This window comes from Lissotriton helveticus, chromosome 4_1 (genome assembly GCF_964261635.1).
Source record: "Lissotriton helveticus chromosome 4_1, aLisHel1.1, whole genome shotgun sequence".
Lineage (NCBI taxonomy): Eukaryota > Metazoa > Chordata > Amphibia > Caudata > Salamandridae > Lissotriton > Lissotriton helveticus.
This window is the reverse complement of record NC_136063.1, coordinates 1913953015-1914097193: the sequence shown is the minus strand read 5'-3', so window position 1 is coordinate 1914097193 and position 144179 is coordinate 1913953015.

Genomic DNA, 144179 nt, shown 5'->3' with positions numbered 1-144179 from the left:
TGCCTTTGGCCCCATTCGCACATCGGTCCGCTACTGCCGCCATCTCACAGGCCAACGGGGCACCCCACGCCGACTTTCAGCATTGTAGGATAGCCACACCAGTGCACCTTACTAGACACCACCTCGGTGCCATCCGGATCTTGGAATCTCAGCGCCTTGTGGTGTCTTCTATTCAGAAAATATTGTTGCGCTGCCTTTGGCCCCATTCGCACATCGGTCCGCTACTGACGCCATCTCACAGGCTAATGGGGCGCCCCACGCCGAGTTTCAGCATTGTAGGATGGCCACACCAGTACAGCAACTTGCTAGACATCACCTCGGTGCCATCCGGATCTTGGCATCTCAGCGCCTTGTGGTGTCTTCTAGTCAGAAAATATTGTTGCGCTGACTTTGGCCCCATTCGCACATCGGTCCGCTACTGACACCATCTCACAGGCCAACAGGGCGCCCCACGCCGACTTTTACCATTGTAGGATGGCCACACCAGTGCCACAACTTGCTAGACACCACCTCGGTGCCATCCGGATCTTGGCATCTCAGCGCCTTGTGGTGTCTTCTATTCCGAAAATATTGTTGCGCTGCCTTTGGCCCCATTCGCACATCGGTCCGCTACTGACGCCATCTCACAGGCCAACGGGGCGCCCCACGCCGACTTTCAACATTGTAGGATGGCCACACCAGTGCGGCAACTTACTAGACACCACCTCGGTGCCATCCGGATCTTGGCGCGTTGTGCTGCCTTCGGCCTATTCGCACATCGGTCCGCTACTGACGCGAACTCACAGGCCAACGGGGCGCCCCACGCCGACTTTCAGCATTGTAGGATGGCCACACCAGTGCTGCAACTTGCTGGACACCACCTCGGTGCCATCCGGATCTTGGCGCGTTGTGTTGCCTTCGGCCTATTCGCACATCGGTCCGCTACTGACGCCGCCTCACGTGCCAACGGATTTTCTACGCTTTTTATACCCTATGCCGCATAACAGGTCATGTGACTTGTTTATAAAACTTTTCATTGGTTCATTTTACTTTTGGTTATCTAATGATGGAAGGCTTGATCATATGACCTAAAAATAACACTTTTCATTGGATGAAAACTTTTTTTTTTCCCAAACGATGAAAGCCCCACCTTGTTTCTGGATGTTTCACACTGAAGCTGGCGTCACCATGAAAGCACCACCATCTCGTGGCTCCGTCGTGGTCATTCCGCGAGCAATCATGGCAGCCGCTCCCCACCAGAAGCCTGCAGGAGTCGGGGGCCCCCAAAACTTTTGTTGAATCCTCAAGGCGGAGGGGACGCTTTCGAGAATGGGGTCCAAGACCTAGCAGACAAGCGTCCGATTTGCAAGGTGGCCCAGGGCCATTTCATTGGACCAGGCCCAAAAAGAAAAGAGCCTGCCGCCATTTTGAGAGTCCTGTGGCAGCCGCCTATCGCTGCACCGCAAGAGTGGGCGCAACTCAGCTGAATTGCGGCTTTTGACACAGTGGACCAAAAGCGGACGGAATGGCAACTGAAACGGTAAAGGGGCGCCCCACTACAACAGACGAGACTCCACCTGGAGAGGCCCGTTCACGCCCCCTATCCCCCCCCCCCCCCGGGGCTCCCCACGCCGTTCTTCGGAGCAGCATTGTAGGATACCAAAACCAGTGCGGCAACTTACTGGACATCACCTTGGTGCCATCGTTCTGCTGCCTTGGAACTATTCGCACAACAGTTTGCTACTGATGACCCACCCCCCGCGACGCCCCACGCCGGATGCCGAAATCAGTGCGGCACCCAGGCAACATCACCTGGGTGCCATCCAGAAATCTGGACGTTGTGCTGCGTTGGGACTATTCGCACAGCCGACCGCTACTTCGTTGTTTTTCCCTAAAAATGTTTATATGTTTTTACTGTTTTTGTTTTGTTGTATATATTTATAAGTTATTAAAGTTTTATAATCTTACTACTGTGTTGGAGTGCTATATATTTTTAATGTGACACATAATTGTAAAAACTTTGATGTACAAAGAGTCATCCCTGGAATCTTCCGCTTCAGGCTCGGTCCCCTCCCCAATCACAATACAGGATGGTTTTCAGATAGTAGGAACGCGTGTGCTGTGACGGATCTCATCGAGTGTGGGCCTTGATCTACTATAACTCCTTTGAAGAGGGGTGATTCTTTACAGCTGGGGCCATAAACTACATCTGCAGGGCTAGCTGATAGCCTAGGACCGGCCTGGACAATTGGACACAGAGGAAAAGGAGTGTCAGAGGGTGCGGTAGTGAATAGGGCGAAAGGGAGGTGTCGGGCGGGCACAGAGTGTGATTCTCAGGGAAGAACAGCGCAGATGGGGGGAGGTTTATTACCCATGCATAAGACAGAGAACGAGGGTGACCAGTGCCTGGGGGAGATGCTTGCGAGGGTGGGGAGCCATGCTAAGGATCGACAGCGTGCAGAGAGTGGGTCTGGTCAAGTCATCTAAAATGGCTGCCGTGCACAACAAAAGTGTGGCATTTGAAAAAAGGCAAGATGGTGCAGACAATGTTTTTCAACACTTCCTGATTTCCTTCGAATCGAACGTTAACAGACGTTGGGGCATATTACCAAAGTTAAGCGATATTTATCCCTAACGATGCTTAGCAACGAATTTTTTACCGCTAAGCATCGTCAGAAATTATCGCAGATAAACCTTGCTATTATCAAGGTTTATCGCAAATGCCATAAAAAACGACCGCAATGCATTAATATCGCTGAAAACTCACCGATATTCATGCATTACCGAGCTAATGCTCTTAGCCATGTTATCCACCTCCCATTGGATAACATGGCTAAGAACTGCTCAGGGCAGGTGGTAGCTTTTGGAGATATTCGCGCTTAGCGCGAATATCTCCAAAAGTTGGTAATAGGAGATAGCGATGTTAGCGACTGTTTCCAGTCGCTAACATCTTGGCATGCCCACTTTGCATGTCATTAGTGATAAATATCACTGACATGCAAAGTGGGGCCCAAGATGGTCACTATCTCCTACTAGCGGTCGCTAACTGGTGTTAGCAACAGCTAGGTAATACAGAGATAATTTTATCTCCGCGAAGCGGAGCGCTGTTACAGATATATATCTTTTTTTGAACGTTAATTTCTCAAAATCCACTGAAGCACATATATTGAGACCTAGCAAAGGCACATGGAGCTACCAGTCCCTACAATTTTGCCAAGTTTCGTGCAAATCCATTCAGCCGTTCGGGCTAAAAGTGAGGCCAACCGCCCTATGGAAAACTCAATGTTAAAAACACGTTTTGGGACCCCCCTTTTTTCTCGGCCCCCCCTTGACGAACCCCCCCAAATTTTCAAGGGCTGCTCAGAAACAAAATGTGCCATTTTCCTGAAAATTTCAGCCAATTCCGTCCACAAACGCCAAAGTTATTAGACATAGAATTTTCAAAAATCCCATGGAGAAAAAATCCTAACTATATATACCTACTGGCGACCGCCAGTAGGTAATATATATATTTATATATATATATATATATATATATGTATATATATATATATATATATATATATGTATATATTCACTGAAAAAACCATAGGTTATAGACCATATATAGTTAGGAATTTGCATTTACAAAACCTTGAAAATTCACTGAAAAAACCATAGGTTAGAGACCATATATAGTTAGCTGGACATTTTATTGACATAAAACCAATGAAATTCCATATATAGTTAGTTGCACTAACTATATATCGCGCACCCGCAATCCACTGCTGATGATGTCACATATTACATCATTCATGACATGGTCAGTGACATCACTGATGACATCACTGATGACATCTCAAATGACATCACTGATGACATCTCAAATGACATCACTGATGACATCATCTAGTGTCTGTGTGTTTTTGTAAAGTTTAAATATGTTTTACATATTGAAGAATGAGTGGATATATGGAAGACTGAGTGTGTGTGTGGCTGGCTGGGAGGTGTGTGACTCTGTGCATATCAATGTGTACTTGTATCAGTGATTGTATAAGAGAGTAAGTATGTGTTAGTATATGTGTGAAATGTATGGTGTTCTGTGTTTAACTGTATAGATGAGGAAATCGAAGTGTGATTGATTCTTCACAGGACTGACTAGGTGTATGAGTGCATATGATAGTGTTGTAATAATTAGTGACCGTATGTATGAGTGATTGTATGGGTGAATGAGTGAATGTGTGTGTAGACATAGGAATCAGTGAGTGCGTATGCAGTAACTGGTATTGGTGTGTCATGATGTCATCAGTGATGTCATTTTAGATGTCATCAGTGATGTCATTTGAGATGTCATCAGTGATGTCATCAGTGATGTCACTGAAGTATGGTGTTCTGTGTTTAACTGTATAGATGAGGAAATGGAAGTGTGATTGATTCTTTACAGGACTGACTAGGTGTGTGAGTAACTCCATGGATGAGTGGCAGTGTGTGAGTGTCTGCATAGGTGTATGAGTGCATATGATAGTGTTGTAATAATGAGTGACTGTATGTATGAGTGATTGTATGGGTGAATGAGTGAATGTGTGTGTAGACGTAGGAATCAGTGAGTGCGTATGTAGTAACTGGTATTGGTGTGTCATGATGTCATCAGTGATGTCATTTGAGATGTCATTTGAGATGTCATCAGTGATGTCATCAGTGATGTCACTGACCATGTCATGAATGATGTAATATGTGACATCATCAGCAGTGGATTGCGGGTGCGCGATATATAGTTAGTGCAACTAACTATATATGGAATTTCATTGGTTTTATGTCAATAAAATGTCCAGCTAACTATATATGGTCTCTAACCTATGGTTTTTTCAGTGAATTTTCAAGGTTTTGTAAATGCAAATTCCTAACTATATATGGTCTATAACCTATGGTTTTTTCAGTGAATTTCATTGTTTTTTTAAAAGCTAATATCTATAGCTGTAAAATATATTCTTTATTACGTGACGTATCACGTAGCCACGTGAGACGCCTCATGACGCGTCGCATAACCGTGACGTATCGGCTCTGCAGCGCAAACAAAACCCGTAACGTATGCGTGCCGGAGCACGCTTACAGATATATATATTTTTTTTAACCTTAATTAGACAAAATCCACACGTGCACATATCTTGAGGCCTTGCAAAGGCACATCAAACAAACAGTCCCTACAATTTTGCCAAGTTTGCTGGAAATCTATTCCCATAATTTTTTTTTTACTGTTTCTCTTGGTTTTCCCCTTGTTACGCTTACCGGGACGCTACCCGGTACGCGAACCGGACGCTCCAAAAACACAAGATGGCGGACTCCCGTTACGCTGCCAGTTAGCTGCCCGGTTCACGTACCGGGAAGCGCCTCTACCGCGAAAAATCGCGGGGGACTTTAATATCCCCCTCATCAATCCTAGGGGGTCAGGAGGGGTTTACCTTGCCCCCTTTCCTTCATTTCCCCTTCTTTTTTCACCACATCTTGTCTCTCGAACGTACCGAGAGACAAGATGGCGGCCGCTCCGGACTGTTTACAATGTTGACAGCTACGCTGCCTGTTAGCTGCCCGGTTTGCTGCCCGGTTAGCTGCCCGGTGAGCTGCCCGGTTCGCGTACCGGGACGCGCCTCTACGGCGTAAAATCGCAAAAAAAGTTTTTTGTTTTTTTTTGACCCGCGGGGCACTTTAATATCCCCCTCATCAATCCTAGGGGGTCAGGAGTGGTCTACCTTGCCCCCTTTCCTTCATTTCCCCCTTCGTTTTTCACCACATCTTGTCTCTCGATCGTACCGAGAGACAAGATGGCGGCCGCTCCGGACTGTTTAGAATGTTGACAGACACCGGAGAGCCAATCAGCTTCGCTTCGCGAAGTTCCGTTACGCATCAGGTACGCGAACCGGGGCGCTAACCGGAGCGCTGTCACAGATATATATATTTTTTTAAACGTTAATTTCTCAAAATCCACTGGAGCACATATATTGAGACATAGCAAAGGCACGTCGGGCAAACCATATCTACAATTTTGCCAAGTTTCATGTAAATCTATTCAGCCGTTCGAGCTAAAAGTGAGTCCAACCGCCCTAAGGAAAAATGAATGGGAAAAACGCGTCTTGGGAACCCCCTTTTTTCTCGGCCCCCCCCTTGACGAAACCCCCCCAAATTTTCAGGGGCTGCTCAGAAACAAAATGTGCCATTTTCCTGAAAATTTCAGCCAATTCCGTCCACAAACGCCAAAGTTATTAGACATAGGATTTTTTCTCCATGGGATTTCTATCGCCAGTAGGTAATATACATATATAAACATATATAATCTGCATATCTATATCAATATAAATGCATGCATACATATACATATATGCATACATATGCATGTTATTTACATGAAAGTTTTAAAAACACTAATAAAAGCAAAGCTAAAAAGCCACCTCATTACAAACAGAATGGCTTTAACTTAAACGAGGGCGAGATCTATTGCATTTTCAATGCTTGTTTACTTTGGTTCTATCAAGAAGGCATTCAGATGTGTCACACATTTGCCATAAATTCTGAATGTTAGCACTCTAGTTGCTCATTAGATCACTGTAGTAAAGCTAGTGCTCACCAGGGAAGTCTGCTGCTAATCATGGTTTGCAGCCATTTTCCCGCATTTTTTATCCCGCAGACTTTCAGTCCGCATACCATTATCCCGCAAGGTCATTGACCTCGCATACCATTATCCCGCATTTTTTCAAAACGCATGTGCATTTATCGCGCATGCCTTTACAAAGAATTACGTTTTAAAGGCATGTATGGTAAATGCATTTGCGTTGTGAAAACCACGATGACGAGAGAGGTAAGTGGGTTTGTGTTAATTTTTTCGTGGGTTAGTGATTGTGTAGTGTAGTGTAGTGTTGTGTAGTGTAGTGTTGTGTTAGTGTAGTGTAGAGTTGTGGTGGTTGTTTAGTGTAGGGTCATGCTGGGGGTAGTGTTTTAGGGTTTAGGGTTGTGTTGTAGTGTTTGCGTAGAGTAGGGTCATGCTGGGGGTAGTGTTTTAGGGTTTAGGGTAGTGTTGTAGTGTTTGCGTAGTGTAGGGTCATGCTGGGGGTAGTGTTTTAGGGTTTAGGGTTGTGTTGTAGTGTTTGCGTAGTGTAGGGTCATGCTGGGGCTAGTGTTTTAGGGTTTAGGGTAGTGTTGTAGTGTTTGCGTAGTGTAGGGTCATGCTGGGCGTAGTGTTTTAGGGTTTAGGATAGTGTTGTAGTGTTTGCGTAGTGTAGGGTCATGCTGGGGGTAGTGTTTTAGGGTTTTGGGTAGTGTTGTAGTGTTTGCGTAGTGTAGGGTCATGCTGGGGTGTAGTATTTTAGGGTTTAGGGTAGTGTTGTAGTGTTTGCGTAGTGTAGGGTCATGCTGGGGGTAGTGTTTTAGGGTTTGGGGTAGTGTTGTAGTGTTTGCGTAGTGTAGGGTCATGCTGGGGGTAGTGTTTTAGGGTTTTGGGTAGTGTTGTAGTGTTTGCGTAGTGTAGGGTCATGCTGGGGTGTAGTGTTTTAGGGTTTTGGGTAGTGTTGTAGTGTTTGCGTAGTGTAGGGTCATGCTGGGGTGTAGTGTTTTAGGGTTTTGGGTAGTGTTGTAGTGTTTGCGTAGTGTAGGGTCATGCTGGGGGTAGTGTTTTAGGGTTTTGGGTAGTGTTGTAGTGTTTGCGTAGTGTAGGGTCATGCTGGGGGTAGTGTTTTAGGGTTTTGGGTAGTGTTGTAGTGTTTGCGTAGTGTAGGGTCATGCTGGGGGGTAGTGTTTTAGGGTTTTGGGTAGTGTTGTAGTGTTTGCGTAGTGTAGGGTCATGCTGGGGGTAGTGTTTTAGGGTTTTGGGTAGTGTTGTAGTGTTTGCGTAGTGTAGGGTCACGCTGGGGGTAGTGTTTTAGGGTTTAGGGTAGTGTTGTAGTGTTTGCGTAGTGTAGGGTCACGCTGGGGGTAGTGTTTTAGGGTTTAGGGTAGTGTTGTAGTGTTTGCGTAGTGTAGGGTCACGCTGGGGGTAGTGTTTTAGGGTTTAGGGTAGTGTTGTAGTGTTTGCGTAGTGTAGGGTCATGCTGGGGGTAGTGTTTTAGGGTTTAGGGTAGTGTTGTAGTGTTTGCGTAGTGTAGGGTCATGCTGGGGGTAGTGTTTTAGGGTTTAGGGTTGTGTTGTAGTGTTTGCGTAGTGTAGGGTCATGCTGGGGGTAGTGTTTTAGGGTTTAGGGTTGTGTTGTAGTGTTTGTGTAGTGTAGGGTCATGCTGGGGGTAGTGTTTTAGGGTTTAGGGTAGTGTTGTAGTGTTTGCGTAGTGTAGGGTCATGCTGGGGTGTAGTGTGTTAGGGTTTTGGGTAGTGTTGTAGTGTTTGCGTAGTGTAGGGTCATGCTGGGGGTAGTGTTTTAGGATTTAGGGTAGTGTTGTAGTGTTTGTGTAGTGTAGGGTCATGCTGGGGGTAGTGTTTTAGGGTTTAGGGTAGTGTTGTACTGTTTGTGTAGTGTAGGGTCATGCTGGGGGTAGTGTTTTAGGGTTTAGGGTAGTTTAGTTGTTTAGTGTATGCTAAAGGCATATTTGTTCTAAAAGTTTTCGTTATTTTAATTTGCGGCCTAATAGTACATGCGGGATTTTTTTTGCGGACTGATGGTATGCGGGATTTCGTCATATATTCGCTAATCATACTTTCTATGGCAAAATGAACCCCCTCATTTTGTTCCTTTTTAAATTAAATGTTTTAAGAGTTACCACTTTATTCCAATCAAGATGGCTTCAGGTGTGCCATACCTTTGTAATAAGTAGGACTGTTAGCACTCTAGTTGTTCTTTAGAATACTCTGGGACATTCTGTCATTGGGCTATAGTTGGGCTACATCTGGCTGATATTTGGGCTACATTTGTTTTTTTTGTCTCTGGTGGCCATCTTTGGGCTACATTGGGCTACATTGGGCTACATTGGGCTACATTTGGGCTCCAACATATATATAGCCCAATGTAGCCCAATATATATTTTTCAAAGTTAATTTTCGTAAAAACCACTGGAGCCTATATCTTGAGACATAGCAAAGGCACATCGGGCTACCAGTCCCTACAATTTTGCCAAGTTTGGTGTAAATCCATTCAGCCGTTCAGGCTAAAAGTGAGGCCAACCGCCCTATGGAAAATTGCATGGGAAAAACACGTTTTGGGACCCCCCTTTTTTCTCGGCCCCCCCTTGACGAAACCCCCCCAAATTTTCAGGGGCTGCTCAGAAACAAAATGTTCCATTTTCCTGAAAATTTCAGCCAATTCTGTCCTCAAACGCCAAAGTTATTCGACATAGAATTTTCAAAAATCCCATAGGAAAAAAATCCTAACTATATATACCTACTGGCTATCGCCAGTAGGTTATATATATACATATATATATATATATATATATACACAGGCCTGTTTGCATTGGAATTTTTTCTAAAAACGTGGCCGTTAAAATTCCTAGAACATAACAAGATGCTGTCACAAATTGTATCATTTTGTCTGCACAATAACATCTTCCTCTTTTCAGGACAACTATATTTACAGAGAACAGCCATAGGCACGTGCTTTACCCCAGTTATGCAAATCTCTTAGTGGGCTGGTGGGAGAAGCATGTGGCCTGGGCGGAGGTCATCAAATTCGGGTAGACAAGATAGCCCCGTGGACCAGGTATATAGATGACCTGCTGATTATCTGGAGAGGGACCCATGCAGAGGCAGACAAGTACATTAAGATTCTTAATGTAAATGAATTAAATCTTAAGGTTACAAGTAATATCAGTGAAACAGAAGTCCCTTTCCTAGATCTTCTAGTATTTATAGCGGATAATAAGCTCTGTACAAAGTTCTACAGCAAACCAACTGCAGGGAACACAGTCCTACACGCATGGAGTCAATACCCATGCAATTTAATCAATATCATACCTTATGGGGAGCAATTAAGATTAAAACGCAACTGCTCCCGCCCAGAAGACTACCATGAGGCTTAAAGAGAGTCTCTGACAAGATTTTCTAAAAGGGGCTATGGAAATAGTGTCCTACGTGAGGCAATCAACAAGGTTAAAACGAAGGATAGGCAGGAGTTGTTAGCAGGCAGATCCCTCACAAATGTAGCCACTGAGGAGTAGCAATCAAAAGTCATGCTGATTCTGACCTTCGCTGCAGTATCACAGAGAATCAGGGCTCTGGTCCAGAAGAACTGGAAAATCCTTCAAACAGATGGTATAATAGGACAACTGGTACCCGATAGACCTGATGTCACATTCAGGAGGAGTGCCTCTTCGAAGGATATCTTTGTACAGAGTCATTTTGATAACAACCCCCCAAATAGGTCCGTCATTAAAGGTTTTTACCTGTGCACCTCATGCAAAGCCTGTGAGAACTGCAGGAAGGTAAAGGATTATGCAGTACCCGGGAAAAAAGAGAACAGGCCCATCAACAAGCTGCTTAATTGCAATTCCAGTTTCGTGGTTTACTGTCTACTATGTCCATGCAGACTACAGTATATTGGTAGTGCAATACACCTGGCATAAAAGCGATTCCTCGAACACAAAAGGGCAATAACTAACCAGGATAAATCTTTCCACAGTGCATGAGGCCCGGAGTGTCAAACTACTCTGCTTTTGCATTGGCCAAATTCCCTTAAAAGAGAGAGGAGGAGACAGGATTAAACTTCTGAGGCTGCTGGTGGCCAAATACATAGTTGATTTACACACCCGTGTCCCGTGGCTGCTGAATAGTGAAGAATAGCGAAGAAGAGTTGCGGTCATATATTGGCTAGACCGATGAAGTCCGTGAACCATCCACATTAGTTATAGAAACACAACAAATCCAACAATGTACTCCCTCATTAATAGGAAGATAGAATCAGTGTGGTTTAATTTTGAATGGTGAACTAGGCTCTTCCAGAGCTTGATTGTACCCTTTACACTGTAAGGGGTAATAAGGCACTCAATTATGGGATTTGTTTATTTGACTATGCCTGAGCATCTGCTTATTAATTGTTGCAATGATTTAATATTTATGGGCATTCCACTTATTCACATATGAATTACATACAGTATTTTTATAATTTGAATTCCATTGTGTTTGAATTATGTTCACCTCTTCAGTATGTCATTTTAAATACTTTGTTGCACGGGGTTACCACTGTATATAACACATGCAATGACATTTTGAAAGTGTTAAAATGGCCGACACTCTTTTACCCCAGGAGTGTGGTTAAATCATGAAGTCCCCTTTTTGATGTTTCCTTTCAGCTGCTAAACCAATTAAATGAATTGTTGTTATAAGGCAGCTTCTTGTACAAACTCACTGACATTGACGAAGGCCAGGAGGCTGAAACACATTTGTCAGTATGCCTGAAGTTGCATTTATTTAAATATATAATCATCTAAATTACGTCCGGAGCGCACAGCGTCTCTTTTGCACTATTCGTTGCAAGACCGTGATGAAGACCTGTTTAGTTTGATACTCATTGCTGAAAAAAATGTATCTAAAAGTGAAGCGCTGTGTGTGAACATTTCTTGCCTCACAGATCTGCGAGACTTGTTCTCTGCAAATATATAATTGCGAACAACACCCCCCTAGCGGCGTGGACTGCCACCAAGGTGGGATATGGCTGCAATGGGGAGAGAGGAGGCGATGGGGTTCGACTCAGTAAGGAGTTGGGATAAAGGCTTTTGGTCGTCCTGCTGGGCACTCAAGCTAGAGTGTGGCCCATTTCCAGAACGTTGGGACACTAGGTGTGTGGAGTGCCTTGTCACTGTACAGATACCTCTTTTGGACTGCAAGCACCAGCATGCATCTGCCTGGCAGGGGTAAAGCGCGAGTGGCCAGTACAACATCCACTGGAGGAGGAGTATAACATCGTCATAAAGGGAGCGGTTTCCAATCAACTGCAACTGTTTCACCATCAACAGAGAGCGCGGAGCCCCTGGAACAGGCACTGATGAGAGCCATTGGAAGGCTTGAAACACATCTGCCTTAGCGTTTCGAGGGACTGCCAGCACTACGCGCATTGAGTTTTAATAAAGCCCATACCTTCACCCCCAGAGTGTGCCGTGCTTTTTCCTACAGAGGGTTTATTTCACGCAACAGACGTGTTTCGGAAGTGCTCCTTTTATCAGGGTTTCCCACAGGCACTGGGAGACACCATGTTTTTACATCATCTGGATAGACATTAAAGCAAATGAGGGACAAGCAAACGCACACATTCACACGCGCCATCTTTGAATGTATTTCATCACAGTTGTTGTGAATATCAAAGATTCATATTCAGCATTCTATGTATGCAAACACACCCGCCTCGCTCAATAGCATTAGGTACTGAAAAAGTGGCTCTAGTTAGTGAAGTACTAGTTTTAACCCCGGCTGTCTCTGATCTCTATAGTTTATACCTCGGAGTTGGGCTCACGATCATAGCGCACCATGCGCGATCTCAACCACACGTTTACCCCAATGAATGTCGGTTCCTATAACCTTCTTTGTTAACGCTTTTCTCATTTTCATAGAATGGGCGCGTGTTTTCACAACATAACTGTGTCACATGATCTCGCACTGGATCGGACAATGGCAACCTGTTGTATTTGGTTGCCATGGTTCCCCCTGCAGTACATAATACCATGCTATTGGAGCTAATTGAGTTCTGCTTATGTGATTGATAACAACTTTCTCTTTCAAGGAGACCTGTACAGGCAAATATTGAGGACCGCAATGTGGCCTGCTTCGTCCCCAGCTACGCAAATTTATTCGTCGGCTGGTGGGAGGAGCAGGTCGCCTGGGTCACCGACAATGAAAATTGGACAAGGGACATAGTGGCCTGGCATCGATACATGGATGACTTGCTCATAACATGGAAAGGTCCGGAGAGCAAAGTAGAAGAGTACATAGCAGTTCTGAACAGGAACGAGGTTGACTTACGGTTCTCCGGTGAGATTAGCTCAGTGGCAGTGAGCTATCTGGACCTGAGAGTCGAAGTCCAGGAGGGCAAGCTGACAACAGACCTGTTTAGAAAACCCAAGGCAGGGAATAGCACCTTACATGCCTCAAACAGCCACCCTCAGAAATTAAAGAACAGCATACCATATGGGGAGTTCCTTTGATTAAAACAAAACTGCTCTAGGGAATGCGATTTTGAGAAGGCCGCTAATGAAAGCTGTGAGCAATTTAAAGCAAGAGGGTATGGTAAGGAACTCTGGAGGGTGCTCTAAGAAAGGTTCAGTGCCTAGCTAGGAGAGACTTGCGGAAACAAAAAACTCAGAAGCAGGATCAGAATGAAGGGAAATTTGAATGGTCACTACTTTCTCAGAAGATGCTGACACTCTGAGAAACATTATGAAGAAAAGCTGGCATGTACTAAAAATAGATGTTATCATTGGGGATGATATTCCAACAGCGCCACTAATAGCTTTTAGGAAAGCACGTTCGCTGAAGGACTGTTTAGTACATAGCCACTTGGACATTATTCCATCTAGACAGGGAACACTGAATGAAATGAGGGGATTTTATCCCTGTGGTAGATGTTAGGCGTGTGCCTACAGTAAAAGAGTACTGACGTATGAGATTAAAGGATTGAAATCAGGAAAAATAATTGAGAAATTTACGACATGCCAAACAACACATACCGTCTATTGCCTTAAGTGCCCATGTTGGCTAAGGTATATAGGGAGTACCATCCACTGTGTAAAAGTTAGAATTCTGGAACATATGTGTGCCATAGCTAAGAAGGATTGTAGTTATCCTGTGGCACGCCACTTTGCTATTAAACATAAAAGCAATAGAGATCTTATACAGTTCTTCAGCATTGATTGTGTACCAGTATAGAGTAGAGGAGGAGACAGACTTTTACAATTAAGAAGATTAGAGTAACGCTACATCATTGATCTCCAGACGAAAAGCCATAAAGGGCCGATAGCAAGCTTTATTCTATACATGTACCATTGTTTTTAACCAGTTTTGAGGGAGCACTGCTGTATTTGTGCTGTTAAAGCACTTCACTTTCGAACTAAACTTACCAAATCCTGCCCTCCGTCCCTGTTCTGCCGTGGCTTGTGCCGTTTGTTGCGGAGGCACTGTTTGGGCTCCCAGGTCTTCATCACTTCCAGTGGCTCCGGCTGGCGGGTGTCAGTCAGCGGTCTAGGTGCGCGTCCACCCGCACCTATTTAAACACGGCTGGGGTGCGGACGCATAGCGGTGCGCCGAAGTTGTGCCAAAGGCAAGCCCGTCTGCGCCCGTCCGCGCCAGACGGCCGCCTGTCGCCAGGACCCCTGCCTATTGGAGGTCTTGTTCTCATATGCACGTTAATTATGGCAAACATTTGCTATACTAGGGGTGAGCTTGTGGCATTAAACAACCTCTCCAGTATGGTGGAACATACCGACATTTTGTCAGGTAACGATATCACCCTTACTCAAGATCAGACCTCCTTCGAGCCATCTACTCTGTGCACACCAAAGGTCAGAGTTATAGGAGATGCCCCCACACATTTGAAGGCTATGTATTTTAATGCACGTTCAATACCTAAACATGCGTTATAAATATGTACTCTTTTAGATCAAGAGAAACCAGAAGTCCGTTTCATTACTGAAACTTGGTTCCAAGAACAGTCCTCTCCAGATATAGCCATTGCCTTCCCTCCTTATTATAAGTTGGTAAGGCTGGACAGAGCAGTCGGAAGAGGAGGGGGCCTAGCTATCGCGAAGACAGGTTCTTTAGAAACCATTATAATAGATTCTCTGCATCTAGGTAAAGCAGAAATACTAACTTTCAAACTAATGTCGCAACCTCTTAAGAAATGGACAGGAGCCTTAGTCTATAGACCGCCCGGTCATAAAGCCAATTTTGTTAATCAGCTAGTCAAATTTATTGCTCCTTGTGTCATGGGTGCTGATAATTTCAATCTTATCGGCGATTTCAATTATCACGCCGAGCTGGCTTATGACCTGGATACCGACCAATTGATTACATCTCTCCAGACCCTGGGACTGGAGCAATTGGTAGTGGGGCCCACCCACCAGGCCGGTCATACTCTCTGTCTTCTGTATACAAACTGCACTAGGATCACCGTGGGCCCACCTGTACAGCTCCTTTGGACAGACCATTATTTAATACAGTTTAGTCTTCCTGCCAATGAGCCGAAAATAAGACAAGATAATGAAAGCGTCATGATTAGATCTTGGCGCAAAGTCACATCTTTCTCCTTCGCTAACAATTTCAGCCTTGAAGCCGAATTGAATACCAATGACATTGAGGTAGCTATTACCGTTTTTGAACAGGCAATTACAACGACATTGAATATAATTGCGCCTTTTTCTAGAGTTAAGATGAAACATAAACCGTCTCCCTGGTTTACTGCAGAACTCAAAACTCAGAAACTATCTAATAGGAGGGCTGAGCATCTTTTGAGAAAAACAAAAACAGCCAAAGATAAAGCTAACTATAGAGAAAGTCACTGTATATATCTGAATAATATCAAAAAGGTTAAAAAGATGTATCTAGCTGGGAGGATTAACAATGCAGCCAACTCAAGCAAAGAACTCTATAAAATCATGAAAGCGTTCACCACCCCTGAAGCTATACAATCCTCTGTGGCTCCCTCTCAGGATTGGGTCAATAAATTATCTTCTTTTTTCGATGAGAAAATAAAGGCTATATACAGATCTTTCCCACCTGAGGACGGGATAGCTCTGCAGATGACCAATAGAAGTGACCCACCAAGCTCCCTGCTGACTAAGTTCAAACCAGTAACCAGGGATCAGGTTTTGGAGGTTATTGTCAAAATTAAATCCGGATTTCACACAGACCCCTTTCCCCCACGGATGATTAAGAAATTGAGGATCCTCTCTAATACCAAGGTTTATGGAGAATTTCAATCTTTCTCTGGATCAAGCTGTCATCCCGGGCAGATGGAAGAAAGCCCAAGTTAGGCCCATTTTGAAGAAGCCTACATCAGACGCTAGTGAACTAGCTAGTTATTGTCTCAAATCGTTGCTGCCCTATTTTAGGAAAGCTCTTGAAGCCTTGGTAAACAGACAATTAACTAGCCATCTAGAAGGGCATAGGCTTCTTGAACCTTCTCAATCGGGGTTCCGTGCGGCGCACAGCACCGAAACGGCGGTAGTCAAAATGATCGACAATATCAGGCTTTCCCTGGATAAGAAGGATTCAGCCATTTGGTGCAGTTGGATCTATCAGCGGCTTTTGACACCATCTCCCATGACATTTTGTTACAACGGCTCTGGGAGATGGGGGTCCAGGGGAAGGCCTTGGATTGGTTCAACGATTATTTAAAAGATCGTTCTACCACTGTGCACCTTGGTCCCATGGCAGCATGTAGCAGATCAGTATGCTTTGGAGTACCGCAGGGATCTATTCTGAGCCCCATGCTTTTCAATCTATATGTCTCTCCTTTGGCCAAGATAATTAGATCCTATGGCTTTGAAACGGTATCATACGCCGATGATACCAAATTGCTGATAACCTTCGGCCCTGACCCTTCGGATAATATCATCCGGTTCAAGAAATGTATGACCCACATTGACAGCTGTATGGGTCATAATAAACTGCAACTGAACAGCAGCAAAACAGAGACAATTCTGTTTGGCAGGGCTGAAGAACATTGGTCTAGTGACTGGTGGCCTCAGTCACTGGGCCCCTGTCCATCTCCAAAACCAACTATATGCAATTTGGGGATCACTATCGACAATAAACTTTCGATGAAAGCTCATGTAAACCATGTAGTGGGCACCTGCTATAGCATTCTACGCAAACTGCGGAAGATTTTCAAGTGGCTACCAATAGAATCTCGCAAGCCACTTATTCAGGGCCTAATTATGAGTCGAGTGGACTATGGCAATGCCCTTTTGGCTTCCATCAACAACGACCTCTACGCCAAACTACAGACCCTCCAAAACACTGCTGCTAGACTTATTCTGGATCTACCTATGAGGTCATCATCCTTTGCCAACCTGAAGACTCTTCATTGGCTACCAATCAGGTTGAGAGGCAAATTTAAGACTCTTTGCCTCATACACAAGAGTCTTTATCACACAGGTCCAGGGTACGTAGGGAAAAAGCTGTGAAAATACCAGCCTACCAGAACCTTGAGATCTAGTTCTTAATTTCTTTTAACCCCTTTAAGGATACACACTGTGAGATATGGTGGTCGTTTTTTTTCCTATCTTGCCCCCCATGTTTGGAATAAGCTTCCCCCACATTTGTCGTCCATCTCAGATCATCTGAGCTTCCGTAAGGAATTAAAAACTTGGCTGTTCCCTAATTCTCTGCAAGCGCCTTGAGACCTAATGGTGAAATGATACGCTATATAAGACCTTTGACTTTGACTTTATAGCGGGGAAGAGATGACTGTAGATCTAGGGATCTAGGAAAGGTACAAGTAGTGGGATGTATTGTTACAGGTTGAGACAGGTGAATATTTCACCAATGAGAAGGGTTTAATGAAATGAGTTTTCTTTTGCGAACTATGTCTGTGAAACAAGTGCAGATACACGGTGAGAGTAAAACAGAGAGGGTACCATGGCAACCAAATACAACATGTTGCCATTGGCCGATCCAGAGCGAGATCATGTGACACAGTGATGTTGTGAAAACACGCACCCATTCTAGGAAAATGAGAAAAGCGTTAACAAGGAAGGTTATAGGAACCTATATTCATTGGGGTAAACGTGTGGTTGAGATCACGCATGGTGCGCTAGGATCGCGAGCCTGACTCCGAGGTATGAACTATTCAGATAGCGGGGGTTGAAACTAGAACTTCGCTAACTAGAGCCACTTTTTTAAAACCTAATGCTATTGAGCGAGGCGGGCGTGTTTGCATACATAGAATGCTGAATATGAATCTTTCATATGCACAACAACTGTGATGAAATACATTCAAAGATGGCGCATGTGAATATATTCGATGTTTGTCCCTCGTTTGTTTTAATGTCTATCCAGGTGACGTAAAAACATGGTGTCTCCCAGTGCCTGTGGTGAAATATTGATGAAGGAGCACTTCCGAAACGCATCTGTTGCTTGACATAAACCCACTGCTGTGTTAAACAAACCCAGTGAGTGCTGGTATCCTTTTTTTCCAGGGTTTCCTGGAGCTGGAGATTTTGTGCGGAGCACCGCCGCATCAAGGCACCCGCCCGTTTAGTGACCCGCCCATCAGGTGCACTGGAGCGCAAGTAATATATATATATATATGTGTGTGTGTGTGTGTGTGTGTGTGTGTGTATATATAGGTGTGTGTGTGTGTATATATATATATCTATATATATATATATATATCACCACACAAACAAGGTTGCCCTTTTAGGAAACGCCTGCACAGTCAAAGATATCTTCCTTCGTTTATTGTAGATGCAGGTACAGCGTGCATCCCTTCCCCCTTGCAAGTGCCAAATGCATTTCGGGCTGCCTGCCCTTTTTCAATGGCTCACTCGAGATTCTGGCAGCTGAGAGGACTCGTTACACTCATGTCCCACCCTCATGGGATTTCAGGAATGCTGGGACAGGTAGTCCATATTTCTTAATCCAAAGTGGGCTGCTCTCCGAAAGTCTCGTGAAATGTATTCCTCAAAGTGGGTTGGAAGGGGGAGAACCACCTCTGTGCCAGCAATTAGTAACCCACAATACCGGAAATCTTTGGCTCCTGATGGCACTCGAATGTTCGATGCCAGGTCCGCTGAAGTTGCGGCGGGGCGTACCTGCGACGAGGCGCGCCGCGTTTTCATCACCACACAAACAAGGTTGCCCTTTTAGGAAACGCCTGCACAGTCAAAGATATCTTCCTTCGTTTATTGTAGATGCAGGTACAGCGTGCATCCCTTCCCCCTTGCAAGTGCCAAATGCATTTCAGGCTGCCTGCCCTTTTTCAATGGCTCACTCGAGATTCTGGCAGCTGAGAGGACTCGTTACACTCATGTCCCACCCTAATGGGATTTCAGGAATGCTGGGACAGGTAGTCCATATTTCTTAATCCAAAGTGGGCTGCTCTCCAAAAGTCTCGTGAAATGTATTCCCCAAAGTGGGTTGGAAGGGGGAGACAGCCCGAAATGCATTTGGCACTTGCAAGGGGGAAGGGATGCACGCTGCACCTGCATCTACAATAAACGAAGGAAGATATCTTTGACTGTGCAGGCGTTTCCTAAAAGGGCAACCTTGTTTGTGTGGTGATGAAAACGCGGCGCGCCTCGTCGCAGGTACGCCCCGCCGCAACTTCAGCGGACCTGGCATCGAACATTCGAGTGCCATCAGGAGCCAAAGATTTCCGGTATTGTGGGTTACTAATTGCTGGCACAGAGGTGGTTCTCCCCCTTCCAACCCACTTTGGGGAATACATTTCACGAGACTTTCGGAGAGCAGCCCACTTTGGATTAAGAAATATGGACTACCTGTCCCAGCATTCCTGAAATCCCATGAGGGTGGGACATGAGTGTAACGAGTCCTCTCAGCTGCCAGAATCTCGAGTGAGCCATTGAAAAAGGGCAGGCAGCCCGAAATGCATTTGGCACTTGCAAGGGGGAAGGGATGCACGCTGTACCTGCATCTACAATAAACGAAGGAAGATATCTTTGACTGTGCAGGCGTTTCCTAAAAGGGCAACCTTGTTTGTGTGGTGATATATATATATATATATATATATATATATATATATATATATATATATATATATATATATATGTATATATATATATATATATATACATATATCAGCACAATTTTCTTCCAAACCTCCACAATGGCAAAAAGAAGAAGCGGACCCCACGGCTTGAGGCAGGAAATGATTTATTTAATCTAACCTTCTTTGTTGACGCGTTTCGAGCATCAAGTGCTCTTGTTCACACACTGAGCACCGCGTCAGCCATCTTTTTATAATTATGCAATGTGAGTAAAACACCCTCTGTGAATCACATGACTGTCAACATGGACATAGAAAGAGTACTTCTTGAACAAACGTCATATTGTAAGTACTTTTCGCTGCTACCAATTATATTTCATTACTAGCAGCTTAAATGCTTTTTGGTATTTGTAATCATAGATGAACAGCACAACACTTAATTATCAACAGCATAAATGCTGGAATACAAGCACAACATTGTAAAGTGGCATAGTGCAATAAATAACTTGATATGGAATATAAAAATCGAGCCATAGGAACCAATGTATACATATAAAAAATATACAAAATATATATATCTATAAAAATGTTTTTACCATAAAAAAAAGATATATATAAATATCTCTCACACCAATAAATACATTTATATAACAATTCCTGCATAATGCAATGGTTCTTGCTACTTAATCCAATATACACATACCCACTGTAGTGCAATTAGTGACTGTTCACATCAAGATGATAATACCAACAACTTTCTTCTGAATATCAATAGTACCATGTAATTGATTAAACCATGTGTGTAAAAATCATAATAATATGTGCTATACCAAATAAAACCCCCTAAAAAAAGGTTAATCCTATCTTCTAAACTCAACACTCAAGTTAGAAATTCACATATTAAACTATACACTCTTCAACCAATGGATTCCCCAGAGGTGTATATACAATTATAACAATAAAGTGACGTTGAAAATTGACTGGTTACCGGAAAAATACTTATGTCATAGGATAATAACATTACTAGATAGCCAATTAATCTAACTTACTAAAACTGATGTCTAATTCATAATGACATGATCGTTAATGGATAGGAAATCAAGCACATAACTGACCACACAGAAAATGCTACTATTTAATATACCTTATTTACAGGAAATTGTGCAAATCTTCTGTAGTATTCAATCCGTTTGGATGTTTACTATCCAGCTCCACTATATAACCTGTTTCCTTTCTTCTCGGTATTTTGTCCCTATTTCCACCTCTCCTCAGAGGTGCAATAGCATCGATCACAAAGTAAGATAAGCATGATAGGTCATTATTGTGTCTTGCTCTAAAATGACATGCAACCGGATAATTGTTGTCATTGTTAACGATTGCCCTCAAGTGCTGTAAAATCCTGGCGTGCACCTGTAGCTTCGTGCTGCCCACGTATCGCAAGCCACAGGAGCACACCAGGACATACACCGCATACTCTGTGCGGCAACTGTAATTTCCTCTGATCGCGATCTTAGCTGTGGAGAATGTGGTCTCTTAATGGGTTGTTGTGGTGCCAAATTTACATGCTCTACATGTGGAAAATTTATAAAACCCATCGTTGGGTTTTAGCCAGGTACTGCCACTACTTAGTTATGGGCTAGCTCTCACTAAGATGTTTCGCATGCTTTTTGCTTCCCTGTAAGTAATTGTAGGACTGTCAGGTAATCTGCAGCCCAAAACTCCATCAGGTTTGAGGATGGGCCAGTTTTTCTTAATGATGCCCTTAATTATACGCTCTTGTTTACTGTACGTTAATATCAAACGAGGTGTATCCTCAACATCTCCCTTGTTGGAAGCTTTAGGTGATAATAAGGAGTCCCTAGGCCTTTCCTGTGTTTTAGACATTGCTTTTGACAGAGTTACATCACTGTAACCCCTTGCCCTGAGACGTTCCATCATTGTCTTGGCCCCTGCTTCAAAGCTACTAGTGGAGCTACAAATTCTTTTTAGGCGTAAGAGCTCGCCGTACGGAATGCTTTTACTTAGGTGCCTAGGGTGCCCACTGCTGGCATGTAAGATGCTGTTGCCAGCTGTAGTTTTACGGAAAAGAGAGGTTTCGACATTGTGTTCTTTTATCTCAATCTGTACATCCAAAAATTCTGATTTTGTCTTGCTAACCTTAGATGTAAAAAAGAGGTTATGTACATTCATATTGAGTTGGTCCACAAATTTCAGAGCACTGTATTCATCTCCTTCCCAAATGCAAAACTCGTCATCAATGAAACGCATCCAATGACGCACATTGTTGAACCCTGGGGTAGCAATGAGGTCCCGTTCCTCCCACCAGCCAACATGTAAACATGCATAGCTGGGGGAGAAGCAGGATCCCATCGCCACACCCCTTATCAGTTTCCAAATGTCTTTTCCAAACATAAAATAGTTATTATACAAACAACAGGTCACCAATTCAAATAGCATTTTGTTGTGGCTTCCACCCCTTCAGTGTGGTCGATGCTGGTGTATAATGATTCTATATCAAGTGTTAGCATGCACCAATCATCTTGCCAATTAATTTATTCAAAAAATCACCCGTATCTTTAATATAACTAGGTACATTTTTAACCAGATCCTGTAAGTAAAAATCAATATACTTGGAAATGTTCTCACTTATGCTGTTGATTGCAGAGATTATTGGTCGGCCCGGGGTCGGTTTTTGCTGCTTGTGAATTTTAGGTATTAAATACAAACTCTGGATCACGGGATTTTCTGAATCAAGGAAGTTATATTCCATTGATGATATTAATCCTTCCCTTTTGAATGTTAAGAGACATTTTTTTAAATTGTCCTTTGCTCGTTTGTATTCCATACCATTGGATCTGACATAGCAGTCACCATTCTCTAATTGCCTTATGGCCTCAGCGATGTATTCTTTCTTCTGCCACAGTACAATATTTCCACCCTTGTCGGATTTATTGATCACAATTTCATGGTTTTTACTGAGTTTGTTAACTAAATTGACATATTGTGTTTCCTTGTAAGATTGGGTTCGTGTTTGGCTGTTAACTTTGCGGTTCAGTGTTTTAAGTTCTTCAATCACACACTCGTGAAAGATGTCAACCGCATCTTTGGGCATCATCGGTACAAACGTGCTTTTTACTTTGAAAGGGCTCTCGCCCGCTCCTTTTTGCCTGATACCAATTTCGTGTAAGTCAGTTTGAGTACTAGAAATTTCCTTTTCCTTTTCATTTATTGATAATCCTGTGTTGGATGATTCCCCCAGATCGCATAAAGTTAGCAACAATTTGGCATTCGCCGCAGCCACTAAAGGTAATTTCGTCTGTGGGTATGTAGGTAATGCAGCATTTTCTTGTTCTGCACTGGTGCCAGCTTTAATTGTAAAAAACGTTTTTAGTTTTAACTTTCGTATGTAGCAAAAGATGTCTGCCCTTGTATTCGTGTAGTTAAAGGTGCTTTCATGGCAATAGTTCAAGCCTAAAGCCAGAAGCTGCTCCTCTGCTGCTGTTAAAGTCTCTGTCGTTAGATTGGTAATCGTGCAATCCTTTAATACTTCTTTTTGTACCAGGTTTTCTTCTTTTGCACAGGTTTGCCGGCATTTCCTCCTTGCTCTCCTTCTGGCATTGCGCCTTTGCTTTGTGCTGTGTTCCGCGTTCTGGGGCGGAGAGTTATCAAACGATCTTCCACTAAAAAATCAACCTCCTCCCCTAGGTCTAATATGATGCTGCTGGTGCCTGCCTCAATAACGCTCAGGTCTCATCCAGTGGTACTAGAAAGCAAAAGCGTTTCTGCATCTGATTCAACAGTCGCGCTTGATTGACCTTGTTGTCTTTGTTGTACCACATTGGGGCTTTTTGCACCAAACTTCTGTTTCCTTGCTTGCTCGAATTTCCGAGAGAACGTATAGATCTGGCCCATCTCATAATCCCTCTTGTCACGGGAGAATTTATGAGCTTTGCGAATCTTTATCTTCTCCTCATGCTTGTGCAGTCTTTCCGATATTTCCTTGCGCGTTTTAGCAATAAAATCTTTATGTTCAATGTGTTTTTCCCCATCCAGCTCCTCATTAATTTTGGCAATTTCATCCAACAACTTGTGGCGATCCACTAAGGCATATTTGATTAGAATTTTTACAAGGTTCATTGAGGCCTCGAGATTGCTGGCCCCCCACTCCTTAAGCATGGCAGGGTTTGGTTCCTCAAAGCTCGGTGCCAGCAATATTCTTAAACCCCTGGGCACTCGTCCTACTTCCTCATACTTGGTGAGCGACTTGTGCTCCCACCACTTGGTAATTTCCGATCGGGTTTTTTTCTCCAACATTTTCAATAATCGTTTAACATCGTGATACGTGTTGCTATCTTGGCTGGCTGCTGTAGAAACATTCACGCTAGCTGGCGGCTGATTGCCAAACAGTTCTTCCCCTGCCGCCTCCCGTTCCCGTTCCAGGCTTGCTGACATATCTTTGGTGCAGAAGTATTTTTTTAAATGGATGAAGTCGGCCGCCGCCGTTGCTTCTCACTTGCCTCTCAAAGTCATAACCTCCCAAGCTGTTATAGGCTAATTAATGACACTCACCGGCGGAATGCGTTTTCAACCAGCCCTTCGACCGCGTTGTCTCCGCTCACCATCCGGCTATCGTGATATCAAATACAGCTGCAGGGGGCCTCGCGTTCTTTCCCTCTCCGGAAACCACACAGCTTGCTAGTTGTAAAGCGAGGCCACTTTGAAGGGAGGGGTTACCGCTGACGGAGACAACTCACTTCCGTATCTGAAATCAGCACAATTTTCTTCCAAAACTCCACAATGGCGAAAAAAAGAAGCGGACCCCACGGCTTGAGGCAGGAAATGCTTTATTTAATCCAACCTTCTTTGTTGACGCGTTACGAGCATCAAGTGCTCTTGTTCACACACTGAGCACCGCGTCAGCCATCTTTTTATAATTATGCAATGTGAGTAAAACACTCTCTGTGAATCACATGACTGTTAACATGGACATAGAAAGAGTACTTCTTGAACATCCGTCATATTGTAAGTACTTTTCGCGTGTTACCAATTATATTTCATTACTAGCAGCTTAAATGCTTGTTGGTATTTGTAATCATAGATGAACAGCACAACGCTTAATTTCAACAGCATAAATGCTGGAATACAAGCACAACATTGTAAAGTGGCATAGTGCAATAAATAACTTGATATGGAATATACATATCGAGCCATAGGAACCAATGTATACATATACAAAATATACAAAATATATATATCTATAAAAAATGTTTTTTACCATAAAAAAAATAATATATATATATATATATATATATATATATATATATATATATATATATATATATATATATTACCTACTGGCGGTCGCCAGTTGGTATATATAGTTAGGATTTTTTCCCTATGGGATTTTTGAAAATTCTATGTCTAATAACTTTGGCGTTTGTGGACGGAATTGGCTGAAATTTTCTGGAAAATGGAACATTTTGTTTCTGAGCAGCCCCAGAAAATTTGGGGGGGGTTCGTCCAGGGGGGGCCGAGAAAAAAGGGGGGTCCCAAAACGTGTTTTTAACATTGATTTTTCCATAGGGCGGTTAGCCTCATTTTTAGCCCGAACGGCTGAATGGATTTGCACGAAACTTGGCAAAATTGTAGGGACTGGTAGCCCGATGTGCCTTTTGTAGGTCTCAATATATGTGCTCCAGTGGATTTTGAGAAATTACCGTTAAAAAAAAGATATATATCTGTAACAGCGGACCGGGCAGCTCCCCGGTTCGCGGACCGGGGAGCGTACCAGAACTTCGCGTAGCGAAGCTGATTGGCTTTCCGGTGTCTGTCAACATTCTAAACAGTCCGGAGCGGCCGCCATCTTGTCTCTCGGTAGGATTGAGAGACAAGAGGAGGCCAAAACAAAGGGGGAAATAACCATAAGGGGGCATAGTAGATCCTCCGTGACCCCCTAGGTTTAATGTGGAGGCTTTAAAAGGGCCCAGCGGGGCAAAAAAATAATAATTTTTTTTTGTTTTTTTTCGTGGGTAGCGCCCGGTCCGCGAACCGGGAAGCGTTCTGGGCAGCGTACTGCAATGAAAAATGAATGAGAGACTTTTCAAATGCAGTATGTTAATTGATTGTTGGTTTTGTTGATTATTTTTTATTTTTTTAACTTTTTTAAGCAATTATTTATTATTGTGATTGTGGTTGAAAATTTAATAGCATTTCTAACATTTAACTAGTTTATTAATTACATATAAAAATGATTAAAGACTCAAACAATTTTTTAATATTACATACAATTTTATTTTTCGGATTGTTTTTCAAAATTTATTAGTACGTCTAGCATTTGACTGTCCGATATGTCCTCTTGTTGAGTGAACATAAGTTCCCACATTTGACCGTCATCATAATGAAGTAAATGATCCACAGATTCTACACATTGAACTAATTCATGGTCCCGTGATTCATCCATGAAATCAGAGTCATCATTGTCCTCAATATCTTTTTCTGTGTTGTTCTCCAGAACAATTTCAAAGGAAACATTCTGCTCACCTTCCATTTTCTTGCTGTAATTTGCATAAAAAATAAATATATCAGTAGAGATAGGGCACTGTTGGGTTTAAGTTCAGACAGGTACTTGTGAGTTTATAACAGAGAAGTAATCTATGGGCACTGTATGGTTTCAGGCGTGAAGTAGTACTATTAAAAAGTGCCTGTGAAGAAGCCTAGGTAAATTCATAATTATACCACAGAAACCTAAATCAATCCATAATAATAATAAAGAAGCCTTTCTCAATGTCTAACTCTTACAGAGGGATAGTATATAACTATCTGAAAATGTTTTCAAATTTATAAAATAATATCTCACCTTCTAAAATCAAGTTTAAGTTGTGGGTGAAAATGATCTTGCAATGTAGTTCAGGAAGTAGTAGTCAAAAATGGCTGTGTTTCTCTCTCTTCCTTTATATATATTCAGGTACATAACCAATCAAATGTCAGGTAAAAAAAGTAGAAAATGAAAGTAACATTTTCATTGGTTGTCAATTCCAACACTTCAGATGTGTTTTGTGAAGTAATTTACCTCAGGGTATTTAGAGAGGTCTACAGGCTAAATGGCTAAATGGAATTCCAATCAAATTTGTGGAAATGGTAGGGATTGGTATGTAGTATGAGCTAATCTATATTTGGTGAAATTGTCTCCAGTGGCTTTTCTGTGAACTACTTTCCCACCTTTTTTGATGGTGCGCTTCCCAGGGAGCGACCCGGTACGCGAACCGTTGAGCGCCCCGGTTCGCGAACCTTAAGCGTTCCGGGAGTCCACCATTTTGTGTTTCGGTCGAATTAAGATACAAGATGGAGGGCAAATAATGTTCAGAATGGATAGAAGGGGGCACGGTAGAGTTATCTTGACCCCCTAGGTTTTCTGAGGGTGGCTGAGGAGGCTTATATGTGCGAAAAAAAAACATTTTAAAAAAAAATTTCGCGAGGTTAGCTCCCGGTTCGCGTACCGGGTAGCGGCCCCGGTAGCGTACTTTGTTGAAAATTAGTGAAAAATGTTAGAGTTAAATAATAATTGTGAGTGATCAGATGTTGGGTAGCTCTGAGAAGAGCTTTTGGGTTTATGGTACATTTAGGTACTTATAAGTAGGTACCAATGCACATTCTTAAATTCAGAGTGAAAATTCTGTTGCCCTCATCTGAGAAGTGAACTCCATCTCCTCTGTAGATATCTTGCATGTAGTAACGCAAGTTATTGTTGTACAGGGAGCCCATTCCATGGTCTCTCATGTAAGCTGAAACAGATTTGTTTACATGCTTCCTCGACTTCTCAATTTGTGGACAAAATTGGTTTGACCACCTCCATTTCTGTCTTTGGCATATATTTGAATATACCAAGGCAGTCTGAGGAAAAAGTGCCATTAATTGCTCAAAGGTGTCCTTTAAAAGCATTTCCAGACCTACACCAGTCAAAGTGCCCAAGTCATTACCTCCACAGTGCACAATTAACAGGTCAGGTTTTGGCAAATGCATAAAGGTTTTCACCAATGGTATCAATTGGTGACATTTTAATCCTCTGTGGCCAAACCACTTAATTTCCACATCTTGTAAATTGAGGTTAGGTAAATTCCTGCTTTCAACGTACCTTTGAGCCCAGTGAATATAACTATGTCCAACAATCCAGACAGAAAACATGGTGAGAGAAGGTTCTCCTGCAGTCAGATGAAGTGTGGCAATGAAATGGCAGTTGAAAAAATGAGAGTGTAAAATGAAAAAAAAACTGTGGAGTTTCTGTGTTCATGAAGCAGTAACAGTGATTGGTGGATTTTGATTGATGAAAACAGAAAGTTAGGGTGCACGGATGTGTTCTTTGAAAGATGTATTTTGAATGGTCAATAAAAAATCATTAAATGAAAGAATGCACTGGATATGCAGGTGCACTGAGAGTTCAGAGTTCAATTGCAACAAAGTTGTGTGAACTTGCAAACACCAGAAGTCTTCCAAGAGGTGGTTGCTATGCAAAATAGGCAGAAAGGGCAGAGGGGGGAAGGGTTTTCATTTGAAAAAAAGTGAGGGAAGAGTTTTGATTGGGTGACATGAGAAATATGTGTGAAGAATTACAGCATTTCTGTGCTTTTGATAGCTGCAGACTCTGGAGTGCATACCTTTTGCTCTGCTGAAGACAAATTGGTGTGTTTCTGAGACTGTTTTCAAACTCAAAGTATTTGCTAAGGTGAGAAAATATTTCTTTAATTTAGATAGAGAATAGTGTGCTTTAAGGAGAAAATTATGAATTATGTGGCGCAAATTGCTTGTAAATATGATCCCACATGTGCATGGAAAATTTAGATTTTGAATGTTTGTGTTACATAGCCATGTTAAAAGTGACCCAACCATGCTGGAAAGGCAATCAAAAAATGCTTTCATGTGTTTTAATGACATTTTAAGTCATTTTCCCATGTGCAGTGTTTTGAAATTATGATTTGAAAATCGTTTTTGGGGAAAAGGAATTGTTTTTAAATTCATGACAAGGACATAATGGTGTATGGTTCTTTATAAGGCAATTGACTGTCCCTGATGTTATTTTTCTCATTTTAGTGTAAGACCTTTCTCTGTGGCGCAAATTGCTTGTAAATATGCTCCCACATGTGCATGGAAAATTTTGATTTTGAATGTTTGTGTTACATAGCCATGTTAAAAGTGACCCAACCATGCTGGAAAGGCAATCAAAAAACGCTTTCATGTGTATTAATGACATTTTAAGTCATTTTCCCATGTGCAGTGTTTTGAAATTATGATTTGAAAATCGTTTTTGGGGAAAAGGAATTGTTTTTAAATTCATGACAAGGACATAATGGTGTATGCTTCTTTATAAGGCAATTGACTGTCCCTGATGTTATTTTTCCCATTTTAATGTAAGACCTTTCTCTGTGGCGCAAATTGCTTGTAAATATGCTCCCACCTGTGCATGGCAAATTTAGATTTTAAATGTTTGTGTTACATAGCCATGTTAAAAGTGACCCAACCATGCTGGAAAGGCAATCAAAAAACGCTTTCATGTGTTTTAATGACATTTTAAGTCATTTTCCCATGTGCAGTGTTTTGAAATTATGATTTGAAAATCGTTTTTGGGGAAAAGGAATTGTTTTTAAATTCATGACAAGGACATAATGGTGTATGCTTCTTTATAAGGCAATTGACTGTCCCTGATGTTATTTTTCTCATTTTAGTGTAAGACCTTTCTCTGTGGCGCAAATTGCTTGTAAATATGCTCCCACATGTGCATGGAAAATTTTGTTTTTGAATGTTTGTGTTACATCGCCATGTTAAAAGTGACCCTACCATGCAGGAAAGCCAATCAAAAAACGCTTTTATGTGTCTTAAGGACATTTTAAGTAATGTTCCCATGTGTAGTGTTTTGAAGTTATGATTTGAAAATCGTTTTTGAGGTAAAGGAATGTTGTTAAAAATTATGTGCGCCATATGCCCCCAAATTTCTTTTTTAGGGGTGCAGCAGGGTGTTCTTGAGACACCCCTGCACCTTTGGAAAAAATTCCTAATTTGTGATGAGCAAATTGTTAATCGCAAATTGCACCTTCATTTATATGAGCCTCCTAGCCCATGGAAATGAATGGGTAATTTGCAATTAGCAATTTTCTCATCGCAAATTTGGAATGGTAAAGAATCGCTATTTATTCCTTAAAATTCGCTTTTTTGGAAATGTAAAATAGTTATATGATACATATGGCGGTTGATGTCTAACAAGATAAGAAGCTTATGGATTCATTTATGCTGACTGGCGCAATGAAGTAGACATCACTTACTTCATTGGTAGAGCTTTACATGTATTATCTCCTCTGTATTCTTCATCAAGCGTAACTTTAATCTGCAATCCTGAGTAGGCCTCACCTTAAACAAACCTTTGGATAGGCCACACCTTATTGTCATCCTGGATTAATCATTTAAAATGCTAGGGACAGATTTATGATAGGTGTATGCCTCTTTTCTGCCACTGTGCGTCACTTTTTTGATGCAGCGGCGGTGAAAAAGATTTGCTATGAGGCGACAACATTACAAATTGATGCATTTAGGCAGATATGTCATGGTGTAAAAAAAAACGTACCACATGAAACCGATGCAGCAGTGATGCAAAAGATGCACCATGTCGCAAGACAGGCCTCACTTGGGGCCATATGTATCAAGCTAATTAGCATTCGCAAAGATCAAAATTCTACGAATTTTGGCCTTTGCGAATGTTAATTAGACAAATGGTATGTATCAAACAAGTTTGATGCAAAATAAGGAGTAGCAAAATTTGCTATTCCTTATTTTGCAATTGCACTGAAGGATTTGCAAATTTTGTGACTACTTAAATGCAATGTATCAAACAAAAACTATGTAAAAAATGACATTAAGGATTTGGAAACTATTGTGGTAAATTGGTGGTAATTTGTGAATTCTTTTCAAAAAGCTTTTTTTCAAAAAAACAAAAGGTGCCATATGACGCCAACACATGCCCTTAGGGCATGTATGTGTGCCATATGCCCCCAAATTTCTTTTTCAGGGGTGCAGCAGGGTGTTCTTGAGACACCCCTGCACCCTTGGAAAAATTCCTAATTTGTGATGAGCAAATTGCTAATCGCAAATTAAACCTTCATTCCTATGAGCCTCCTAGCCCATGGAAATGAATGGGTAACTTGCAATTAGCAATTTGCTCATCGCAAATTAGGAATGGTAAAGAATCGCTATTTATTCCTTAAAATTCGCTATTTAGGAAATGCAAAATAGTTTGATGATACATATGGCAGTTCATCTCTAACAAGATAAGAAGCTTAGGGATAGATTTATGATGACTGGCGCATCACCAGGGATGTGCCAGTCATCCTGCGCCGCTGTTCCGCCACCCATGGTGTGCTGCATTTACAATGCGGCGCAGCATGGGGCAAAAACGGCACAGATGTGTGACGCATCTGTGCCTTAAAGGTGGCGCATTGCTGGAGTTGTATCGCAAGTGCGATGCAGCTCCAGCAAGGCTCAGGGGTGCCCCATCTCCACAATGCTGCGTCAAGACCTATGCCAGCTTCAAGCAGGCGCAGGGTTTTGACGCAGCTTTCTCCTATCTGATTGTAAATGCGGCACACCATGGGTGGCAGAGCAGTGGTGCACGTTAACTGGTGCATGCCTGGGGATGTGCTATTTAACATAAATCTGCCGCTTTACATTTAAGTATGTGCAGGGGACACAGAGTCGGTGAGGCTTATCCAAGGTTAAGAAGAGATGAGTCCTGTTCAGTGAAAAATTAGACATAGGCTTCACCTGCTCAGCATCGCTGGACATGGCTAAATAATAGCTGCAAAATGTTACTCTTGTTAAACAATTTTACTATTATAATCTCTGAGATTTGTCTCTTACCTTGCAACATCTCATTGTTGTTATCTTTCTTTAAAGATAAAGACAACCTCAACATGAGCGACAATCTGCAATCAGTTGATTTTGACCTCATCATTGAACTTGTAATTGAAACATCAGTGGATGTTGATCCTTTGGATGATTTAAATCCTGAGGATGAAGAAGAGCGTGATGAGGATGCAGATTTGTCCGAACTATATGATATAGGATGGGAAGCTGACCTGCTTGAGCCTTTGGAAATATAAACATTTATTTTTAAAATTTATAATTAATAAAAAGTAAAAAGGTAAACTGTTTAATTTAAAAATAAAGACACCTTCAAAAACAGGTTATGTGTAGTGTCTTCAATAAAATATTAAAATATGCTCATAAAATTAGATCAGATTCACATATAAAATAGCATAGGTAACATAAATATAAATGTCATTTCTTTTCTGGTATTTCTGTATTGTAATTTTGCCAACGACTAAAAAATCTTCTAATTAAAATGTCAAGTAGTGTGTTAAGTTTTTGATCACTGTTACTGATTTACTGTTTGGTAATAATGGTTAATAACATTTTTTATTATATTTTTCCACAGATTCAACTGCAGATCATTTCAAGATTTCATCATGCCTACAATAGAAAGACAGATAAAGGCTGCAAAACGTCAAAGACAGCAGGTGAAAAAAAAAATGCAGCAGTCCTCTAACAAAAAGATTTCTCAAGCCACGAAGAAAGCACCGGGTAAGAGCTCTAAATATTTCATAAGAAATATTTGTAGTAAAAAAAATATTACTACAGAAAATGTTTCAGTCCATAAAACGAGAAGGAAATCAAATGGAAAGGAAAGGACAATGAAAAATGTTACTGCTAGAGCAAGAGATAAATCTGTGCATGATAGTAGAAGGAAACAACAGTTTAGGGAGATTCGTAAACGAATGTTCCGGAACAGGATAATTGGCAATTTGTTAAAAAATATTAAGAAAGGTCAACAGAAACTAGTTTTTTATAAGAGAAAAAAAAATTTGAGAAAGTTATTGATCAGGCATTTGAAATTAAACGTAAGTTATTTATTTTGATAATCAATAGAATTAGGAAGCTAAACAAGGCAATTTTTGATTTCAAAAGAAATAGTAGATGGAAGAGAATAGTTAATCGTAGTAATTTTTGTGAAGTTTTTTCTGGAGAATGGATGCATAGTTCAAGCTGTGAGGCATTTTTTAATGAGGAGAGTTATTTCCAGGATAATGATTTGGTGCATGCAGTTGACACCAGTGGTCGTGCTTATGAAGTGAAAGATGGTTGTCCAGTTGAAAAAGAAAAACTTGTGACAACAGAGGCAGAAGAGGTGTTAGGTAATGAGGTTTTAGGAAGACGTGGTAAGGGTCCTGTGTACACCTGGAAGTGTAGTAGTATTTGCAGTATGCGACAGGATTCGATCAATTTGCTTTGTGATTTTGTACGGTCATTTAATAAAAAAAGTTTGAAGCAGAAAATGATGTTGTTGCAAGAATTAGATCCTTGCAGAGTAAGAGAAGTGACAGGTTTGCATGGTCATTCACTGGCTTGTCTTTCCAGGAGAGTATGCCAGAGTGTTTTTCATCATTTCAGGATGCTAGCAGTGCATCATAACAAAGTGAGGAAATTAGTTAGAATGTTGTATTATGCTAAGAGTCCAGCAATTATGCTGAAACAATTATGCGCTGCTCTTTTGCATGGTTCTGAAATAGATGTGAAGAATATATGTGAAGAAATTGAGTTTTGTTACTTTGGAAGTAAAGAGGAGAATGTTGAAATTGAGCAAGAAGAAGAGGGTCATGTGGAAGATAGTGTACAGGTTTCCAGTACAGATAATTTCCAGAGGGAAATTGCGACGTTTGAGGTGAAATCAAGTGAGAGGCCTAATTTCACTTGTGTGTGTTGTCGACGCACTTATTATAAGAATCAGACTAAGTTAGTGGATTTATATGCAAAAAGTGAAAGGGAAAATAATAGTGAATGGAAGGATTTTGCAACATACTTGATGGTAGAAAATTGTTTTGATTTGGGATTGGATCAACGTGTGTGTACTTATTGTTGTTGCAAATTAAATCAAAACCAGATGCCTGCTAGAGCAGTTCATAATAATCTGGAATTGGTTGAGATTCCTTCTGAATTGAAGGATTTAAATACTTATGAATCTATTTTGATTCAAAGTATCCATCGCTTTCAGGCTATTGTAAGAATGGAGCCAAAGACAGGGAAATTGCCTCCATCAGATTTACAGAGAGGATTAAAGGGAAGAGTTGTTTATTTGCCTCTAGATTTGAAGAAAAACATTAACACAATTGGAGTAGAAAAAGTGGAAGAGGAACCTCTGGTTATCTTAGTTAATGGGGTTCCGACAAAGAATAAGAAAATATGGCAAGATTTAGTAGATGTTAGGAAAGTCAAAAAGGCAACATTGTATTTGAAAAAAAATAATAAATACTATAAGAATGTATATGTTGCAGAAGAGGAAGTAAGTGAGGAAGAGGATAGCGATTTGTGTGCTGGTCAAATTGAGAAAGTAGAACCCTCTACTAGTGAAGAAATATATGAACATTATAGTGTTCATCCTTTGCATTCCAAGGAAGTCATGGGGAATGCTATTGAGTTGTTTCAAATGAAACAAGCCAAAGGGAGTCCCATTAGTGTTTGGGAGGAAAGTTTGGAAGCTCGGTGTTTCCCACAGCTTTTTCCAACAGGTCAGGGAGGAAGATATGATGAGCGACCTCATCAAATTCCTGCTTCTGAATACCGGACTTTGCGATTGTATGCAGGAGATGCTAGGTTTCGACAATGCATTCCTTATTTGTTTCATCTCCTGTTTGAAAGCGATCTGTCTGGACTGTCATATGCAGTGAACCACATCTTGAAAAGTGGTATACACATGCAAAACATCTCGGCAAGTGACTTTATGGATAAAGTCAATGTCCAAGATAGTATTTTGGATTCTCACCTGATTAATCTCATGGCGTGTCAGCGTGGTACTAATGAGTACTGGTACCGTCGTCATGGTGATTTAAAATGTATGCTGAGGAACTTAGGTACTCCCACATGGTTCCTCACTCTGAGCTGTGCCGAGTATGGCTGGGAAGACTTACTTGAATTTCTACGAGAGGCAAATGCTAACGTAGATAACATCGAATTCAAGACACCCGGAGAACTGTGCTCTTTGGATCCAGTCAATGTATGTAGGTACTTCAATCATAGATTTGAAGCTATGATGTCTTTCATCATGAATAAGAAGAATCCACCTCTTGGAGAGGTGTTGGATTTCTTCTGGAGAAAGGAGTACCAAGCAAGAGGTGCTCCTCATATACATATGTTGCTGTGGATCAAGGATGCACCTAAATTTGGAACGGATCCAGAAGACTCAGTGATGAGTTTCATCCAACAGTATTCTACGTGTGCTGTTCCAAACGCAAAGGAGAAGAAAAGCCTAAGAGAAAAAGTTCTGCATTTCCAAAGCCATCGATGTGGAAAGTACTGCCGTCGTAAATTCCGAAACAAAGACAAGTTCTACACTAAATGTCGTTTCGGCTTTCCACGACCGGTGATTTCTAAAGGAAGAGTAAACAGTTTGATGTCTTCGCTGCGACACAATGTCATGAAGAAATCACCTAAAAACACTTACAATTTGAAGAGGAACGAAGAGTCCAAGTACATCAACGACTACAACCCGGTGATTTTGTCCATGTGGAATGCTAACATGGATATACAGTTTGTGGCTGATAACTGTATGGCTGTGGCTCGGTATGTGACGTCTTACATCACCAAAAAAGAGAAGACAGAATTGAAGGATATGTGGGAGGACATTTCCCATGAAAAGAGCCTCAGCAAGAAGTTGTACAGTTTCTGTCTGAAGATGTTGTCGCATCGAGAAATCGGAGCGTACGAATGTTCTGACCGGTTGTCTTCAGCAAGTCTCTATGCCAAGTCCAGGAGTATCGTTTGGGCGAGTCTTGGTCTTGCTGCAACGCGTAATCGAGTTCTCAAACCTGTGCGGGAAATTGAGTATTTGGCGGAAAAGGAGCCAAACAGTACCGACATTTTGAAGACAAACATGTTGGATACATATTATCCAAATCGAAGCAGTCACCTCGAGAATGTTTGTCTGTATGAGGTTCTGCAAAATTACATATTCAAGAGGAACATCAAAGAAGATACTGAGAAAGGAGTGTATGCTGTAATAGGAAGTGAGGGATGTCTGGTCAAGCAAAGAAAATGCCACTTGGTAAACCATCGAAAATTGAGTGGCGAATCTCCTGAAAAAAAGGAGTTTTTCTATTTAGCACTTTTGCAACTTTTCAAGCCTTGGCGTGCAGAAGAGGAACTGCTTGGAGATTTCCTCTGTTACGAAGACTCTTTCAATGCCGCCAAGGAGACCATAGAATGTCCTGCTTTTCCCAAATATGTAGAAATGTTGAATGCGGAAATTGAGCAGGAAGCAACGATTGCAGCCGAGATTGCCAGAGACAGTTCTCAGGACAGTCAGAGTTCTGCTTCACTGAGTCAGGATCCACTAGGAGGACCTGTTATCGAAAATGAAGCTGCCACTGCTATGAATGAAGTGGAAAGAGCCATGGCACATGCTCAAGAGGATGCGGTTAACTTAGAAGAGTTGGAAAGACAACTCAACGTTGAGCAGAGGAAAATATATGACGAAGTTACCATGCAAATTGATCATGGATTAAGTCATGATAAGAAAGAGTGCTCATGTACGTCGTTGAAGCCTGTCCGACTGTACGTGAGTGGAGAAGCGGGAACTGGAAAAAGTTTCCTCATTAAAGCAATTTCATGCTATTTGCAGGAAAGGACAGAGTCATCGCTGTCTTGTGTTGTCACTGCTCCAACTGGACTGGCAGCACATAATATTAAAGGGATTACTTTACATCGTTTACTGATGCTGCCAGTGGAGCATGACAACAAATTACAATATCACAAGCTATCTGGAGATGCTTGTTTTGAAGTTTCAAGAATCTTGAGGAAAATGAAACTTCTTATCATTGACGAAGTAAGCATGGTTTCCAATGTCATGCTTGCCTTTGTGCATTTGAGAATGCAAGAAGTTCTCAAAACAGAGTATGATGTGTTATTTGGTGGCAAACACATCATTGTTTTCGGAGATCTTCTGCAGCTGACACCAGTGAAAGGGCAACCTGTGTTCAAAATGCTCACGCATGAAGATACCAGGAAGTGCCTAGGCAGCATTGGCAACGTCAATATATGGTTAAACTTCAATTATGCTGAACTGCATGAAAATATGCGTCAGGCGAAGGATGAAGTTTACAAGACTATTCTACAAGATGTTAGAATTGGAAAAGTGACCGAGCATGGGAAAGAAGCTTTACATGCACGATTACTGTCAAATTTATATCCAGAACAAGATGTTGTGCCTGAGAATATTTTTCAGAAAATTACTGAGAAGAAATCTGGAATATGTTTGATGCCAACTCTTGCAGAATGTGCCAAATTTAACAACAAAATGTTGCATTTAGAAAAGCAAGAGATTGTGAAACTGGAAGCTATTGATAGAGTAGAGCATATGGGATCAACAATTATTTTGTCTGAGAATCTGAAAACAAAATTGGATTCATTAGAGAAGAGTATATCTAAAACTGCAGGTTTTGAAAAGACTCTGAATGTGTGCTTGAACTGCCGTATAATTTTAAGAAGGAATTTACATGTTGAAAGAGGTCTGGTAAATGGATCAATGGGTAATGTTGTTGATTTTGTAAAATACAGAAATAGAGATGGAATTGAATTTTTAAAAATTAAATTTGATGGCATTGAGGAAGTACAGCTAATTGCTCGTTGTTCTGCTAGATTTTTGCTTGTAAAAGACTTATATGTTCGCCGTAAGCAGTTTCCTGTTTGCTTGGCATATGCAGTGACAATCCATAAATCGCAAGGTTTAAGTGTAGACAGTGCATTGGTGAATATTGGCAGTTCTGTGTTCAAGGAGGGTATGGCATATGTGGCATTGTCACGAGTTAGAACTTTATCGGGATTGTACTTGATTGAGTGTGATGTCACAAACATTTGTGCGGATCTAGATTGTGTTAAGGAATACAATAGGTTAAGAAGAGAGTATGTGCCACATTTGCCTCAGTATCCTTTGTTTGAGAAACGTGTGGTAGGCCGGAAACGAAGAAATGAGAACAATACTGGGGAGGTTGTAGCAAAAAGACAAAAAGTCAATGAACCTAAAATTACAAGCAGAAACAAAAAGGATTCTGTTGAAGATGTTGTTGGTTTTCAGTTTGAAAACAGTTCTGGTGTCAACTGCTATGCTAATGTAGTGATTAATGTTTTGTTTTCTCTAAAAAATGTAAAAGAAGAGATTGTGGTCAATTCTGATCAAAGATTTTGCAGTTTGTTAAATTCTGTGTTAGAGAAATGTACCACTGATAGAAGAAACATAGAAAGTGTGTCTGAAATTCGAAATCTGTTAGACAGATGTTCAGGCCAAACACAATTCTCTCAAAATATTCAGCAAGATTGTCAGGAGTTTTTAATGTATATGCTTGATGTATTACATGCTGAAGGTGTAGATGTAGATCAGCTGTTTGTGCTTTCTTATCAATGGCAGCATGACTGCGAGAACTGTATGGTATCAAGTACTACTAGTGTAGACTCAGAAAGATTTATATATTTAACTTTGCCAGACAGTAAATCAGTCTCCTTTAATAAGCTAGTAAAAGCAGCTGATCACAACATGGAGTGTAGCCAATGTAAATCTGAAATGACGTCCACATTATTTATACGAACATATGGCCAGTACGTCATTTTAATGTTCCAACGATGTAGGCCTGATGGAACAAAATTGACAACTTTAATTAAAAATTTTGTAGCTTCGCAGTTGTCAATATCAGGAAGGACTTTTGTAACTGCAGCAATTATATATCATGACGGCCCTTCAATAACATCAGGACATTACACAGCTTATTTAAAGTCTAGAAATGGCTGGTCATTCTGCAATGATTCTGTTTTAATTTTCAAAAAAAAATTGCCGTATGACCTTAAAAACTCTTACCTGGTGTTTTTAAAACCAAAATTTTAGGGAAATAATCTCGGGATGTGCTCTGTGGAATTTCAAGAAGTTCTAATGGCTCCTACACAATTTGGCCTTGAGGATAAGTGTAGTTCAGAGACATAACTTCTAACCATAAGACTGGACATCATGGAGAAATAAGTGCACTTTGAATGAGTTCAGAAAAACTGTTTCTTTTTATAAGCTAATTGAAGCAGCCAATCAAAACATGGAGTAGAGGGAATGTAAGTCTGCAATGCTGTCTACTGTTTTACATTGCTTTGTGATTAAAAGTGATGTAGAGAATTAAATAATTGTAGTAGTCATAGAGTTAGTGTAAGTCTGCTTCATAGTAAGCAGTATCAGTGTCATAGGAAATGTAGAACATGACTGAGCAAGAAGGGGAAGATATTACTATTCCAGGATTGTGAAAATGATCTTCAACATTTTAATTCTGAAAGTTGCGGAAATGCGAAAAGACGGGATTGGCTAACAAGAAATCCAAGAGTTATACATGGCTCTGACAAGATTTGGCCTTGTGGAATCTTGTGGTAGAGAGCAAGAAGTCATTTATTGTATGTAACATGTTTTTAAAAACGATGGAGATTTTCTTTCAGAAAGTGGCGGGCTGAAAGTAATAACAGCACAACAGAGTGTAAGCTGTTCATAGGACATCCTTGGACATCATGGAAAGTAAGTTAACTTTAAGGAGTTCTGAATTTTGATTTCTGATGTTGTATGGGTTTTTTAAACACAATCATTTTGATTGTGTTTTTTTTTTCCCGCTGTTACATGATGAATACCTTCAAGTCACTGTTTTTAGTGAATTTTGATACATTCTGAGAACAGCAAAAATAAACCATTTAACATGTATAATTAATTCTGTACTGTTTGCATTTATGATGTATATGTAGAACTGTGTAGGAGGCATGGAGAAGGTGAGGCTTCTGTAAGTGTCAAAGTTGTTGCATGCAGTGCTGCACTTCTGCGTATTCTTTCATATGCTAGACTACATCTGCACAATGAGATACCTAAGCAAAGGAAACACAAGTGATGTGATTGTGAAATGAGCAAAATAAATTGCATGTATTTCAATTACATCACCTGTGTTTCCTATCATTACGAATCACATTGTGCAGATCAAGTTTAGGTCTGTCCAGGGAAACATAGGAGGTTTGGACTTTGTTGAAGATTGCAGTGGACATGACTCACTTCATTGGTAGACCTTCACATGTATTATGTCCTCTATTCTCTTCAACAACTCGAAATTTCATCTGCAACCCTGAGTAGGCCTCACCTGAAACAAAACTCTGGATAGTAGACATCTTATTGGCATCCTGAAGCAATTATTTAAAATTTTAGTGTCTTGCAACACTTTTCTGAAACAACAGCAATGCAAAATATGCACCATGTTTTAAGATAGGCCTCACTTCATCTGCATCAAGATAGTGTTAGTTTAAAATGTATATCTTTAGGACTGTGTAGCTTCTGTAAGTGTCAAAGTTGTTGAAAAACTGTTTGTCCTTCAATCTTTGCCCTTGTCTTTTGTAATTTTTTAATACATGTTTTTATATTTTTCAAATGTTTGTTCTCTCTTTCACAGATTGAAAGTATAAAAACAAAAAGTGAGTAATTTAACGACAATTATAAGGTAAATATTTTGTACTCTTTTCGTTACATTTCTATCACATTGAATTACTATTAGTTCCACAGCTTCATTTCTTTAATCCTCAGTTTCCTGCCTTTGCTACTTCCCTCATTCCTTTCTCTATTACCTACTTACTCAACTCCTTCCACTCTTTTTCTCAGTCCCTCTCTTCTCATAGTTCCTCACTCTTGTTCACTCACTCCGTCTCTATTACTCTTAGTGTCTTTGACTGATCACTGTATCACTATTTGTTCATAATGCTTTCTCTGTGTAGTTGAAGCACACTAAGTGGCATATTATGAATACAGCCAATAAAATTATTGCTCTTTTTATTGGCAGAAAACTGGTGCAAAAGCGGCTTTAGCAGCAGTTTTGTGCCGCAAAAGCAGCTTTAGCGACACATTTCTGCCGATAAAAGCTGCAAAACTTTTATTGCCTATGTTGATAATATGCCCCTATGTTATTTACATTAGGGCTATATTGTCCAGTATAACAATCAAAATTGCTCTCCAAAGACACCAGGCAAAGCAGACGCTGCCTCAAACAGATCACCAAGCGCAATTTACCCTACTTACAGCCTAGCCTGTTCTCTGTCGAGACTTTAGCAATCTTTAGAGCACAAGATAAGATCTTTTCACATGGAAGAGTCAGACGTATTGCAATTCTACTTAAGAAACAAGCATTGGCATAGACAATAGGTCTCGCCTTTGGGACCTTATACGTGTTTAGCCATGCAACAGTTGATGTTGCTGCACCAAGGATATTATGCTGCATAACTAAATACTTAGAAGGTCCCAAAGGCGAGACCTATTGGCTATGCCAATGCTTGTTTTTCTTTCACTTCGTTATCTATTTTGTTTTTCACAATTATACCCTCTTCTGTCTTTTCTTCGGTAAATAGATCTATTAAACAGTATCTCTTCTTTACTCCCTATAGCTGTCTTTCTTTTAACATCACTCTCTGTTTACTTTCCTTATACTTACACTTTTTAAAAAAAAAAAAAATTTTTTTGGTTAGCTCCCGGTCCGCGTACCGGGAAGCTAACCCGGGAGCGAACCAAAAGAAATAGAGCTTGCCAGAGTGCTAAACATTGTATCAATTTTTTTTGAAAGGGAAGGTAGTTCTGAAAAGAACTTTTTTTTTAATATTTTTGTTTTATATTTTTTTTGTATTTTTTTTGTATTTTTTGTTTTTTTTATATTTTTTGAACGATTTTATATTTTTTTTGGTTTTTTGGGGGGGGAAACAACAAAAAACAGGCGTTGAAAAGGGCTCAACAGGAGCAAAAAAAAATTACTGGGGGCGGTTAGGGCAATCATGGTGTTCATATGCAAGGTTGAGTGCATTGATGCTCATGTTGCCACAAGCTAATAATGCACGACAGCGCATACATAAATGTATCATATGCCCAAAATTTGGTTGGATATTTGGCACAGTTTCCCGTGCCTCCTCTGGTGTTAAAGAAACCGATGTTGTTGGTCTCGCCACAGGAGTTGGTCTAGGATTGTCCATCATATCCCTTAATTCCGCCCGGCTGTAATTTAGGGGATGTTTCCTCGTCATGTGCCTATGCATGGTGTGATTACCATAACTGTATTTTTTGTCCGTCCCTCTGGACAATTGTTCCTTGCATATGAGGCATGTTGCGTACCTGGCATTGACCTTTTTTTGGCCAGGAGGGATGGAAAAAAACTGCCAGATGAAACTGGCTTTCTTTCTTGAAACCCGGGGCAACTCTTCCAGGAATTGTGGTTGTTCTCCCTCCTCATCCATTTCTTCATCTTCCTCCTCAGTGTTGGTAACCACCTGGGGAGGTGGTCCTCTCTTCCCATGAGGAGGTGGAGGTGGTGGTGGGGGTGCACCAGCTGCAGCAATCAATGAAGCCATTTTCACACAAGCAAAATAGGTCTTCCAAGAAGCAAAATAGGTCTTCCTCTCATAATAATGAAAGTCAGAGTGAGGAAAGAAGGAGTGGTTTTCATCATTTGGAAAAAACAATACTTCTCAACCAATGAAAAGTGTTATTTTTAGGTCACCTGACCTAGCCTTCCATAATTATGAAACTAAAAGTGAAATGAACCAATGAAAAGTTTTATTAACAAGTCACATGACCTCTAACGCTCATGTTACGCGCTGCGGAACGCTCCCCGGTTAGCTTCCGGTTCGCTGCGCTTCGCGCCTCGGTCCGCGCCCCGGGACACTTCCGGGTGCGCTAACGCGATACGTCACAAGACGCATTTCGCGGCAACGCGATACGTCGCGCTTTCGCGCCGCGGATCGCTTCCGGGGAGTTGCGTTTCGCGCCTCGGTCCGCGCCCCGGGGCACTTCCGGGTGCGCTAACGCAGTACGTCATAAGACGCATTACGCGGCAACGCGATACCGTCACTATGTTGATTTCTTACCGGTTCGCGGACCAGATCGCGGAATCAAATTGAGCTAACGGGAAGCTTCCCGGTTCGCGGACCGGGAGCGAAACAAAAAAAATATTTAAAAGAAATTATTAATAAACATATAAAATATATTTTTGGATTTAAAGAAGAATAAATTTTACAGCTATAGATATTAGCTTTTAAAAAACCAATGAAATTCATTGAAAAAACCATAGGTTATAGACCATATATAGTTAGGAATTAGCATTTACAAAACCTTGAAAATTCACTGAAAAAACCATAGGTTATACACCATATATAGTTAGGAATTAGCATTTAAAAAACCTTATTTTACTCACACAAAACCATTGAAATTCCATATATAGTTAGTTGTACTAACTATATATCGCGCACCCGCAATCCACTGCTGATCATGTCACATATTACATCATTCATGACATGGTCAGTGACATCACTGATGACATCACTGATGACATCTCAAATGACATCACTGATGACATCACTGATGACATCTCAAATGACATCACTGATGACATCACTGATGACATCTCAAATGACATCACTGATGACAACATCCAGTGACTGTATTTTTCTGTAAAGTTAAAATATGTCTTACATATTTAAGAATGAGTGGATGTATAAATGTCTGGATGAAGGATTTAGTAGGTGCATGACTGACTGTATGAGTGAGTGATTAAATGTGTCTCACTGAGTGCATGGGTTAGTGACTAAACTGTCTTAATTTGTGCATCATTATGTCTGTTGTTCTGTAAACTGCAGCATGTGTTAATCAGTAGCTATATGATTAACTATATGGGTTATTGATTGGTTGCCCAAGTATTTGTATGGGAGACTGAGTGTGTGTGTGGGTGGCTGGGAGGTGTATGACTCTGTGCATAGATGTGTGAGCAGTTGATTCACTAGATGTATGGGTTCAAAAGTGCATGTGGAAACAGCTGTATGGGCGGTTGACTGTGTGCATGAGTGTATTGCTGAGTGAATGGATATCTCAGTGCTACATGTCAAAGTAAGTACATATGTAAAACACAGTACATGTGAGAGTTGACATATATAAATAACTGTGCATAAGAGCCAGTGAATGTGTGAGTGGCTGTATGGATCATTGTGAACTTGTATCAGGGATTGTATAAGAGAGTAAATATGTGTTAGTATATGTTTGAATAAGTAAGGTGTGTATAACTGTATAGTTGAGAAAATGGAGGTGTGATTGATTCTTTGCATGACTGACTAGGTGTGTGTGTAACTCTATGGATGAGTGACAGTCTGTGAGTGTCTGTTTACACTTACTGTATCTAAGGTTATATTAGAGTCTGAAGAGCTTCATCGTATTATCACATGAATGATGTCATCAGTGATGTGATCAGTAATGTCAAATGAGATGTCATCAGTGATGTCATCAGTGATGTCATTTGAGATGTCATCAGTGATGTCATCAGTGATGTCATTTGAGATGTCATCAGTGATGTCATCAGTGATGTCACTGACCATGTCATGAATGATGTAATATGTGACATGATCAGCAGTGGATTGCGGGTGCGCGATATATAGTTAGTACAACTAACTATATATGGAATTTCAATGGTTTTGTGTGAGTAAAATAAGGTTTTTTAAATGCTAATTCCTAACTATATATGGTGTATAACCTATGGTTTTTTCAGTGAATATATATATATATATAAAAATATTTCTCACACCAATAAATACATTTATATAAAGATTCCTGCATAATGCAATGGTTCTTGCTACTTAATCCAATATACACATACCCACTGTAGTGCAATTAGTGACTGTTCACATCAAGATGATAATACCAACAACTTTCTTCTGAATATCAATAGTACCATGTAATTGATTAAACTTCGTGTGTAAAAATCATAATAAGATGTGCTATACCAAATAAAAACCCCTAAAAAAAGATTAATCCTATCTTCTAAACTCAACACTCAAGTTAGAAATTTACATATTAAACTATACACTTTCAACCAATGGATTCCCCAGAGGTGTATATACAATTATAACAATAAAGTGACGTTAAAAATAGACTGGTTACCGGAAAAATACTTATGTCATAGGATAATAACATTACTAGATACCCAATTAATCTAACTTACTAAAAGTGATGTCTAATTCTTAATGACATGACCGTTAATGGATAGGAAATCAAGCACATAACTAACCACACAGAAAATGCTACTATTTAATATACCTTATTTACAGGAAATTGTGCAAATCTTCTGTAGTATTCAATCCGTTTGGATGTTTACTATCCAGCTCCACTATATAACCTGTTTCCTTTCTTCTCAGCATTTTGTCCCTATTTCCACCACTCCTCAGAGGTGCAATAGCATCGATCACAAAGTAAGATAAGCATGAAAGGTCATTATTGTGTCTTGCTCTCAAATGACGTGCAACCGGATAATTGTTAACGATTGCCCTCAAATGCTGTAAAATCCTGGCGTGCCCCTTTAGCTTCGTGCTGCCCACCATACCGCAAGCCACAGGAGCACATCAGGACATACACCGCATACTCTGTGCGGCAACTGTAATTTCCTCTGATCGCGATCTTAGCTGTGGAGAATGGGGTCTCATAATGGGTTGTTGTGGTGCCGAATTTACATGCTCTACATGTGGAACATTTATAAAACCCATCTTTGGGTTTTAGCCAGGTACTGCCACTACCTAGTTCTGGGCTAGCTCTCACTAATCTGTTTCGCATGCTTTTTGCTTTCCTGTAAGTAATTGTAGGACTGTCAGGTAATCTGCAGCCCAAAACTCCATCAGTTTTGGGGATGGGCCAGTTTTTCTTAATGATGCCCTTAATGATACGCTCTTGTTTACTGTACGTTAATATCAAACGAGGTGTATCCTCAACATCTCCCTTGTTGGAAGCTTTAGGTGATAATAAAGAGTCCCTAGGCCTGTCCTGTGTTTTAGACATTGCTTTTGACAGAGTTACATCACTGTAACCCCTTGCCCTGAGACGTTGCATCATTGTCTTGGCCCCTGCTTCAAAGCTACTAGTGGAGCTACAAATTCTTTTTAGGCGTAAGAGCTCGCCGTACGGAATGCTTTCAATTAGTTGCCTAGGGTGCCCACTGCTGGCATGTAAGATATATATGTATGTGATCAAGGCCTCTTCAGGCTGAAACGCGTCATGGCTGTAGTGCAAGGGGCTCAATAAATCCTTCATTTTTGCCCCAAAAATGGGTTCCCGTTCGTTTGATTCCAGGAATATTGGATGTACCATAAGCTAGATATATATATATATATATATATATATATATTGCGCTCTTCACAATCCCAGGATCCCAGGAAGGAAATGACAGCACTCGGGGGGTATCTTCCTCACACAGTAGTTTTATTCACACAAGCACGCCACAGACGCGTTTCAGCACTTGGCCTTCGTCAGTGTGTGTGTTTACACATAGAAAAACCGGTTTACTTAATATAGGTCATGAGGTACAAAGGTTACACCTCCTGGTCGATATCGACAGAGGACTACAAATCTCCCAGGACACTCCATCTTGGAATGGTAATTATATACATGTATATACACATCTATAAACACATTATCAACAACATCTGATACATGTTCTTAACGTATTCCTACCTATGGATAGGTAAATGTGCAAGTAAGGGGAGAACGGTTGTGTGTTATATTAATAGATTTTAAATACACTGTTTGATATAGCCGTGGATCGGCAATGGTCCTCTTAAACTAATAGGAGGTGACATACTATATACAACCTATGTACACAATATTTACACTCTAATTACTAAGGTGTGCCCATGTCAAGACAACTAATGAGAGGCGTGAGGAGCCCGAAACGCTGTGAAGATGTGCCAGTACAAACAATCTGGTTAATGTTAATTTAATATGTCACCTGAGGATCAAGGAGCCCCCTGATCCGGTGAATCGTCCCTGAGTGACGACAAGAGGGGTGTGTATGTGACACTTATTCCATCCCATAGACTAAGTGAGGTCCATAAGTCTACAAACAGGAGTAACATGTTCTCAATTCATCTCAGTTATCTCCTCTTCTAGCTACATGACCACATACACTATATGTACACACCCATATATCCAAGTGACAATATATACAGTGCTAATTACAATTCAAAATATTGTAATCCAATACGGATCCACAAGAACAGAGTACATATAGGCCTGAAAGTAATGAAATTACGGTTTGCCTAGATGAAAGACCATTTCCTCCCCGCTATTCATACCTTTTGGCCACTTCGTGGAGAGGTCTATAATGTAACGTGACTCAAGCCTGCGAAGACGTCGCAGTTGGTCACCCCCTCTAGCATTAGTTTTGATGGTATCTAGCCCAAAATACTGGAGCTGGCTGCGATCCCTATTATGTTTCTCGGCAAAGTGCCGGGCGACCGGATATGCCTGGTCGGCCTTGTCAATGGCCCTTAGGTGTTCCAAGATTCGCAACTTAAGCATGTTGATGGTGCTCCCTATGTAGCGGAGGCCACAAGGGCAGACCAAACAATACACTGCTAGGGGAGTGCTGCAGGTTATAAACTGTTTAAAATGCAGTTTCTTGCCTGTGTCTACGTTCTCCACTGTACAAACTCTCCTGCTTCCAGCGCAAGCTTTACACTTTCCGCAGGGAAAAAATCCACTCATCGATTTAAGAGTATTACTTTTCGGGAGTGGTTTTTCTAGGTGGCTGGTCACCAGATAATCTCTAAGAGATCTGGTTTTGTTGAAGGTTATAAGCGGGTGGGTAGGTAGATCATCTTTGATGGTACTGTCAGTAGTGAGAATATGCCAATTTTTGCGCAGCATAGACCTGAGATCTTGTGCTCCAGCCAAAAAGGGAGTTATGAGTCTAAATTTCCCTTTTCCGTCATCACCTTTCTTAATGGCAGGTTTCGGGGTAATTAGGGAGTCTCTAGGGATAGCCCTTACTTTCTTTAAGGTGTTTCTCAGAATGGACTTACCATACCCTCTAGCCTCAAATCTCTTTACACAATCCTGTGCTGCCTTATCGAAGTCCTCTAATCTTGAGCAATTCCTATGGAGCCGGAGAAGCTCGCCGTAGGGAATGCTCTTGATCAGTTGGGGGGGATGGCTACTGCTGGCAAAAAGGGTAGAATTGCCTGCCGTTGACTTTCTGTGTAGAGCCGTATGGATCTGCTGGTCTGCTGTAAACACTTTCAGGTCAAGGTATTCAGCTGATGAATTGCTTACCGTCCCCGAAAAGTGTAGGTTATAGGCGTTCTCATTCAGTTGGTTGATAAAGGCATTTGCTGTTTCAAAGGAGCCCCGCCATACAATAAACAGATCATCAATGTATCTGTACCATCCCTCTGCCCTGCCCTCCACTCCGTCCACCATGCAGCTCCTGGGTACTTGCTCCTCCCACCAGCCCACGAAAAGATTCGCGTAGCTGGGAGCGAAGCAAGTACCCATCGCCGTCCCAGACACCTGTCTAAACAGTTGGTCCTCGAATAGAAATATATTATTGTTCAGACAAAAGTTGATGAACTCGAGGATCATATCGTTGTGGGTTGTAAACCTCAATTGTCTCAAGTTCAAAAAGTGCTGAACAGCTTCGAGGCCCTGTCGGTGGTCAATGACGGTGTACAGGCTTGTGATGTCAAGTACGTATATATATATATTCACTGAAAAAACCACAGGTTTTAGGGACGTTATAGTTAGATGTACATTTCACTCGTACAAAACCAGAGAAGTTCAGCCGTTATACTTAGTTCAGCTAACTATAACTCACGTCCCCACAATGCACTGCTGATCCTTTTCACTCACTTTCTTTCGTCCTGTAGGCCGGTTAACTCTCTTTTTACCAACACACCTTATATCCCATTACCCGTTAAGCCACTACCACAGCTGACACCCCCCTCATATCCACCCACCGCCTGATACCTCACCTACACCCAATTTAGTACCTAGCCACTACCACAGCTGCCACCTTCCCTCATACCCACTCACCACCTCCTTACACGTGCCCCCACCTCCCCAAGCTCGATCCCACACAGTTTAACATGGACTGCTAACAGAAACACACATACAACGGCTCACCAACTACCTTGGGCTTATTATGGAGCTCACGGGCACGCATACCTACACCATCACTTACCCCCCCAAACTCTCTAAAAACGCAGCCAAACGCTTCAAGCACAATCTCATAAAACTTCACCCTACAACACCCATAGCTGATCCCTATTTCTCAATACATAACGGACACACAACCAATGACATCATCTTCCACACGAAACGGAGAGCACAATGGAGAAAAGCATTTCTAACCCTATTTACACTCTCCGCCACCAGGAAAATCCCCCATGGCCTAGTGATTTATATCGCCCCCTCCCAACTTTTCCAAACGACTGTAACCATCACCATCTACAACAATGGAACCATCCTTATGCAATCTACAGATCGTAACCTAAGCCTCTTAGATAACATCTTCCCAATTATCAAAGAGCAAGTGTCTAAACCCCAAACGTCCACTCAGGCCACCCCCTCCGCCATTACTCAAAATTTCCCACGTCCTCTCCTTACCGGCAACAACAATGTGCCAGACCGTCCTTCACCTGCATATGACCTATTTGACACTCCCCGGACACTCCTGGGGCCCTCCATCATCACCTTGGCCCCCAGCTTACTTCCTAAACCCACATCCCAGCCGTCCACTCCAATAGTCCACTCGCTGTCATCCACATCTTTACCCACACCCTCATCCCTGCCATCCTCCCCTACAGCCCACCTATTACACACACTCACACCCGCAGCACCCCTACCTTCCCCCCACACAGTGGTCCCAAACCACATTCCAGGCCAGCTCCCAGCGCCTACATCTTCACCCATAACACAGACCCATTGCCTTCCGTAGGCACCCACACAGCCCACCCAACACACACACTCCCACCCGCAGCAACCCTCTCATCCACACTCACACATACAACCAACCGTACAGCAGGCCAGATATCAATGCATGCGTCCATAGCAACACCCATAACACAGCTACATACCACACGTCAGCATGCACAAAAATCCAAACTTGATGAGATCATGCACACTTTGAATCAAATTAAGGAAGAACTCCAAGCACTCAATGATCGTTTTGCGAGACAACCATGGGGAACTAGAGCTATAAGACACCCCAAAACTGGCTGTCCCAGGAACCAACCCACAACTAATACGACTCTCCATTGCCCCATTTGGTCCTCAGTCCCCTCCTACAATAACTCATCCCGACCAATTAGAAGCACCATTCCGCTTTCAGAGAGTGAATTACTCTCCCTGTTGAGCACTTATGAACCCACCCACATGAAGACACCCACACCCGCATCATCGTTGATCCCCACTATTCCCCCCAACCCCCATAGGACCATTCAACCTAACTCTATAGGAGTCACAAACAGCAACTTTAGTTGAATCCCTATCACTCAGTAACCCTCCTCAACCATCAGCACGCCCAAACTCAAATGTATTCTCCTAAACTGCAGATCTGCCGTTAGACATGCAGCGGACATAGCTGATCTCATCCTCACACATGAACCAGACCTGATAATGCTAACTGAAACCTGGCTGAAGGAATCCTCCGCACTAATCATTGACATTTTAGTACCACCCAGTTACAACATCATCAGACTAGACCGAGACAGAGCTGACAAGTCGGGGGGAGGCATTGTCTGCATTCATCGTAACAATATCTCAATAAACAGAGCCATTTCCCCATCGTTCCAGTCTTGTGAATACATGTGCCTTGATGTCACTAGCAAGGGCAATCCTGTCTGCTCTCTGCACATCATCTATCACCCACCAGGCGAGAACCCCACCTTCACCGAGCACCTCATGGACATGGTATCCTCAAACACTGGACGATAAAATACCCAAATTTTCCTCGGAGACTTCAATCTCCATTGGGATGATCTTAACGATACAGCGGTGAACAGTCTCAAGAATTTCCTAGATGACCTAGACCTAACGCAATTCTGCAACATCCCAACACACGACAAAGGTTCGATCCTGGACTTAATAATCTCTAAAACAGACTCCATTCAGCTAGAATCGATCCAACCTTGCGACCGGTCAGACCATCACATCATCAACTTCTCCATTAATGAAACGATGAAACTGATCTCAGCTCAATCCACAAGACCAAAGGTGTGGAAAAGAGACCTGAAAAAACTCAACCCTAACACCTTGCCTCCCTCATGTCACAACTTACTGTTGCCCCCCGCAGGATCTGCCAAAGTACATGATCTCACCGATCATTACCTCGCGACCATGACATCAATAATAAACGAGGTAGCACCTCTACAACTAAAAAGAGTCTCTACGAAAGATTCAAAACCTTGGTACAACCGTATTCTCAACGAGGACAGGCGTTCACTTAGAACTTCAGAACGTGCCTGGAGGTCGTTACCTTCCGCCAACCACCTCAAGATTCTCAGAACAAAGAGAAATGCATATTACCCAAAAGATCAAGCGCACCAAAGCCAACTTTTTCAGCCTACAACTTGACCAGGCAAGAAATCGTCCCAAAAAACTCTTTGAACTGATCAAAACCCAATCCAAGGAGGCAACTCATCGTCCACGAAGTATAGAATGCCCGCAGCCAAATTGTGAAGAATTCTCCACCTTCTTCACCGTGAAGACTGATACCATCAGGAACGACCTCCTTAAGGATCTAACCTTATACACGAGAACGAATGCGCAAACCCCTCCGTCGCCCCGAACCGCGTCATGCCAAAGCCCATCAAAGTCCAACCCAAAAAATAATGCAGACTGGTCATCATTTACCTCCTATTCTGAAGATGCCATCGGCAATATACTCTGTGCATTGAACCCCGCTAACCACTTCTCTGACCCGCTTCCGGCAAACGCAGTCAAAGACCTTACTCCACTGCTGCTACCGCTTTGGTCCAAGATCATTAACAGTTCACTTCAACAGGGGAACATCCCAGATTCCCTCAAAGTAGGCCAGGTTTCACCCATTCTAAAGAAACCCAAGGCAGACCCCGCAGACCTAAACAACTACCGCCCCAATTCCAATATCCCTACCTTAGCCAAGTTGCTGGAAAAATGTGTGCATCTTCAGCTAACGAATCACATTGATCACTTTAACCTTCTCAACAAACAGCAATCAGGTTTCCGGGCAGGCCATAGTACGGAATCAGCCATGACACACATTATTGATGATGCGCTGCAAATACTTGATCAAAACAGATCATGTTTACTCATCCTACTTGACCTCTCCTCGGCCTTCGATACGGTCAAGCATGAGAACCTTCTAGAGCTCCTGAAACACAGAATGGGCATATCTGGGACAGTGCTAAGCTGGTTCACTTCATTTCTCCAAAATCGGACACAACAATTCAAAGTCAACAACACCTTGTCCAAGCCCGTCCCAGTATCTTTGGGAGTCCCGCAAGGATCCGCACTATCCCCAACATTGTTTAATCTCTTCTTGGAACCTCTCACCAAAATTCTACAAATCTCTAACGTGCAATATCACATGTATGCAGAAAACACACAACTATACTTCAAGATCCACACCTTGGAGGATATCAAACGACTTGATACAGTACTTAGGAATACCCAAACCTGGCTTAAATTGAATGCCCTAAAGACTGAATTCTTACTAATAGCTCCTCCGGCCCAAATCCCCAAAATGCAAGAATGGATCAAACATATTACGGCATTCAAAGTTCAACCCACCATCGTGGACTCAGCTAAGTCATTAGGAATAACCTTAGACAGTAACCTCAACATGCAAAAACATATCAGCAGTGCCACAAAGGGAGCAAACTTCTAGATAAACACACTGAGGAAACTGAAACCCTTCCTACTACACAATGACTTCAAGCAAGCAGTACAGGCTCTGGTTATTCCTAGAGTGGAATACATATGTGTCTCTCTCTGTGGCCTACCCAAAGCATCAACTGCACCACTAAGGGCATCGATCAACGCCGCAGCAAGACTCATAACTGGGTCTAAACGCAGCTCCCACATTTCCCCGGACCTACAATCCCTGAACTGGCTACCCCTGGAGGCTAGAATTCAACTGAAAATTGCGTGCATGACACACAGAGCCATGCATCACAAGACACCAAGCTACCTGGCACAGAAATTGACGATCTCGGGTGGATCCAGATCCTCAAGAAATGCTGAAAAATTACTACTGAAACCACAAAAATTCCATAAGAAAAAAACTTATAACAGATGCTTCTCTGGGATGGCGCCCAGAATATGGAATACCTTACCCCCAGAAACCAGACTTAACCCATCCACTACCTCTTTTAAAAAGGAAGTAAAATCCATCCTCATGGCCAAATCCACATGAATATGGTCTTCTGAAAACCTGTGACGAGATGCACACGCGCACTCAACCACAAGACATTTGGATGTTACATCTTACTATGCAGCTTTTACAATATGTTGTGTACATTTGTGTGGTTATGTTTATATTTCATGTATAAGTAACTTTTAATGGTTGTATAGCGCTCTGATATCCATCAGGATCTTGTTCGCGCTCTAAAAAACTTTCAAAATAAAATAAAATAAATAAAAATATTACATCATTCATGACATGGTCAGTGCCAGCACTGATGACACCACTGATGACATCTCAAATGACATCACTGATGACATCATTCAGTGACTGTATGTTTCTGTAAAGTTTTAATATGTTTTATATATATGCCAAGGTGTATTGAAGAATGAGAGGGTGTATATGTTTCTGGATGGAGGACTTAGTAGGTGCATGACTGACTGTATAAGTGAGTGATTAAATGTGTCTTAATGAATGCATGGGTTAGTGACTAAACTGTGTGAATGTCTGTATCAGTCTGTTGTTGTGTAAGCTGCTGCATGGGTTGGTCAGTTGCTACATGAATGTCTATATGGGTTATTGGTTGGTTGCCTGAGTATTTGTATGGGAGACTGAGTGTGTGTGGGAGGGAGGTGTGTGACTCTGTGCATGGATGTGTGAGTGGTTTATTCACTGGGTTCAAGAGTGCATGTGGAAACAACTGTTTGGGTGGGTGAGTGTATGTATCGGTGTGTTGGTGAGTGAATGGATGTCTCAGTGGTACATGTCCAAGTAACTACATATGTAAAAGGCAGTGTATGTGAGAGTTGGAGTATATACATGACTATACGTGAGAGACGGTGATTGTGAGAGTGGCTGTATGGATGTGTGTATACTTGTATCAGTGATTGTATAAGAGAGTAAGTTTGTATTTGTTTCTGTTTGAATAAGTGATGTGGTGTGTGTATATAACTGTATAGGTCAATAATTGCAAGTGTGATTGATTATTTGCATGACTGACTAGGTGTGTGAGTAACTCTGGATGAGTGGTGGTGTGTGAGTGTCTGTATAGGTGTATGAGTGCATATGATAGTGTTGTATTGATGAGTGACTGCATGTATGAGTATTGGTTTGGGTGAATGAGTGGATGTGTTTGTAGACCTAGGAATTAGGGAGTGCAAATGGGAGTCTGTATTTTACAGTGGGTATATCAAAGGTTATATTAGAGTGTGAGGTGGTGCATCAGATTATCATGTGGATGATGTCATCAGTGATGTAATTTGAGATGTCATCAGTGATGTCATCAGTGATGTCACTGACCATGTCATGAATGCTGTAATAATATGTGACATCATCAGCAGTGCATTGCGGGGGTGCAAGTTATAGTTAGCTGAACTAACTATAACGGCTGAATTTCTTTGGTTTTATATGAGTGAAATGTCCAACTAATTATAACGTCCCTTTAACCCAGGGGTCTTCAAACTGTGGGGCGCAACCCCCAGGGGGGCCGTGGAGTGGTGTGAAGGGGGTCGCGCATTCACAGTCACACTTCTGCCCTGGCCTCCAGGGCTTTCAGCCCCCCTCTACCCCGTCCTGTGTCTCAGCCCGGGCTGCTGCAGTGAAACTCGAGCTGCTGGGGGCTCGCCTGGCAGTGTCTGGAGTATTATCTCCGGCCCAAGTTTTTCACAGGTCTTTAAAGACCATTAGCATATTTACATGCCTTTGTAAACTGGTTACAGAAGTTTAATGTTTTTTCTGGTTCCAGTACCCCCTGGGCCCCCACTCTGCCTATTCTTTGCATTTGTATTTTTACACTTACTGCTGTAGTGTGAGAATGCATTTAATGAAAAGGAATATAAAGTTGGGTTGCCAAAAGAAAAATACCTGCTCTTGACACTAAATACAGTTATAAATAAAAAAGTATGTATTAATTAGTTATGTGACTTTTCTGTCTTTGCTCTCTTTAATTTTCAGTCATGGATCATTGAGGTAGCCCTAGACCACAATTAAAAGTGCTTTCTATTTATATTTGCTGTTCTAAGTATTCACAGATAAGTGCTAAAAATACAGCTTTAGGTGACTGCTTATTTCTGGGCCATCAAAATAATGAGCTGGTAACCCTAATCATAAGACTGGAAGTTTGTTGCATGATCAGCACATTATTTATTTCCTCCACCTTCAATCCCTGATTAATGCCATTATAGCAATAGTTTAACTTATATCTGAAACCCTACAATTCAAGTTTCTGGGAAAGCTCCCTGCTTTCAGACAACTCACTTCTCATTCTCGCCTTCACTTTCACGCTCACCCTGCACTCGCAGCGATCACAATGCACTCACACTGATCACCATGCACTCATAGCGATCACAATGCACTCACACTGATCGCCATGCACTCACAGCGATCGCCATGCACTCACCGCGATCACAATGAACTCACACTGATCACAATGCACTCACACTATTCACCCGCTCACCCTGCACTCACACTGATCACCGTGCACTCACACTGATCACCATGCACTCACACCAATCACCATGCACTCACACCATTTACCCGTTCACCCTGCACTCACAGTGATCACAATGCACTCACTGATCACAATGCACTCACAACATTCACCCGCTCACCCTGCACTCACAGCGATCACAATGCACTCACACTGATCACAATGCACTCACACCATTCACCTGCTCACCCTGCACTCACAGTGATCACAATGCACTCACACTGATCACAATGCACTCACAACATTCACCCTCTCACCCTGCACTCACAGTGATCATAATGCACTCACAGTGATCACAATGCACTCACACTGATCCCCATGCACTCACAACATTCACCCGCTCACCCTGCTCTCACAGTGATCACTCTGCACTAAAAATGTGCTTGCATTGTTCACTCTGTACCTCACCATGCAGTCACACGAGCACACTTCTCATCCTGTCCCCCCTCACTGCTCAATCTGTAGCTCACTCAAACAAGGCCATCACTAACCATGCACTAATTCGTCGCACTCTGCACTTAAAACTGAACCCAAATTCATATGGTCACCTCACTCACCCTGTAGTCACTCCTTTTACCCTACTCTCACACAGTTGCATTGCTTACCGTGCAGTCTCATGGGCACTCTTTCACCCACACAGTGCATAAGGTTAAAGTACCTGGTACAAAGAAGATGTACCATTCACATCACAGAACTGAGTGTGAGTAAACTATGAGTATTTTGTCAGACAGGTGCTATAGAGAGATGAGGTGTATTGTTGGTGAGTGGTAGTGAGGGAATTCATTGAGAAGGTGGAAAGACTGTTGTACCGTGTGTGACCAGTGCTCGGGCCAGCCCTGGCTTGGAGTGTTAAAACCCCCCCGAAGTTCGGGTCTAGTGGATCCCCTGCTTCTGCCTAATATTATTTACATTTGTAGTGCGCTACTGTTACCAAAAGGTGTCCTGGGGCTAATAATTATCTGCCTTCAATGTGAGAGAGGGATCCGGGGTTGGGAGAGGAGAGAAGAGAGGGATGGAAGTAAGGGGTGAGAGGAAAGGGGCATGGTAACTGCTTTACTCTGCACAAGACCGCCAGGGTTTGAAGGGACTCTTGCTGCTCCCAGTGAGTTTCTAATGTGGCAGCGCGTAATCCTGCGGAGTGGGAGGCCCTTCTCAAAGGTTGACTAGACATCTTTCTGATGTTAATTGCTGTATTTTGTTTATAAACTGGTACTGATGGGGTGAAATCTTTCCTCAGTGTTACTGGGTTTAAAACATTTCAAAATAATAAAGCAATGCTATCCCAAAATATGCAGCATCACAGAACATTATTTAAATTTTCTACTCACACAATTTAGTCAAGCCTGTCGCATAATTTGGTCCTCACCTGCCTCATAATTCCAGTAGCCCTGCCTAGAGGTTTAGGCATTTTTGTCAGGAGGGGGTCCTTACGCCTGTAAATGTTAACAGGGGGGTCTCGGCATCCAAAAGTTTGAAGAGCTCTGCTGTAACCTGTCATTTTTTCAGTGAATTTCTAAGGTTTTTTAAATGCTCATTTCTAACTATAATGTGCCTGAAACCTATGGTTTTTTCACGAAATTTCAAAGGTTTTTTAAATGCTAATTTCTAACTATAACGTGCCTGAAACCTATGGTTTTTTCATTGAATTTCCAAGGTTTTTTAAATGCTATTTTCTTAGTATAATTTTGTAAAAATATTTTTGTTCCTATTTTTTTAATTATTATGAAATGTTTGTATTATTTTTTAGGTTGTAAAAGATAAATATTATTTTTTTTTAAATAAAAAAATCAGAGTCGCACACCCATCGTGTACCTGACTCGATTGGTGCGTGAATTCAAGGCGCCATTTTGGTAAAGTCGTGTAGGACGCGCGCTTCGTAAGCGAAGGGTATGTGAAATACAACCCCACGTAACGTTACGCACAGAGTTGCAGGCCTCGCGCTGAGTGCCCGACTCCGCCGTGACTTTTTAGCTTCTAAATCTATGTATATATATAACTTTTACATGTATATGAAACCAAGAGATTATTTACTTTTTTTTAATAAAAATGATATCTTTGTAAGTAGAATAAAGATAAATTACTAGTAAATATATTTTTTTGAATTCGCGATGGGTGCACGCAGGGTGCATGCATGGTTCGCAAATTCAGGTGAGTTTTTCAAAAGAAGAATTTCATTGGATCATAACTTTTTCATTCTGGAAGTTTCAAGACCCCACCCATATTTTATTCTACTTTGGAGAACCTCAGCAGAGAGACTGCAGCTGTAATTTCTCTGTACTTTTTCTAAATTAGTTTGGTGTTTTTGAAAAACAGCAAGAACAAATGGCTTCTTCCAACATTCCACCACAGGTTCATCCAATGGAAGAAGATGATGAACCAGCACCAGTGAAGTAAAGGTGTGAAAGTGTCTGGGCTTACTTTTCCATCCCTCAAGGCCAAAAGAAAGTGAATGCAGAGAAAGTTATGTGCACTCTGTGTGAAAGGGTCCTGGTACGTGGGTCGGAAAAGAAGTATTCGTGTGGCACCTCATCCATGCTGAAACTTCTGCAGACTATTCATCCGAGGGCGCTTGCACAAGAGCAACATTGTCGTGGAATGGCGACGCAGGCTGCAGGACAAGCCCAATCTGGTGGTGCAAGCACATCAACTGGTTCTCCAACTGCCATGACAACTGGCATCAAGCCTGAATTTGCAAGACTTAAACAGAGTTGTGTAAAATGCAACAAAGTTCTCTGCATTGGAGAACAATCCATAGATGCAATTCTATTTGCAATCTCATATCACTTTTGTTAATTTTTTGTTTGTTTTTGCAATGTTACTAATTGCAAAATGTTGTGAAAGGTTTCACAGTTTATTCTGTTTATTTTTGTTTCATTTTTGAAAAAATACAAAAAAAATGTAATAACAGGAGATGAACATATGAGAAAATAACAACCTAGGTAGTTATAATTACTCGTCTATTTAATAATAGAAGGGCAAGGGACCAATTCCGAGAAAAGGAAACACAATTTTTATTGTCAGTACATTGAGAGGAATCAATAACAATCATTTATTACTGTTAATAAATTCATTAAAAACAACATGAAAATCATACACACAATTATTACAAATTATGAAATAGATATAACACAATAAAAAAAGCAGTTTTTTATCGATCCGCGTTTCGGCGAACCAGCGCCTTCTTCAGGACAAACCACTCTATTACCTAAATACAAAACAATATTATATAAAATAAAAACAGTGTACATATATTAACAATTTAATGAACAAACTAATCATTTTAATAATTCATATTTTCATGTACAGACCTTTAAAATTACAGTACAACAGTTAACGTATAACGTTTGTACATGTACCAATGGAATAGCTACCCAAGCCCTATTATAAGCAAGCGAAACTCAAAGAGGATATGAGTTGATTAAGTTCAAACTTCCGTACTCATTTCGATAGGCAACCAACTAGTAAAGTTGTGCGTGTTGCATCAAGGCACATGTAGATAAAAAGTTAAGACATTAGGAAAACAAAGATTTGTGTAATCCACATCTGTAGAATGGCAGACTAACGGGGAACTCATACGTAGTCTGTTATTAGATTGAAAAGTAAGATGTCCCATATATGTCTAAGATTAAATTCTCTTATTAAAAAAGGGGTTCCTACAGTCTTACGAAGATCCAATTATATATACTTACTTTTTGTATTATAAAAATTCATTCAGTACTGATCCTAAAACTTCGCAGTAAGAGTTGACGTGAGTTCTAATAAACTCATAAGTTATAAAAACGATGTCTGATAAAAAAGAAAGAAAAGAAAAAAGAAGAAACCAAGGAATAATATAAATCACATATTGGATTTAAATGTTGGATTTAGTAATTAGAAACCTTAGTACGTTATCGATTCTAGCTATGAAGTTCTAGATCAACGTATTACATATTCCGCATTTCGCAATTTATAGAGATAACCTAGTCTATTTCTTTTCTATATGCATATATATGCGTACTTTCACGTAATGCAGTCTTATCAAACAGTCTCATTTAAATTAGTAACATGAGGAAATTATATAGTATTTACCCGAGTGTCAAAAAAGTTGTGTATTCAGTCATATAAAATCAGAAATTCATCGCCTTGCCGTCTATTGATTGTTCCCTCGTTACATATATGTTTTAATCAAGATAAACGAGCACTACAGGGAATCAAAAAGAGCACGAAAAGTGGCCATGGTTGTAAAGGACTTTAAATCAAAGCGAGGCACGTAATATGGCATTCATTTTGGTGATTAGGTACTTGACTTAACAAGAAGACCCACCTATATATAATAAATAATTCTTTCTTCAAAGGGAAACTTCAAACAGATTGCGGTTCCAAATAAAATACAGAGTATGATTTGTGAATCAATACATAGAAACAGGATCTGTAAACAACATAATAAGATAATGATATAGGTAGATCAATAAAGCAAAATAAATAATGAGTATTTAAAAGGCTAAAGTTAGAGTTACCTAGTTCCAAACGTAATCTCGCTTTGCCTCCGCGCCAGGTCGTAAATGTGATCTGTAATTCACTATAATAAAAATGGCAAGAATGGAAGGGGGGATGAGCAAGAGTTTCCACTACGGGCAGATAAGTAGATAACTCTAATAGCAAGCCTCTCAGGAGATGAAATCACAAAAAAATCAAATAACAAAAGAAGAATAAAAAACTGTTCTTCTACCTACCTGGTTAAAAAAAGAGAAATTTCTATGTTTTGGATGAACTGTACAGATAATATCTGCATGATTACATGGCTGCATGAATACTTCCTGGATGAGTAGATAATTGCTTGGTTAATATAAGAGTGATTTGATGAGTGCTTAGGTACTGAGTAGATAGTTTGCAGATTCCATGACTATTGCATGAGTGATTGGATTAGTACATGAGTAGTACCTGGGTGAATGCATGAGTGCATTAGTAGGACACAGGTGCCTGCATGAGAGTATGGGTAGTGCCTGCATAATTGGATGTTTACATGGGTAATGTCTGAGTAATTGCATTAGTGCATTGGTAGTGCATAAGTGATTGCATCAGTGCATGGGTAGTGCTTGAGTTATTGCATGAGTGTAAGGGTAGTACATCGGTGATTGGAGAAGTGTGATCAGAGTGTATGGTGAATTTTTAAGTGATTTAGTATTGGCAGAGTGTTTGGTTTAGTACATGGTAGGGGCTGGAGCAGTCCACGAGGAGTGACAGGGTGATTACTGGACTGGATGGGTACTACCTAGGGAATTAAAGGAGTGAAAGAGAAGTGTGTAAGTGGGTAGAGGACTCCATGGGTAGTGCACAGGGATTGCAGCAGTGCATGTGTTAGTGACTGGGTCATTGCATGAGTGCATGGGTACTGAGTGGATGGTTAGAGTACTGCAAGGAGAGTACGTGGTGAATTTATAAGTGCTTGAGTTTTGGCGCAATTATTAGATAAAAACATGGGACTGCTGGGTGATTGGAGGAGTACATAGGTAGTAACAGGGAGATTACTGAACTGTATATGTAGTGCTCAAGGGGTTGTAGAAGTGCATGAGTTGGTGCCTGGGTAATTGCATGGGTAGTGACTGGATGATTAAAGTTCTGCAAGGTGACTGCATGTTCAATTTATAAGTGCTTTGGTTTTGGCACAGTGATTGGATAAAGACATAGGACTTGCTGGGTGATTGGAGGAGTGCACGGGGAGTGACAGTGTGATTGCTGGAGTGCATGGTTAGTACCTGGGAAAATAAAGGTGTGAATGAGCAGTGTGTAGGTGGTTAGAGGACTGCATGAATAGTGCACATGTTATTGTAGCACTGAATGTTTTAGTGCCTGGGTCATTGCATGAGTACATGGGTAGTGACTGGATGATAAGAGTACTGCAAGGAAGGAAAGTGCATGGTGAATTTATAAGTGCTTGGGTTTTGGCAGAGTGATTGGATAAGTACATGGTGTTGGATGGCTAATTGAAGGAGCACACGTGAAGTGACAGGGAGATTGCTGGACTGCAAGGGTACTACCGGGGTAATTGGAGGAGTGAGTCAGCAGTGTGTATGTGGTTAGAGTTCTACATGGGAATTGCACAGGTGATTGTAGCAGTGCATGTGTTAGTGTTTGGGTCATTGCATGAGTACATGGATAGTGACCTGGTGTAAGGAGAGTACATGGTGAATTTATAAGTGCTTGGGTATTGGGGGAGTGATTGGATTAGTACGTGGTACTAGCTGGGTGATTGGAGGAGTCCACAGGGAGTGACAGTGTGATTGCTGGAGTGCATGGTTAGTACCTGGGAAAATGAAGGTGTGAATGCGGTGGTTAGAGGACTGCATGGATAGTGCACAGGTGATTTTAGCAGTGCACGTGTTAGTGCCTGTGTCATTGCATGAGTACATGGGTAGTGACTGGATGAATAGAGTACTGTAAGGAAAGTGCATGGTGAATATATAAGTTCTTGGGTTTTGGTGGAGTGATTGGATAAGTACATGGTGCTAGCTGGGTAATTGGAGGAGTGCATGAGCAGTGTCTAGGTGGTTAGAGGAGTGCATGTGTAGTACACAGTTGATTGTTGCAGTGCATGAGTTAGTTCCTGGGTCATTGCATGTGTACATGGGTAGCCGCTGGATACTTAGAGTGCTGCAAGGTGACTGCATAGTGAATTTATATGTGCTTGGGTTTTGACAGAGTGATTGGATAAGGACATGGGACTGGCTGGCTAATTGGAGGAGTGCAAAGGTAGTAACAGGGAGATTAAACTGTCCACTGGTGATTGTAGCAGTGCACATGTTACAGCCTGGGTCATTGCATGAGTACATGGGTAGTGACTGAATTATTAGAGTACTGCAAGGTGAGTGCATGGTGAATTTATAAGTGCTTGGGTTTTGGTGCAGTGATTAGATAAGGACATGAGACTGACTGGGTGATTGGAGGAGTGCATACGTAGTAACTGGGAGATTACTGAACTGTATGGGAAGTGCTCACAGGATTATAGAAGTGCATGAGTTAGTGTCTGGGTCATTACTTGAGAACATGGGTTATGACTGGATGATTAGAGCACTGCAAGGTGAGTGCATGGTAAATGTATAAGTGCTTGGGTTTTGACGCAGTGATTAGATAAGGACATGACACTGGCTGGGTGATTGGAGAACTGCATAGGTAGTAACAGGGTGATTACTGAAATGTATGGGAAGTGCACAGGTTATTGTAGCAGTGCATGTGTTAGTGCCTGTGTTATTGCATGAGTACATGGATAGTGACTGGATGATTAGAGTACTGCAAGGAGAGTGCATGATGAATTTATAAGAGCTTGACTTTTGGCAGACTGATAAGATAGCTAATGTCAAGTAACAAGGTCACTGAATGTGTCAGTTGAACAGTAGTAGAGTTGGATACAATTACAATTCCCAAGGGACAGTACTGTGCAAGAAACGTGTTCACTTGACTCCTAGTTAAAGCACAGTAATCAGATGTGCTGGATGAAAGGTGACATAATGAGCGCAGCAGTGTGCACAACAAAACAAGACTCCTACCTGAATGGCACTTGTAAACAGAGCCTACTGGTGTGATAGGGAACTCGGAAGCGCATTGACTGTAGCCGCCGAGGGACGTTGTTTCTCCCTCGGATATTGGCTCTCAACACCTGACCGTTTTGGAACAGGAAGGTTTCCAGGATGACACAAAGATGCACACAGGAATACCTGCTTGCAGGCTAAATGCAGAGTAATACGCATTGGAGGTTTAGGCGTGTCTGCTCATATGCAGTGCAGGAACATCATGGCGACCGAGACTGGCGATGAGTCTCACAAGAGGCCACTCCCTGTGAGGAACTAAAAGAGAAAAAAGAGCATACAATACATTGGAAAAAGGATGCAAACATAATGATGTGGACAGCATCTAGCTATGTACATTGCACTATTCCTTATGACAGGGATATTATAGTCTGGCTGTGTAGACTAAGTCACTATGTTCAGAGCCACACAAGTTCTTAACATAGTTACACAAATGCATTGTTATCATATAAGAGTAGTGTTACCCTCACACCAACTGTTCTGTGCAGCATTACCATTATGTTGCTGACACTGTTCTCTGCAGCGTTACCTTCACACCACTGACACTTTTCTCTGCACTGGACTGTCTAGACTGACTCTGGTCTAGACAGAAGCTGTACTATGCTAGACTGAAGTGCAGGTAGCAGCACTGACCGTGACAACAAGTGAAATCTGAGCATAACTATAACGACCCTGTAACTTTTGGTTTTTTCAGTGAATTTATAAGGTTTTTAAAAAATTCTATTTCCTAATTCTAATGTCCCTGTAATCTTTGTTTTTTAGTGAGTTTCTATGTTTTTTAAAATTCTATTTCCTAAATATAATGTCTTTGTAACCTTTGTTTTTTTAAGTGAATTTGTTTTTTAAATTTGTATCTCCTAACTGTAACTACTATAATTTGACACTGAGCATATGAGTGAGTGCATGTTTTTCTTAGTGAGTGTATGAGTGTCTGTGTAGAACTGTGAAGGGGTGAGAGAGAGTATGAGTGATTGTGTAAGTGGGTGAATGAGTGTCTAACTGTGTCTGTGAGTGGGTGCACATGTCTGAGTCGGTAAATGAGTCCCTGAGGGGGTCTCGCAGAGTTTAACTCCATGGAATTCTGTGTGTTACCAAAAAGCTTACTTAAATTGTGTGGAGTTCTGTGAGCGGGATGAGTACTGCTCGGTCACCCCTAATGAATTCCCCTTGGCTGCTGATGGTTGTTTGGGACCAAGAGCCCCTATTGTTGCCACAAGTAAGTCCCCCAAAGCAGGATTGCTGAGACCTTGGTGGAGACCCCGCACACTTTCTCAAACATTCTTCACAAGGTCTTCCTGGCACACTACTTGTTGGAGGATGAAGTACCCTTGGCTGCTGAGGGTCATTGGAGACCAAGTGCCCCAATTGTTGCTACAAGTATGTCCTCCACAGCATGCCTGCTGAAAACTTGTTAGATGCCCTTTCCCCTTTCTCAACCACTTTGCAAATGGGTGTTCTGGCACACTACTGGTTGGGGGATAAAGTCACCTTGGCTGCTGATGGTTGTTGATGACCAACAACCCCTATTGTTGTTACAAGTAAGTCTCCCACCGTGGGATTGCTGAGACCTCGTCGAGGGCCTCTATCCCTTTCTCAAACACTCTGCCAACATGCCTCCTGGGGATCTACTGGTTGAAGGATTAAGTCTCCTTGGTTGCTGAGGGTCATTGGGGTCTCTTTCTGCAAATTTCGGACCTCTATTTTGCCTCTTTCTGCTAGTTTTTTATCTCTGTTTTGTCTCTTTTTGCTCATTTCTGACCTTTGTTCTGCCTCTTTCTGCTCGTTTCTCACCTTTATCATGCCTCTTGCTGCTCGTTTCTGACCTCTATTCTTCCTCTTTCTACTAGTTTCTTACCTTTATCATGCCTCTTTCTGCTAATTGTTGAGCTTTATTCTGCCTCTTTCTACTCGTTTCTCACCTTTGTGCCTGTTTCTCACCTATATTTTGCCTCTTTCTTCTAATTTCTAACCTTTAATCTGCCTGTTTCAGCTCATTTTTTACCTTTATTTAGCCTCTTTCTACTTGTTTCTGGCCTTTATTTTGCCTTTTTCAACTCGTTTCTGAACTTTATCTTGCCTCTTTCTGCTCATTGCTGACTTTATTCTGTCTCTTTGTGCTCATTTCCTACTTTTATTCTGCCTCTTTCTGCTCGTTCCTGACCTTTATTTTGCTTCTTTCGCCTATTTCTCCCCATACCTTAAGGCCTCCGTATTCCCTGAAAGCTCTGCGTCTCCGTTGGGAGCCTGCACTGCTCTCAGGCAGGAAGCTGCTAAACATGCAGCTCCCTGTCTGTGAGAGCAATAGTTTTGTCAGTTTTTGTGGGCAGGAAAACAGACGAAAGCTTTCTCCACTCTCACATGCTGGAAGTAGAGTGTTTGCAGTGGTTGACAGGAGTTGTCAAAGCTCCCACCAAGTCAGTGTAAACAGCTATGTCCTGGGGGTGGACACTCCGTTTTTAGCAGATGCCGGCCCTGGGCAGTGGCAGTCCCTAGGGCCATTATTGGCTCCAGGAGGGGGCCATGCGCTCATCTCCTTTCACTTTCACAGACGTACTCCGGGGAGGTGGTGGTCCCTGGGGCTGCGAACTGCCCAGAAGGGGGGTCGTATGGCCATCCCTCCTTAAAAAATAAAAATAGAAGGCCCTGGGAAGGCGGTGGTCCCGGGTTCATGCAAACCCCCTCTTGAATATATGTATTTTTGCCCACTGGGGGGTCCAGCAAATCCCCCAATTTTTTTTGGTGTATGACCCCGTGGAGGAGGGGGTCCCCTGGGCCCTGGGCTGTCCGAGCAGTTTTATTCATCTATAAGCTCCAGGGTGATAGTGGTCCCTGGGGCATAATAAAGCCCAAGAAGAGGGGCCCCAGGCATCCCCCACTTTTTACATCCCATATGCCCTGGGACCTGGCCCACCCAGGGGCTAAACAGTAGAGAAGTGCAGGAGACTGCGCTTATTTTTTTTTAATTTTCAGCTGGAGCCGTGGGTCCTGCGTGAATTCCTGTGAAATTTTGGTTTAAAAAAATGCTTTTTTTACCTGTGGGACCCCCTCTCCAAGAGGCCTAGGGGAGCCAGGGTATTCCTATCCTGCCCCCTTCTCTTTTTTATATTTTTTTGTGGGATTCGGCTAAAGCCAAGTCTAAAGATGGCTGCAAACACTTCCTGGCTGTTGGCAGCAAATCACATCTGAGAACGAGGACTGTTTGATCCTCGGAGGATCTGCGTCCCTAGATATACACATTTGAATTTATTTTATTAACTCTAAAACTACTGAACGTATTTACACCAAATAACAAAAAGCACTCTTTCTGGACAAAGAGCTAGTTTTCTGACAAATTTGATGTAATACCATACAGCGGTTCAAGCCGCAGATGTGGTAAAAATCCCTATGGAAATTAAAATAAAAAAACATTGACCCCCACTTTTTCTCGGCCCCCACTTGACAGATCTCCCTGAAACTTTCCTTGTGCAGCAAGAATCACTGGCATACTTTTTCAGGAAGATTTCATGAAGATTCGCCCAACTGCGCTAAAGGTATAGCCAAGTCCAGAAAATCTTCTCCTATAGAAACATAGTCCAAAGGAAATAATGACTGTCGCTTCACGGACTACAAGTCCCAGCAACTGCCAGTATGACGATGCACTCAGCAGACGACCACTGGGGGGGCTTGTTAATTAAATAAAGCCGGAAATGAACAAGTGAAGCGAATTCTGTGTTTCATATTTAGCAGCCTCTGAAGAGGGGTCTTCGACCCTGAAACGCGTCAGGCAACCGATTTTTGTGAAGCAGCAAGGCATGCATTTGAACGAAGGCTGGATGGTCAGAGCACTGTCGAGTGTTTTGGCAAATGCTGAGGGCATTTTGTTGATTGGTATTTCTGCACGGTGGCCCGGCCGTGGCCAAAACACCATCGCCTTTTGGAAGAGAAGCCAAATCAAGCAGCACGAGGCTCGAGTCATTTACCCTTTTGACTCGTGGGCACATTGCTCTACAAGGAATGCAGCATGCTGAACTGCAACACGACCTACAAAGGTATTTTATTGAAAAGCATGAATTAAAAATGAACACACAGACTTACCAAAGGAAATAATGACTGTCGCTTCACGGACTACAAGTCCCAGCAACTGCCAGTATGACGATGCACTCAGCAGACGCCCACTGGGGGGCTTGTTAATTAAATAAAGCCAGAAATGAACAAGTGAAGCGAATTCTGTGTTTCATATTTAGCAGCCTCTGAAGAGGGGTCTTCGACCCTGAAACGCGTCAGGCAACCGATTTTTGTGAAGCAGCAAGGCATGCATTTGAACGAAGGCTGGATGGTCAGAGCACTGTCGAGTGTTTTGGCAAATGCTGAGGGCATTTTGTTGATTGGTATTTCTGCACGGCGGACCGGCCGTGGCCAAAGCACCATCGCCTGTTGGAAGAGAAGCCAAATCCAGCAGCACGAGGCTCGAGTCATTTACCCTTTTGACTCGTGGGCACATTGCTCTACAAGGAATGCAGCATGCTGAACTGCAACACGACCTACAAAGGTATTTTATTGAAAAGCATGAATTAAAATTGAACACACAGACTTACCAAAGGAAATAATGACTGTCGCTTCACGGACTACAAGTCCCAGCAACTGCCAGTATGACGATTCACTCAGCAGACGCCCACTGGGGGGCTTGTTAATTAAATAAAGCCGGAAATGAACAAGTGAAGCGAATTCTGTGTTTCATATTTAGCAGCCTCTGAAGGGGGGTCTTCGACCCTGAAACGCGTCAGGCAACCGATTTTTGTGAAGCAGCAAGGCATGCATTTGAACGAAGGCTGGATGGCCAGAGCACTGTCGAGTGTTTTGGCAAATGCTGAGGGCATTTTGTTGATTGGTATTTCTGCACGGCGGACCGGCCGTGGCCAAAGCACCATCGCCTGTTGGAAGAGAAGCCAAATCCAGCAGCACGAGGCTCGAGTCATTTACCCTTTTGACTCGTGGGCACATTGCTCTACAAGGAATGCAGCATGCTGAACTGCAACACGACCTACAAAGGTATTTTATTGAAAAGCATGAATTAAAATTGAACACACAGACTTACCAAAGGAAATAATGACTGTCGCTTCACGGACTACAAGTCCCAGCAACTGCCAGTATGACGATTCACTCAGCAGACGCCCACTGGGGGGCTTGTTAATTAAATAAAGCCGGAAATGAACAAGTGAAGCGAATTCTGTGTTTCATATTTAGCAGCCTCTGAAGGGGGGTCTTCGACCCTGAAACGCGTCAGGCAACCGATTTTTGTGAAGCAGCAAGGCATGCATTTGAACGAAGGCTGGATGGCCAGAGCACTGTCGAGTGTTTTGGCAAATGCTGAGGGCATTTTGTTGATTGATATATATATATACATATACATATATATATATATAGGTTTCAGCCATGTTATAGTTAGGAATTAGCATTTAAAAAACCTTAGAAATTCACTGAAAAAACCATAGGTTTCACCCATGTTATAGTTAGCTGGAAATTTCTCTCATACAAAACCATTGAAATTCCCCCGTTATAGTTAATTCAGCTAACTATAACTCGCATGCCCGCAATGCACTGCTGATGACGTCACATATTACATCATTCATCACATGGTCAGTGACATCACTGATGTCATCACTGATGACATCTCAAATGACATCACTGATGTCACTGATGAAATCACTGATGAAATCATCCAAGTGAAAGAGTGGCAGACCTCCTCTCACCCTAATATAACCTATAATACACACATTCAAAAATAGATACTAACATTTTTTTTAAAATGGATATACCAATACCAGTTACAACAACCGATTCAATAATTCCAATATCTACATACACATCCACTGATCCACTAACAGTTCTATATAGTCACTTAAACATATACTCACTCATTATATGTACTCATACACCTATACATCCTGTTACACACCGATACTCATCCATACAGTTACTCACACACATACTCACACATGCAAATAAACTATCAAACATCCATTTGTTTGCATATACAGGTATACACACACCAGTACACTTACTTTTACAGAAACGTACACATACTTACTCTCTTAAACAATCAGTTATAGAAAGACATACTTATTTATACAGGAACTTTTTCAATCTGTCACTGTCATATATCCTTACTTATATACATCAATACTCACATACACTAGTTTAAAACATATGTACTTACTCATAAAGACACTATTGAGGCGGTCAATCACTCACTAGCACACCCATAAACACATTCATCCACCCGTACAGTCCTGCACACATGCTGTCTTGAAAACACATACAAACAGTGAGTCAGTCATTCATGCATCTGTGCCCTAAGTAATACCCGCCACCAAACCATACAGACACTCATACTGATACTCTAAAAACCAACTAATAACCCATATAGACAGTCGTGTAGCTACTTACCAACCCATGCAGCCACTTATACACAAAGTGAGACACTGATACAGATATTTACATATTTAAATATTACTCGCTAATACATATATTCACTAACATACACGTAATAAGTCAGTTATACAATGAAATTTACAAAAAAAACATCCATTTAAACACTTATTTACCTATTTATTCTTCCATCAACCTTTAGATATACATATATAAAAATATTTATTTTTCAGAAAGACACACATTCAGTGGAAGATGTCATCAGTGATGTCACTGACCATGTGATGAGTGATGTAATATGTGACGTAATCAGCAGTGCATTGCGGACGCGCGAGTTATAGTTAGCTGAACTAACTATAACGGGGAAATTTCAATGGTTTTGTATGAGAGAAATATCCAGCTAACTATAACATGGGTGAAAACTATGGTTTTTTTCAGTGAATTTCTAAGGTTTTTTAAATGCTAATTCCTAACTATAACGTGGCTGAAACCTATGGTTTTTTCAGTGAATATATATATATATATATATATATATATATATATATATATATATATATATATATATATATATATATATATATATATTCACTGAAAAACCATAGGTTTCACGCCTGATATAGTTAGGAATTAGCATTTAAAAAACCTTAGAAATTCACTGAAAAAACTGTAGATTTTAGGGGTGTTATAGTTGACTGGACATTTCACTCATACAAAACCATTGAAAATTCTCCGATATAGTTAGTTGTACTAACTATATCTCGCGCACCTGCAATCCACTGCTAATGATGTCACACATTACATAATTCATGACATGGTCAGTGACATCACTGATGACATCTCAAATGACATCACTGATGACATCATCCAGTGAATGTGGTTTGCAAAAAACAAGCAGCAGACTAGCTCAGTGTCAAACCAGCAGCCTAACTGAAATTGTATTGATGGAGGTGAAGGTAACAGCACCACTATGGAGTTACAATGAACTACGATAACCAAAATGCTTTGAGCGGACACGCCCATATGGGCGGCACCATGAACTTTAATTACCTGCAATGCACTGCAAAGTTGATCCTTTCCCCGAAGCAATGCCAGTGATCAAGGGGAACTCTTCCAAGAAACAAGTTTGGCAAGTGTGGCGGAATTAAATGCTGAGAGAACTGTTTACTTTATTTTGGTATACAACAAGGGGACCCAAACAGTTTGCTGAGGACCGTGGGTATAGAGTGCTATTAAAGACAAAGGTCCTTAGCTTCTAAGGGTAAAAAAGTGGATGAAATATAGGCCATAATAGGAGACTATATTTTTCACTGCCCAGCCGGACAGGATATTTATTTTTGATCAATATAAACACATTAGACAAATGGTTGTAAGGCACACTCCTGTACCATACTTGGGAGAAAAACGAACAAAATTAAACACAATAGTTAGGTTACAGTGCGTTCATAACCTAACTATTGTGTTTAATTTAGTTATGTCTAGCACTTCTTTGGCACTACTCTAATTTGACACTGATTTAAAAGTGGCCAATAATGCTTGTTTTTTGCCTGTAAACCTTCCCTTATTTGTTGTTCGTTTTTCTCCCAAGTATCGTACAGGAGTGTGCCTTACAACCATTTGTCTGATATGTTTATATTGATCAAAAATAAATATCCTGTTATGGCCTATATTTCATCCACTTTTTTACCCTTAGAAGCTAAGGACCTTTATCTTTAATAGCGAGAGAACTTTTTACAGCCTGCTGCTGGCGGCCGAAATAAAGGAGGTAAAAGAAAACGCTAAGAGTGGTGTCTTCAATTTTGGGAGCGTTTTTGTCTGGCATATATTGTGGCCGGCTCTGGCCACGAAGACACCCCACCGCATGAAGAGCTGGTCCGTGTGTCCTTGATGGTTGTGACACACTAAAGGAGCAGCGTACCTGTTTGGTTTGCAAAAAACAAGCAGCAGACTAGCTCAGTGTCAAACCAGCAGCCTAACTGGAATTGTATTGATGGAGGTGAAGGTAACAGCACCACTATGGAGTTACAATGAACTACGATAACCAAAATGCTTTGAGCGGACACGCCCATATGGGCGGCACCATGAACTTAAATTACCTGCAATGCACTGCAAAGTTGATCCTTTCCCCGAAGCAATGCCAGTGATCAAGGGGAACTCTTCCAAGAAACAAGTTTGGCAAGTGTGGCGGAATTAAATGCTGAGAGAACTGTTTACTTTATTTTGGTATACAACAAGGGGACCCAAACAGTTTGCTGAGGACCGTGGGTATAGAGTGCTATTAAAGACAAAGGTCCTTAGCTTCTAAGGGTAAAAAAGTGGATGAAATATAGGCCATAATAGGAGACTATATTTTTCACTGCCCAGCCGGACAGGATATTTATTTTTGATCAATATAAACACATTAGACAAATGGTTGTAAGGCACACTCCTGTACCATACTTGGGAGAAAAACGAACAAAATTAAACACAATAGTTAGGTTACAGTGCTTTCATAACCTAACTATTGTGTTTAATTTAGTTATGTCTAGCACTTCTTTGGCACTACTCTAATTTGACACTGATTTAAAAGTGGCCAATAATGCTCATTTTTTGCCTGTAAACCTTCCCTTATTTGTTGTTTGTTTTTCTCCCAAGTATGGTACAGGAGTGTGCCTTACAACCATTTGTCTAATATGTTTATATTGATCAAAAAGAAATATCCTGTTATGGCCTATATTTCATCCTCTTTTTTACCATTAGAAGCTAAGGACCTTTATCTTTAATAGCGAGAGAACTTTTTACAGCCTGCTGCTGCCGGCCGAAATAAAGGAGGTAAAAGAAAATGTTGAGAGTGGTGTCTTCAATTTTGGGAGCGTTTTTGTCTGGCATATATTGTGGCCGGCTCTGGCCACGAAGACACCCCACCGCATGAAGAGCTGGTCCGTGTATATATATATATATATGAGCATGAAGAGCTGGTCCGTGTATATCTATATATATATATATATATATATATATATATATAGATATATATATATATATATATATATATATATATATATATATATATATATATAATATATATATATATATATCTCTATATATATATATATATATTACCTACTGGCAGTCGCCAGTAGGTATATATAGTTAGGATTTTTTTGAATAGGGATTTCTGAAAATTCTATGTTGAATAACTTTGGCGTTGATGGACGAAATTGGCTGAAATTGTCAGGAAAATGGCACATTATGTTTCTGAGCGTCCCCTGAAAGTGTTGGGGGGTTTCGTCAAGCGGGGGCTGAGAAAAAAGGGGGGTCCCAAAACGTGTTTTTAACATTGAGTTTTCCATAGGGCGGTTGGACTCACTTTTAGCTCGAACGGCTGAATGGATTTCCACAAAACTTGGCAAAATTGTAGGGACTGGTAGCCCGATGTGCCTTTGCTATGTCTCAAGATATATGCTCCAGTGGTTTTTACGAAAATTAACTTTGAAAAATATATATTGGGCTACATTGGGCTATATATATGTTAGAGCCCAAATGTAGCCCAATGTAGCCCAATGTAGCCCAAAGATGGCCACCAGAGACAAAAAAAAACAAATGTAGCCCAAATATCAGCCAGATGTAGCCCAACTATAGCCCAGTGACAGAATGTCCCAGAGTGTTCTAAAGAACAACTAGAGCGCTAACAGTCTTACTTATGACAAAAGTATGGCACACCTGAAGTCATCTTGATTGGAATAAAGTGTTAACATTTAAAACATTTAATTTGCAAAGGAACAAAATGAGGGGGTTCATTTTGCCATAGAAATTATGATTAGTGCTGAAGAAAGAAAAATTAGGGCACATTTTGAGTGACTTCTCAAATACTCTTATATTTCATTAAAAAAATTCTGATATGCAGTCTCCCAAGATGGCCACCAGAGACAAAAGAGCCCAAATGTAGGCCAAATATCAGCCAGATGTAGCCATACTATAGCCCAATGACAGAATGTCCCAGAGTGTTCTAAAGAACTAGAACGCTAGCAGTCTTACTTATGACAAAAGTATGGCGCACCTGAAGTCATCTTGATTGGAATAAAGTGGTAACACTTAATACATTTAATTTGAAAAGGAACAAAATGAGGGGTTTCATTTTGCCATAGAAATTTTATATATATATATATATATATATATATATATATATATATATATATATATATATATATATATATATATATATATATATTCACTGAAAAAACCATAGGTTTCACACCAGTTATAGTTAGGAATTAGCATTTAAAAAACCTATTAAATTCACTGAAAAAACCATAGGTTTCACACCAGTTATAATTAGGTGGAAATTTTACTCGCATAAAACCATTGAAATTCCCACGTTATAGTTAGTTGGACTCACTATAACTTGCGCGTGCAATGCACTGCTGATGATGTCACATATTACATCACTCATGACATGGTCAGTGACATCACTCATGACATCACTGATGACTTCTCAAATGACATTACTGATGACATCATCCAGTGAATGTGTATCTTTCTGAAAAATAAATATTTTTTATATATGTATATCTAAAGGTTGATGGAAGAATAAATGGGTAAATAAATGTCTAAATGGATGTTTTTTTGTGTAAAATTGATTGGTTAACTGACTTATTAAAAATATCTTAGTGAATACATATATTAGCGAGTAATGTTTAAATATTTAAATATCTCTATCTGTGTCTCACTTTGTATATAAGTGGCTGCATGGGTTGGTGAGTAGCTACATGAGTGTGTATATGGGTTATTAGTTGTTCTTTTTAGTATCAGTATCAGTGTCTGTATGGTTCGGTGGGGGATATTACTTAGAGCACAGATGCATGAATGAGTGACTCACTATTTGTATGTATTTTGAAGACAGCATGTGTGCAAGACTGTATGGGTGGATGATTGTGTGTATGGGTGGGTTAGTGAGTATGTGTTTTTATAATTGATTGTTTAAGAGAGTAAATATGTTTCCGTTTCTGTAGAAGTATGTGTAGTGGTGTGTATATAGCAGTATAATCAAGTAAATGGTTTTTTGATAGTTTATTTGCATGTGTGAATTTGTGTGTGAGTAACTATATGGATGAGTATTAGTGTGTAACAGGATGTATAGGTGTATGAGTACATATGATGAGTAAGTACATGCATGAGTGACTATATAGAACTGTTGGTGAATGAGTGGATGTGTATGTAGATGTTGGAATTACCTAATAAGTTGTTGTAATTGGCATTGGTTTCTCCTTTTTTAAGAAAATGTTAGTTTCTATTTTTGAATGTGTGTGTCAAAGGTTATTTTATGCTGATAGGAAGTCTGCCACTTTGTCACAAGGATGTTGTCATCAGTGATGTCATTTGAGATGTCATCAGTGATGTCATGAGTGATGTCACTGACATGTCATGAGTGATGTAATATGTGACGTCATCAGCAGTGCATTGCACGCGCAAGTTATAGTGAGTCCAACTAACTATAACGTGGGAATTTCAATGGTTTTATGCGAGTAAAATTTCCACCTAACTATAACTGGTGTGAAACCTATGTTTTTTTCAGTGATATATATATATATATATATATATATATATATATATATATATATATATATCTCCACTACAGGGTTTCAGCTTCCACCTTCCTCAGGTAGTACAAGATGGATTGCTCAGTGGCTGCACAGATGACACCTCTGAATTTTCACAAAGCATGATGAGTGAAGATTCCATTTGGAATGTGGAATCAATGCAGTCCTGAGAGCTCTAGAGATATGCAGTAATCAGGTTGTGTTGTCAGTAATGTTCAGTCCATCTGGATGCAGTGATTTTAAACGTTACATCCAGACCAAGAAAAACAATGTTTTTCTTTATTTTGGTGGGCATCATGACCAATTTAATAAATTGGTTACAGCGGCTCATTGTCTAGGACTGACCAACAGTTTTAAAAAAAGACACCTGTTAAGATTATTTGTATTGAGACACAACAAGACATCAGTGGGTGAAACAAGTCATTTGTGTAACGCAGTGTCTCGCAATCTGCTGTCACAGGTCTGGCTGCATTACTTCTTGTAAATGACAAACTCCCTGAGAATGATTTTGCTCTTGAATGAAGCACTGTAATCTATTAGATTGAAAAGTTTTACTGATTCCTCACAAAAACCTTCTCAGTATATTTTAATACGTTTTCACTCTGATATCTTAAGGGACCACTTATCTGATTTGAGCAAAAATCTGTCCAGATGTTATTATTTTCCACTAAATTAAATTTCGTTCTGCCACTGCATCAGGGCTCTCTTCGCTGATAAAGATCAGGGGAAATTGTCTGCCATTTACAAAATCTTACCCAAGCGTATCTGTTTCAATGTTAGCAAACTATATTAGATTATTGGAGCATCAGACCCATGGGCTTTTTCATCTTTGAAAAGAGAAAAAACTGTTAAATTTAGGCGGTTATAGCTATAATTAGACCCTTCCATTTACTTTTTTTGATCATTAGACTTATTGCAATATCAATTTTTCTCCACATAGAAACGAGCTATAGCTATACTATTGCAATAAAGTGTTGCATATTTTGAATTTGTTTCAGCAAGTTTAGTGTTATTCTTTGTGTCATGAGAAAGATTTGGTTGATCATTATTGTGGCTCTTTTCACAGTATGGCTGTTTGGACCAGTGTGTGAAGTGTGTGCTGGGATGCTGGTAGGGGACATCTTAAGGATTTTGGGGGGCCCTGCGCCAGTGTTTTTTGGGGGCCCTTGTTCTGAACAGCTTTAAATTTATGATCCAGTTTCAGATCCAGTGTCATGCCCTCTTTGGCCAGGTCACTGACAGTGCACAGTCACACTGGTCCGAATTCTAAATGTGTTTACATCTAATATTCAGGGATAGTGATGTGTGTTTTCAATATTGTACCACAGCTGCACCTCACTATAATTAGTGCAGATAATCTCTGTGACTTCCCCCTCATTTCTAATATGTGAGGTCATGTTTTGATCTGAAATCTTTTTATGGATTTTGCATGAAACATAAACACATTTGTAAGAAAAATGTCTGTGATATATTCTCAAACATTACCCACATTAGAGATAAATTAAAATGAAAACACTCTTTATAACAATCTGTTTAAGAATTATTAAAGTTCATCAGGGCAAGAATCTCTCAGGGGGCCCCCTGAAAGGCTGAGGCCCTGGGCCAGAGCCCACTTTGCCCATGCCTTAAAACGTCGCTGACTGTTAATTTACATTTTTACAGAAATGTGTGTAGCTTCCTATCCCTGTGCCATTTTATTAATTGGACTTTTGCAGATTGTCTGTAAACTAGGGATGTCCCTGGTAGTAACTAGTGCCATGCTTGGTGTATACATCTTTTACCAACGTATCATAAAAATACATTCGTAGTTGTCAAAATATAGACAAGAATATCTGTGCATATTTAAGCAGAAAGACTCCAGTGTATTTGCAATGAAATAACACAACATTGCTTTACAGTGCTACAATCACACAACAGTAGTGCAGTACAGCCTAGCAACATACAACACAGCAATAATAAACCACAAGACAAATCTATACACCAAAAAAAAGTAACTTAATGCGAAAACGTACACAACACGTTACTAACCAATAACTTGATAACACGCCACAGCAGAACTAAATAAAAGAGCTGCACAATATCAAATGACCACAGTATAACAGTAAGCCAACACCATTGAACAGTAAAAAACAAATTAGGCCAATTCAGAAAAAAATGTGAAGCTGTGTGGTACTTTACATCACTGCGTGAGTGTCCTTTTCAGGTTTTTTTGTCATTTTACATACATTTCCAGAGGTATGCCCTGAAAGGTATGCCAAGTTCTTATTTCCAGACAAACTACTGAGAATGTCATGTGAGATGCCCCATGAGCTCCTATTCACAATCTGTAAAGCTATATAGCACAGATTTAAGTACAATGAGAATGAAATCCGCTGTGCAAATGCATACCTTTTTGATGGGATTTTGTTTCCCCTTTGGAGAAAGCCCTTTTACCTATGTCCCACAAAATCTGGGGATGATCCATTGTCTTTGACATCCTGAGGAATGGAGTACATTTCAAACCATTTCCAGGGTGAAAAAAGGCTCAGATAAGAGTAACGTGCACTTCTACCCCTCACTTAAGGTTTAGTACTTAGATGCATGTGTAAATATACAAAAAGTGACGGAGGAATGCTTTAATTAATCTCAGCCAGTAGTACCTCCTCGGGCCGCATTCCAATCTACCTCTATTTTGCACAACATGCCACCTCAGTTTGGATCCAGCCATAAGCAAGCAAGCCAGGACCGGTTTCAGCCTTGTTATGGGCTCATGAGCTGGGTATAGCTTGGTTGCAGTGGCACAATGTGCATGGGACCTACGTCTGGGCCTACATGTCTCACTTAGGGCAACATATTAAAGAATACAAAAAGTGATAAATGGAATGCCTGAATTAATCTTAGCCACTGGTAACTACTCAGGGCCGCACACCAATCCATTCTTTTCATGTGAATAAGGCCATTTGTGGCGGCCGAAACAGGTTATGGTGGACTGGTTATTAAACTTGTTTAAGCACACTCTCTTGAGCATCGGAGAAGTTGTTCCTGATTTGAGCCTGGAGAATATCATGTCATGAAGAAAGCTGGCTCCGATCTTCTGACGCCCCCTCGTTCTGGCTGCTCCATGAGCACCTGTCGTTGTAAAAAGTGTGTGTGTGTGTATATATATATATATATATATATATATGTATCCAAAACACTCCTTTTATCAGCAGTAAAATCCTCGCACTCGCAACATTAATGACGCTTCGTCCAATCCACTTTTCACTCCATATTTATTTTCAGTAAACCAGCACCCCTACGCGTTTCAAGGCAGCATGCCTCTTGCTCACGGGTTTTCCCCGTGAGCAAGAGGCATGCTGCCTTGAAATGTTGACAATCCTGTAGCTTTGAAGGCAATTTATATTCTTAAAGACTTTTAAAATAATAGACATTGAAGCATTGAAGACGTAATTTGGCATATTCAGTATGTACGCAATACCACCAATGGCTGTGTAATTGCACACCAACACAATACAACAACACATTAAAATGGTATACCAAATCTAAATAATGCAGCACAACAAGAACATAGGAACACATCAGTCCAGCAATGCAGCTGTGTTTAGTTGTATTGTTTTGATGTCATTGCATTGCTTGAGTTTTTGTTGTATTTTGGTTTATTGTGACGTGTTATGTAGCTATATTGATGTATTGTGGTTGTTGTTTTTGTGGTGCATTGTTGCATTAATTACATTGTTTTTGTGTTGTTGGGCAGAGTGTTATTTGTTGTTATAAATATTGTGACACATTCTGTTGTGGTTCATTACCTTGTTGTATTTGATTGTGTTCCGATGTGTCGTGTTATGCTCTGGTTACATTATTGTTGTGTAATATTGATTTATTAGGATGTGCTCTTGTATTGAGTTTGGTGCATCTTAAGTTGTTATTTGGCTGTATTCATTTCTGCTGTGTTAATGGCTAGTTGTGAAGTTTATGAGCTGCTGTGTTGCTTTTGTGGTGCAAAATTGTGTTGTTTTGCAGTGATTCGTTTTGTGTTATGTTGTGTTGTATTGTATATTTATTATTAGATATTTTTATATTTCCTTGCTTCAAATTTTTTTTAATGTTATATCCTGTTGGATTCTGTTATGTTATTTGTGTGTGTTGTTTTGCTGTGTTGTGGCAGAATATTACTGTGGTGTTATTTTGTTTGGTTGTGTTATTTAGTTTCTTTACAGACTTAAAAAAAATGGTTAGTTCCCACCCTACAATAACAAAAATACCTAGGAAGGCGGTCTAACTAGTATCTTAGTTATTAAGTAACTGAATGCATTCTCACCTAGAACCTTTCAGAACCATTTTTGATCTCTTCGCTCAGAACAAAAAACAAATTAACTTTGTTTGATTATAAAAAATAATTGCTTCAAATGTATTAATTTCATAATAGTCACATAGTTCATTTTGTAACGTGAGGGACCCACGTAAACTGTAAAACACCATATGGCAATGCAGTTCAGAAAACCAAATTAAAATATTTGTGTAGCCTGAAGTCTTGTTTCTCATGGCAAAAAAGGAAAACAATAAATTGAGCATGCACTCTTTAATTTCATCATATGTGCAATTACAGTTTCATACATTGGATACAGCATCACATGTTCTGCTATGAACTCTGATGCTCAGTAACTGACTAATATGTTCAAGAATAGATACAGATAAGCATGTGACGCTTTGTTTGCTTAGGTGCAGCCTTCTATGCACTGGTACTGACTAATATGGCTAATAACCACTCCATATGCCCATGAATAGCCCTATACTGTAACTTTATCATATAGACGGTAATGATTTTACTTGCAGAATTGCCGTGCACGATACAAATAAATATAAATAAATAAATATTACCATCTATGTTCACCTACAGGCTCTATATAAAGGTGAGTCAATATATGCCCAAGATCCGGCCATATACCAGTAGGATACACACTCATATGTCATTGAAATATATTTGACCTTTGATCGTGGTAACCCCTTAATCATGAGTCAAGAATATAGAAGTTTACAAAGTAGTATACTGCGGATAATGGTAATATCACATAGCTGATAACTGGCCAGCTGGGAGCTACTCTTGTTTTTTCCAATGGTGTATAAATAAAATGTTTTTTATGGATACAGTAACAGCACGTCCAGTCCCTCTGTCCTCCTATTTCATCTGTTTGCTCCATGTAGGATCAAACTCTCAGTTAGGCACGCTTTAGAGTGGTAGACCTCACAGGTGATTCTTAAAACATAACTTGATTCTACAACCCCCTCAAACTTTATAAGAATTTTGCAATAAAATTATAGAAATGAAATACAATTTCTACATGTGAAATAATAGCAGAAATGTACATGTAAATGGATAATTTTCCCTGGATTATTGATGGGAAAGATCACACTGAAGGGAGTCTGTGACCCACAAAACCATTGTATTGTTAATATCACTTTGAAAAAATGCACGCTGTGCTTGAGCATTAAATATGTTTTTAACCAATCGCTGACTAAAACATGTATTTTAAAAGTAACCATCTCTGCACAGGCTCTGGTTTGAAACACAATGGGCCTGATTTATAAAGTTTAACTTACGCTTTTGAGTAATTTAACCTTTTGAGTAAATGTACTAATAACTGTGAGCGCATTATCAATGTAGCAGCAAGAAACAGTTTGCATCTCTAGCACTGAGTGTGCGGTGTGTAATACGTGTATAGCTTAATATGGAAATACGGAGATGTTAACACATGCATATCAACAAAATAGATGATTTAGTTTTGTTATATATTATTTGTATATTAGGCAACTTGTATTCTCCACCTATCGATCAATGTGATTCAAACTTTATTGTTTACGATGATGAACATAAGTATTTTTTCATATCTATTGCACAACACAAGCATCTTTTGCTTGAAATGAAACTGACGATTCACTAATCCTTGCCCGTGACAAAGGAGTGAGGCAACTCCGAAACGCATTTGACCTAGTGGTGTCAATTAACACCATTTAATCTGTGGCCGCGGCTCCAGTGTTTTTGTGCTTGATAAGCTCGCTACGCATTGGACTATTTGTGGATATTTGATGGTGGCTACCCCTGCCGTGTGCCCGCCATAGAAGTGGCTTGGGTTCAGTCAAACGGAACTGTGGATATATATATGTATATATTCACTGACAAAAACATAGGTTTTACAGACGTTATAGTTAGGAATTAGCATTTAAAAACCTTAGGAATTCACTGAAAAAACCATAGATTTCAGGGACAATATAGTTAGTTGGACATTTGACTCATATAAAATCAGAGAAATTCGCCTTTTATAGTTAGTTGAGCTAGCTATAACTGCCGCGCATGCAATGCACTGCTGATGACATCACATATTACATCACTCATGACATGGTCAGTGACATCACTGATGACATCATCCAGTAAATATGTGTTTCTGTAAAGTTTAAATATTTTTCATATATATCTATGCCAAGGTGTATTGACGAATGAGTGGATTTACAAGTGCCTGGATCGATTATTTAGTAGGAGCGTGACTGACTGTATAAGTGAATGATTGGACGGGCCTTACTGAATGCATGGGTTAGTGAATAAACTGTGTGAAAGTCTGTATTAGTCTCTCAGTTGGTGTGTAAGTGGCTGCATGGGTTGGTGAGTAGCTTCATGAGTGTCCATACAGGTTATTGATTTGTTGTCTGAGTATCTGTATGGGTGCCTGAGTGTCTGTGTGGGTGGGTGGGGGTGTGTGTGACTCTGTGAATAGATGTCTGAGTGGGTGATTCACTAGTTGTATGGATTCAAAAGTGCATCTGTAAAGGGCTGTATGGGTGAGTTAGTGTTTGTATGCGTGTGTTGGTGAATGAATGAATGTCTCAATGGAATATGTGTAAGTAACTTCATATGTTATAAGGCCGTATATGTCAGTGTTGGAGTATATAAATGAGTATACATGAGAGTAAGTTATTTGAAGAGTGGGTGTATAAATCACTGTCTGCTTGTATCAGTGATTGTATAAGACACTAAGGGGGTCATTAGGATGACGGGCGGACCCCCCAGCCATACTAATATGGTGGGGGGTCATTCCGGCTAGGATGGCGGGCGGACCGCCCCCACCAAGCCTGCGGTTGCTACCGTCGGCCTGGCTGGGGTGATCCGCCCGCCGTCCTAATGGTGGCCTAAGTATGTCTTAGTATCTCCATAAATAAGTGATGTGGTGTGTGTATAAATAACTCATGTGGTATATTTAACTGCATATCTGAGTAAATGCGTATGTAATTCATTCTTTGCATGATTGACTAGGTGTGTGAGTAACTCTATGGATGAGTGGTAGAATGTGGGTGTTGCTCTCAGTCCGATATTCGCCATATTCCCCAGTGGACACAAGCAGGGAGTCCAGTCTGTCAATAATATTGCACCATCTCGTGCAGTTTCCACCCCTTTAGCCCAGAGCCAGGGCCTGCGCACGGCGGGTCACATCTCGCGGCGTAGGCTAGCCGCTCAAATACCAATGAAAGAGTTGCCCCTGTGAGGTATTATTGACAGACTGGACTCCCTGCTCGTGCCCACTGGGGAATATGGCGAATATTGGACTCACGGCAACACCCACATGGGGACACAACGGTTTGAGACTGCAAAGATCAGATGCCCTTGCGGCAAGAGAACACGCACATCAGAGACGGGACTATAATTTGAATGCAGGTGTTCTCATCGAGTTGCTGTTGCTGTCTTTGCTTATTTGGCTCGTGAGCAAAGGAGTGATCCTGAAACGCGTTGAGCCTTGATAAACAAAAGCAGAGTTTTCCACAAGCTGCCTTCTTCATCTTTGAGGCTGATGTTTCCTTTACGGTCTACCTCACAGGGGCAACTCTTTAGTTGGTATATATATATATAAAATATATATATATATCAGCATCCGCCCTCCAGCAGTGTGAAAGGAAAGAGCCACAAGCAGGGAATTTCAGGTGAGGCTGTTTAATGGCAACTGGACAGCGTAGGTATAATGCATTTCGGATTGCTCCTTCTTCAGACACCTCTTGCTGCCGCGCCTCATGTCCGTGTTGCCGAAATTGAATGTCCGCAGCTTTTAAAGCGGTATGCTCACAAACGCCTCCCCAACCATGTGATCATCCTCCATGTTGCAGATGATAAGGAACTCCAACACCCAGAATGCTGTATGACTGGAATGGCGTGATGTGGGAAACTGCAGTTATTTCTGATAGTTTGTTGGCGTTGTGGGGCTCGGCAAACTTGATGAGGTCGCTTTTTTAATGTCCTGGCCCCTAGAGTCCCTGCATAACGTTCCAACCCGCAGGACGCCGTATCGCTGGGTCATAGGTTGGCGAGATTGCACCAACACTCCCGTGAAGTCACGGTCTGCATATCGATACAGAAAAGGGGGTGGTGATGAACAGAGTGTCTGAATTAAGCAGACCACTCTTACCCAGTCCAAAGATCAGGGCTTGATCCATCACCGTTATTTATCTCACTGCCCCATCCCAGCTCAGAACCTGGCTATATGCAAATTAGTCCGACCCTGGCCCAGTGCATCATGGGAACAGGGCAGACCAAACTACCAAGCCAATTCTTCACCAGAAAGGAGACAAGCTACCGGGGACCGGTTTCTGGCATTTCAGCCTCTTCGGCCCGGCTTGCTTGAATCCTGATGGAGCAGTGAGAAAGGGACTCATGTCTGAGTATACCCTGCCACACCTATAGTGGCCAAAAACGATACAGAAAAGGGGGTGGTGATGAACAGAGTGTCTGAATTAAGCAGACCACTCTTACCCAGTCCAAAGATCAGGGCTTGATCCATCACCGTTATTTATCTCACTGCCCCATCCCAGCTCAGAACCTGGCTATATGCAAATTAGTCCGACCCTGGCCCAGTGCATCATGGGAACAGGGCAGACCAAACTACCAAGCCAATTCTTCACTAGAAAGGAGACAAGCTACCGGGGACCGGTTTCTGGCATTTCAGCCTCTTCGGCCCGGCTTGCTTGAATCCTGATGGAGCAGTGAGAAAGGGACTCATGTCTGAGTATACCCTGCCACACCTATAGTGGCCAAAAACGATACAGAAAAGGGGGTGGTGATGAACAGAGTGTCTGAATTAAGCAGACCACTCTTACCCAGTCCAAAGATCAGGGCTTGATCCATCACCGTTATTTATCTCACTGCCCCATCCCAGCTCAGAACCTGGCTATATGCAAATTAGTCTGTCCCTGGCCCAGTGCATCATGGGAACAGGGCAGACCAAACTACCAAGCCTGTCCATCACCACCCCTTGTTGTAAATTATTTTGTCCACCCTAAGCGTGGAAGGGTATACTCAGATGTGAGTCCCTTGCTCATTGCACCATCAGGATTCAAGCAAGCCGGGCCGAAGACGCCTGAAATGGCAGAAACCGGTCCCCGGAAGCTTGTTTCCTTCCCAGTGTAAGAATTGGCTTTTGTAGTCTGGTCTGCCCTGTTCCCATGATGCACTGGGCCAGGGACAGACTAATTTGCATACAGCCAGGTTCTGAAACTGGGATGGTGCAATGAGCTAAAAAACGGTGTTGGATCTAGCCCTGATCTCTTGACTGGGTGAGAGTACTCTGCTTAATTCAGAGACTCTGTCCATCACCACCCCTTGTTGTAAATTATTACGGTCTGCATATCAGCAGTGTCCCCCGCGTGCCGGCGCTCAGTTGGTGGGCTGCATGATAGCCCATACCTGGGCACGCTCCATTGCTCCCCTTACGCAGCAACCAGAAAAGCAGGCAGCCGCTTAGCAGTACGGGGCTCTTTTACGTGTCTTCTGGTTGACACGGAATATCAGCATCCGCCCTCCAGCAGTGTGAAAGGAAAGAGCCACAAGCAGGGAATTTCAGGTGAGGCTGTTTATATATATATATATACTTATCTATATATATAAACCAAGCATTCTCTTCAAACTTCCACTCGAGCGAAAAAGAGAGAGACGGACCACACGGTTCTGACAGGTAGATATTGTGTCGAGACCTCCTCTCTGCTACGCGTTTCGAGCACAAAGTGCTCTTGATCACACCCATATATATATATCCACCAACAGTTGTCCTTTTCAATAGATAAACAACACTCTGAGGCCCATAATTGTTGAGTGAGATTTTATTTGGCAAAATCCACCCGACGCGTTTTGCAGCGTCCGCTGCTTGTTCACGGGTACGGGTGCCATATTTCATCAATAAATAAAGTTATATTCAAACCATGCGCCATGTCACATTCTTTTCTCAACAAGTGAGAACAGAATTTTGTAAATATATTGCGCACTTAATGTGGTAAAGTAAAATTCAATTTCATTTTTTGTAGAGCAAATCATAATATTTGTTGCACTGTACGGATATAAATCAGCGCCTCCTGACAACAGTTAATTTAAATAATCATATTGTTACGTTCGCTCGGTCGATAACAGGACTCCAATTCCCATGGATCCTCAACTGGATAATGACGATCCGGTTACACGTAAGGTGTGGCTATATACATTTAAATGACTGATATAGCACAAAACATCCCCCGTGTGGGCACATATTCAAAGATATAACTTTGACTGTAATCACACCACAGTGTATGTCTAATCACATTGGATACTAGATACATCCTGACATTGTTGTTGCAAAGTCAAATGGCAGACTCCATATCCCATAGTGCTCCCTTTGCAACCAAGGAGACCCAGTTATATCGTTGGTGTAACTCACAAAATGGTCATACTCAAAACATCCCACCCTTGTGGGCAAATCATATAGCAGAACATTAATCTTAAACAACTGTCATAGTCGGTGTTGGTTCACATTAAATACAGGAAACAAAAATGCAATAATTACATATGGGTATTCTTGCTATGTGCACCTAAGTAGGTAAATTATTTTGTAGCTGGAACTGGAGTCCTGTTATTGACCGGGCAAACGTAACAATATGATTATTTAAATGAACTGTTGCCAGGAGGTGCTGATTTATATCCGTACTATTTACAACAAGGGGTGGTGATGGACAGAGTCTCTGAATTAAGCAGAGTACTCTCACTCAGTCAAGAGATCAGGGCTAGATCCAACACCGTTTTTTAGCTCATTGCACCATCCCAGTTTCAGAACCTGGCTGTATGCAAATTAGTCTGTCCCTGGCCCAGTGCATCATGGGAACAGGGCAGACCAGACTACAAAAGCCAATTCTTACACTGGGAAGGAAACAAGCTTCCGGGGACCGGTTTCTGCCATTTCAGGCGTCTTCGGCCCGGCTTGCTTGAATCCTGATGGTGCAATGAGCAAGGGACTCACATCTGAGTATACCCTTCCACGCTTAGGGTGGACAAAATTATTTACAACAAGGGGTGGTGATGGACAGAGTCTCTGAATTAAGCAGAGTACTCTCACCCAGTCAAGAGATCAGGGCTAGATCCAACACCGTTTTTTAGCTCATTGCACCATCCCAGTTTCAGAACCTGGCTGTATGCAAATTAGTCTGTCCCTGGCCCAGTGCATCATGGGAACAGGGCAGACCAGACTACAAAAGCCAATTCTTACACTGGGAAGGAAACAAGCTTCCGGGGACCGGTTTCTGCCATTTCAGGCGTCTTCGGCCCGGTTTGCTTGAATCCTGATGGTGCAATGAGCAAGGGACTCACATCTGAGTATACCCTTCCACGCTTAGGGTGGACAAAATTATTTACAACAAGGGGTGGTGATGGACAGAGTCTCTGAATTAAGCAGAGTACTCTCACCCAGTCAAGAGATCAGGGCTAGATCCAACACCGTTTTTTAGCTCATTGCACCATCCCAGTTTCAGAACCTGGCTGTATGCAAATTAGTCTGTCCCTGGCCCAGTGCATCATGGGAACAGGGCAGACCAGACTACAAAAGCCAATTCTTACACTGGGAAGGAAACAAGCTTCCAGGGACCGGTTTCTGCCATTTCAGGCGTCTTCGGCCCGGCTTGCTTGAATCCTGATGGTGCAATGAGCAAGGGACTCACATCTGAGTATACCCTTCCACGCTTAGGGTGGACAAAATTATTTACAACAAGGGGTGGTGATGGACAGAGTCTCTGAATTAAGCAGAGTACTCTCACCCAGTCAAGAGATCAGGGCTAGATCCAACACCGTTTTTTAGCTCATTGCACCATCCCAGTTTCAGAACCTGGCTGTATGCAAATTAGTCTGTCCCTGGCCCAGTGCATCATGGGAACAGGGCAGACCAGACTACAAAAGCCAATTCTTACACTGGGAAGGAAACAAGCTTCCGGGGACCGGTTTCTGCCATTTCAGGCGTCTTCGGCCCGGCTTGCTTGAATCCTGATGGTGCAATGAGCAAGGGACTCACATCTGAGTATACCCTTCCACGCTTAGGGTGGACAAAATTATTTACAACAAGGGGTGGTGATGGACAGAGTCTCTGAATTAAGCAGAGTACTCTCACCCAGTCAAGAGATCAGGGCTAGATCCAACACCGTTTTTTAGCTCATTGCACCATCCCAGTTTCAGAACCTGGCTGTATGCAAATTAGTCTGTCCCTGGCCCAGTGCATCATGGGAACAGGGCAGACCAGACTACAAAAGCCAATTCTTACACTGGGAAGGAAACAAGCTTCCGGGGACCGGTTTCTGCCATTTCAGGCGTCTTCGGCCCGGCTTGCTTGAATCCTGATGGTGCAATGAGCAAGGGACTCACATCTGAGTATACCCTTCCACGCTTAGGGTGGACAAAATTATTTACAACAAGGGGTGGTGATGGACAGGCTTGGTAGTTTGGTCTGCCCTGTTCCCATGATGCACTGGGCCAGGGACAGACTAATTTGCATATAGCCAGGTTCTGAGCTGGGATGGGGCAGTGAGCTAAATAACGGTGATGGATCAAGCCCTGATCTTTGGACTGGGTAAGAGTGGTCTGCTTAATTCAGACACTCTGTTCATCACCGCCCCCTTTTCTGAACGATTTATATCCGTACAGCGCAACAAATATTATGATTTGCTCTACAAAAAATAAATAAGAATTTTACTTTAACCACATAAAGAGCGCGATATATTTACAAAAGTCTATTCTCACTTGTTGTGAAAAGAATGTCACGTGGTGCATGGTTTGAATATAACTTTATTGATGAAATATGGCACCCGTACCCATGAACAAACAGCAGACGCTACGAAATGCGTTTGGTGGATTTTGCCAAATAAAATCTCATTAAGGAGCAATTATGGGCCTCAGCGTGTTGTTTATCTATTGAAAGGACAACTGTGGGTGGATTTATGGGGGTTGGCACACCCCCCTGTGGCCCGCCGTGACTAAGCAGGCGCTGGTCTCTTCTTCGCCGATTTTACTGGATATATATATGAATGTGACTAAGAGCCTGTGCGCTCAAAATGCGTCTTTTTGCCCGAAAATAAAACTCTATGAAAGTACCTGGTCGGTGTAGCTCAATCTTCTTTCCTGATCTGGAGAAGTTTGGTGAATATATATATATATATATATAAACAAAGGTTAAGGTGACATTATATTTAGATTTTAAAATAATGCAGAAATGAACATTTCAGAACCAAAACATCACTGGAATTCACCATTTATAGTTTACTGAGCTAAATATAACTAGCACCCTTGCCATGCACTGCTTATGACCTCACATGTTACATCACTCATGACAAATGAAATGGCATTACTAACTATAATTTTAGTTGGACCTTTGGGTTTTTCATTGAATGCCTGTTTTTTTACTATCCTATTCACCCAACTCCCCTGCTGAACACAACTTCTGTCTGTATATAGCGGTGAGTTGGCCACAGGAGGCTCTACCTCTGGTCAGGACCTGCGCTCAACTGCCCAGTGGATGGTCAATCCCTGCCACTAGCAGCATTAAACCAAACCTCCACAGACCCACACCCAATATTTTCCACAGTACTACCACACAAGCTTCGCCTATATGGTACTGCAGGACTATGCAAGCCTTGCTTATTGAAGCTTGTGAGGTGCTGCAATACCATGGGGGTAATCCCAAGGTAGTCCTGCGTTAACTCACTGGAGAGGCATGCTGGATCCTGCAAAGTACTGCAGTACCTATGCACAATTATGTGTTTTATGTTTGGCACAATGGCTGGGAGGTCTCTTTCGGTCCCCCTTAGATGGGCCAAGGGGTCAGGGTATCCCTAATCTGCCCCCTTTTTTTAATTCAACTTCATTACAAGGTCCTGTAACTGCAGATGCAACATTTCTGTTCAGTTTACAGCCAACCAATCAGTTCTCTCGATCCCGTGGGACCGGTCCTTTCGGACAAAAATGACTGACAGGGGAAAAAAGCAACCTCTACGAATTACATTGGCCATTGTTTTTAATTTATGACATCACGAAGTCCGTGGGATTCCTGCAGACCCAATCCTCAAGATAGACCTATTTTTTTTAACTCTTTCAAGCCCACCCTGATCACCTCTTCAAATGTAAATTTCTTGAAAGCGGCTGCATGGATTTACACCAAATCATGAAAAGCATACTTTCAGAGTAAAGCTCTAACATTCTGGCAAATTTTGTATAATTGGGTACAGCCATTTTTCTGCATTGCTTCCCAAAGTTTCCAGTGGGAATTAATATGGGGAAATTAATTTATGGAACCCCCTCCTTTTACTCAGCTCTCACATGCCTGATCACCCTGAAACTTTCCAGGAAGCAGCTAAGGTGAATGAACTATTTGTTCAAAAGTTTCATGTAGATTCATCTAATAGCGTCAATGTTATTAAGAAAACAAAATATATTTTCCTATGGAAACTGTGACCTAACTATAACTACAAAATGACTGCCACATACTTAATGTAAATCTATGAGATAAAGTTACCTAAAACAATTAAAAAAAAAGATTTGCCTGTACAGGAGAGGCTTGTGAAGTAAATGATTGAAAACGTACCTTCATAGTATAGACTTCTGATGTACTAACCACATGTACTAACTGCATGTAATGAATCTAGATTTTTGATATTTATATATGGTTTAATAGATAAGCTATATATCTTCATTGATTGGTATGGTATTTTGTCAATCTTATTTTTCTTCCAACCACTACAACATACAACATGGTGTAATGGGTCAGCTCTCTTCAGTCATTCGTTACCTTTGCTAAAAGTGACAACATTTAGCTCTTTTAAAAGGCACACATCTGAACACAAAGTATTTCCCTTCAGTGACAGGGGATACACTAGCAATGTGATTTTTTCAGACAAAATAAAAAAAAATGTGTTTATATTGCCAAGAGGCAAGCAGTTTCTCCAGAAATAAAGTTTTACAAAACGATAAAACAAGGATTGATAAAGTCAAAAGACTGAATATTCAGTGTTTGTATTACATTCACAAGTGTTTGTCAGATTTCCCTAATACTTTTACCAATTTGTTTCCCAAAACCATGATAATTCAAGCATTGACAAAGCCAAAACTCTGGCTGTCAATGCTAGACCTATTGGCTTTGCAAATGCTTGCTTTGCTGGGCATTGTTGCTCACTGTTTAAAAAACATAACTTGTTTGCTGGTTCAAAATCAAATACCCAAAGAAGAACATACCTTTCAGTCATTTAAAGGGGTGAAATAGTTGTATTCTTTTATGAACTAGCATATTTTCCCAGAAGACAAAATAGATGCATTTGATCTTTCTTGTAAAGAAAAATAAGAAAATAGGTCACTCTTTCAACTGCCAACTGTCTCTTTTGAGAAATGCATCTGGACTGTTTTTATGTCATTTTCTGTTTCCCTTTAAAAAAAAATTGCTTGTGATTAATACAAACAACTCTAGACACGCTCAATGTAATAAAAATAAACACAGCACCATTCAATGCGGGCACTAATACTATCTTCAACCTCATGCTAATGATTCCCAGTACTAAATAAATGGGTGCCCAAGGCTGAAATTATTTATCCAAAATCACACAATCTGGAAAAGTTAGAATTAAGGATTCTAACCACTACCTCCCCTGTTTCCAGATAGTAAAAAATAACAGTGAGAACATAATTTGTACTTTGACTGCATAGTCTCTTGGTGCTTAATGAATTGTAATATAACAAGTTAGTGGCACAGAAAGAGTCTTATCCTCATAAGATATGATTGAACAAAGTTACAACCTACTGGACACCAATCATTCAGATAGTATTTGCATTTTGAATTTGTGGAGCGCACACACACCTTAGTGTCTCTTGGTGCTGATTGTAGCTTAGACCAGAAACATAGAGAATAGCAAGGTTTTTAAAGATTTATTAAGCAAGAAATGGCTAGCGATTTGTTACAGAGAATTAGGAGGAGTGTTCCAGTTTGAGGGGCTTGGACTGAGAAGGTCCAGCTGCCAAGGTGGTATTGTCAGACATGGGGAATGCAAAGCTGATCTGTCGCCACTGAGCGGAGTCTTCTGGAGAGGACATATTTTGTCAGTCTTCAAGATAAGCATGGAAGACTCATACTAGAGCAATGTAAAATATCTGAGACAAGATATCATTCACAAGCTGTATACTGTAACGTGCAGTAGAAAGTAATTAAAAGTGAAAGCCAGCTGTTTGATGTCATAGTCTACGTTTGGGATAAAATATGCTCGAAACATGACAATCACTACAGTTTAGAGAATAAAAAAAGAAGTATAGATAGACTAAACCTTGCCAATGGCCTTGGCTTCTATGTCTCTATCAGTATGGCACTGGGAAACTGCATCAAGCACACGTCCACACATCACCGAAACAAGCAGAGTTTTCCTCCACTGCAGTCTGCAGAGATCTCCGAATTAGGAGCAACCGCCAGTAAATGTTGTCAGTCATGTTACTGGGATTTGTGCAGTGACAATCTGCCATTGGAGCGGCTCTTCGGCACTTTCAGAGGTCCAAGCATGACTTTCCAAATAGTTGCTCGGTTTAAACTGCAAACTGTGTTGTTGACATGCAAAAACGATATCAGAATGTGATAGCAAGTGAAAGCCAGCTCCAGTGACTTTGCCACTGGTTGTTTAACTTTAAATACCAAGCAGAACATCTGGGTGGCAATATGATTTTGGTTTGGTTTTTGCTTTACTCTCTCTTCACGCTCAGGGACCAAGGAATGCTGTTCAGCGAGCAGCTGATTGCCCTGCCATCTGTCCTTTTAGCACCAGGGAGGAGAGCGCTTTATGGAGCTCCTAGCACCATTCCTCTGCTATTTCTTGTGTTTTTTCATTCTTTTTGTGATTAATATCTAGATTTCTGCAATTTTATCGGTGGAAATTTTCCCTACTAATGGCATTCGAGCTGATGCAATCTGCGCTGATGCCACACATTCACAAAAGCGGAAATGTTTGCACATTCAGAAACAAAACAATGTTTCTATCTTTCCACCTCAGCATCCCGGCCAGACGATGGCAGGAAAGAAAGAAACATAACTTTCGTTTAGAAGCTGAAAGTTGAATTTTTGGTACCCAAGTTTTCTAAGCTTTGGTGTGGCTAGAGCAAAATGCTCACTACATACAGCATATCTTACCCGTTTCAGGAGCTATTTCAGCAAGTTTCGGAGAGAGGCTGATTGTTCGACACCTTAGTGAGCAGCGGAGTATGTCTGCAGCGCCTACATGGTCCGATGAAAAAGCTGCAGCTGCTTACAACCTACAAGTGTCTCCCTACTTTTGACCTCGCTCTGTCCCATTTTTCCTGCTGCTAAAATTTTCTCAGCAGTATTTCAAATGATGTCTGCATTGCAGGGTATGCAGGATTTACCCTCTGTATTCCGTGATAATTTTCAAACTTTGCGACCAGAGGAACAAAATGTTTAAAAAAACCATCCTCCTTCATCAAACTTTCTTTTCCCCTTGAGCGCTTGACCAACACGCCGCTGATTATTTTAGCTGTGGGTAGCCCTGCATTTCCAGTTTCACAGGCGCAGTATTAGTAGGGTAAATTAGAGAGGATTACTGCTGATTTTCAAGCCAAGTGCTGAACATTGGAAGTTGATAGGACATGGGAGACAGCCTAAGAACTTAAGAAGTATCCCTTGAAAATCAGAGAATTTACTGGATGCAGCCAGATGCCTGTTTCGTTGTTGAAGCCAACCATCATATTCACTTTACCTAATGTACACAAAAGCAGCACTTTCAAATATCTTGAAAAGTTCAATGCCTTCAAAAAAAGTTAACCCTCTTATGTCTCTAGAAATTGATCGCAAAGACAGTCACACCTCCAACAGCCCAGCCAGTAGGAGGGTAAGAAATCACTAATAAACCATAGATTATCCATTGTTGTCATGAATGATTCTTTTTCCCAGGAGTCCCATTATGTCAACAGACCCTCTTCAGTCCATCCTTTCTAGGAGTCTGAAGACAAGTCCCGCGATCAGAAAGAAATTGAGTTGGCGCTTGGTGCTTATAGTGGAACTCCAGGGTCCTCCCATGCACTGTCCTAGGAGTGAAAGTGTAAGGGTTAAAGTCAGTTCCTGGAGACCATGGAAACACTAAAGTGCCATCAGGTGGTTCCTACTAAACAGAGCATAAGTGTTATAAAAAGAAAACGCAGGCCAGGCCAAGTAAACAATGCAGTACTGAAGGAACAGTGGCTGAGGCAGGGAACGTGCCATAAGAGATCATCGCAATACAAGATCATGAATGTCCTATCAAGTTGCATGAGCATCTTGTTCAGAACTGACAGTTCAAAATGGGGGAGAGTCCAATGTTGACCCTCCTCAATGCAAAGTGAAGCAGACCCTGATAACTCTCACTGCCTCCACAAATGTTCAGTATTTGGGATTGCACTCAGAATGTGTAGAATCCTCAGGAATACGTAAACAGGATTACCCTAAATTGGTTGCTCTAAGCCACCAAATCCCCTAGCAGAAAAAACGCCAGTGAAGAAGAAGGGGCCCGATATTACAAGTCAAGAGGATAGCGAATGAGCTGCAGCAGCCCTAGAAGGTCTACGAGCGCCAGAGAAGTGCGGTGCTCATGTAGCTCAAACACCAATTTCCAAGTGTAGAGTTTCTACTCTAAACAATACAATCTCTAGTAAAAAAATATATAGTTCAATGTCCCAAACTCAAAACCAATTGGTTTGAACCCAGAAAATCCTAAAAAAAAATAGAGCAAAAAGAAAAGAACCCAATGAGCAGCCTAACCGCGAAATATACCAAAGGTATACAGGTCCTACATAATTGAAAGGTGTGCTTGGTGCACCATGAACTGCATCACTTTGGGTTGCACCTTCCCTCACTATCTGTTGCACAACAAAGGAGTATGAAGGTCATTTAAGACTCCAAAGGTGAGCCACCCAGGTATGCCATACATTAACCCATTCATGAGCTGTTGCTAGAAGCAACTATAGGGAAATGTGGTCTGATGAATCAGTCAGGGGTCGAAGGAACACACTCTTTGTTTGACTTTGTTATTTGTTTTCAATGATACCTCAATTCCATAGTTTTAATAGTTCAACACTGTGGTGTGAATGTATTTCAGTTTTTCAAATAGCTTCATACAGCTGTGAAATGATGTATTAGTGTGCAATGAGAAGAGTGAGACAGTGCCACCTGGAGAGCAAGAACTGCAGCTACAGATACCCACACCAGCACCAGATGCTCTCCGCAACCAGATACTTTGTCAGCCAGGCACTCTGACCACAGATAACATAGGCAAGGCTACGTATGAGACGTACAGGATGATAATAGGCAGTGTAAGGCATAAATACTACCTGTGAGTGATTATGTAATTGAAACAAAGTGGGAGGAAAAAAGAATTTACATCACACCTGCTTGCTAGAGTCCTAGCCTGAAGGATCTAGCAGAGTCTTGCAGTGAATTGGTGATTGAAAACTGCAGGAAATTGACTAGGACTGGGACTTGACAAGTATGTTAAATGCCTCTTTAAAAGCTGTAAGGCTGTAGTACCACTGTCTACTCTGTGCTTTCAGTGAAAATAAATGTGTAGAAGAAAAGGCACTATAGTAAGTTGCGCTCACAGCCCTGAAGTGACAAAACATTTAGAAAAAAGCCAGAAATGTACTCCAATTGGATTATTCCTACATTTGTAATACATTCCCAACCCCTCTTCTACACCGCCATGATTTATGGGGGCAATCTTTTTCCATCCCCACCTTGACTGCACATTTAGTCTTACCATTGAAAGGAGTACTCTTGTGAGCATATTCATCGAAGAGTAAATTCCTACATCTCATTGGTGATTACCGGGACCAGAGTGGCCTTTTATTCTACTGGGTATTTCCCTGGTGGCCTGGAGGCATGGAGGCCTGCTACTCCTAGTACTTATGTCACTTTACCCTGCCCCCAAGGTTAAATACAGCAGGAACAAGAAGGCTTCAAGGGACAGATGAGAAGGACAGAGGTGGAAAGTAAAAAGAAAGCAATCAGAGTGGGAGAAGATAGAGAGTAGAGAAGGAGAGATGGAGAGATAGAAAATAGACGGCTGGAAAGAGAGGGAAAGGGAGAGATTGCATAAGATTGCATGGAGGCAGGGCTGGTTTCAGCATTGTACTGCTTTTGGTTCCCCAGTCTGGCTCTTGTGTTTACTCTTTCAATTTGATTTTATCACATGGAAATTCCATCGTGTTGGTGGAAATTCCACATTTGTTGATTTGGGCTGTTCTACAGAAGATCACAAAACAGTTTAACAACCAGGCCCTCAAACCCAATATTTTCTCAAAATATTACATGTGTTGTAAAGTTGCTGTGTCATGCTATGTAACAACATATCTGTCTCACGTTCTGGTTAGCCCGTTTTTGCTGCAGTGGAGTTAATGGAGAACCTCCTTATAACTCTCCCCTGGCAATCAACGTGAAATTGTAAATGATCTATTTTAGGTTCATTTATTCTTTCTTTGGAATGTTTTCAGTAAGATATATCAAGACCAATGCTATTAGAAATAAAAGGCACTTTCAGTCTGAAGTACAATGTAATCATAACTAATGTGATGGTGTCATAGACTGTAAGAATTTGGGATGTCAGGTTGAAAACATAAGCAAACACCAAATTAACCTGTAGTCAACCCTTGAGTAGTTTGGCACAGGACAGTCAGGATTAACTCAGAGGCAATGTGTAAAGTATTTGTGCCACACTGCAAACAGTACCACTGTGAAAACAAACCACAAAAGGATCACACACCAGTTTTGGAAAAACAGAGTCAATTTTAATAACTAAAACAAGGCCAAAATGCCAAAAATCCAATCAGTAGTAGCAGAGATATTCATCTTTAAAGATTTCAGTAAAAATAGCGCCGAAAAGCACAATGTGCCAATTGTGGATATCTGGTCCCACTGGACCGGGACAAAGTTACAAGTTCAGGCCAACCATAATAGAGCGCAGGCCGGCTACAGGGACCCAGTTAGGCCATCTGAAGAAAGTACCTTAAATTCGGGTTTGCAGAGTGTTGTGGGGATCCGCATCAAAGATGAGTTGTGCAGCCGCAGTGATGCATTTGTTCTGAGATGCCGCAAGGCTGCGGTTCAAGCTCCTGTCTCATCTAAGATTTTGTCGACAAGGGTGTACAAATCGAAGTCCGGCGTCAAGGATGCATCACTCAGTCAGGGTAGTGTGTCAGTTCTAAGGAGCTGCGAGGCTACGATGCCGAATGTGCCTTCATCATCGAGGCTGTCGTCAACAAGGGGATGCAAGGGTCTATGCTGAGAACGCATGGCATAGTGGTGGTTCTGATGAGGTTCTGATGAGGTGACAGGCTGTGATGCGATGCATGTGTTTGCGACTGAGAAGATCCACGCAACAGCAGCAGTGTGACGGTTTTGCTCGGGGTTGCACCAGGCAGAGAAGGAGCTGCAGCTGTTAGCTGAATCCATAGAGGCTGGCAGAGCACCTTAGGCACTCTTCCAAAGGTCTAGGACTGCAATGGCATCACTTGGGAGGGTAGTCTCACATATGGCTGGAGTCAAGGTTTTTTGGAGCCTTCTGTCCCTGAGGCTCAATTCAGGAAGCCAGACAATTTTCCCTTGGCGTCACTCTGTTGGTCCTGGGGGGTCAAAACTGAAAGCTTACCGGCTCCAGGTGGGGTCGCGGAAACGCCGCGCAGAAGCTGCTCGCACTCCCTTTGCCTCACAGCGCTGCTGGGTCCCTGACGTTGTGGTCGCCCCCGCCGCCGTGCAGCGCCATCGCACGGCCGCGGAGCAGAGCGGACCACAACTCCCAGCGAGCCCTGCAACATCCTCCGCCCACTTCCTGCACAAGCGCCAGGAGGCGCTACTAAAGGCGGCAGCTCCCGGAGAGGAGCGGGGGTCAAAACTGAAAGCTTACCGGCTCCAGGTGGGGTCGCGGAAACGCCGCGCAGAAGCTGCTCGCACTCCCTTTGCCTCACAGCGCTGCTGGGTCCCTGACGTTGTGGTCGCCCCCGCCGCCGTGCAGCGCCATCGCACGGCCGCGGAGCAGAGCGGACCACAACTCCCAGCGAGCCCTGCAACATCCTCCGCCCACTTCCTGCACAAGCGCCAGGAGGCGCTACTAAAGGCGGCAGCTCCCGGAGAGGAGCGGGGGTCAAAACTGAAAGCTTACCGGCTCCAGGTGGGGTCGCGGAAACGCCGCGCAGAAGCTGCTCGCACTCCCTTTGCCTCACAGCGCTGCTGGGTCCCTGACGTTGTGGTCGCCCCCGCCGCCGTGCAGCGCCATCGCACGGCCGCGGAGCAGAGCGGACCACAACTCCCAGCGAGCCCTGCAACATCCTCCGCCCACTTCCTGCACAAGCGCCAGGAGGCGCTACTAAAGGCGGCAGCTACCTCCGCGTCGCGGACGCGCGCGGACGGCGCCGGGCGGAGCCCCCGGCAGAGGGCGGGCCGTCTAAGGCCGTCCAAGGACGATCAGGGACGGGACGGGCCACGTCCGTAACATCTTCTATCATGAGTAAGCGCAAATTGGTTACACCAGCGGCCGGTGAAGCCAAAGCGAAGGTGCCAAAGTATACTACGAGTATACTTACATACTTAACCACAAAGGTGGGGGAATTATCTTCGCAGATTGATGAGTCTGAGCGTGAACTGTGCCTTGCTCCCAGCCCCGGGTTTGTTGATACTTCTAACTCTTCTGTTATAAACTGTATACCATTGGAACCTCGGGTCATCATTGAGGCTTGTAGACCTACTTCGCCATTACCCGCAACAGTTCTCCCATGCTCGGCTTTACCTGAAACTGTGATACCTAACTTCCCTATGACCACCGGGGATGTTGGAAGGTCTGTTGTAACTATGGCTGGCTCTGGCTCTGCCCAGCCAATCCTTCTGACGGAGGAAGGTATTATGGCCCTAGTGGAAAAACTGTTTACAGATAGGCTTGAAACTGCTTTAATTCAGATTGCTTCGGACATTACTGAAACGCTGAAGGACTGTGTTAAGAACCTTATGTCAAAATGTGATCGTATCAATGATGTTCTTAATACTCGGGCCCCTGCCTCCCCTATGCTTTTAGCTTCACGTTCCTCAGTTGTGCAGGTCCCTGCCCCGAAAGTTTGTGACCCACCGATAACTAGGCCAGTCAATATTCCTCCTCTACCTATTGTTAAATCGGTGCTACAAAAAGGGAAAGTAGATAATGGAATATATATCCCCATGAATGAGGTTGGCCATAGTGTAAGTTGCTCCACAAGGCCTAGAGCCCAGGGGGGGGCTGTGGAAAAAAGGGTACCTCCAATAAATTTACCTCCGGAGGCAACACCTTTTGTCGCAATTTTGGTTAACGTGCCTAAAATCGGAAACGGGGTGGTCGAACAACAGGAGACCCTGCTGAGGAACGTTAAAAAATGGTGTAATGCCAACTGCACGGGGGAAAGTAACATCGCAGACAATATTGTGACAAGTAGACGGGTCAACTGGGTGGGTAGAAGCAAGAAAGAGGTATCTGGAGATTGTGTTATTGTAAATTTCAAAGCCAAGAATGTCGCTAGTCGACTTTTTTGGGATGATTCCCCTCTGGATCCTGTATGTAAAGGGGTCCGGGCGATGCCTCTTGGCTTCTTTTATCCCCGATTTGATAGGCCAGTTGTTAATGAGAACAATAAGTCACAGTTTACTGACAATATTTGGGCAGAGGATAATCTCATCTCACCTATGCCTATTAATGTCTGGATTACTAAGCCAATCAAAGGTAATGGTGCAGTAAATGTTGTAAGGAATACACCTTCCAACGATCTACCATTGTCAAACATGTTCTCGGCATTAGCTGATAGAATAGACATAGAATGACTAGAACCTGTACCTGAACAGGAAAACCTGACTCACCCACTCCCAGGCAATATTGATATGACCCTTCCTGATGCCAGAGTTGAAACCGTCATAAAGGATCCATTACAGTTAGGTGGAGGGCACATACGGTTATTATCATGGAACATTGCGGGCCTACGGGCAAAACAAGACGACCCAATTTGGCTACAAACAGTGAAGAACCATGATATAGTTGCCTTACAAGAAACTTGGATGAAAGATAAAGGCTTCTGGGTAGAAGGATATATTTCTTTTTTTGTTGATGCCCAGAGTTCAACATCGGGTAGGGACAGAGGGGGTTTGTTATTGCTTGTTTCAGTTAAAATTGCAGGTAACGTTAGAGAAATCCCTAGTTCTTCTCATTACTTTCAGCTGGTGGAAATTTGTTTGGCTGAGAAGAATAAGATTGTACTAATAAACTGCTATAATTCTATGCGGGGGGGGCCCCCAAATTTTGTTTTAGATGGTTTATCTGACTTTTTAGGTAAATATATGTCAAAACAAACTACTTTTGTTCAGTGTATAATGATGGGTGATTTTAATGTTCATTTGTGTGAGTCTCATTGCCAGATTATTGATGATAGCGGCCCTGATTATACTTCACTGCCACATTTTGAACATAGCCCTAAGGGTGTGGCACTGGAAAACTTGCTATCATCAAATGATCTATATGAACCAGGGGTCTCGGACACACTAAATCGAGTGGTCACCTATAACGCAAGGGGCAGTGAATCGATTATTGACTACTTTTTTATGTCTTCAGGGCTCCTTCGTTATGTATTGTTTTACAACGCACTTGCAAGTGGGTTTAGTGACCACAACCCTGTGTTAGTGGTTCTGGATGCTCTTTCTGGTCTGCATAAAGGAGTATTAAGGGCTACCTCTATAAGGGACGTGAGGAGTAAAGATCAGGGGAGACGCCTTAAATGGTGTAAAGTCTGTCCAGAGGATTTTCATGGTCTTATTGCTCAAGAAATGGGAGCTGAAATTGGGAAATGCAGGAATAGAGAGATGAGGGGAGGGGAAGTCGTGAGTGCCTTTGAAGCTATCTGTGCCAGAGTAGAAAAAGAGCTTAGAGTTAAATCAGGGAGGGGTTCTGCTCTTTGATGGACCCCACAACCCTCAAACATAGCTCCAAATTTTGGGCTATAATTAATAATCCTTTGTTTTCCCACACTAACAATGGGGATCTTGAAATTAACATTTCGGAAGCTGACTGGATTAACCATTTTTCCATTATATATGGCTCTAATCAAATTGTCGAGGCGTTTAAAATACCTTGCTCCCCATCGTCTCCCACCAAATTAGATTTTACCAAATCAGAAGTAGAGCTGGCAATTTTAGGCTCAGCTGTAAATAAAGCACCGGGCCCGGATGGAGTACCCCTGGACTTATACAAACTTAATTCTGGGATGTGGGCTGAGATTTTAGCTAATGTTTTTAACTGTGTGTACGAGGGGGGTTTGCCTAAAACATGGTCATGTGCTATTATAGTACCTATTTTTAAAAAGGGTCTTAGAAGCGACCCTAAGTGTTTTCGACCAATTTCGTTATTGGATTCCTCAATGAAGATTTTGGGCAAAGTCCTGCTTGCTAGAATTAACACCTGGTCCATAGACAATAATATCCTAGTAGATGCCCAATATGGGTTCCGTGCTGGGAGAGGGACTGAGGACCAATGCTTAAATCTTCATTTGTTAATTTCGAAATACACAACTGTTAAAAAAGGGTCAATTTTTGTTGCTTTTATGGACCTGTCCACAGCGTTTGATTTAGTGAATAGAGTTCGGCTGTGGACCATGTTGTTAAAACTGGGTCTTGATCCTCCCCTTGTATATTTTTTGGCAGAATTACACAAAGATTTAAAAGCATCAATTAGAATGGACCAAGAAGGTAATCGTACCGCTTGGTTCAAATCCAGCAGGGGCGTGCGGCAGGGCTGCATTCTTGCGCCTATGCTGTTTACTTTGTATATAAATTCACTTGAGGAAACTCTTTTAACTGCTACCTTGGATACTCCGCGTGCAGGGGAAACTCGCATTCCGGTCCTCCTGTACGCGGATGACGCAGCTTTAATAGCTCGGACCCCCATAGGTTTGCAAAAACTTTTAAATGCTTTTAACGATTTTATGTTATCTTTAGACTTAGTGATAAACAACTCCAAATCACATGTCATGGCTTTTGGGGCTGGAAAAAACAACGCCAAACAGTTTTACTGTAATGGTGACGTGATCACTAATGTTAAGATTTTTACGTACCTGGGTGTAATTTTTGACACCAAGGGGAGTTGGGCTCCGCAAATTGTAGCTAAAACTAAAGCGGTCAGAAGCTCGGCCACTGCTATTTTAAGTTTTGCCAGGAGATTGGGCGGGAAACCAATAGGTGCCTTACTTAACCTGTACAGGGCAAAATCAGTGGCAATAGCCAGGTACGGTTCGGGTTTGTGGGGCTATGTAAATAGTGAACCAGTTCAAAGGGAAGAAAATAAGTTCCTGCGTTCCACCTTAGGGCTTCCCCAATCCACAGCCACGTACTCGGTTCACCAGGAAGTTGGGCTTGGGTATATATCTGATACCCTTCTTATGGCCCCTATCCTGTTATGGATAAGGCTTTGGACTAATAAAAACGTGGGGCTAAATCATAAAATACTGGCGGACTGTCTAAAACTAGATAATTATAAAAACATTACTTGGCTTTCATATATACAAAAGTGCTCTCTGGACCTGGGACGCCCTGATATTTTTCAGGCCCCTCTGGGTCTTAAGAAATCTGATTTAGATTGGGTGAAGGCCAATTTTATAATACTGAAAAATGTGGAGAGGGAGGAACGCCAATTAGTTAAGCCAATGGTCAGAGCCCACTACCTGACCATTACCTGTTTTACTATACAACCGTACCTTACTATCGTCACTATCCCCTTTCATAGGTGGCTCCTGGTTAAACTCCGGTTTAACCAGATTTACTCAGTTTTGTGTGATAGTCAGGGTTGGTTTAAGGAGGATGATGCCCCTGTCTGCAATTGTGATAGTTTTTCTATACAAAATAATATGCATTTTATGTTATTTTGTAATTTTTTCACGGAGCCCAGACAGAAATACCTGGTACCATTATTGAAGGAGAAAGCTTTTTACCAGGCAAAACCTGCTCTCCTGTATCTTCAATTATTGGATTCTGCGCTGGCCATGTTTAGCGTGGCCAATTACCTTGTTGCTGCGGTTAGGATCAGGAAGAAAAGACTTAAAAATGCAAATATTAGTGTTTTGTGATGAAGATTGAATTGGATGTTGTTTACATTTTAATGTCTATTTTATTGAGTATTTACTCTTTTTATGATGTATTTTTATAATGTATATTAATTAATTATTGTTGATGTTTCCCCATATCATGCTTTTTTATGCATATGTAAATACTATTGACTGATGATTTTTGTATTTGCTATGAATTTGTATTGCCCTTTTTGTGATGTGATTGTAGAATGCTTTTATGATTTTTAACTAAATCGAATAAAGTGGTTTTGACTTGACTTGACTTGACTTGACTAACAGATGTAGGCCCAGTCTATCTACCCAGGAAGGAGGGCAGCCAGCAGCAAGTGAGCACATCAGGGCAGCAGAGTGGCAGTCCTTTCCGCAGCACAGCAGTCATTCTTCCTGACAGAGTACCCACAGGTCCAGAAGTGTACTGAAGAGTTGGTATCTGAGGTCCAATATTTATTCCCAGTTCTGCCTTTGAAGTGAGAGAAGCTTCTAGTTGTTCCCCTGTGAAATGCACTAGTGCCCATCCTTCCTGGCCCTGTCTCCAGACTAAGTACAGGAGTTATGCAACCCTTTGTGTGGAGGCAGGACACATTCTATTGAAGTGTAAATAGGGCTGGGCCCAGCTTTTCCCTCCCATCCTGCCATTGATGGCACTTCCAGGCACACCTCTGCTCTCTATTGCGTGTACACAAATTCCAACTGTCAACTGCACACAGAGACTGGCTGCAGGCACCAAAGGCCTAAGGCAGGAAAATGCCAACTTTCTAAAAGATGCAAAAACAACAATCGATGGACAGAATGCAGAACAATGTCATCCATTCACCCCAGTACAGAGATCTGGGCCTAAATCCATCCTTCTAGCGGAGCTAAACCTTAACCAAGCATGCACACAGCCAACACACGTGAAAGGAGCCACGCTAGACTGGATAATCTCAAAAAGGAACTATACCTCAATTACAGCAATTGAGCCGTGCGACTGGTCAGATCACCATGCCATAACCTTCCTGATAAACACAATGAAAAAGAACAAAACCATACAGCCTACCAGACTCAAGAAATGGATGCGTGATACCAAAGATCCGAATATGAAGTTACTAATAGAAAGTTGTGAGAAGAACCTAAACCCACCAAACAACATGCTGAAAGTGGAGGATCTTACAAATCATTACACTACAACAGTGACGAACATAGTCAACACCACAATGCCACTAAAAATGAAAAGAACCACGGAGAAGACCAAAAATCCATGGTTCAGTGGAACACTGAATGAAGCAAGGCGGAAACTGAGACTGGCGGAAAGAAAATGGAGACAACGCCCATCAACGCCCGAACTGAATACCCTCAGAAGAATCAGGAGCGAATACAACAAAAAGATCCTAAATTCAAAAAAGGAATTTATTAGATCTGAACTAGATAACGCCAAAAACAGACCTAGGAAACTATTCGAGATTTTAAAACAGCAATCTAATAAAGTGGCCAAAACTGCCCAAGAAACGACAAAAACTCAACTTAGTTGTGAAGAATTCGCAACATTCTTCACAGACAAGGCCAATACTCTGGAAAGAGAGCTCAGAAAAGAAGCTGACAACATTGGCATTACAGACAATCAAACTCCCCAAACAGTCAATATCACCTTGGAAAATACCCATAATAGCACTAAAAACAAGGCGCTATGGGACAACTTCAAAATACTTGACCAAAATACCGTCGCCAAAACACTATCTGACATCAAGCCAAACAACCACTATAATGATCCACTCCCATCAAAGTGCATCAAAGAAATAAACCATATTCTGATTCCCATATGGACGAAAATAATAAAAGCCTCCCTATCCCAAGGGATACTTCCAGATTGCCTAAAAACTGGTCAATTCATCCCCATCATCAAAAAACCCTCAGCGGACCCAGCTGATCCAAATAACTTTCGCCCAGTGACCAACATCCCTATTCTTGCCAAACTAATTGAGAAATGTGTACAAAACCAATTAAGCCAACACATTACTAACTTCTCACTATTAGACGACTGCCAGTCAGGATTCAGGACAGGACAGAGCACAGAAACAGCGATCCTACATATTGTCGATGATGCACTACAAGCATTAGACCTTAATCAGACGTGTCTACTGAACAGGCTTCATGACAGGATGGGTCTGTCTGGAAATGTGCTAAAATGGTTTGAATCATTCCTCCAGAATAGAACGCAAAGATTCCTGAACAACCAATCACTCTCACCATCATGCCCTAACTCAATTGGAGTCCCTCAAGGTTCTACATTATTTCCATCACTGTTCAACCTTTACATCGAACCTTTCACAGAAATCCTTCGAAAGTCTAAAATATCCTATCACATGTACGCGGATGACACGCAGATTTACATCAAGATCACATCCATGGATGACGTCAAGAGAATGAATGAGGTCTTAAAAATGTCACTACAATGGCTAACTGATAATCATCTGAAACTAAACGCACAAAAAACAGAATTCTTACTAATCACACCACCAAAGAAACACACAGAAGTGAAAGAGTGGTCCAATATGATCACAGCGTTAAACTGCACCCCTACCTTAGTTGGCTCAGCAAAATCATTAGGAATCACACTTGATGAGAACCTAAACATGAAAGCCCACATCAAATCAATGGCAAAAAGCGCCCGCTATCACCTGAACTACATTAGAAAAATGAAACCATTCATATCAAAGTCGGATCTCAAATTGGCAGTTCAATCACTAGTTATCGCTAGAATTGAATATGGATGTACAACGCTAGCAGGTCTACCAAAAATTTCAACAGCACCTCTAAAGGCATGTCTCAACGCAGCTGCAAGACTGATAACCGGATCGAGGAAATTTGACCACATATCACCGCACCTGAAAGCATTAAACTGGCTACCCTATGAAGCCAGAATCCAGCTAAAAATGGCATGCATAACCCACAAAGCGCTACACCACAATACACCTAGATTCCTTGCTCAGAAAATTAAAATATCTGGAGGAAGCAGACCGGCCAGGAGTGCAATGGAGCTGGTGTTGAGACCAGCCATCTTCCGGAAGAAAAAAACTTACGATAGAGCCTTCGCAGGAGCAGCCCTAAGGATCTGGAACTCACTTCCTCCTAACATTAGAAAAATTCCAGACACAGCATCCTGTAAGAGGGAAACCAAGATCTTCCTAATGAGTAAGTTCCTTCCATAGGCTTGACTCAGGACTATAGAATACTTGAACTAAGACTGAAACTAAAAAGTTGTACAAGAAACAGATACTTGGGATCTAGTGATTCTACTGCACATTATATTTAGCTGGATACAAAATCTATATCATACTCTATATATATTTTACTGTATAACTATTAATGTATAATGTCAGTCTATTGCTGTATATGTACCTACCTCATAACATTGTGTAAAATCGACTTGAGAATCCTTGTCTATAACTACCTCATGTAATGTGAAGCGCTCTGATACCTAAGGGTCTTGTTCGCACTATAGAAAACTCTTAAAATAAATAAATAAATCGTTTTTTTGCACTCCACATCACCCCAGGTCAGACATGGCTATATGCAAATCAGCCTTGATCCTGTGCCTCATGGGAACAGTCCAGCCCGAACTGCCAAGCCATGTCTTTCCTGACAAATGCAAAAACAACAATTGATGGACAGAATGCAGAACCATCAATTGTTGTTTTTGCCTTTGTCACCCCGAGTGGGATGGGTATGCTCAGACGTGAGTCCCATGCTCTCCACACCACTGGAGTCAAGCTATCCAGGCTGATGACGGCTGATAGCCAGAAACCGGTCCTTGGATGCTTGATTCCGGTCCAGGAAAGACATGGCTTGGCAGTTCTGGCTGGACTGTTCCCATGAGGCACAGGGTCAAGGCTGATTTGCATATGGCCATGTCTGTCCTGGGGTGGTGTGGAGTGCCAAAAAACGATGGATTTAGGCCCAGATCTCTGTACTGGGTTGAATGTATGACATTGCTCTGCATTCTGTCCATCAATTGTTGTTTGTAACTTTCTAAAAGAGGCATTTTAAAAATTGTAATTACAAATCCTACATTACCATAGAGAGGACTTTTCATTACAACTCAAAGGACATCTAACATAAACTGGTTACCTACTCCCATTTGGATGTTACCACTTTATAAATGCAATAAGCCAACTCCAATGTAACCATTTGGGAGAGGCAAGCCTTGCAGTAGTTAAAAACAAACTTAAAAGATATTCTCAATGCCAGGAAATATGAAACCTAAAAGTAAATGTCCTACTTTTTAAGTAGACTGCACCCTGACCTCTGGGCTGTTCACGGTCTACACTAGGGGTTTCCTATGTGTATTAAAAAGGAAGGTTTGGGCCGGGCAAAAGGTTTATGAAACTGTACACAGTGCTGCAGTGGCAGGCCTGAGACATGTTTGAAAAGGCTACCTAAGTGGGTGACACAATCAGTGCTGCAGGCCTATGGGTAGCATCTAATTTACAGGACCATTGCACATGTAGTACCACTTTCCTAGGGACTTATAAGTAAATTAAATATGCCAATTGTTTATGAGCAAATGTTACCATGTTTTAAGGAGTGAGCATGTGCACTGGTAAGCAGTGGAAAAGAAAAATGCTCAGATTACATCTTTCCATAGGCAATACGGCTCAGCCCATGTTCTACTTAAATGCTGCGTCTTTTCTCATAAAATTTGTACATTTATTCAGATCCTACTAAAGGAACGTGTCAGATTTTCAGGCATTGAGTCGATTAATAATCAAAGTCCACTGTGTACTTTTGTTGTTTAGCGACCTTCATGAGAAGCAAGTTGAAGCTGATGGACTCTCATATTAGTGTAAGTGTTATTTAATTAAGGATTTCAGTTGCATTAAAATAATCCTCCCTACCCTTCAAGATGGCCCTTGGGTTAGGCATCGTTAAAGGCACTTTGAGGGTTTAGAATTAACTGTGCATTCTCTGTTAGTAAAGGATTGCTTGCTCTTTTCCCATGCTGACATTTCTCTGAGTTATTTGGGGAAGGGATGCAAAGAGAACGTTTGACATACTTAAATATGTTTATTTGTCCTTTTCTTTAAAGACCAAAACGTTTATTGAACATATGCTCAGTATTAAAAGTACATTAATTTTACATAGAGGAAAATAAATCTTAATATTATATTAGCTGCTCATCTCCCCTTTATTTTTAATTTAACAATGGCTCTGTTCGGATATTGTCTCTTTGACAGTGACTTATATAATACACTGATCATTGTGGTTAGGGAACCTATTATTTTACAAACAATACCCCAGCTGGTTTACTCTTCCCCATTGATGTAGCTTTGTTGCATGCTATTGACATGGAGAACCACTGCTCTGCCCTTCCTATCAACCCAGTGCTCCTGAATAGCGATGTTGTTGCTTGGCTACTGCCAACGTATAGCCGGATTGCGCTGTGGTGTAGTGATAGCACTGGTAGGATATGTGATGTTACAATGCATGCCATTACATCGCATGCCGTTAGAACGCATACCTTTACCCCGACTTTCTGTTTGGGGGCACCATTCCAACTCCAGTGTGTGCAACAGTAGGGAAGGTGATGTTTCATCATATACGTTTTAGTTATAATTAATTGCAAATTACTTATAACCCTTACTCTTCTTCAAGAAACGATGGGCCTCCAAAACAAAACATAGCTAAATACTGGGGCGTGGCTGCCACACCCACACATACGGAATGGTGCAATGACATGGACATGGCTATGGTGGCGGAAAAGACGGTATATGTATGCACGGGGTGCTAAAAAAAGTGGATCAAATTGTGGGGAGGTTGGAATACCTAGAGGGGCGAAATATGTGAACTGCCGACAGTGACTAATGACCTAGAAATGTTATAAGATGAACGACCTCAATAAGTGTATAGCTGTAAGTAAATGGTGCGCGCTGCACGCAAAATCAATACACCAGTTGTGGTAAAAAACTGCCAAGAAAGTGCGAAAATGTATAACATTCATTCTGTATCTGTGAATTTTCATATTTACATATATTTCTTAATAAAAAGATTTAAAAAACAAAAGAAACCATGGGTCTCTTTTATGAAAATGGTGCTCATTTAAGTTAATTTGACGATACAAATATGTCTGATATTTGCCATTTTTACTAAACTGAACTACCACAAACAGGCGTAACAAAGACCTATCGGGAGAAAGAAAGCCGATTGTGCCTAAACCAGTTTTGGGGGCCCTGCAAGAAAACACAAGGATTTCGTACATCTGCCTGATCTTGTTAGTTGTCATTTTGCTATTGTACAAAGTGTGGTTATTGCATTTACAAACTACTTGTTGATGTCGACGAAGTTATAATTGTGAGGTGGTTCACCACATTGCATTGGACTCCCATTATCACTCCCACAAATACACTGTCACATGGCCCATGGGGACATTGTCATTTTCTCTAAGTTGGCATGAGCATGCTGCAGACTTTCCACTTCTTTGCGCACGTAACTACTTGACTTTATTATTGCAAATGTCTCTTTTGACTTTTTCACATGAGAAGCTATCGCTGTGTTCACACTCTGCAGGTTCCTGGTATTTAGTCTGAACATTGTGAGCAAGGATGAAGAACAATGCCCCTTAATATTTTGTTCTGACCAGGCCTGATCACCTAGACTAAACACACCGATGCAGCTGTTGTTTGGGACAACATACTTTGGCCTTATAGGTACCACACACTTGGAGAGGGACATTTCCAGAGAGAAGAGCGCGATAGCACCTATGATGTAGATCTACTACCTATAGGCTAAGGTATGGGGTCTGCCAACAAAGCCCAGAGATCTTCTATTATATAATAATACTTTTTTATGTAAGGGGAGGGAACTTTATGCTATACTGTCTTTTCATAATGACATCTCCATTCATGATTTATGGATTAACTGCTATGCGGTCTATATTTGTATTATGCATTTTCCTGCTTGTAGGGGCACTTATGCTGCATATTAGAGCATGTTAGTTAAAATAAATATTTTAAACTTGTTCGTGTCTCTGTCAGATCATATTGTGGTAGGTCCTGGGCTCATGGGTACTAAGGTGGTAGGATGACTCAGTCCCTATGCATTACGCACAAGTATTTCACACTTACACCTTTTGGTACACTTTCGGAATTATGGTGTGACTTACACAGGTGTACGTTGCACTACTTTCCAAGTTTAAGCTTGTTGTGTGCCATTAATAAAACATTTAAATCAGACCCTCTATTGCTGTTATCTAATATCTGCGAGGCAGCTTGTTGATGAACCCAGAAAATGATGTATCTGATATCACAGCAAATAAGATGCTGACTGTATGTAACTGGTGGTAATTTTTTATATTATGGCACTTTTCAAAATGTATGGCTGTTTCATGCACACCTTTATTATGGCACTTTTCAAAATGTATGGCTGTTTCATGCACACCTTTCTTCAGGGCTTGCTAAGTATGGAAGAAGCACATGCAACAGACACATGTGCTGTAGACAGTTTACCTACTTTGATATGTTGGCATTATTAGATTTTCCACAAAAACAATCTGAGTTGGGTGCATTCAGAAATCAGTGTTTTCTATACTGGTATGTGACATACAAGCATAAACAGTTTGATCTTTTGGCCTCAAAGTAAAGGGGTTCAATCATTCAATCAATAAGGGCTTTGTAGAGCGCACTACTAACCCGTTAGAGACTCAAGGCACTGAGGGGTGGGTGTGAGCAGATCCGTTGTGGTCATTTCTGAATTTGTGCAGTGATGGGCTTCGCCGGAGGTGAAGGGGGAGATCGTTGTTTCATCTTTTTCTGAATTAGCTTCCACCTTTCATTAATCAATAATGTTAGAAATGGCCTATTTGCAGGGTTATTCCCAAGTTCTTTTTTTTGCTTCTTCCTCCTATTTTTCCTGACCTGTTTTTATTGGCTTTAGAACTCTGGGCACTTTACCAGCTAATCAGTGCTAAAGTGCATATACTTTCTGTACAAAATTGATATTATGATTGATTATCATATTTGATTCAGTGGTAAGTCCCTATTAAAGTGCACTGAGTTTTCCAGAGCCTGTAAAACAAATGCTACTAGTGGGCTATCAGCACTGGTTGTGCCACACACATGAGTAGCCATGTAAATGTGTCTCAGACCTGCCACTGCAGTGTCTGTGCATCCATTTTTAATTGCCATGTCGACCTGGCAAGTGCATCCACTTACCAGGCCCTACCCATCCATTTTCTTATTTGTAAGGTACGCCTCAGGTAGGCACAAGGTAGCCCCATGGCAGGGTGCTGTGTTTGTGAAAGATAGGAAATGTGTTGGTGTGATTTATATGACATGATAATGAAACACTGCCAATTTTGTTAGCTATTTGTCCCATAGCCTAACATGGGAGTTGCTCTGCAACATCTTACAACTATTAATTTCCATTGGGACAAGATAGAGAAGCAGAGTTTAGGCACTCTGAACTCAGAATTTATTAACACATCTTTTTCGGAAGATGGTTTTTAAATTATGTGATTGAAATTGCCACATTTAGAAAGTACCCATTTTCTTGTCGAACCATTCTGAGTGCCTCTGCAGTTTTGGAGAGACAGGAGCTGGGGATGGGCATTCACTATAGACAGCCACAAGGGTGGTTCAGATGTGTACTGCCTTTCCTGAGTGACTCATATCTGGGCTGAATACACATTGGTTGCATTTAGAGTGGTGGGAGGAATTTCACTTGCACCTTAATAGGCTGTGTCCCCTTTGCACAATGATATCGCCACCTCCTGGGGTCGTGCTACACCAGAGAGGACAGAACTGGTTTGGACTGGGCTCAGAGAATTTTGCCACAAAGGGAATAAAGAGAAAATTAGGTAGAAGTTTTTGACCTTAAACCCCACAGACTTAGATCACTTCAGGACTCAAGAGAATCCTCTGCCAAAGAGAAGAGCAGGTAAGCTGTAAGGAGGAGTACTGCCCCTTTGCTATGTGTGCTTTGCTGGGTTGGCCTGCAGTTGTTGCTTCTACCAAGAAGAGGACAAAGACTGGAACTTTGCTGTGAACCTGCTTGTAGAAGAATCTCCAAGGGCCTGTGTGTGCTGGCCTCCTGCTCTATTGTCTCAGGGCCACAAAGACTTCAGCTGCAACCCACTGACCAGCACCTGGACTCCGGCATTCAAAAGGGCACCAATTCCAGTTCTTGGGCACTGAGAATTGTGTGGTTGGTGCTGCAAAGCAAGAAAAACAATTCCAATGCTGTCAGCGACACCGCCAGTGACGCCGCGACCTGCCCAGAGGCCCTAGGCAGCGCTTGTGAAGTGCACGAGGCACCGCCCTTACCTGCACTGCAGCCCTATGCCAATACCTGCAGTTATCTGTCTTCTAGACACCATCACTGTGAGTGCCAGCATCACGTTATCACAGAGCCGATAACCAATGAGGGTGACTTCATGAACTCTTCGACTTCAAATTACCTGACCAGAACTGATGCCTCACCGATGATGCCGCCGAACTTCCCCTGTCCTGGATGCGATGCCTCAACTGCTCACAGGCTCAACGACTCCCATCCCCCATGGCAACCAGGGAACCAGCTTCGCCTCGGCATAGATGCCTCATCTCCATGATGCAGTGCATCGTCCATAGATATAGTTTCCAAGGTACTTTTGTTTGAGAGTCATTGCGACTCCATGCCAGACGCTGTGCACCTCGCGGTCGGTGCCGTACTTTGGATTTATGCCTGTCACAATGTTGCTATTGTGTTTCTACAAGTTGGATTGTTGTCATTTTGGTCTTGTTTAGTTTAGACAAAGATACTTTATTTTTCTAAACTGGTGTGGTGTTCATTTGAGGTGTTTTCACTGTGTTACTTTGTGCTTGGTAAAAATACTTTACACATTGCCTTTGGGATAAGCCTGTCTGCTCGTGCCAAGCTATCAAGGGGGTGAGCAGGGGTTATCTAAAGTGTGTAACTCCCTTAACCTGACTAGAAGGATGGGTCCCTACTTTGTCAAAGGTGCATACCTCTGCCAATTAGAGACCGCCATTTCTAACATATGAGATATAGTATGGAGGCAAATTGCTATTTTTGCTCTGCATCATTGTGCCTAAGTGATTAGATGGTGGTTTGATTGAAGTTGCCCTCTCTGGGTCACCTTTTCTTTAGTAGCACAGACCCAAGACTGATTCCTAAAATGACATAGCTTTATTTCTGATGCTTCCACTGGTTCTTCCTAATTTAGTGTTACATTTTACACTTTAGGGGCAGTCTTTAAATACCCCTGCTAAGCTACCAAATACCTTGTGAGGTTTCATGTACCAAGTATCAAATCTACTACTAAGGGTCACTGTGTGAGAAACTACTGGTTTATTTATTTAATACTTCATTTCGACCAAAGGCCATTAAAGTTTCATAGTAATACAATCATTCAAAATACGATCTAAAAAGCATCAAACCTTATATAAAAATATTCTCAATAAAAAATAGTCTACAATTTCATATAAAACAATTTGACAAGCACCATAGCATTCTGTTATTGCCCCCCCCCCCCAATTAATTCTCTTGATAGAATTAGTTAAAAAGATTCTTATAATACAATAAAGATAAGAGAGAAGTGACTGGTTATTTTGTACAATTAAAAAAAAACTTTCACAGTCATAGGTGTGTTGGTCCTTACTACATCACAGCTTTAGCCCCGCTTTTTTCCTTATAAGTACCACTTTAAACAAATAAAGGGCTAAGGCAAAAATGATGTGTGATCTTTTGGTGCCTTCTAAATCCCATTGAATTATACAATGGTTGGGTCCATTTCCTCCTTGCCCTATCAAACGCTGGACAGAAAAATAAGATATGTGCTGTATATGCTGTAGGGCCTGAAGTGCTTGTAGTGAATAGAGTGCAAGAGCGATCTCCCTTGACCCCACAGTTTGCTGTGTGGCTCTCAGTCTGTAGAATATTGTACCTTAACTTTAGGCACAAAGTTCTTGCTATATAAGGCTGTACATTATCGAGAAATTCTTCCCGGCTTGGGCTTGGTTTAATGGGGAGGAATTGAGATGTTAACCGTCCTAGTCTCAGATTGCAATGGCGTATGTACAGTGTGTGTTGCCAATAAATTCTCTTTAATGTGTCTTAACAGCTTGGTGATAGGCTGTGCGGCTCAGTCCAACATGATCCGAGACCAAACTCTATCAGCCATTTGCTTATGAATTTTAACCAGGGAAAGTTGATGTGTGTATGAATGGCCAACAATTCTCAGACACCTTCTCTATATGCTACTAATTCTGTTGTTATCCAAAGCGTATCCAATAAAGCAATGGTTGCAGAGTTATGAGATGCCCTATGCGCTTCATGTCTAAATCATAGAACATTGGGATAAGTGGTGTTGATGGGGGTAACCCAATAATCTCCTCAGAAATTTGTTTTTCCCAATTGTTAGATGTTTGGTGTCGCTAATGCCCCATAGCTCTGATTCATACAGTGCTGCTGCCTGGACCTTACATTTGATTAACTCGAGCGCTGCTGTCACCGGTTTGCTTGAGGACAAACTGTATTTCTTAATGACCGCCCCTGACCCTTGGGTTAACCGTAGCGCTGAGTAATTAACTTTCTGTTTCCATGCTAATTTAGAATCCAGTAGTATGCCCAAGTAAGTGGCATGTTCTATTCTCTAGTTGCTTAGCGTGAAATTATTTTTAAAGCCCTTGTGTGGGTATATCACCATGTACTTGATCTTACTAGTGTTAATTTCTAGGCCTTTTATGTTGCAGTATCTGCTAAAGTCGTCCATCAGGTTTTGTAATCCCTTTGGAGTCTGCGAGATTAAGATGGTATTGTCTGTGAACAGCAGTGCTGGTACCAAGTTCCCGTTCAGTTTGGGAAGGTCGTTTGCTTTTTTTTTTGTAGTTAGGTTACCACGTGATTAATATAGAGTGAGAACAGGGTGGGAGCTAGTACACAACGCTGTCTCCCTCTTGTCTCTATTGGGATTGGCTTTGTAAGTTCCCCATTCATGCCCCAACACACTCTAGCATAGTTTTCATTGTGCAGCCTTTTTATCTGCGTTAGTAAGCTGGAAAAGTTTATTTTTTTAATGAATCCCATAGTAGGCTTCTGGGTACAAGGTTGAAAGCTGCCCTCAAGTCAACGAATGCTATGTAGATGTGGCCCTCCCTTATCTTGACGTATTTCCAGAAGACGCGCAAAAGTCCAAAGACTTGATCTACTGTGCTAATGCATGATCTGAATCCTGCCTGATATGGGGACAGTATATTGTTGGTCTCTATCCAATCATCTAGCCTGTTTAGTAACTGTCTGGCATGGACTTTTTGAAGTACGTCTATCAGGCTAATCGGCCTGTAATTCTAGGGTTTCAGTTTACTGCCTTTTTTGTGGATAGGGAAAAATTCAGTCCCTTTCCGTGCTCCCAGTATTGGGGCACCTGCTGCTATTGTGTTGCTAAGGGAGTTGGCATATGGGACTCAAACCTTTTTATCTTGTTTAAATAGATCTCCAGGGAGTCTATCTAGTCCCGGTGATTTTCCCTGTTTGATGTTATCTATAGTGCATTCCGTTTCTTTCAATGAGAAAACGATCACTTAGCTATCTCCCTCATTAGCAGGTTCAATGTCTGTCATCAAAGTGGAAGTGGGCCAGAAACTGGAGTACAAGCTAGTGAAATGCTCGGTCCAAACTGCCGAGTCTAAATAATGCTCCGTCCTCACTACTTGTTCTTTGCCCCCCGCATGCTTTAATTTTCCAGAACTCAACTGAGTTATTAGTTTTCACTGTATGTTCTCGATAGTACACCTCATGAGAAACACAGGATTCTAACAATCTGTTTACCAATGGGATCGCACCACACCTGGAGGACTGTGACACTTGGGGTACAGTCTTTGCTGCAATCTACACAAAAACACATGGTGTTCCGTCCATGGCGGTAATATCAGACGTCCTGAAACAAATTCAAAATGAATACGGGGCAGAGCCTGCTTTACATCTCGGTATGAAGTTACTAAAGGATTTCAAACAGGTCTCAGCTATAATATTAGCTAATATTAAAGGTGAAGCAGCATCCGTGGCAATCCGCCAAAAACTAAAAGAACTTGATGTAACTGGGCAACCATATGAACTGGCCAGAATAATAGAAAAATCCTATGAAGAACTAGGAAGAGATAGTTTAGGTGGGAAACCAGTAAAGCCCGAACTAACAGAAAATCCTGATAAAGTTTTTATTAAAAACAATCTAACCACTCCTGAAAAGAAGTGGGAAAACACTAAACAGACACTTCCTAAAGAGAAGCGTTCTCAATCCAGAGGTAGGTCTCCTCAAAAGGAGCCCTCTGAAAAGAGGTATAACCTCAGGAACAGGGATAATTTGAGAAAACTTGATAGATATCAAGATACTGATACACGTTCCTCTCGTACCTTTCAGACTTCCTCACAGAAATTGGAAAGAAGAGGACGGTCAGAACACAAGGAAGAACGCGTGAAGTCCAAAGACGATCAACACGTTCCAAAAAATAAGAAACCCCAATTCACCAAGAAGAAGGTAGCAGTTCTCAAAAACAGACATGCCGAGGATCCTGAGAACACAACTCAAGAACGGGGAGTGTGCTCAGACAATGCTGGACAGCGCATCAGAAGTTACCATAGCTTGCAAGATCCTGATTGGATTATCTGGAGACAGTGGACTTGAATGAGTATATTCAGGTTGAAACTGCCGATACTAGGGTTAGTGTCCCACATAAGTTATATGAAGTAACACTCCGGATGGAGGGGGACATGACTAGAAAAATAAGAGCGCTCTTTTGGGAGAAGCTCTCAAAGGGTTATGACATTCTTCTAGCTGAAAAAGACTGGCCACCTGAATTTGTCAGGGAGTATCCACGATGATGAGGCATTATCTATGTCGACGACATCTATCTTACAGACGATTACTTGGACAGGCACTTGAACAGGGTGAACACCATAATACTTGGATTCGCCTCTGAAGAGTACAAATTCAATTTAAAAAAAATCAAGAATTGCCCATCTTAACGTCCTATTTTTAGGATACAAACTTTCAAGTGAAGGCAAAAGCCTGGTAGCAAACTTTTTAGAAAAATGTGCGCTGCTCCAACCTCCAAAAACACTGAAAAACTTACAGTCAATTCTAGGCTACCTGAATTTTGGAAGAATTTACATTCTAAATTACGCAGAAAGGGTTAAACCTCTCTGCGAACTAATCAAACCTGATTTCAAACCTACTAATTGGACTCAAAAACACACAGAAATGTTGCGTTCAGTGCAAACATACATGTTAGCAACAATCCATTTACAGAAACGCATAAACGTACGCAACCTTGTAATCTGAATCATCCTAGGGAGAAGTGGATTAACATACCTAACCTTTAATGAAGGTGAAAAGGTACCAATAGCTTACAAATCACACTTGTTCATGCAAGCTGAAATTAAATTCACTTCAACAGAAAAAATTCTGACAGCTTTCAAACTGCAGTAGCAAAAGAGAGAGCCCTCGCGCAGGGAAAACGCATAAAAGTCGTTTCTCCTGTACCTGCCTTCGAGGCAGTGACAAAAGCGAGCATTCCGAATGCAAAAGCTTTACATCCGAGATGGATACAATGGGTTAATTCTCTTGCTGCATGAGACGTTGAATAAGTTTTTGACCCCTACTTGAAAACTAAAGAATTTCTACAATACAAACAAGAATGTCCTCTGCCCACAGAGATTCTGCCTCTAGAACATTACGGTTGTATAATTTATACAGACGGATCAGCAGAGCCTACAATCGGGGGTAAACAGGCTTATAGTGCTGGGTGTGCAATTGTTAAAGGTCGCTGGCCCGATGGTAAATTCTGACCTATGGTCACAAGAACACAATCTCTGGGAGACTGTACAGCTCAGCGAGCTGAATAACAGGCATTCAAGATGGCACTTGAAAATACTGATCGCGTATTCCCCACACTCATAGTGTGCGATTCGTATTACTGCGTCCAGTCTTACAATAAATACTTGCAGAACTGGATTCAAAACTGTTTCAAAGATGCAAAAGGTGGCACAATTAAGCATAAATTGCTTTGGGAACAAGTAGTTCTGTTACAGAAAGAACTAAAAAGACTCACGTGATCCATACAGTGAGTCATCAGCGTGATGGCGTTCACGTTGCAGGGAATTCATTGGCTGATGAAGCCGCGAAGGCAGCTGTGCAAACGGCTTCCGTAGCTGCAATCGCTCGTTCAAAAACACATATAGACGTGAAACAATGCTAGCTGTCAATGCCACAAGCAAAGGCTGCGGTGCTGTGTGACATCTAAACTATCCACTCGAATATTCATAAATAATTGATGCCAACTCCATTCCATTTGCTCGAATCCCTGGAGTGGGGGATAGGGTAATTCCAAACAGGAATCGCTTTTATGCTTTGATATAAGAAGCACATATGGGAGAGGGTCTGATACATCAAGGGACCTCAAAATCTCTACTAGAGTTAAAAGAGATGTACTGGTGGCCAGGGATGAATGCCCACATTTACGAATTTGGAAGTAATTGCGATGTCTGTTACAGAGATCACAGCTTAGAGCGCTGCCAGATTCCTGACTACAGTGTAGCCAGTCCAGTAGAGACACCATTGTTAGATCAGATTATCCGCGCTCAGACGTCCCTATGGACAAAAGCGGTCCCACAACTATTAGGACAAAATTTATTTGGATGTGGCCTCAGCACCCGTCTGACACCCAAACTGTTATAAAAGATTTGCGAGTCTTCATCGGCACATACGCAATCGGCAGGCTACATTCTGACCAGGGTCCTTCGTTTAGCTCTCGAGCTTGCAAGGAGGCCATGGCCAGCTTGGGCGTTGCATTGCGGTACTCAAGTCCATTCCATCCTGAGGGAAATTGGGTTGTGGAAAGAAAAAAATGTGACATAAAGCAATCTATAACAGCTAGGGTATTAGGCTCGGGTGACGGGTGGGTCAAACATCTAATAAGTGTCCACATAGTCTTAACAATCTGCCAAGAAATTCTCTGGGTGGAATCTCTCCATATGAAATCCTTTTTGGTACTAGAATGATGGTCGAACACCTCGATCGTCATACTTCAGTGGTAGAACAAAAACCCTTAGATATCAAAGACCGTTGGACTGTTTTGCAGGACTTAAATGAAACAAGATGAAGTCTAAGCAACACCATACAGAAGCCAACGACCACTGAAGAAAAACCACCTGTCCCAACAAGACCTGTCTGGATTCCAAATATTTGGGATCTGGTCAGAGAGAAAATAGCGGATAAGAAGGAATTTAGGCCTTTTTACAGAAAGCCAGTACCTGTACTAACAATCCACGGATCAAGAACAGTGTTACTGCCACCCATCGCTGGAAGAAAGGAGAACCGGTTCGTATCAATTGACCTGGTAAAACCACACCATGTGGCCAATAATAAGTAGCAGGCCCAGTGGACTCCAAAGATGTAGCAGAGGACCAAGTCTTGCTACTATCAAAGAGGTTCAAACTGAAAGACTCATCACCTTTGAAGATTCTGCAATGTGAAAAGAAGGACTATTCAACAAAGCCATGGAACTTGTGCCTCTTGAAACCCAAATAACAGTTTGTCAAGAAACTCCCATCTACAATGATGTAGCATCTGACTATAGAAATATGCCAAAGGAACAAGCAGCTCCAGCGAATTCAAAGAATCCGGATGCATTACCAACAATTGACAGAACTGCCTCTGGCTTTTTTGTCAACTTTGATACGTTTTCTGAGGATCCCAGTGAGCCCGAAACAACGCCAGCAAATAAAACTTCCAAGGATCAAGTAACAGAACTTTTTCACCAGCTTGCAAATACATATCTGGTTTCACCATGGGTTGAATTTTGGATTGTATTAGGTATACTTTTTCTCCTACTTTGGCTCATTCTTGTTTTAAGTTTGGGAAAGCAGATAGATGGAAAATATAGTAAAATGGACACAGCAACTAAGAACATCAACATGCTCCTGACGCCACACAAATCATCTCATCGTGAACAAAGAGACCTGTTGTCAGTAAACATCACAGCCGTTCCGCTACCAGGTGGTATAGCATGGGACAGAACTGACTATGACATTTATGGTCCGGTTGAGCTGTTGAAGATTCTACACCTATTTAAGGATTCCTTGAGTGATTTTGTTTCACTCAGTACATTTCCTGATGATTGGGACTTTCAGACTGTTAATAACATGATGACAGATTTAGAAATGTCAGCAAAATTTACAAAACATGAATACTTAGAAGGTTCATCAGATTATGAACAAATGTATTGTTTTAATCATTATGGTCACCGATATTTGCACAAATCTGCAAACCCTAGAAATGTTTTTATTTATAATCAATGGGAACATTGTCCAACGCCACCAAAAGGTAGCTCAAGAACATTTTATGACAACTTTCCATACTTCTCAGGTTTTAATGTCACAAATCCAGAAACATTTTACTTTAAAAATGTTAATAAGACAGGAATGAAAAGTATGTTGACTAATACTAAGCACATTTATTCCGTGGCATTTTATGCTCAATTGTCCAAATTAGGTTTTGACTTTTGGAAGGACAACATTGAGACAAAAACAGTCTGGGGCACAAAAGACTGGCAGGTGCAAGGTTTAGAAGCCTTATTTAGAGCCTGCATCATCCCAGAACAAATAATGTTTTTAAATGACACTGTTCAACAGACATCTTGTCTTGGCCTTGCTAAGATAAAAGACTTGAATAAACCGTCCATACCTAAACCTGCACCTGATAGTAATGGATCTACAGATGAGGAGGTAGATGTGACATATATTTTACAACAAAACAGAACTAATCCTGATTGGAAAAAATTGTTAATCTGGCCCACAGACACGAATAACTGTCAAGATAGATTCCTGAACAAGACACAAGGGTTTACAATAACTAGGCCAGATCCAAGATATACCAAAACAAAATGGATATTACTGGTCTGACAACAAAGTAAAATACAACCAAAAACCGAATCTATAGCAGCTGAGCATGTGTTAAACAGGAAAAGAAACCCATCAGCCCACCAAATGGCGGATCTTCATCATCTGGGATTTATGAAGCTGGTATATGATAGGCATTTCACCTTGTATAATCGTGAGCTGTCCTAACACAAAAACCACCAGTGTTGGAATAGGCCATGAATGTAAGCTCTGTGGTGCTGGAAAATAATTTTGCAGTGATATTAAATGTGAGAATGAATCATAAGTGCAGATTAAAATTGACTATTATGACAACAAAGATAGATTTATTAGGGGACTTTCATAATGTCAAAGCTAAAAACAGCGTGTTGATAGTTTGTCAGAATAACTATCGTCAGTTGACTAGAGAGGTCGACATGTTTCAGCCATCGTAGGTCAAAAATGGACCAGTGGCTTTCTTCAGGACCAAGGACTACATTACTGCAAAAAAGGTGAAGATGAATGAAAAATTAATAGACAATATAATACGCCCGACCATATATCTAGCTCCTATGTGTAGGACGAATATCTTTAGAACTGGATTTTTTCCTGAAAAATAGAAGAATATATACACACGGACAGCTGATCAGACTGAACTATAGATCCAAATGTGTTGGTCGTACATACACTTTAAATTTTCTATGTCAAAGATCTCAAAAAGTATTCATTTGAACAATTGTTAATAATATTATTTTTTTATTTAACTCACCCAATATTTCTTGGGAGTAAACCTTACCTCTCCCGGCGACTGCTCAGGTGATGAGGCCCCGTTCTGTAGGTGGATAAAATGCAGAGGGCTATTACATTATCCCTCCATCACTTTCCACTAGTTTTAAAACCTTGGTACTACAATAAGCACAAAAGATAGCAATAAATAACAGGCTCTCCCAAAGAACTGATGCGCCAAAAACTCACTTACACATTTTTCTTATCACAGTATGGTAGAGAATAGAGTGTGTAACAATTGATCTACTAAAAATCATAGGATCAGGGGTATGGTGTTAGACCTCCTGGGATTAATAATGCCCTTCATCACTTGTGAGCAGCTAAATCCCAATGTATTGTGATGGAGACCTAGCTCTCTATTAGTTGCAGCTACTGTTGCCAGAAAATATCCAACCAAGCCATGTTTCTATAGGCCTAGGGGCAACAGGAACCTCGCAGTGCCACCTTCACATCAGCGAAAAAAGTCAGGCAAAAAGAGGGGTCTCTAGAACTTGATCGCCGCTCCATAATTGAGAAAGTAAAGAGCCGCCGACGTGTATCTCCGTCCTACCTCTCCGTCGGTACCCCAAGCTACTCCTGAGCCGAGGGGGAGGTACCGGAATGGAACAGGAAGGCCGAATTTATACATGTCATAATAATGTACATGGCGGACCACAGAGGAGCACCGCTCATAACAGGAAATGCTCCACAAGTGTTTCCTGCTACATCTGCACATGTGCAGTTATCTGGTTCGCTGGGCAGATCCTTGTTACATCGGCACATGCGCAGTTCAAATGCGGACCTAAGAGGGAACCGCAGGTTTGTATATAATGATTGCGCATGTGTGCGAATGATACACGAAAACGGAACGGGAAGCCCTCTGTATTGTTTTAAACATCCAATTCGTAGAGCACAAGCCACGGAGAGGGAGCCATATTTCAAAGGAGTGTTTGTGCCTAATTCGGTGTAAAGTACAGCACTGTTGCATGTTTCTAGGTCCTATCGCACGCCGTAGGCAGAATGATGAGGGAACAGGAAGCACTATGTATTTGTTTTTCGTTGCACGCAGGCTACGGTTTGGAAGGGGACCAGAGGGAAGTCACATTTCAAATCTGAAATATAGAGAAATGTTCGTAACTAATAAGGTGTACAGGACAAGGTGGACAACACTATTACATGTATCTATGTCCTGTCACACGCCCTAGGCGGAATGGTGAGGGAAACTCTCAGAGAATAGCCGTGTTGAGTGTAAGCGCTACTACATACCCACCCACAAACTGCAGGGTATCATCTCGTGATTCAGTGTGTTTACGAGGTTTATCGAATCAAACACTACTCAAGCTTGTCATATTCGACTGTGTTGATCCACATAAGAGCGATTGCGCTGATGTAGGTCAGTCGTTATTGGTGGTTTCATCAATTATATTGGATCTACATGTGGGTCATCGGATAGATGACAGACCCTAAGAGTGTATGTACATGACATCAGATACCCTTACTAGAATTGAAGTATTGGAGCTTGACAAATTTCTCGGTCATAAGCATATATGCTACGTAGCTTAAGATCGAAGTAGTCAGTGAAACGGCCCGCAGAGACAAACAACAAGTAGTTGTATAAGTGTGGATTAGTCGACAAGCAGTTATACGCCAAGCAGTTATATAAGTGTGGATTAAATCATAACCCATGGAATGTCATCATTTAGGCCCTCTGTGTCACATTTAAGTTTAAAGATCCATTTTTGTTCTTTTAAAAACAGATAACGTGTGACATCACTGATATGCTGTGGAATAAAGGGCTTTTCCAAAACCACCCATTTCATCTCCTCTGCTTTACGTTTTTTATTCAAGAAGTGTCTGGTAAGGCGTGTTGCTTGTTTGTTACACCTTATAGTACACTTATGTTCGTTGATTCTCAATTTGACCTTTCTGGTCGTCATGCCAACATACTTTAAGGAGCATGGGCATGTGACCATATAGGGAAACATCCATCACAACGCAACTTTTACGACGCACTACCATTACAACGCAGGATTTACAACGCAAGTCATTACAACGACTTGCGCTGGAGGGCGCTGTAGGATAGGGAATAGTTTAATTTACTATCAAAACCTTCCCTACTATCCACGGGGACTGGAGTTGGAATAGTAAATTAAACTATTCCACTATCCAGCGCCCCCCAACGCAAGTCGTTGTAATGACTTGCGTTGTAAAACCTGCGTTGTAAAGGCATGCGTAGTAAACGCATGTGTTGTGATGACATACATCCACCATATAGATGACCCTGTCACTGTTACAGTTGGTATGTTTCTTCAGAATCCACGGTCTTCCAGTCCCTATGTCTACTGTAAGAGTTTTCTGTGTCTGAGGGCATGCCGTGCAGGAGCCACAAGGGTAATGCCCTTGGACAGCCGGAAAGCTCCACAAAGTGCTAGTAGATTCTTGAGTTTGCTGTCTTGGTCTTGTATGAACTAAACTGTCCCGTAAACTCTGCCCCCTTCTAAAAGAGAAAAGTGGCATCGGGATAGTTCTGCCAGCTACATTCAAAATACGCCAATTCTTGCAAACAGACTTCTGTACCTGGTTAGATAAATTACTAAAGGTGGTAACGAATGTAAGTCTATCCAAGGGAGGTTTCTCTACTGGAGGACCCAAGAGAGCATCACAGTGATTGTTTTAGGCTCTCTTCAGAGCTCTCCGCACTAGGCGTTTTGGATAGTCACGTTGTCTCAATTTCGTGGACAGATCCCTGGCGTATATGTCAAAATCTTGTTTCTCAGAACAATTGCGTCGGACACGCAAAAACTGTCCGACCGGAAGATTCTCCCGCAGGGATTTAGGGTGATGGCTATTAAAGGTCAAACGTGAATTCCTTGCCATTGGTTTCCTGTATAATTTGCTACCCAGTCTGCCTTCTGTGGGGAAAATCAAGATATCCAAAAATGGGAGCTCAGATTGACTATACTCTACCGGGAATCTAAAAAATTGGTTCCTGATATTAAGCTGGAAGTCAAGTATGGTCTCTGCATCTCCAAGCCAGATGACAAGGATATCGCCAATATATCTTTTCCACAGCAACTCCTGATGGAAGTATGGGTTGCTGTGGTCAAGAACGCAGTCTGTCTCGAAAAGGTAAACATACAGGTTAGCCAAACTGGGTGCAAATACGCTACCCATTGAGGCCCCCGAAATTTGTAGGAAGATGGACTCCTCAGATATGTAAAAATTTTCGGTCATCGCTAACCTGGCACACTCCATTATAAAGCTCACTGGTATGATGCTGTCTAAATCACTAGCATCAAGGAGAGCCCTAATGGCTTGAAGAGTTTCCCCCTGAGGGATACAAGTGTATAGAGATTCAACATCAAAACTGACTAAAAAATCAGCCTCGATGTTGAACTCCACCTCAGGAAGCAGCCTTAGGACATCCTTAGTATCCTGTAGGTATGTTGGCATAGATGTGACAAGAGGCCTGAGAAAGAAGTCCACGAATGTAGACTGGGGTTCAAGTAATGAGCCGATACCCGAGATAATGGGGCGGCCTGGGGGAGGTCTTTGTGTCTTGTGAATTTTAGGCAAGACGTAGAATTATGATATCACCGGATGTGTGGTAACGAGAAACTGTGCTTCTCCTGACGTGATCCCACCCTCTACGCTTGCTTCCTCCAACAAATGACCAATCTCAGCTGTGAATCAGGGCGTAGGATCAGTAGTCAGTAGGCGATATGAACTGGTATCGCTGAGCTGTCTTAGGCATTCGGCACGGTAGGTGATGGTATCCATAATAACCGTGGCTCCCCCTTTATCGGTGGGTTTTATGATAATGGTGGCATCTTTTGACAGAGTTTCAGCTGCCAGTTTCTCTTTGCCTGACATGTTTTGAAATGGCTGTTGTTTGGATGTACACAAGGTCATAATGTCGTGGGCTACTGCCTTTTCAAAAGCACCCACCATAGGAGGTACTTGCTGGAGGAGGGGGGTGAAGGTAGATGGTCTCTTTAGGCCAGTATTGTCATCTCTCCCTCCTACCTCACCATCCTTTTCATTGTTTGCAAAAATGAAATGGAGGCGTACCTTCCAGAATTTTTTTTCAAGCTCACATCGTAGCTGGAAGGGGTCCCCGTTGTTCGTTGGAACAAATCACAAGCCTTTATTCAGGACCTGGCGTTCAACCTCCGTGAGAATGCGGGAGCTCGAATTGACTATGAGATCCTCCCCTCTGTGCTCATCCCTGCTTGTTGTTGCTGTAATTGTTGGCCCCGCCTGCTCCGTGTGTTCGGGAAGTTCGGTTCATCTTCCCAATGTACCTGGGGCTGACCTCACTGCCTGCCTCTATTCCGTCCACGGCCCTGTCCTAAAAAAGCCTGGCCATCAAAGATATATCCAGAGACAACATCCAGGGATAATAACAAATTACAGTGTAGGAAAACTGTGCCTTGAGTGGCTATAAAAATCCACACTCCCAGATATAACACTTAACTTTACTTAAAGATGGCATTGATTTGATAGAATTCTTACTAGGACCTCGCAAACGTCATAAACGTTTCAAATACGCCGGTATTTACGCTGCTTATAATGAAGAATGGAAAGTCACGCAAATGGAAACTGCAGAACGAATTCGAGAAATTGATCGTATTAATTTAGAGAAAGCTCTCTCTGTAGTTGACAATGGTTTAACAACTCTGTCATCCAGAATTTTTTCTTTGGACAGCATTGTACCCTCTGCCATAGACATAATGGAACGAGGCTTGCTCATGTTACAACATGAACAATCTCAATTGCGTTCTATAATGCTGCTAGGCTGGACGTTACAAAACCTTCGTTCAGGCTATGTGCCTTGGCATCTAATCAACATCAGGTCAATGTTTACTGGATTTAAACCTTACAGATAAACAAATCTCTATGGCACAGAGGGGAGCAGACTATACGGTGCTGAGCATAGAAAAACTGGAATGATTACCATTAACCGTTTCTGAGAAACCAGCCGTTGAATGGATAATACATGGCACCATCACGATACCAGTGACGATTTTCCAGATTTTTCAGTTTCAATGTTGCTTAACACACATACCAGCAGGCCTGTATGAAAGGTTGGGTAAAGAATGCATAAAGTCGACCTGGGATTTACCATACACACACAAATGTTGGAGTGGGGAAAAGGAGGTATTCCTTAGTGGTAAAAATGGCAAAACCACACTGACCGGTACACTTCTATGTCAGGGTATTATTTTACATGGAGCCTGTGATGGTTCTTCGACCAATTTATCATGCCACCTGCAGGGTTCCCTGGCAGCAGTGATAGATCCAATTTTTAGGCAGATATCCAATGGGAGCTACATAATGTTGAATCATCACAGCTGCTGTGGAATGATGCCAGGAATAGTCTATCTCGTTAGTGTTTCAGCCAGGGTCACTTGCTGTATGCAAGTATTGTTTCCTAAAACTAAGACAGACGGGGAGTCGCCGCTATGACCTTCACTGAACATCTCTTCTATACGAATTGATACTTTAAGCAGAATGAAAGCCATTCGTTTACAAAAAACTGTACCACTGACCTCGTCCAGAGAGATGTATGATCTACAAGTTGCAAGGTCCTCTGCAGAAATACATGCCTTATTATCAACAAACTGCCCCATACATTTCACAGAAATGTTAGGTCGTATCTTAAACATGTCTGATACCAGTGGTATTGTACATGTATTTAAGACAATTTTTCAGGACTGTTAGCACCCATTGAAGCAGTCCTAGGCATTTTTCCAAACTTCGTGCACTCTGTGTTCGGCGACCTGCCTCTCATTTTGGGGCTTGTAGCAGGGATACTATTTTTGTTCCTTCTGCTCCTATATGGCAAATTCAGTCACCAGCGATACCCAGATTACCATGGAGAACACTCTTCTGGCAATGCAGTATCGTGAGCGCATAACACAGATTCTTGGCTTGGCTCGTTTGAGAGAGCTGAATACCATGTGGTTCCTATCATTCAGACCAATCTGGAAAGATTGCATCTTACCTGCTCTACGATGCCTGCTTTGTGGAGAGGAATGGGTGTTGGATATTTGTCTGACACTTCCTTCAGCACTGCCAACGGATGTTGACGCTTTGCTTGGTTTGGTAACGGCTCATGCATTGTGTTGTCCCCAGCGGCTACCAATCCTGATGACGGCATTCATTGAGGTCTCACCGGCAATTCCAGCTGAGGGTGAGATACGTGGACCAACAGGCACACAGGTACCATCTACTGCGAACATTGCTAATGCGACTGACGCTGACAGCGTTGCTTCTCATCTGGGTACGATTGATCTACTTAATGAAGTAGTTCAACTTTCACCTACTGTGGTAGACGATTTCTTTGCCAGCTTAAAAGATGTAATGTTTTCTCCTGACACCGAGAATAACTTTTGAAATTAGCACACGGCTTTCTATCAACTTTGAATTCGACCTTCGTTTTTCAAAACAAAAAACGTTTAACTTTGGAACTCTATTTTTCTACGATTTGATTTGACTTTTTTCCAAAAAAGGAACTTTGGCACAAAGTAATCTGCTTAAGTAGAACTATTCTTAGAGAACAATAATTCTTTGAATACTTCCTAGAAACAATATTGACCTTATCCTCAAACCAAACCAGTTTATATATTCTGCTATAAGATGGTCTCAACTTTACAGGCTCGGCGACGTCACCACTTCGTCAGAAGTGGGGAGGAGCTGCGAGCCGTATTGTAGCGGCTTTTTCGTTCATGCTGGATACATTTTTCTTTGCTCGTGCATTTTCCGTGCGATATTTTATTATCTGAATGTTGATTGGTCGTCGCGGTGCTGTTTTTTTAGTAGTCTTGATGCGATAGGGCATATGTAATTTGGTCGGCCATTTTTAGCATTTTCTGTGCGGTTTCGCGCACGGCAGACCATTAATTTTAATTAGGAGCTGTCAGAGTGCCCTTGTAATGCAATCCTGATGGTGGGAGCGCGTTCACCATTCTGCATTGCATGTATAGGGCGCGCGTTCGTCTGCAGCGTTTTTGGGGCTGAGAAATGTGGACGTCTATTGTATTGAACTTTTATGTGATTTATTATTGCTCTGAAAAATGTGTGTTTGCAAGGAAGTGTTCCCGATTACAAGGACATGGTGTTCGCTTATTTCCTTTGAAGCGCTGTCTGATATGTATTTCTCTTTAATAGCAACACGTACTTTGGATACCACCACCAGTACTACCAGTACTACCACTACCAGTACCACTACCACCACCAGTACTACCACCACCAGTACCACCACCACCAGTACTACCACTACCAGTACTACAGCCAGCAGTACCACCACCACCAATGCTACTGCTACCAGTACCACCACCACCAGTACTACCAGTACCACCACCACCACCAATACTACCAGTATCACCACCACCAGTACTACCACCACCAGTACTACCACTACCAGTACTACCACTACCAGTACCACCACCACCAGCACCACCAGTACTAACACTACCAGTACCACTACCACCACCAGTACTACCACCACCAGTACCACCACCACCAGTACTACCACTATCAGTACTACGGCCAGCAGTACCACCACCACCAATGCTACTGCTACCAGTACCACCACCACCAGTACTACCAGTACCACCACCACCACCAATACTACCAGTATCACCACCACCAGTACTACCACCACCAGTACTACCACTACCAGTACTACCACTACCAGTACCACCACCACCACCACCACCAGTACTAACACTACCAGTACCACCACCACCACCAGTACTACCACCACCAGTACTTCCACCACCAGTACTACCACTACAAGTACTACCACCACCAGTACTACCATTGCCAGTACTACAGCCACCAGTACTACCAGTGCCACCACAACCAGTACCACCACCACCAGTGCTACCACCACCAGTACTACCACCACCAGTACTACCACTACCAGTACCACCACCTCCAGTACTACCACTACTACCACTACCAGTACCACCACCACCAGTACTACCAGTACCACCACCACCAGTACTACCACTACCACCACCATCAGTACTACCACTACCAGTACCACCACCGGTACTACCAGTACTACCACCATCAGTACAACCACCACCAGTACTACCACTACTACAGCCACCAGTACTACCACTACTACAGCCACCAGTACTACCACTACCACCACCACCACCACCACCACTAGTACTACCAGTACCACCACCACCAGTACTACCACTACCAGTACTACCACTACAAGTACTACCACCACCAGTACTACCATTGCCAGTACTACAGCCACCAGTACTACCAGTGCCACCACAACCAGTACCACCACCACCAGTGCTACCACCACCAGTACTACCACCACCAGTACTACCACTACCAGTACCACCACCTCCAGTACTACCACTACTACCACTACCAGTACCACCACCACCAGTACTACCAGTACCACCACCACCAGTACTACCACTACCACCACCATCAGTACTACCACTACCACCACCAGTACTACCAGTACTACCACCATCAGTACTACCAGTACTACCACCACCAGTACTACCACTACTACAGCCACCAGTACTACCACTACTACAGCCACCAGTACTACCACTACCACCACCACCACCACTACCACCACCACTAGTACTACCAGTACCACCACCACCAGTACTACCACTACCAGTACTACCACTACCAGTACTACCAGTACCACTATCACCACCACCAGTACCACCACCACCAGTACTACCAACACCAGTACTACCAGTACCACCACCACCACCAGTACTACCACTACCAGTACCACCACCACCACCAGTACTACCAGTACTGTGAGTAGTGAGTAGTGAGTAGAGTAGTGAGTGCAGAGTAGTGAGTAGAGTGGTGAGTAGAGTAGTGAGTAGTGAGTAGTGAGTAGAGTAGTGAGTAGAGTAGTGAGTAGAGTAGTGAGTAGAGTAGTGAGTGCAGAGTAGTGAGTAGTGAGTAGAGTAGTGAGTAGAGTAGTGAGTAGAGTAGTTAGTAGAGTAGTGAGTAGTGAGTAGAGTAGTGAGTAGAGTAGTGAGTAGTGAGTAGAGTAGTGAGTAGAGTAGTGAGTAGTGAGTAGAGTAGTGAGTGCAGAGTAGTGAGTAGAGTAGTGAGTAGAGTAGTGAGTAGAGTAGTGAGTAGTGAGTAGAGTAGTGAGTAGTGAGTGCAGAGTAGTGAGTAGAGTAGTGAGTAGTGAGTAGAGTAGTGAGTAGTGAGTAGAGTAGTGAGTAGAGTAGTGAGTAGAGTAGTGAGTAGAGTAGTGAGTAGTGAGTAGAGTAGTGAGTGCAGAGTAGTGAGTAGTGAGTAGAGTAGTGAGTAGTGAGTAGAGTAGTGAGTAGTGAGTGCAGAGTAGTGAGTAGTGAGTAGAGTAGTGAGTAGTGAGTAGAGTAGTGATTAGTGAGTAGAGTAGTGAGTAGAGTAGTGAGTAGTGAGTAGTGAGTAGTGAGTAGAGAGTAGAGTAGTGAGTAGTGAGTAGAGTAGTGAGTAGAGTAGTGAGTAGAGTAGTGAGTAGTGAGTAGTGAGTAGTGAGTAGTGAGTAGAGAGTAGAGTATTGAGTGCAGATTAGTGAGTAGTGAGTAGAGTAGTGAGTGCAGAGTAGTGAGTAGAGTAGTGAGCAGTGAGTAGAGTAGTGAGTAGTGAGTAGAGTAGTGAGTAGTGAGTAGAGTAGTGAATAGAGTAGTGAGTAGTGAGTGCAGAGTAGTGAGTAGTGAGTAGAGTAGTGAGTAGTGAGTAGTGAGTAGAGAGTAGAGTAGAGAGTAGAGTAGTAAGTAGAGTAGTGAGTAGTGAGTAGTGAGTAGTGAGTAGTGAGTAGAGTATTGAGTGCAGATTAGTGAGTAGTGAGTAGAGTAGTGAGTGCAGAGTAGTGAGTAGTGAGTAGAGTAGTGAGTAGTGAGTAGAGTAGTGAGTAGTGAGTGCAGAGTAGTGAGTAGTGAGTAGAGTAGTGAGTAGAGTAGTGAGTAGAGTAGTGAGTAGTGAGTGCAGCGTAGTGAGTAGTGAGTAGAGTAGTGAGTAGTGAGTAGTGAGTAGTGAGTAGTGAGTAGTGAGTAGAGAGTAGAGTAGAGAGTAGAGTAGTGAGTAGAGTACTGAGTAGAGTAGTGAGTAGTGAGTAGTGAGTAGAGTAGTGAGTAGAGTAGTGAGTAGAGTAGTGAGTGCAGAGTAGTGAGTAGTGAGTAGAGTAGTGAGTAGAGTAGAGTAGTGAGTAGAGTAGTGAGTAGTGAGTAGAGTAGTGAGTAGAGTAGTGAGTAGAGAGTAGAGTAGTGAATAGTGAGTGCAGAGTAGTGAGTAGAGTAGTGAGTAGAGTTGTGAATAGTGAGTAGAGTAGTGAGTAGAGTAGTGAGTAGAGTAGTGAGTAGAGTAGTGAGTAGTGAGTAGAGTAGTGAGTAGAGTAGAGTAGTGAGTAGTGAGTAGTGAGTAGTGAGTAGAGAGTAGAGTAGAGAGTAGAGTAGTGAGTAGAGTACTGAGTAGAGTAGTGAGTAGAGTAGTGAGTAGAGTAGTGAGTAGAGTAGTGAGTGCAGAGTAGTGAGTAGTGAGTAGAGTAGTGAGTAGAGTAGAGTAGTGAGTAGAGTAGTGAGTAGTGAGTAGAGTAGTGAGTAGTGAGTAGAGTAGTGAGTAGAGTAGTGAGTAGAGAGTAGAGTAGTGAGTAGTGAGTGCAGAGTAGTGAGTAGAGTAGTGAGTAGAGTAGTGAATAGTGAGTAGAGTAGTGAGTAGAGTAGTGAGTAGAGTAGTGAGTAGAGTAGTGAGTAGTGAGTAGAGTAGTGAGTAGAGTAGTGAGTAGAGTAGTGAGTAGTGAGTAGAGTAGTGAGTAGAGTAGTGAGTAGTGAGTAGAGTAGTGAGTAGAGTAGTGAGTAGTGAGTAGTGAGTAGAGTAGTGAGTAGTGAGTAGAGTTGTGAGTAGAGTAGTGAGTAGAGTAGTGAGTAGTGAGTAGAGTAGTGAGTAGAGTAGTGAGTAGTGAGTAGAGTAGTGAGTAGAGTAGTGAGTAGAGTAGTGAGTAGTGCCGCTCGTGTTACTGACGACGTTACAGCCAGCTTCGTTTGCCTTTTGTGACTGGAGAAGCACTCACTTTGAAACCTCGCTGCTGGATTTGGCAGAGACACCTTGTGGCCGCAGAGGAGAGAGAGGCGCCGGCCCCGGGACTGCGAGGACCAACACACAACACCCTTCAGCTGGTCCTCTTCCCGCGTGAGCCGCGCCCCCTCCCAGTGCCACGCCCCCTACGATACTCTATATAATCATACCCTGTTACGCGCATCGCGCGCGGGTCGGATCTCGGGGCGAAGCCCGGGCTAAGGGCGGGCCGTCTGTGGCCGTCCGGGGACGTATAAGGACGGGACGGGCCCCCTATTTTCATTTTAATTTCTATCTCAACCAATATGACTATGTTACCATAGGGTCCTTGGATCGAGCAACAACCGGCATTAGCGCGGTAAGTGTAACTTCCGTCCACATGATAGTCGACTCTCAAAGCTGTTAATATATTAAACAACTATAGAGCGATAAATATCAATTAAAATTCCTCACAAATTTGACTAAGGAAAATTCTATGACCTTCAAAAAACTCAGATCTCGCACTATATTTATGAAGAGAATGGGCACCGAGGAAGCAGTTAGAAAATCTTCTGACAACCACCACCAGTACCACCACCACCAGTACTACCACTACCAGTACTACAGCCAGCAGTACCACCACCACCAATGCTACTGCTACCAGTACCACCGCCACCAGTACTACCAGTACCACCACCACCACCAATACTACCAGTATCACCACCACCAGTACTACCACCACCAGTACTACCACTACCAGTACTACCACTACCAGTACCACCACCACCAGCACCACCAGTACTAACACTACCAGTACCACCACCACCACCAGTACTACTACCACCAGTACTTCCACCACCAGTACTACCACTACAAGTACTACCACCACCAGTACTACCATTGCCAGTACTACAGCCACCAGTACTACCAGTGCCACCACAACCAGTACCACCACCACCAGTGCTACCACCACCAGTACTACCACCACCAGTACTACCTCTACCAGTACCACCACCTCCAGTACTACCACTACTACCACTACCAGTACCACCACCACCAGTACTACCAGTACCACCACCACCAGTACTACCACTACCACCACCATCAGTACTACCACTACCAGTACCACCACCGGTACTACCAGTACTACCACCATCAGTACAACCACCACCAGTACTACCACTACTACAGCCACCAGTACTACCACTACTACAGCCACCAGTACTACCACTACCACCACCACCACCACCACCACTAGTACTACCAGTACCACCACCACCAGTACTACCACTACCAGTACTACCACTACAAGTACTACCACCACCAGTACTACCATTGCCAGTACTACAGCCACCAGTACTACCAGTGCCACCACAACCAGTACCACCACCACCAGTGCTACCACCACCAGTACTACCACCACCAGTACTACCACTACCAGTACCACCACCTCCAGTACTACCACTACTACCACTACCAGTACCACCACCACCAGTACTACCAGTACCACCACCACCACCACCATCAGTACTACCACTACCAGTACCACCACCAGTACTACCAGTACTACCACCATCAGTACTACCAGTACTACCACCACCAGTACTACCACTACTACAGCCACCAGTACTACCACTACTACAGCCACCAGTACTACCACTACCACCACCACCACCACTACCACCACCACTAGTACTACCAGTACCACCACCAGCAGTACTACCACTACCAGTACTACCAGTACCACTATCACCACCACCAGTACCACCACCACCAGTACTACCAACACCAGTACTACCAGTACCACCACCACCACCAGTACTACCACTACCAGTACCACCACCACCACCAGTACTACCAGTACTGTGAGTAGTGAGTAGTGAGTAGAGTAGTGAGTGCAGAGTAGTGAGTAGAGTGGTGAGTAGAGTAGTGAGTAGTGAGTAGAGTAGTGAGTAGTGAGTAGTGAGTAGAGTAGTGAGTAGAGTAGTGAGTAGAGTAGTGAGTAGAGTAGTGAGTGCAGAGTAGTGAGTAGTGAGTAGAGTAGTGAGTAGAGTAGTGAGTAGAGTAGTGAGTAGAGTAGTGAGTAGTGAGTAGAGTAGTGAGTAGAGTAGTGAGTAGTGAGTAGAGTAGTGAGTAGAGTAGTGAGTAGTGAGTAGAGTAGTGAGTGCAGAGTAGTGAGTAGAGTAGTGAGTAGAATAGTGAGTAGAGTAGTGAGTAGTGAGTAGAGTAGTGAGTAGAGTAATGAGTAGTGAGTGCAGAGTAGTGAGTAGAGTAGTGAGTAGTGAGTAGAGTAGTGAGTAGTGAGTAGAGTAGTGAGTAGAGTAGTGAGTAGAGTAGTGAGTAGAGTAGTGAGTAGAGTAGTGAGTAGTGAGTAGAGTAGTGAGTGCAGAGTAGTGAGTAGTGAGTAGAGTAGTGAGTAGTGAGTAGAGTAGTGAGTAGTGAGTGCAGAGTAGTGAGTAGTGAGTAGAGTAGTGAGTAGTGAGTAGAGTAGTGATTAGTGAGTAGAGTAGTGAGTAGAGTAGTGAGTAGTGAGTAGTGAGTAGTGAGTAGTGAGTAGAGAGTAGAGTAGTGAGTAGTGAGTAGAGTAGTGAGTAGAGTAGTGAGTAGAGTAGTGAGTAGAGTAGTGAGTAGTGAGTAGTGAGTAGAGAGTAGAGTATTGAGTGCAGATTAGTGAGTAGTGAGTAGAGTAGTGAGTGCAGAGTAGTGAGTAGAGTAGTGAGCAGTGAGTAGAGTAGTGAGTAGTGAGTAGAGTAGTGAGTAGTGAGTAGAGTAGTGAGTAGAGTAGTGAGTAGAGAGTAGAGTAGTGAATAGTGAGTGCAGAGTAGTGAGTAGAGTAGTGAGTAGAGTAGTGAGTAGTGAGTAGTGAGTAGAGAGTAGAGTAGAGAGTAGAGTAGTAAGTAGAGTAGTGAGTAGTGAGTAGTGAGTAGTGAGTAGAGTAGTGAGTAGAGTATTGAGTGCAGATTAGTGAGTAGTGAGTAGAGTAGTGAGTGCAGAGTAGTGAGTAGTGAGTAGAGTAGTGAGTAGTGAGTAGAGTAGTGAGTAGTGAGTAGAATAGTGAGTAGTGAGTGCAGAGTAGTGAGTAGTGAGTAGAGTAGTGAGTAGAGTAGTGAGTAGTGAGTGCAGCGTAGTGAGTAGTGAGTAGAGTAGTGAGTAGTGAGTAGTGAGTAGTGAGTAGTGAGTAGTGAGTAGAGAGTAGAGTAGAGAGTAGAGTAGTGAGTAGAGTACTGAGTAGAGTAGTGAGTAGTGAGTAGTGAGTAGAGTAGTGAGTAGAGTAGTGAGTAGAGTAGTGAGTGCAGAGTAGTGAGTAGTGAGTAGAGTAGTGAGTAGAGTAGAGTAGTGAGTAGAGTAGTGAGTAGTGAGTAGAGTAGTGAGTAGAGTAGTGAGTAGAGTAGTGAGTAGAGAGTAGAGTAGTGAATAGTGAGTGCAGAGTAGTGAGTAGAGTAGTGAGTAGAGTTGTGAATAGTGAGTAGAGTAGTGAGTAGAGTAGTGAGTAGAGTAGTGAGTAGTGAGTAGAGTAGTGAGTAGAGTAGTGAGTAGAGTAGTGAGTAGTGAGTAGTGAGTAGTGAGTAGAGAGTAGAGTAGAGAGTAGAGTAGTGAGTAGAGTACTGAGTAGAGTAGTGAGTAGAGTAGTGAGTAGAGTAGTGAGTAGAGTAGTGAGTGCAGAGTAGTGAGTAGTGAGTAGAGTAGTGAGTAGAGTAGAGTAGTGAGTAGAGTAGTGAGTAGTGAGTAGAGTAGTGAGTAGTGAGTAGAGTAGTGAGTAGAGAGTAGAGTAGTGAGTAGTGAGTGCAGAGTAGTGAGTAGAGTAGTGAGTAGAGTAGTGAATAGTGAGTAGAGTAGTGAGTAGAGTAGTGAGTAGAGTAGTGAGTAGAGTAGTGAGTAGTGAGTAGAGTAGTGAGTAGAGTAGTGAGTAGAGTAGTGAGTAGAGTAGTGAGTAGTGAGTAGAGTAGTGAGTAGAGTAGTGAGTAGTGAGTAGTGAGTAGAGTAGTGAGTAGAGTAGTGAGTAGTGAGTAGTGAGTAGAGTAGTGAGTAGTGAGTAGAGTTGTGAGTAGAGTAGTGAGTAGAGTAGTGAGTAGTGAGTAGAGTAGTGAGTAGAGTAGTGAGTAGTGAGTAGAGTAGTGAGTAGAGTAGTGAGTAGTGAGTAGAGTAGTGAGTAGAGTAGTGAGTAGAGTAGTGAGTAGTGAGTAGAGTAGTGAGTAGTGAGTAGTGAGTAGAGTAGTGAGTAGAGTAGTGAGTAGAGTAGTGAGTAGTGAGTAGAGTAGTGAGTAGTGAGTATAGTGAGTAGTGAGTAGAGTAGTGAGTAGAGTAGTGAGTAGAGTAGTGAATAGAGTAGTGAGTAGTGAGTAGAGTAGTGAGTAGTGAGTAGAGTAGTGAGTAGAGTAGTGAGTAGAGTAGTGAGTAGTGAGTAGAGTAGTGAGTAGAGTAGTGAGTAGTGAGTAGAGTAGTGAGTAGAGTAGTGAGTAGAGTAGTGAGTAGAGTAGTGAGTGCAGAGTAGTGAGTGCAGAGTAGTGAGTAGTGAGTAGAGTAGTGAGTAGAGTAGTGAGTGCAGAGTAGTGAGTAGTGAGTAGAGTAGTGAGTAGAGTAGTGAGTAGAGTAGTGAGTAGAGTAGTGAGTAGTGAGTAGAGTAGTGAGTAGAGTAGTGAGTAGTGAGTAGTGAGTAGAGTAGTGAGTAGTGAGTAGAGTAGTGAGTAGAGTAGTGAGTAGAGTAGTGAGTAGAGTAGTGAGTAGAGTAGTGAGTAGTGAGTAGAGTAGTGAGTAGAGTAGTGAGTAGAGTAGTGAGTAGTGCCGCTCGTGTTACTGACGACGTTACAGCCAGCTTCGTTTGCCTTTTGTGACTGGAGAAGCACTCACTTTGAAACCTCGCTGCTGGACTTGGCAGAGACACCTTGTGGCCGCAGAGGAGAGAGAGGCGCCGGCCCCGGGACTGCGAGGACCAACACACAACACCCTCCAGCTGGTCCTCTTCCCGCGTGAGCCGCGCCCCCTCCCAGTGCCACGCCCCCTACGATACTCTATATAATCATACCCTGTTACGCGCATCGCGCGCGGGTCGGATCTCGGGGCGAAGCCCGGGCTAAGGGCGGGCCGTCTGTGGCCGTCCGGGGACGTATAAGGACGGGACGGGCCCCCTATTTTCATTTTAATTTCTATCTCAACCAATATGACTATGTTACCATAGGGTCCTTGGATCGAGCAACAACCGGCATTAGCGCGGTAAGTGTAACTTCCGTCCACATGATAGTCGACTCTCAAAGCTGTTAATATATTAAACAACTATAGAGCGATAAATATCAATTAAAATTCCTCACAAATTTGACTAAGGAAAATTCTATGGCCTTCAAAAAACTCAGATCTCGCACTATATTTATGAAGAGAATGGGCACTGAGGAAGCAGTTAGAAAATCTTCTGACAAGGCAATAAAACAAGGTCAAATAACTGGAACACCTGCAATCAGTAACTACTTTTTAGCTTTATCACCTAAAAAGAAAACTCCTTCACACGTCCAAGAAATTTCTTTAAAAACTGAAATAACAACATCAAATGAGGCAACAGAGCTGCCCCTTCTAGACTTACTAACCACTCAAATCTCAAGTGTTTCGGGCTTCGAATTCAACCAGAAGATTTTATTCTCTACACAGGAATCACAAATCCCGATTCACGAGTCCTCACATCTAACATCCTTAACACCCATAAAACAACTAGGTAGCCTCTCTGACTCTGAGGATCCTTTTCAAAACGACATAAAGCTGATGGAAAATACCTCAAATATTCAGTTAAATCCTGACAATTTATTTACCAGGTCCCAGGATCAATCCTTAGAACATAAAATAGACCTGGATATATCATTGGACCCATTTCTCCCTAACGACATTAATTCATCTAATACCGTGACACCTATTTCTAAGGCCCTTTATACCTTACAGGAAATACTGGAATCGGTTCTATCCTTTTTAGGTAATATTTTGGAAAATTCCGATCAAACTTTGGATGTACAAATTGGTATATTAAAATTTTTGGTAGAAGAAAAGAGGAAAAAGGATCTTTCTGATGCAACAAACAACAAACAGATAACTGATGCGAAGCAGGATAACTACAATACTTCTTCCAATATTATCACAAGTCCTGAATCTCAAATCAAACGTGATATCAGTACCCAAACAACCAATCTAAAAATACTAGATCAATCCAACAAAAAGATACGGAAAAACCCCAAGGATGATAAAATATATTCCTTGAAGAATCTTTTTAGAGAAGAGCTTATATCCACAGCTAAAGAGTTCTCTATTTTTTCGGTTGCCAAAAAACAAAATTTGCAAAAAAAAGGAACCGATGAAGAAGAACAAGGAACCTCCACTAAACTTTCACCTGATGAAATTGGAGATGACAAGATCCCGAAAACAAAACTTAATAAAGGAATAAAGGGAAAAAATAGAAATAGGAAGCCGTTAAGAAAAATAAATAAAAAGAAATCCCGAAAGCTTAACTTCAAAAATGCAATTACCCCTCAAAATAACAAAGAGGGTCAAAACGATAAAATAATACTTGATTATTCGTCGGTAGAGGCAACTAGTGATACAACAAACACACCATCTATAAAGCTATTGAACCATAAAGCGATTGAATATATACCTTCCAAAGTAACTGATAGAGCAGGTCAAGCAAACAAGGAAATAACTGAGAAGAATAAGAAGTTGTCTCTAGGCGGGGAACTAATCGTGACTAATTGTTTACAGTTTGAAGAACTTTTTCCTACTGATAATCTACCATTAAATCGAGGAAGGATAATTAATTTGCTACAGCAAATACATTCTTTACAAACTATAACTAGCAAAGAAATAGATTTGGTGACCTTCCCCATAAAGGAAAATCGTAAAATAGCGGAAGTAATTTTTTGGTCATCAGTTCTTCCTGGTATTATCATAAAGGAACAAGAAACATTACATAAATGTGGCTACGATGTCATCGAAAGATCCCCACCGAAGAACATTAAAATCAAAAATAAGTTTACTGACCTCCTAGGAACTAACTTGAATATCCCAATTAACAACTGGTATTCCAATAACTCCAATTATGCTGATTCAGGACTAACTTGTTCAAGGAAGGAAATCTTGAAAATTCAGGTAAACAAAGGAGAAAGGAAAGTGTGGAATCAAGACCAAGAAGAAAATGAGGTCAAAAAAACTTCAAAGTCTTGGGCTTGGGTCTCGGAGACCATAAATAGTAATAAATTAGATTACCAACAACAACTCACTGTTTAACAATGGTTTAAAGATCACCTCATGGAACATAGCCGGAAAAACAAACAATAAAATGAATGAAGCACTTAATAACTATCCTGATATTCTAGCTATACAGGAAACATGGGCAATAAAATCTTTTAATCAGACGGGCTATTATGTCTACGATATTCCGGCTATAGCAACGAACAGAGGCCATGCTAAGGGCGGATTGGCAATTCTACTGAGTGAGGAGCATTCATGGTTCCAAGCAGTTATCGAGTCCAAATCCGACAACTTCCAATGTATCAAGGTCTCACTGAAGACTCATAACCATGACCAAAAAAAGGCCTTTCTACTTTTTAATGTGTATATTCCTCCAGGCACCAACCAGGACGTCACCCTGGTGGAAACCATGGATGCAATTGCACAGATAATTGAAGATCGAGCAAATATGTCATATTTAATCATGGGTGACCTGAATGCAAAAATCTCTAATGCCGAGATCAGAAAATGGGCAAATCTATATGAAGAAGAAACGCTGGAATTATCTATCCCAATATTCCCTAAAGGGAAAGCTTCTGACAAAAGAGGAAAATTGCTACTAGCATGCTTGCCAAATTTAAACGGGACAATCCTGAATGGTAATGTGGATGGTGATAGACCGGCGTCTTTTACAAGACAAAGGAAAGGATGTCTATCAATAATTGACTACTTAATTTGTGGTATGGAGCTACTGGATACAGTTTTACACTTGAGCATTAACTTTTCAGATGATAGCGACCATGCTCCTTTAAACTTAAATACTGGTTGGTCGGTAAAGTCCTCCTCGTCGAACCGAATTATGTTCCATAAAAGCAATATTGAAATTAATAACAAACAGAGGCGGATTTTTGGGAATTCGGCGACCTTAGACCACATTACAGAAATGATCTCACAAAATCAACTTTTAACTAGTATACACTCTGAAAATCAAATAACAAACTTTGAATGTATTATTACCAATCTTAAAAGAGCACTCCTAAGTAGGATCAAACAAGATAAAAAGAGAAATCACAAGATGTCCAACAAAAATCCAATCAGGAGGAAGCTCAATAAACTCATTCGAGGGCAATACCTGAATTTTTCACCTGTAATCCAGCAAGAAATAAACAAATAAAAAAATCAATAAAAAAGATAGAAGAACAGCCAAAAAAGAACGCTACAGGACACAAATTGGGTGGATATTCAGGAGGCGGCGAAAAAATATAATCAAAGAAAATACTGGTCTGATAGCCACAACAACTGGAACAAAAAAGAAACTGCATGCTATACCAGTTCCGCCACAAGAATGGGAAATTTATCTAACTGACCTATATAAAGAAAATATAATTGAATCAGACAGAAATGATACTGATATTACTTCGGAAAACAAATCAAATTTGATAGTAAAAACTACAGCATTTTCTATAGAAATGCATATTAGAAAAGCAAGAAGTACTGCAGCGTCAGGTCCTGATCAAATACCCATTAAGGTTTTGCAGTTATATCCTAAAGAATGGAGTCAGATGCTATCACCATTTTTTAATTATATCTTCTGCACTGGGAACCTACCTAAGTCGTGGCAGGGGAGTATTATAATTCCAATATATAAAAAGGGGAGTCAAAATATCGCTGGCAACTACCGCCAAATAGCGTTGATGGACGCTACTGGAAAAATCTTCGCTGCGGAGGTCTTTGATAGACTAAAAGACTGGTCCTTCTCGCAGGGTCTAATACCTATGTACCAAGCTGGCTTTCGTCCCAATCATTCAGTCACTGATAATATATCCATTCTCCAGACAATTTTAGACAAATACATCGGGCTGAAATCACAACCAGTGTACGCTGCGTTTATTGACTATTCTACAGCGTTTGATCGCGTAGACAGACCTACACTATGGAAAAAATTGAGGAGACTGGGGATTTCCGAAAATTTACTGCAGATCGTAATTGAGCTCCATACTAATACTTGGTCCCAGGTACAAATGGGGAGTGAAAAAGGACTGACTAAACCGATTAAGACTTCTAATGGCCTTAAACAAGGGTGCCTTCTCGCACCAATTCTATTTTCATTATATCTGAGTGATTTACCGTACCATCTGCAACAATGCTCTAGTTTGCCGCCAAAGATTGCTTTTCAAAGCATTCACGCTCTGGTATATGCAGATGATATAGTAATGTTGGACCTTACACCTTTCGGTCTTCAAAAACTATTGGATTCTTTAAATGTCTATTCTAAGGATCACTTTTTAATCCCAAACTTATCAAAAACCAAAGTGGTAGCTTTTTCAGGTAGGAACAAAAGTGTCAAATACTGCTGGAATCTTGATGGGATCAGAGTAGAGGAAGTAGAAGAATATACTTACCTCGGCAGGATTTTCACAAAGAACATGCAAAACTCAAAACAAATAAACAACCTAAAGAGAAAATCAGAATTACATGCTGGGGCTCTCTCCAGATTGTACACTACCACCGGAAATAGGCACTTCTCTTCATTACTAAAAGTGTACAGAGCAAAAATCCCTCCGGTTTTATCTTATGCCACTGAACACATACCAACAAAGCAATGGTCCTATATGGACATAACCGAAGGAAACATTTTGAAGAAAATATTAAAGGTTCCAAGATCAACACCTGTACAAGCTCTCAGATTGGAATTTTCATTAACAAGCACTTATGCTATAGCAATGGCCAATGTCATCAGAAGGGCTTATAATATACTGCATGCAAAGGAAGGAACACTGCGATTCTTGTTAAAGACCGAGACATTCGAATTAGAAGCTTTAAAACTTAATTTTTTCAGGAATATGTCTGCGGCATTTAAAATTGCGAATCTTACCAAAGACATTTTGCTTACCTGGTCAAATTCCCAACTGAAACTCTTTTTGAAATGCTTTACTCCAAGACTGAGTTTTGACCTTGATCTTGCGTATTGTAGTAAGTTATCTACATACAAACCCTTTACCGAGACATTGGAATATAAACAAATGCGGCCATATTTGGGATTTTGTCTTACGCATGGAGCTAGAAGGGCCATAATCATGTTGCGCTTAGGCATTTTACCTGTATCTACCTTTACCTCCAGATGGTCACTAGAAGGTTCCCCGATATGTAAATTCTGTCAAGGAGGTGATCAGGACATTGAGCATATTTTATTTGTTTGTCCCCATCCAAATATAGTAATAGCACGAGCAAGATACCTTGACCCGATATATCGGAAATGTAAAATTAATACAGTAAATAATCTGTTATTAGTAGGTAAACAACCACCCAGTGAATGGGTTTGCTACAATTTTTACAAATTTCTAAAGTCTTTTTTAATACTGTATTAATTTCGAATGATTTTCCTTTTGTAAATTGTTTTAAGTTTGTGGTCCTCAGTTGAGTACCAAACCAAATAAAAATCTTTTGAATCTTTTTTGAGTAGTGAGTAGAGTAGTGAGTAGTGAGTAGAGTAGTGAGTAGTGAGTGTAGAGTAGTGAGTAGTGAGTAGTGAGTAGAGTAGTGAGTAGAGTAGTGAGTAGAGTAGTGAGTAGTGAGTAGTGAGTAGTGAGTAGAGTAGTGAGTAGTGAGTAGTGAGTAGAGTAGTGAGTAGAGTAGTGAGTAGTGAGTAGTGAGTAGAGTAGTGAGTAGTGAGTAGTGAGTAGAGTAGTGAGTAGAGTAGTGAGTAGAGTAGTGAGTGCAGAGTAGTGAGTAGTGAGTAGAGTAGTGAGTAGAGTAGTGAGTAGAGTAGTGAGTAGAGTAGTGAGTAGAGTAGTGAGTAGTGAGTAGAGTAGTGAGTAGTGAGTAGAGTAGTGAGTAGTGAGTGCAGAGTAGTGAGTAGAGTAGTGAGTAGAGTAGTGAGTAGTGAGTAGAGTAGTGAGTAGAGTAGTGAGTAGAGTAGTGAGTAGTGAGTAGAGTAGTGAGTAGAGTAGTGAGTAGTGAGTAGAGTAGTGAGTACAGTAGTGAGTAGTGAGTGGAGTAGTGAGTAGAGTAGTGAGTAGAGTAGTGAGTGGAGTAGTGAGTAGTGAATGGAGTAGTGAGTGCAGAGTAGTGAGTAGTGAGTAGAGTAGTGAGTAGTGAGTAGAGTAGTGAGTAGTGAGTGCAGAGTAGTGAGTAGTGAGTAGAGTAGTGAGTAGTGAGTAGAGTAGTGAGTAGTGAGTAGAGTAGTGAGTAGAGTAGTGAGTAGAGTAGTGAGTAGAGTAGTGAGTAGTGAGTAGTGAGTAGTGAGTAGAGAGTAGAGTAGAGAGTAGAGTAGTGAGTAGAGTAGTGAGTAGTGAGTAGTGAGTAGTGAGTAGTGAGTAGAGTATTGAGTGCAGATTAGTGAGTAGTGAGTAGAGTAGTGAGTGCAGAGTAGTGAGTAGTGAGTAGAGTAGTGAGTAGTGAGTAGAGTAGTGAGTAGAGTAGTGAGTAGTGAGTGCAGAGTAGTGAGTAGTGAGTAGAGTAGTGAGTAGTGAGCAGAGTAGTGAGTAGAGTAGTGAGTAGTGAGTGCAGAGTAGCGAGTAGTGAGTAGAGTAGTGAGTAGTGAGTAGTGAGTAGTGAGTAGAGAGTAGAGTAGTGAGTAGAGTAGTGAGTAGAGTAGTGAGTAGAGTAGTGAGTAGTGAGTAGAGTAGTGAGTAGAGTAGTGAGTAGAGTAGTGAGTGCAGAGTAGTGAGTAGTGAGTAGAGTAGTGAGTAGAGTAGAGTAGTGAGTAGAGTAGTGAGTAGTGAGTAGAGTAGTAAGTAGAGTAGTGAGTAGTGAGTAGAGTAGTGAGGAGAGTAGTGAGTAGAGAGTAGAGTAGTGAGTAGTGAGTGCAGAGTAGTGAGTAGAGTAGTGAGTAGAGTAGTGAGTAGTGAGTAGAGTAGTGAGTAGAGTAGTGAGTAGAGTAGTGAGTAGTGAGTAGAGTAGTGAGGAGAGTAGTGAGTAGAGTAGTGAGTGCA